The sequence below is a fragment of the Gopherus evgoodei genome, chromosome 5, assembly GCF_007399415.2.
Source record: "Gopherus evgoodei ecotype Sinaloan lineage chromosome 5, rGopEvg1_v1.p, whole genome shotgun sequence".
Classification (NCBI taxonomy): domain Eukaryota; kingdom Metazoa; phylum Chordata; order Testudines; family Testudinidae; genus Gopherus; species Gopherus evgoodei.
The window spans coordinates 131,114,985-131,228,904 of record NC_044326.1 but is presented as its reverse complement, the minus strand read 5'-3'; the positions used below and the strand labels follow the sequence as shown (position 1 = coordinate 131,228,904).

The 113,920-nt window shown below is 43.6% G+C and overlaps 3 protein-coding genes across 9 annotated transcripts; 1 reads left to right on the top strand and 2 right to left on the bottom strand.

The window, feature by feature from the left end:
- The first annotated feature begins 3,013 nt into the window (after positions 1-3,013).
- PPEF2 (protein phosphatase with EF-hand domain 2) lies at positions 3,014-45,929 on the top strand. 4 transcript variants are annotated; one of them, XM_030565157.1, is made up of 18 exons: positions 12,620-12,686; positions 13,327-13,399; positions 18,251-18,280; positions 21,167-21,294; positions 23,312-23,369; positions 24,959-25,134; positions 35,881-35,995; positions 37,048-37,094; positions 37,836-38,002; positions 38,091-38,127; positions 38,221-38,370; positions 39,643-39,984; positions 40,370-40,555; positions 41,314-41,456; positions 42,241-42,347; positions 42,838-43,001; positions 43,990-44,077; positions 45,311-45,929. In XM_030565157.1, exons 1-18 carry the CDS (start codon positions 12,657-12,659, stop codon positions 45,526-45,528), a joined length of 2,259 nt encoding a protein of 752 aa, XP_030421017.1. In that variant the 5' UTR covers positions 12,620-12,656; the 3' UTR covers positions 45,529-45,929. The 4 variants fall into 4 exon arrangements, with proteins under 4 accessions (XP_030421018.1, XP_030421017.1, XP_030421019.1 ...); XM_030565158.1 differs by lacking the exons at positions 12,620-12,686; positions 18,251-18,280 and adding an exon at positions 3,014-3,155; XM_030565159.1 differs by lacking the exons at positions 12,620-12,686; positions 13,327-13,399; positions 18,251-18,280 and adding an exon at positions 16,012-16,960.
- Positions 45,930-46,647: 718 nt separating this feature from the next.
- On the bottom strand, positions 46,648-76,388 carry NUP54 (nucleoporin 54). 2 transcript variants are annotated; one of them, XM_030565162.1, is made up of 13 exons: positions 76,207-76,388; positions 73,936-74,097; positions 69,920-70,003; positions 69,661-69,798; positions 66,872-67,098; positions 63,189-63,376; positions 62,112-62,308; positions 51,138-51,192; positions 50,299-50,392; positions 48,881-48,988; positions 48,617-48,736; positions 48,090-48,200; positions 46,648-47,357 (listed from the first exon to the last, which is right to left on the bottom strand). In XM_030565162.1, the coding sequence occupies exons 1-13, from the start codon at positions 76,256-76,258 to the stop codon at positions 47,229-47,231; spliced, it is 1,665 nt and encodes a 554-aa protein (XP_030421022.1). In that variant the 5' UTR covers positions 76,259-76,388; the 3' UTR covers positions 46,648-47,228. The 2 variants fall into 2 exon arrangements, with proteins under 2 accessions (XP_030421022.1, XP_030421021.1); XM_030565161.1 differs by lacking the exon at positions 73,936-74,097 and having other exon boundaries at positions 76,207-76,369.
- Positions 76,389-78,736: 2,348 nt separating this feature from the next.
- On the bottom strand, positions 78,737-113,613 carry SCARB2 (scavenger receptor class B member 2). Of its 3 annotated transcripts, none has more exons than XM_030565156.1 (13): positions 113,389-113,613; positions 108,724-108,881; positions 104,887-105,034; positions 98,490-98,678; positions 97,633-97,724; positions 94,134-94,253; positions 92,941-93,119; positions 90,413-90,531; positions 88,109-88,182; positions 86,873-86,924; positions 85,762-85,920; positions 85,556-85,631; positions 78,737-83,025 (listed from the first exon to the last, which is right to left on the bottom strand). In XM_030565156.1, the coding sequence occupies exons 1-12, from the start codon at positions 113,503-113,505 to the stop codon at positions 85,602-85,604; spliced, it is 1,437 nt and encodes a 478-aa protein (XP_030421016.1). In that variant the 5' UTR covers positions 113,506-113,613; the 3' UTR covers positions 78,737-83,025; positions 85,556-85,601. The 3 variants fall into 3 exon arrangements, with proteins under 3 accessions (XP_030421016.1, XP_030421015.1, XP_030421014.1); XM_030565155.1 differs by having other exon boundaries at positions 85,561-85,631; XM_030565154.1 differs by lacking the exon at positions 85,556-85,631.
- Positions 113,614-113,920: the final 307 nt, after the last annotated feature.

Below are 113,920 nucleotides of genomic sequence, written 5' to 3'. Positions count from 1 at the left end.
GGTGTACAGCCAGCGCTGCAACCAGGGAGTTGCAGCGCTGGCCATGCTTTGCAAGTGTGGCCACATCCTAAGTTGCAGCGCTGTAACCCCCTCACCAGCGCTGCAACTCTCTAGTGTAGCCATGGCCTGAGGCTACTTAGAATCAAACACGTTGAGATGCAAGTACAAAGCAAATATTCATAACAGATACAAAAATGATACACACATACAGACAGCATAATCATAACCAGCAAACTACAACCTTTCCATACACACCCCACTTGACCTCTTCTGTACAAGACCTGGTGGAACCATAGGACCTTGGTTGCAACAATGGTTTATACGATCACAGTTCATGTCAGTAACGTCACACCCTACCACTTAAATACTATTTTTATACTTAATAAAATCATTTTTGTTTGTTAGTAAACCCAGAGTAAGTGATTAATATCTGGGGGAGCAGACAGCTGGGCATATCTCTCTATCAGTGTTGTAGAGGGCAGACAATTTATGAATTTACCCCGTAAAAGCTTTATACAGAGTAAAACGGATGTATTTGGGGTTTGGATCCCATTGGGAACTGGGTATCTGGGTGCTGGAGATAAGTGACCTGCTCAGCAGTTTTTAAAGTCTGCAGCTTTGGGGGCCTGGACCAGACCTGGATCTTTGTTGCAGCAGGCTAATGTGTCTGGCTCAACAAGGCAGGATTCTGGAGTCCCAAGCTGGCAGGGAGAACGGGCTAAGAGGTAACTTCAGCGTGTCAGGTGACAGTCCCAAGGGGGTCTCTGTGACCGAACCCGTCACAGAAGGTTTTACTAACTTTTAAAAAATTTCATTGGCTTTCTAGCAGATTTTTAAAAGAGAGGGAACTGATTTTTACTTGTATTTCTGGAATGCAATGTGCACTTTAAATGAATGTACTGATGAGTTTATTAATAATAAAAAGTCTCGGTTTTTGCTTGGCCGGTAAGAAAATACTGAAATAAAAATATTCAGCAGACCCTCTGGCTTGTGTAGGGCTATTTCGTTATTCTTCTTTCATCGGACATGTAAGGGGCCTGTGATCCACATCCATAGCGGAAGCCTCATGGTCTTCTCTTTAGCACCAGCCCTGAGTAAAATGAGCTGAGTGCTGGAGCAATCCCTGGGCAGGTTGGGACGGGCAGTGAGAACTCTGCGAGCACTGCTACAGCACCAGGGTTACAGCAGCTGGTGAGATTGCTGCTCCCCCATGGAACTGTGTCTGGTTAGTGGATAGGCCTGTGTTCTTCCCCCATCCCTCCCCTACCTCCTCTGAGTGGAGAAGGGCCATGCAGAGGTGTATTCTGCAGCACAGGGGGGCCTGGATCCTCAGTGCAGGCTCCCTGCATTACGCCTCCCATGGGACCCTGGAATCAGACTGGTTCTCTTGTGTTCCAGCATTTCCTTGGCCCTTCATTGGACTGCAAGGTGATAGGTGATGGCAGGGTATGTTTTCCCAATGATACCCCAGAGCAATTTAAATTGCATTCCCTTAGCATTGCCGTAGAGTGGATGGAAATACTGTTTGTCTTTTATCTGAATTGCTGGTTTTCCCTGAAGATTACCACTCAATCTGAGAGGTGGTTCTTTATGCTAAGGGAGTGCGCAGAGCAACTTTGGACTGTGTTGTAAGTTATCATTTATGTGCTTTCCTCCAGAATAGAACTGCCAGGCTTAACTTAGGGGATATAATGACACTGAGCCTAAGGGGGTTGTGAATGAACAGCGGCTGAATTTCCTTTGCACAGTAGAAATTTTGCAGCTGTGTTCCCTTTGATCGTGCTGTGAACATGCACCCGTCATTCATTCAATTTGTGATGCTGTAGGAAAAACACAGAGTTGGGAGGATTGATTTTAGGTTAATATCTACCCTTATGGTTTCAGTGTTCAGGATCTGATTCCTAATAGGGCACAATTTTCATTGATCTCGGTGGGAATTTAGCCCGAGGCAGGACTGTAAGATGGAACTATAGGTTTTCAAATCAAAAGTTTCCTAGGTAAGAGCTGCAGTAACACCTCTGATTGCAGTGTAGACCTACCCTCTGCCAGGGTAACCCCCAGGGCCTTGGTGAAATGGGCGGACATGGCATTCTATATTGAATACTGCACAGTAGGTGTATGCACAGCATGCTAAGATGCGAGCTCCACTGAAATGTACTCAAAATGACTGAAGACGAGACAAATGCATGTTTATCTGGCCTCCACCTGCCCCTTTCTCTTCCCTTTGGAATCACAGAACACCCATATGGTCCTTTCAGTCACAGCTCATGTGAAAAAGTAACAGTAAGCAAGTATTTAGTGTATCTTGACTGTCTTTCTATATAGTTTAAAAAAAAAAAAGCTGGGGTTTTGCCTTTCTGATTTCCTGTGCAGGACACCTTTAATATAGCAGGACTTCAAGGATTGTTGTCTGGGTGTGGAAGCAGAGGCTGGGCATGCAGCCCTTCCGAAGTCTAGGAGGTTGGACTGCTGGATAAATTCAGACAGCATCTTAGTACCTGTAGTGCTCTTCTGCAATCAAATCTAGATACAATTCATTGCATAGCAAAATAATTTCCAAAGCGATTGCTCCCTTTAAAACATTGATTCACAGTGTCCCTTGCAATATTTTTGAATGGGTCATGTGAGCTTTTCCTAACGGAGCTTTATAGAAACATGCGTCCTTTATCTCATCATGCTGTATCTAGCTAAATGTCATTACGTACTTACCTACGTGCTCTACTTTTACCTGGATAAAGGCACTGCAAGCTTTGCTTTTGACCCAGTTTACTCAGGAGTGTCAGTCATTGATGTGATGGGAAGCAGAGGGTTCCAGGAAGAATGTGGGAATAAAGGAAGCCAGACCGATTTCTTAATTCCGTATCTACGTCACTTTAATTTATAGAGCTGGCAGCCTCTCTCTCATTCACATATCTTTGCATAATAGCCACACCCAAAGCTGGGGAACCAGATCTTCAGCTGTTGTAAATAGGCATAGATCTATGGACTTTTCCTAGAGGTCTTCTGAGTTACATTCGCTAAGGATCTGGCGTGGAATCTTTGTAGTTTATAGATATGATCAGATTACTCATTGCGAGTAACATTTGTTGTAAATATAGCTTTTTTTTTTTTACCTGTTTGCAAATGGATCCTGGTTTTGCAGATATTTGTCATCCGTAAGTACCCACTGAATAGTTTATGCAAGCAATTGTCAGTGTGGTTTGTTGCAAACAGTCTTCACAAACACCCAGCAGCAGTTTGATTACTCATGAACAACTAATAACAACTGAACTCCACTGTTTTAATTTGCCTTTAGGGTAACTGCTGTAAATGGTTTGTGCAAGTACCTTTTCTTTTTCTTTTTCTTTTTTTTTATTTTAGAGTTTGGTTGATTTTTGTTTTTCTTTTTCCAAGTGTAACAGGGCCCCATGAGTACCAAAGAGTTGCTGCTGCATATACAGTGTGACTTCTTTTATAATGGTTTCTTTGGGCAGTCTTTTCATTACTTTTCCTAAGCAGAGGATTGCCACAGGGAAAGATGACATAAATTCACTGGGATTCAGTACAGGGATGCTGGAACAATATATATAGTGGTGGTGCTGAGAGCCATTGAACCAAACTGTCAACCCTGCATAGGATGGAGACCACTTCAAGCCAGGGCGTGTGGCAGCATCCCCAGCATCCTTAGTTCTAACACCACAATAAGGATTTTTGCATCTATGTGGAGGATGAACCCTTTAGAATTGCCATATACAAGGATGGTGGAGGAGGCTCCTTTCCAGTTCTCCGAATCTAGATTTTAGCTAGGAATGCAGAACTGCGTCCACTGGGATTCACATTTGGTTAAAAACGGTATTATATTCCCAGCAAGCATAGTGGTCCCAGACAAGATAAGTCAACTATGAATTTTCTAGCTAACAACCCCTGTGCTAGCAAGGGTATCTGCTGATGGCATCTGTATTACTTTGAAGCTTTTTGTCTGATTAATCCTAAAAGGAACCAAAGAAGGAACAGACAAAGCCATTCTGCAGTTCCAGGAACTGGGAGCTTTCTCTTTTGGGTTTTAATTTGCCTATGTCCCCTGCACTTTATTTCTGCACTACAAAATCCTGACCTGAGCAAGGGACCTTTCCTTCCAAAGTAGGGATTAAGTGGGAACTTTTCCCCCAGAGAAACTTTTCATGTAACAAAAGGCAGCAGGACGGTGTATAAGAGCTGGTTGCTGAGTTAAGACACGAGAGGCCGGCGTGCTACATTTCCCATCCATAATCTCTGCCAGTAATCCTAATCCATTTCAGATCTCTTGCCTTTTGTGTCACATGGGGAGGCTTTGAAAGCTTCTCAAAACAACTGTGCAGTAAATAAATCATAAGGTCTGTGCTCTCTTTGCGGACCAGCACATATGCTTCATGCTGGACCTGCAAAAGAAAATGGGAATTTTCACAGAGTGGCTAAGGGGAAGATATGCTTGGAGTAGCTCGTTCATCATTTTAAAGCCTCAGATGGGACTGTACAACTAAATCATCTCAGAGACTTTTGATCATGTTGGGCGTCAAAGGCTGTTTATATACATATGTGCAAACACGCACAAACAACAAACCACGTTAAAAAACAAAAAAACAGAGAGCTTTGAAGTGTTTATCCAAATAAATTCTTCTTTAAACTAGAGATTGGGGACAAGGTAAGTTTTCTATTTCTTCTTTCTTTGTAGCAGTGTCTTGTGTGATAGTTATTAAATAACTCCTGTGGGGGGAAGGGGACCTTGATAAAGTTCTTTCGCTATCAGCTGTGTGAGACACAGTGTTTTCTAAGTGCAGTTCTCTTTGCCAACACTCCAGCTGCTACTCATGTGCAGATGACTGTGTTTATAAAACATAACAACCCTTATTAGCCTATGTCTGGATCCAATTCTACTGCAAACAGTGGAATGTGTGTGTTTATTATCAGGAGATAAAGTCAAGCTGTTGGGTCTTTAGTGTAAGTTACCTTTAATTTTTTCTTGTTGTTGGACTTTTAATCTTTTTTTGTTTTTTTTTATTGCAAAATCTTAATTTGTAGTTGTTGGTGGTTTGTAGATGACATGGTAACATCTTCCTTTTTACAGCAGGCTTGGCCACGTTCCATAGATGGTCCCACTACTTAGTAATATAGTAGAATCCCGATTATTCCAACTCCCCCTTATCCTATCCAGGGGTGCGGGAGCAATTTGTATAGTGAGGATGCTGAGAGCCTATGAACCAAACCGTAAACCCTGTATATAATGGAAACCACTTCGTCAGATGCATGTAGTGGAAATTTCCAGGGGCAGGTATATATGCAAGCAAACTAGAGATAATGAGGTTAGTTCAATCAGGAGGATGAGGCCCTGTTCTAGCAGTTGAGGTGTGAAAACCAAGGGAGGAGAAACTGGTTTTGTAGTTGGCAAGCCATTCACAGTCTTTGTTTAATCCTGAGCTGATGGTGTCAAATTTGCAGTTTGGCCGATGTACATAGCAGAGGGGCATTGCTGGCATATGATGGCGTATATTACATTGGTGGACGTGCAGATCTACACCAGCGACACCATCACAGGACCTAATCAGATTAGCCACAACATCACCGGTTCATTCACCTGCACGTCCACCAATGTAATATACGCTATCAAATGCCAGCAATGCCCCTCTGCTATGTACATTGGCCAAACTGGACAGTCTCTACAGAAAAGGATAAATGGACACAAATCAGATATTAGGAATGGCAATATACAAAAACCTGTAGGAGAACACTTCAACCTCCCTGGCCACACTATAGCAGACCTTAAGGTGGCCATCCTGCAGCAAAAAAACTTCAGGACCAGACTCAAAGAGAAACTGCTGACCTTCAGTTCATCTGCAAATTTGACACCATCAGCTCAGGATTAAACAAAGACATGCATCTGACAAAGTGGGTATTCACCCACGAAAGTTCATGCTCCAAAACGTCTGTTAGTCTACAAGGTGCCACAGGATTCTTTGCTGTTCTTTCAGTGATGAGAATCGTCACTCCAAAACAAAGATCTATTATAGACTCAGTTTGATTCCTGTCCCAACAGCGGAGTATATATGTTGTATTGATAGGAGGTGTGGACTCTTGCAAGTCTTGTCTATATTTAAGTGCAAGGGTGTCATAAACAGATAAGTAAGAGTTAATAGAACAGAAGTACTTCATATCTCTTTTGCCTGTAAAGGGTTAACAAGATCAGTGAGCCTGGCTGTCACCTGACCAGAAGACCAATCAGGGGACAGGATACTTTCAAATCTTGAGGGAGGGAAGTTTTTGTGTGTGCTGTTAGATTTTGGTGGTTGTTTACTCTGAGGGCTAAGAGGGACCAGACGTGCAACCAGGTTTCTCTCCAGTCTCTCCGATACAGGCTCTTAAAAGTTCAGAATAGTGAGTACTAGGTAGATAAAGCGAGTTAGGCTTATGGTTGTTTTCTTTATTTGCAAATGTGTATTTGGCTGGAAGGAGTTCAAATTTGTATTTTGCTGAAAGGATTTTAATTTGTACTTGTATACTTAGGCTGTAGCTGAAAGACCTTGTACCTATTCCATTTTAAATTTACAAAGATAATTTTTACTGTTTTTCTCTCTTTAATTAAAAGTTTCTTGTTTAAGAACCTGATTTTTTTTTATTCTGGTGTGAGACCCCAGGGGACAGGGTCTGTATTCACGAGGGAATTGGTGGGGAGAAAGGAGGGAAGGGGGAGAGAGAGGCTAATTTCTCTCTGTGTTAGGATTACTTTCTCTCTCAGGGAGAGTCTGGGAGGGGAAAAGAAGGAAGCCGAGGGAAGGTGCATTTTCCTCTCTGTTTAAAGATGCAAGGAGTTTGAATCACAGTGATCTTCCAGGGTAATCCAGGGAGGGAAAGCCTGGGAAAGGCAACGGTGAGGGAAAGGGTTTACTTTCCTTGTGGTAAGATCCAGAGGGTCTGGGTCTTGGGGTTCCCCGAGCAAGGTCTTGAGGGGACCAGAGTGTACCAGGCACTGGAATTCCTGGTTGGTGGCAGCACTACAGGTTCTAAGCTGTTAATTAAGCTTAGAGGAATTCATGCTGGTACCCCATCTTTTGGACGCTAAGGTTCAGAGTGGGGAATTATACCATGACAAAGGGTTACAAGACTGCTGAGCAGGGAAGTGGCACTGTGCATATGTTTTAGTTTTTTTACGAAGACGTAACTTGTGCTGCTTTGCTGACTGGCTCAATCTGACAGGCAACGCAGTTGTCATTATTTGGTGCTTTTGTTCTTTCTTTGTCTTGTGTTTTTTCATCTGTTTGGCTCTGGTTTGAAGAGTAGGTGAGTGTTCTTGGTCATTGTTCAGCTTTTTATCACTGTTGCTTTGCTTTTTAATATCTGATTATTAGGATGGTCTCCATGCACTTAAACTGTAAACTCATTGGGGCAGGGACTGTCTCTTCTGTGTTTGTGCAACACAATCAGGTCCTTGCACAGGACTAGGGGGCCTAGGACTTTGGTAATACAAATAACAACAACACAACATCACAACTAGGCGGAGAAATGAGATCCCATGTTGCTATGTTTTTGACTGAGCTGTAGTTTTCCAGAAGTAAAGTCTTGTCTTTGAGGTCACGTGAGACAAGGCAGCGGAGGAGACCCAGGAGGAACGATCTGGCCCTGGCAGTAAAATTGAGTCGATGTCTAGGATTAGATGGGAGGATGTTTTCCAGGGCGGCGTTCTGGGATTAAAGCTGACTCTCAACTGGAGGACGTTCTGTGGTGCATCCCGGGTTGGTGCTGGTGTTACATTTGTTGTGATTCTTTCCTATGGCACCCAGCAGTGCCTCCTACCTCCACACATCCCTAAATCACCTGGCAGTGCCCCCTCCCCTCAATCACAGGTCCATGGCCCCTGCCTGCAGAGAGAGTGGGAGGGTCATGGGGAGGAGGCATGTGAAAGGGATAGGACGGCGGAGGGGAAGTCCCTGTTTGACCCACCCCCTCCCCCTCTCACCTGGTTCATTGGGGGAGTCCCCTCCCACCCAGAGCTCTGTTGACTGACAACACTGTGGACCAGTCACGGCTCTCCTGTGAGGGTGAGGCTCTTCTCAGAGCACCCCACTTCACTTACAACCGTGCAGCTCAGTCAGGGCTCCCCAGGATAGCAGGAGGGTACCACTGCATCCCCCCCACCCCATGGTGCTCCTGCAATCAGCACAGGGCAGGGAGAGACAGAAAATAGTGCAGTTTAGACTGGAATGTCCAGGGGTCCCTGTTTGGTGGCTGCTGCCCCTGCTAGCTGGAGTCTAGGGCTGTCTCCTCTCTGCAGTTTTTCCCCAAGGCCCCATGGTGGTGGGGATTTAATGCTGGGTTTACAGCTGCTGTTTGCACAGCTCTCACTTCAGTGGTTTTGCACCGTTCATGGCACCAGAACGGAACTGGATTTTCATATGTAGGTGAGAATAAGCTGTGCACGTGCCCTCTTATTGCAACGCCTTGTAGGCATCGTTACTTTGGCCTGGTCTACACTACGAGTTTACCTTAAATTTAGCAGCGTTAAATCGAATTAGCCCTGCACCCGTCCACACAACGAAGCCCTTTACTTGATATAAAGGGCTCTTAAAATCGATTTCTGTACTCCTCCCCGACGAGGGGAGTTGTGCTGAAATCGACATTGCAATTTCGAATTAGGCATAATGTGTCTGCAATTCGACAGTATTGGCCTCTGGGAGCTATCCCACAGTGTGCCATTTTGACCGCTCTGGACAGCAATCTGAACTCAGATGCACTGGCCCGGTAGACATGAAAAGCCCCACGAACTTTTACATTTTATTTTCTGTTTGCCCAGCGTGGAGCGCTGATCAGCACAGGTGACCATGCAGTCCCAGAATAAAAAAAAAAGCTCCAGCACGGACCGTACGGGAGATACTGAATCTGATCTCTGTATGGGGAGATGAATCTGTTCTATCAGAATTCCATTCCAATAGACGAAATGCCAAAACATTTGGAAAAATCTCCAAGGCCATGGTGGACAGAGGCCACAACAGGGACTTAACACAGTGCTGCTTGAAACTTAAGGAGCAGAGACAAGCGTACCAGAAAGCCAAAGAATCAAATGGACGCTCATGGAGGGAGGAGCGACTGACGACTGTAGCTATCCCACAATTCCCTCACTCTCCGAAAATGATTTGAATTCTGGGCTGAGCTCCCAAAGCCTGAAGAGTCAAAAACATTGTCACGGGTGGTTCAGGGTATATGTCATCAGCCCCTTCCACACACACACACACACTCCTGTGAAAGCAAAGGAAAAAAATAGTTTCTCGCCTTTTTTCAATGTCACCATATGTCTACTGGATGCTGCTGGCAGAGGCGGTGCTGCAGTGCTACACAGCAGCATCCCCTTGCCTTGCCTTGCAGACGGCAGATGGTACAGCAGGACTGATATCCGTCATTGTCGTCCCGTGGGTGCTCCTGGCTGGCCTTGGTGAGGTTGGCCGGGGGCACCTGGGCAAAAATGGGAATGACTTAAGGTCATTCTCTTCTTTAAGTTTTGTCTAATGGAGATTCAGTCCTGCCTGGAATATCATGCCAGCTGGAGGCTTTTGCCTCAGGCTGCTCTCCCAGTCAGCAGCACCGCACGGTCGCGCCTACCCCAGCCTACTCCTTGCTACCAGGGCTCACAATCAGATACTTAGACTTCTGCATTTGCTGCAAATAAAAAAATTAAGCTGCCATTTAGAACTGTCCCCCAGCATACATATCCTGGGACATTTTGTATTTTACCAGTGTCAACCAAAGGCCCACACACAAATGGAGATTCAGTCCTGCCTGTGCTTCTATCCTAGTGCTTGTCACAGAGTCCCATTTCCAGCTATAGGCTGAGCAAGTGCAGAATGGTGGTTCACTGTGCTTCGCTGTAAGCCAACTGCCCTCCGCTCCCCCCTTTTATCTTTGCTTGCAATGAAGTCAGTGTTGTTTCTTATTCCTGCATTCTTTATCACCTCATCACACAAATGGGGAGATAACTGCCACAGTAGCCCAGGAGGGGTGGGGGAGAAGGGAAGCAACGGGTGGGGTTGTTGCAGGGGTATCTCCTAGAATGGCATGCAGCTCATCATTTCTGCGGGATATCTGGGACTCTGACCCGGAGCGGCCATTTGCCTCTCTGGTTCTTTAGTAGGCTTGCCTGATATTCTAAGCAGGACTGGCTCTCCATTAGACAAAACTTAAAGAAGAGAATGATCTGGGGAGTCATTCCCATTTTTGTACAGCAGCCCCTGACTGACCTCACCGAGGCCGGCCAGGAGCACCCATGACAGCAGCAGATGATACAATATGACTGGTAACCATCTTTGCTAACTTGAAAAAGGCAAGGGGATGCTGCTGTGTAGTGCTGCAGTACTGTGTCTGTCAGCACCATCCAGTAGACATACGGTGACAATGAAAAAAGGCTGAACGGGCTCCATGGTTGCTGTGCTGTGGCGTCTGCCTGGGCAATCTTGGGAAAAGGGTGTGAAATGATTGTCTGCCGTTGCTTTAACGGAGAGAGGATTGACTGACGACATTTACCCAGAACCACCTGCAACAAATGTTTCGCCCCATCAGGCATTGGGATATCAACCCAGAATTCCAATGGGCGAAGGAGACTGCGGGAACTATGAGATAGCTACCCACAGTGCAACGCTCCGGAAATCGATGCTAGCCTCGGTACATGGACGCACACTGCCAAATTAATGTGCTTAGTGTGGCTGCATGCACTCGACTTCATACAATCTGTTTCCAAAAATCAATTTCTGTAAAACTGGAATAATCCTGTAGTGTAGACCTACCCTTAGTGTTTGTGAATGCACGTGGCCAGTTTCGGGAGGCAGGTGCAGAGGGCATGGAGAGGGAAAGATGATGGGCCCCCTTCCTCTAGAGCAAAGAGAGCCCCTGGCGGGCTGGGCCGGTTTAGGCTTTGCTTGCTGACATGGTGTGCTTGGGGCTCGCTTCACATCATTCTCAGGCTATGACATCCCCAAATTCCCAATGAAAAGTCTCATGTATAATTTCATACAGTTGTCATCCCATATTTAGAAATGACTAAGTGGTGGCCAGTAAGTCCCTCAGCCTGCGCCTCTTCCAGCTGCTCCCATTGGCCTGGAGTGGCTAACCGCGGCCACTGGCTGCCGCGATCGGCCGAACCTGCGGATGCAGCAGGTACACAAACCGACCCGGTCCATCAGGGGTTTTCCCTGCACAAGCAGCGGAACAAGTTTGGGAACCACTGCTCTAGAGCTAGGAGGAAAAGCACCCCACTCCCCACCCAATCAGATGATTTCCGTGCTCTTCAAAACTAGTTGAGTTCTGGTCTGCCACTCCCACTATGAATCTCTCCCTTTTTTACCCCTCAGTCAGGTCCTTCCCTGCCACCCCCTGCTTCTCCTTCCTTGCCATCTTTCTGTCACCCAAGAACCCTGTTGACAGTAAACCCCATAGTTTTCACATTGTGCTGTCTGTGACCAATGCTTCACCATAAGTTGAATGTAGGTGGCTGAGAGGTTGGCAGAAATATTGCTGACAGACATGGTCCATGCTTCTTTCATGGCAGCTTCCTAAAACATAGGCTCCTGTCCCACAAGCTTTTGTACTAAACTTGCCGCCTTCTATCGCAAACCAAAGCAATGCATCTTCCATCCCCTCCAGTCTCAGAAGGAATGGACAGGAATACCTTAGCTGTGTTAGCCTTCGGGACTCCTCTGCTCATTCCAGTTTCTTCCGTACCTGGAAGGAGTATGAGCTCTTAGGCTGTGTCTGTGGTCTCCAAAATGAATGACAGGTTGAATGATGAAAAAGGAATCCCACTGGCTTGGTTTTTTGATTGTTCCCCAGAGTGAGAGATTTCAAAATGTGGCTGATTCCTAAAATGTGTGCTGGCTGGGTGCTGTCTCGGCACCCTTGGCAATAGTGAGAATTAAAGAGAGTGGCTGGGATCCAAGCAATTCATTGATGGTGTAATACCCCCAGGAGTAAAACCAGAAGGTGAAGAAAAGCGATATTTATTTAACAAAGCTGATTATTTTCTTATGGCAGCTTGTTGTTTATTTTAGACCTGCCACTACTCCCGCTGTGATATAGCAAATAGATTTAAATGCCATCCCTGTCCTTTAATTCCTCATAATTAGGGATATATCTTAGGGAGAGGGCATGCTTATGTGTGTGTGCAAACACGGACACCCAATGGAATGAATGATGTAGTGCAGTCTCAGAAATATTTATTGTAATATGTCAGATGTTTCTGACCTGGGACAGGTCCTGATGAAGGGAGGGGAGTGTAAGACGCATACAAAGGCTTTGCTTGCCGACATGGTGTGCTTGGGGCTCGCCTCGCATCATTCTCAGGCTATGACATCCCCAAACTCCCAAAGAGAAGTCCCATGTATAATTTCATACAGTTGTCATCTCATATTTAGAAATGACTAAACTTGTTCAGTGCAAGGAGAATGCATTCCTTTAATTGCCCTGTTCTGATTAACTTTATTGTAGTTAACCTTTTGGTGGACTACCTGATCCGTCCACTCCACTCCACCCCATGCATACACAGGAAATGCCTGCCTCCAGCCACCTTATCAACCCATCTTTCCTGCTTCCAGGCTCATCTCAGACATCCTGTCATTTATCTGCACCTCTGATTAGTGTCCCTACCATTCGGGTTGAATTTCTGAATGGACACTTGTAATATGCATTGTTTCCAGGTGAAAATGATCTAATTGCATGGCGTGTTTGTGATCCTGACTGGCCTCAGACAAACCTATTTGGTCTGAATTTTAGGCAAATCATAAAATACGATCTAGGGTGCATAGATATTTGTCTAACAACCTTTCACTTTTTATAAATCAAACCAAGGTTCAGACCAGTTAGTCTTGTGGGTTACCTACTCTTTAAACATGGGAGCCTAAAGTTAGCCATCTACATCAATATGTTGATACCTAAATGCTGTACCTGTTTTAGGCACATAATACAGACTTGTCATGTAGGTACCTAACATTCTAAAACATCTCTGTTTAATTGAAAAACAAAATACCTGCAAAATTTCCTTCCCTATATCTGACCTGAAACTTAGAACAATCAAACTGGAGACCATGCCGAAAGAATACATCCCAGGTTGTGTGCAGATGCACAGTATGTTGGGAAAATTAGATGTCAGGGTTATACTTGATTCAAGAAAGACCACCTGTAAAGCTGTGGCTTCTGAACCTTACTGAGTATTAATATATTCAGGATTGTCTCCCAGCAGCTTGGGACACAGGGCATTCATCCTGATTCTGACTGAATGCTCTTTCTAGTGCTGCTTACTTGATTTTGATGATAATGTATTTATTTGCAACCCCATAGAAACATCGTTTGGAGATCATGGGATGCGGTAGTTCCGCAAATTCCTACTACTTCCTGCGGAAATCGGAAAAAGGTGAGAGCATCTCATAAAATATTTCAGTCTTTCCTGGTGGATTATAAAGGTCCTGCTAGAAAGTCACAAATATTCAGCATAGAGATGCATCAGCTGTATTTCCTGATCACATTGTGTGGCCCAGTTGTATAGTTGTGTCCCATAAAAACAGACATTCAGTTCCCAAAGAAGATAATGGTAAATAGCTTCTAGCTGAGGCTGAGATTAACGGCAGAGGCAAAGCTGTAAAGCAAGGCAAATCTGTTGCAGTTGTTGCCCATGTTAATTTGTCATTTACTGGTAAACATGCATGTATTGTGCTCCCACGCTCTGATAGTGAGAGCTGTGCTGGCGTGAACATGACTTTATACGGACTTTGAAACTGAAACCAAAACAAGGGCTGTTTTGTGCTGTGGATTTGCCAAACCAAACTGGGATGATGGAGAATTAAGCGCTTTGGCTCTTTTAGAGGTTAGATTTTGTGGTTAAGCAGGATGATAGTGTCTATTTTAAATTGTGTTAATGCAATGATCTTCTTGTCTCGTCACTTGTGATTGGGCTTGACAGAGTTTGATTTTTAGTTTTTCTAATTAAAATTGATCACGGCAATGTTTATTTTTGAGATTTTTATTTTTCTGTATTTCAGTTTTCACAGATATAGCTTCATGATGCCAGCTATATGATGGCAATAATGTGTATTTGTAGCTTTAATATAGTGTAAACTGATTTTTTGTTTGTTTTGGAAATAAATGAAATAAATCAGTTTCTCAACAGAATACACCAGTTATCTAAGGCTACATAACAGTACTGGAATCATTTTGAAAAAAATCAGTGTTTTGATTTTTACTTGTAAAGATTTTTTTTTTTTAGCTGAAACCATTCAGCAAAACCACACACAAATTATTGCAATGTTTTGGTGGCACCAAATCTGCATTTATCGCCCCCAAAAAAGTTTTGGTCAAAAAACCTTGCCCAGCTGTAAATACAATAAGGCATCTAGATATCGATAACCATGGTATCTTAAGTTCAGTGAAGTCCATATGTATTGTTATCCATGTTCTGTATGTTCCTATGTGTTCCTCCACATTCCCAAGTAATCTTGGTAAATGCAGCCAGTATCTTACATAAGTATTTTCTATGCAGTGGTGTATCCATGTCAGTCCCAGGGTATGAGAGAGACAAGGTGGTTGAGGTAATATCTTTTATTGGAGCAACTTCTGTTGGTGAGAGAGCCATGCTTTAAAGCTTACGTAGATCCTTCAGAGCCAGGTAAGCTTGAAAGCTTGGCTCTCTCACCAATAAAAGATATTGCCTCACCCACCTTGTCTCTCTAATAAGTATTTTGTAAACGTTAGAGTTAAAGAGCTCCATGTCACACAGGTACTCCTGGTACACAAACACAATAGATACCTTTGTATGTTCCATGTGCAGAGATACCCCTAACAGAGCATCTTAAACCTTTAACCAAGGCCCTGTCTACTATGCAGCCATGGTATTTGTTGCTGAATCTATCACATACCCTAGAATCATGCTTCAGAATCTTTGTTTTAACTGTAATTGTTTCCAGCCCTTATGGTTGTGACTACCACTTTGAAAGGATAGTTGAGTGTACACCTGTTCAGTACTGTCTTCCTGAGTCCATAGTCAACCTGAAATACTACCTCTGAGTGGTAACAATGGCTTCGTTCATTTCAGATGCCTGTTAACTCTGAAACCTGCAGATGACACTTTAAATAGAAACATTACTAATTCCATTGCTGATCATTTTACCAGAAACATCCAGTTAATGTTTATTCCACAATCCCAAACTGCATCCCCAGCTGCCAAAAGACTGATGTGCCCTGCACCTGGCTGTCAAAATAATTAGCTTCCGCCTTCCCATGCAGCTGCGCTAGTCAGTTAAAAATGAGATCTGTTGCATACTGAAAACTAGAACATAAAATGGAATTTAATTTAAAATAAATAAAACCAAGGAGACTGGTCTGAGTGTAATATTCATTTTCAGAGTTCATTCATTTAAAACCTGTCTGTTATTTAATGAGACTGTAACAGAATTTGTCTGCTACATCAGAGTACTACAGAACCAAAGGTGTTGCCGTGGGGTTCAGGCCCGGCTTGCTGCAGCATATACAGGGGCTTGTCTCTAAGAAACTGAACATAATCTTCAGCTTTTCTTCAGACGAGGAATCTTGAGTTTTAAGCTATGCAAGTGCAGCTAGATATTGGATTTGTTGTTTGGTCCAAATTGTCCCGTGTCCACAAAATCCATGTGGATTCCCTGCCTCTGCAGCTGCATTACTGGTTTTTCCTGGACCTTTCAGATGCACTGCTGCAGAGCTGTGGATTAGAGCCAGATGGACACACATCATCTTCCACCAGCCCCACGGCCATTCTGCGGGCAGTAACCCTGCATTCTGTGGAATCACCTGGGAATGTTTCTGGTGGAAGACATGGGCTGCAGAAACCCTGGCAACATGAAACCTTGACCCATTAGACCCATGCTGCAGTGGAACCAGGAAGGGGACAGCCTGGACAGGGAGCCCAAGAAAGAGTGCAGAGGGCCAGAACTGCACACACACGTCAGAGGATCCACTGGGACCCAAGCCCCAGTCCATTTCCCAGCGAGGTGATCTCCGATCTCTCTGATGGAACAGTGGAGAGGAAGCTCCACAAGAGAAACTTCAAAAATGTCATTTCAACGTACTAGATCATTTTCCATATCTAGCCTCTGAGTCTCTAAGATGGGGAAAGCACTGCTATAAAACCAAAACCCCACAGCCTCCCCTTGTAGCTCTAGTGTGAAATTTCCGCTTCTGATGCTGTTATAAGGAACAAGACCAGATCCTCAGCTGGGGTAAACTGGTGTAGGTTGAGGCTGTGGAGATTTGCTGGGATAGCCAGATCCACAGCTGGTGTATCTAGAGTTTTTCACCAATTCCAATTCCAGTTTCTTTATTTAAAGGCCATTCCATTCACTTAATATGGACAGGATTGGTTAAACTAATTTTCAGTGAGGAAACCAAGTGTGTCGTTTGAGTCTCCCTTTCCCTTCTTTTCAGGCTTGAGATCATTGCATAAGCTGATCCAAAGCGCCCTGAAGTTAATTAAAGTCTTTCCTGGTGGACTTTGGATCAGGATCTAAGAGCAGAGATCTGCCTTTTTGAAGCTGGTTCTTTTTTAACCATTTGGGGTTTTCTCCATTTTTAATTCGTCTGAGAGTTTCCCGCTGCAGCCAGAGTCCCTGCATAATGTCTGAGTAAAATGTAACCCCATTTGTTTTATTAATGCTACAACAGGCCACCAGGAAGCTGCCGTCTCTCTCATGTCCTACCTGCTGGTGGTTGGTTGACTTGGCCTCAAACTGATCCTATGTCTCATCTGCTTTTTGTATGTTGCCTGATGCTCCAATGTGATGTTTTGCTGAGCATGTGCAAACCCTGCAGCACATCCACCAAAGGACAGAATGGTTTTGTCCATTTGTCCGCATTGGGAAGCAAGGGCATTGTTGCTTCCTTGAACTTGTTCTCCTGAGCACCCCAACTTTCCTGAATGTTTGAAATTATGGATTGTGAGAGGTGCCTGGTAAGTAGCCACTGAATGGGGGTATAACCTTTTGTAGCTCTGACCCCTCCGCTGACTGAAGTCAGAACTTAACTCCAGTCTTTGCCCAGCATTCCTGTGTGCCAGGTACTTATTGCAGGGTGTCAATAGAAAACATTCTCTTCGGGGTGTGGGTGGGGGAGGGAATGGAGCAAACCAAGCCACTTGAAACACTAGGAACCAGGCAGAAAATAAGACACGGTGCTTTCACGTTTTCCTCAAAGTGAATGACATTGTGGTCAACCTGGAAAGGGTGAAATCTTCCATCTTGTTATACACGGCAGGGCCAGAGAGGCACTGGAGATCAATGAGGCATACGAGCAGGAACATGAAGGGGACTCCAGACTGCTAGACAGTTATCTAGGGTTGCCAGTTTTGGTTGGACGTGTTCCTGGAGGTTTCATCACATGACATAGTCTTTAATTAAAGATTAATCTTCAATTCCTGGAGACTCCAGGACAATCCTCAGCAAAAATGTCACGTGTGCCAGTGCCTATTTTCTTTTTGCATGGTAACTGTATTATTTGGGAAATACGGTAGTACGTGACTGTCGGTGAAGACTGCATTGCAATGCATGTGCAGAGGGGCAGCGGTGAAGATGTGTATGGTCTTAATGTTGTTATTTCTTGACTTTTGTGTGTTTAGGCATGTAACCTTAATGTTATCTCAGAACAGGATAGATTCTGCACTGCTTATGCATCAGTTTAAATTTGCCAAAATAATGCACCTTACTTCGTATTTTTGTTGATCTATCTTAAAGTTGCTAAGAATCATACATCTTCACTTAGAGTAGGGAACCTGCGCTGTTGATTGATCTACTTTTGATACTGAGTAGAGGTTTGAAAGTAGGGTTTCCTTAATTACACAGGCCTTAAATTAAAATGAGTCTATTCAACTACCTAGTTGTATTTCTAATGTGCTCATCACTGTGGTATTGAGGCAGGTTGACATTCTTCCATGGAAGTTTAATTAAGGGATATTCCTGAAGAAGTCTCATTTGAGTGACCAGATTTGGTTATTAATGATTTCAGACAAGGTGAAAAGGAAAATATTTTATTCACCATTGATTTGGGTTTTATTGAATTGTATTTGCCACAATTAATGGGCATATTTTAGTTTCTTATTATCTCTGTTTGGGTTTGCTGAACAAGCAGAGTTACATACTTTAGTGAATAGTAAAGTATTGGTGTGTATCTGCTGTTCAGTTTATTGCCCATATCCTCATAAAATGTGGGAAAATCTGTTTCTTTTCTCTTTTCTTTTTTAATTCAGTGCAAACACTGCCAGATGCGGCTCACCCAGGTAAGTTGGTTGATTAGAACACATGGCTTTTTCAGTTGTGCAATTGTAATGATATATAAAACAGCACAACAAAACAGTTGCTTACCTTTTGATACATTAGCAGCACTAAATGACCCACATGTGCTGTTAGATGCTCAGTGTATGGTCACTATTGTATCTTTTGTGGATTTAGAAGATCTGGTTTTAAATGTAAATAACTGGTAACTCAATTTTCTGAGGGCTGTCTTTGCTGTTTCTAATGTGCAGTGACTTTAGGGAAAAAGAGAAGGCCTGTTTTACGTAGGGAGACTGGGTTTAAATTTCAGTCCATGAATTCAGTTTAAGACCCTTATATTGATCTTGGTTTCCCAGCTGACTTTACTAGGTGGAATGCCTTTTCCCAAAGGGGGACGAATACGTGGCAATGGGCTCTTTAATCTCACAGACTAAGGTCGGACAATATCCAGTGGCTAGAGGTTGAAATTACACAAATTCAAACCAGAAATAAGATGTATGATTCTTAACAGTGAGGATAATTAGCCATTGGAATGATTTACCAAGGGTTGTGGGGTGAAGTCTCCATCGCTGGCAATTTTAAAATCAAGATGTGATGTTTTTCTGAAAGATCTGCCCTAGGAAATCTTGTGGGGAGGTTCTGTGGCTTGTGTCAGACAGGAGGTCAGACTAGGTGAGCACAGTGCTGGCCTTGAAAGCTATGAATCTGCTGAGCGTGAGGATTGAGACCTCATCTCTCGTGTGTATAATCTGTCACTTCCAGCTTGGATTACTGCAGTGTGCTCCACGACGGGCTAACCTTGCAGATCTCTGGGATGCTGCAGCTGCTGCAGAACATGGTTGCCTGCAGGTTGGCCATAGAAAATACATTACACTAACAGTCCAAAGGCTGCACTAGCTTCCTGTTTGCCCCCAGGTGCAATTTCAGGTGTTCATTTTGATCTTGAAATCTTTGCCTGGTTTAGGTCCTCGCAACCTGAGCTATCTGCCTCCCTTCATGTCCCATTGCCCTGGTGAGATCAGCCAAGGTGCAGTTACTAACAGTCCTTAGATTTGAACAGTTGTGGTTGGTAGCCTCAAATTCACTCTAACCCACTAAGGTCACAAGTTTGCAGCCATTTATAGGGCAGCGTGCAAAGTGTATGTGTTCGTTGTGGCTTTTGACTGTGATGGCTTACAGTAGAATCTTGGAGTTACGAACACCAGAGTTATGATCTGACCAGTCAACCACACACTTCACTTAGAACCAGGAAGTACACTGTCAGGCAGCAGCAGAAACCAGAAAAAAAGAAATACAATACAGTACTGTGTTAAATGTAAACAACTAAAAAAATCAAGGGAAAGCAGCATTTTCTCTTCTGCATAGTAAAGTTTCAAAGCTGTTTTAAGTCAATGTTCAGTTGCAAACTTTTGACAGAACCACCATAACGTTTTGTTCACAGTTATGAACAACCTCCATTCCCAAGGTGTTCATAACTCTGAGGTTCTACGGTACTGGGTGTCCTTGTTCTTAGGGTTGTTCGGGTAGTAACTTGAAGATGTTGCCTTTGTGTTCTGGTTTTTATTAGTGCAGGGAATAGCTGTAAATTCAGGGATTGCTTCATGAATGAGTAAAATGCAAAGCTCTACAGATATATGTGTGCCAAGTATTAGCACGTTTCATTGGCAGGAAGCATGTTTCAAACCCAAGCGGTGGCTTTTATGTGCTTCCAGTGGTTCTGGGGAGTAGACCCTTGTTTCCTATACAGGAATGCATGGATTAGAGGCTTGCCTCAGAGTGAATGGACAAGACTAGCCTACACAAATGTGCTGAGAACTAGGTTAAAGCAGAGGTAGAGATTTCAGGTCTGCTTCATCACTGTGTTAGGCCAGTTCTGTGCCGGTGTAACCCTTCTGAAGTCAATGTAGTGACAGCTGTGTAAAACCGGAGTAGCAGTGATGAATCAGGCCCTGTATTTATTTGACTTAGAGCAGGCGAAGCCTAGCTTTATAGGTACTGGACAGGGTTCAGGCTTGGGTTCAAATCCTGGCTCTGCCACAGACTCTCTTTGTGACCTTGGGCAAATTCCTTAATCTCCCCATGCCCCAGCTCCCATCTGTAAAATGAGAGTAATGATACTTGAAAGTCAAAAGGTGGTGGAAATTGTCTATTTAGAGTTAAGCTTTTTGAGGCCGGATTTGGTTAAATAATAACAGTGCCATGAGGAGCCACCAGGGAGAGCTAGAAGTGTCTCGGAAGTCTCTGACAATAGAGAGAGATCTATGGGATCAGACTTTTTTTTCTTTTATGACAGTAAAGAAAGAGTTTCTTAGTTAGAATTTACCCTGAAGAACAACTGATAATGTCATGTTAACATCTGAGCTGGCTGGGAAATTTTCAGCAAAACGATTTTGGTTGGAAAACACTCATTTGTTGAAGTAGAAACTGGTCTGATTCAACTAAACTTTCTCGGGGAAGGTTTCCTGAGTCCAGGATGGAACTTAGAGAGGGAGAGAGACCCCATAATAGCCAAGAGCCTGGTGTTTTGGGCACTCACCTGGGATGTGGGAGACCAGGTTTAAGACCCTGCTCTCTCTGATTTGGGGCAGGGTCTTGAACCTGGCGCTCCGCATCTCAGGTGAGTGCCATAACCAGTGGGCTATTGGATAGTCTCAGGTCTCTCTCGTTCTCTCATTTTTAAATGGGAAAAGATCTTAGTTTCATCCTGATACGAAACCAAATGCCAGAATGGAATTCTCTTTTTCTGGCCGGCCCGAGTTGATTCTTCCTACGATCCACTCGTGAAGGAGAAAACTCCCTTCTTTCCCTGCATGGCTGGGAGGGAGAAGAGCACTTGCCTGGGTGCTGAGTTACTGCAGCCCAGCTCTCTGGTTCTGTTCTTTGTGTCACAGCCTTCAAGGCCGCTGTCCTGATCCAAAGATGGTATCGACGCTATGTTGCCCGGCTAGAGATGCGCCGAAGGTGCACATGGAGAATTTTCCAATCCATAGAGTACTCCTGTGAGCAGGATCAGATCAAGGTACGGTGCTAAAGAGAAGGAGACAATGGAAGCGTGTGCCCTCTGTCATTGTCGTCGTCATAATTCTTATCAGGCCATGGAAGTGCATAGTGCTTTGTAGACCTACACAATCCTTTCCCGGAGAGGAAGGCCCTGGGATAAGCCTTTCTATACCTGGTTTCAGTTCCCGATTGTGCAGCAGACTTCCTGGACGACCTTGGGCAAATCACTTACTTATCCTCTGTGCCTCTGGTCCCTATCTGTACAATGGGGATAATACAACTCCTGTTGTCTGTTTAAATTGAAATCTTTTTAGAGCAGAGACTATGTGCATGCACAGGGCCTTGCACATGCCATCTTTTAGCATTTTATCTAAATCCAGTGGGCCCTGATTGAGTTGAGGCCTTTAGGAGCAACTGCAATAAAAATTGAGTAGTGATGAAGACAAAATACAAGGCCCACTGTGTGTGTGTGGGCGGAGGGGAATGGATGAGACGAGGGGAGGAGAAGGGTGACTGTGGGATCATGTGGTAGGTAGGTGAGTAACAGGCATATTTAGAGACTTCCACAATTGAGTTTTAAATATAGAGGAATTTTTTCACAAGCTTCTCTGTTCCCCTTTCTTGTGGTTTGTTCCCTGTTCTGCCTGAGTAGACATGAGCTGCATGACACTGCCTGCCAATGAATGGGTGGCATCTTGAGGCTTTTGGGATAGACATCTGAAAACTGTTTCTGTGGCTGCCTGGCAGGGAAAGTTGTCTCCTGCAATGAAATAGTAGCTCCTAATCTACTGCCTCCTTTGTTTATATTTCATACTTGGTATTAGTTAATGTCTGTTTTCTGGTAAGGTGTTGACATCCGTATGGCTTCCTAGTCCCCTTCTGGCTCTTTTCACATTGACTTTCTTTTGCCTGTTAGTCCCCGTTCACTTGTATATGATGGAAGCCAGAAATACTTAATCTTGAAGCCACAGGGAGCAAATGAATGAGACAGGGTTGGGTGTAATTTGGTGTCACAGCTCCTCTCTGAAGGTTTATGAACACCAGGAGGGAAGCCACATGAGTTCTTATTGCTTAACTTGGCTCAGCATCTTCTCACTTGTCTGCCATAAGCAGATACTTGCATCTTTTTCTTCAGCATGTGAGATATTTTAGATCAGAGAAATGGTAGCTGAAGGGAAGATGGAAATCTGGATAGACCCTCAGAGAGGGATGCTCTGATTTCTTGTTTTCCGTACCCCCATCTGCAAACTCTCTTGAAATAAAACAGGGTGGAGTGAAGCGAAGGTAGTAAGGAAAGCCCTGTCTTTTGCATGCACTCCAGAAGCAGTTATAAGGTAATGCTCATCTTCAGCCTGATCCAAAGCCCATTTACATCAGTGGAAAGATTTGCACTGTCTTCACTGGGCGTTGGATGAAGCTCTTTATTCTTGGTCTCCCAGAGCCAGATTTTTTTTACTGTTCTATACCCAATATGCTTCCAGTGGGCTGAACTCATCTGAAAATTTGTCTGTTGACAATAAGCATTAAATTGGAAATTTGGTTAATTAAATATCACTTGACACAGTGTATAATTAATTATTGAAACTCTCCACAGTGGGATATTTTCAGGCAAATGGCTTGGCAAGAGTTGAAAAAAGATATGAATAAGAGCAGCATCGGTAGTTTCATTGCCCAGGGTAGAAATGAGCAGGACTATACTTCCCAGTATGAAATAATAGCCACCTAGAGCTCATGGAGCATTTCCCCCCCATGTTGTAATATTGCACAATTGGCTGCATTTTGTGGGTTTTACATCTTCCCCGGAATTATTTTACATTGGCCTCTTTGGGAGAGTGGATACTGGTCTATATAGACCACTATTCTGCTCCTCAGTGAGAACAGGTGTGACTGTATAGACAGTGCAGCAGGCAAAGGAGGTTGTGGAGGCTCAGGTGAAAAGAGGAACTGTGTTCTGAAGAACACTCCATGGTAGAACTTTTAAAGCTTTAGCTCGTGTCTTAGGGTGATAACATGATGCTCCTTCTTGTCTTCTACAGCTTCACAACTTCTTCAGCTACCTTATGGACCACTTCACACCAAGCAGCAGTAAAGAGAGTAAGCCTGTGTATTCCATGCATAGATACGGTACTTGTGGCACTGAAAGCTGCATGCTCAGTGCAGGATGTGGAGAGGGAGGTGGACTCACGTGGCTCAACGCTGACACTTCCAGCTGATTAAGGAGTGACCTCACAGGGATCGCAAGGGAGACCTGTCTAGATGTCAGACGGACCCATGACTACAGTGCATGCGTTAGAGGGACCAGGATTATAACGCAGGCCTCAGGAGTTTGAAGTAGTGTCAGGAGTAAAATAGAGAGATCCCCAGGGGGATCTGGAGCAGCCATGACCCCTCTAGGAGTTGGGAGGGGGTCCAAAATATTATTGTTATAAAAGAGCTTGTCATTGTCAGATGTTCCCTAACTACAATAATCAGGGGCCTGTGGATTCCATGATTCTGCAGCTGCAGACTCCCCCCTTGGAGAACTTGCTCCAGAATCTTAATTTTCTTTAAAAATATTAAGTTTCTAGCCCTCGTGGTTGTGACGAGAACTGTAAAAATATGACTGCAAACCAATGCAGTGCTGCCTTCCTGAGTTGATAGACAGCCTGAAAACAATAGCTCTACAGGGTATGGGACTTCAGTTTTCCCCAGTGGTGTGTTAACTCTAACTATACAGGTAACCTGTCAGCATTAACTATTTCACTGCTGATCACTTTAGCAAATACATCCAGCTGATGTGCTTATCCCATCATCTCAAAGTGCCTCTCTCGCTTAACTGAGTGCCCCAACTTTTTCTCCCCCAACAAATCCTACAACATGATTCTGTGTTGTCACTACAAAATCCATTGGCGTTACACTGACGATCTGGATACAGAGTAAAATACATTGACTATTATATCAAAATAAATAACACAGGAGACCTGCTCTGGTTATACCATTCATTTTCACATTTAATTCCGGGGGGAAAAAACACAAAAAAATCACCACAGACTGGCTGCACCAAATGCTGCAGAAATCAGGAGGGCTTTCAGAAATGCTTGCCATAGAGCATACTGGGCCTTGCCTACATCTAGTCTGAGTCATATCTAGAGCTGCTTGGAAAATTTTTGTTGAAATTTTTTTTTCTGTGGGAAATCCCCATTTTTGTCAAAATTGAAACGTTTAAAAAAATGTTGATTTCAGTGAAAATTCCTGCAGAGAGAGTTTTTTTCAAAATTTGAAAATAATTTCATTTTGGAAAATGCCCAAGTTTCCTTTCAGATGTCTAAATTTCATTTCGGAATTTCAAAATGAAAAGTTTCTAAAACCTCAGAGTTTTCAGAATATCTGTTTTATGGGAGATTTGAAAAATAGTTGTTTTCATTTTGCATTGGAATGAAAAGAAATTTCAAAATGTCGAAATTTCTTCCATGCAGCAAATTCTGAGTTTTGACCAGGTTGAGTTCCCTCCTCTCCTCCTAATGCAGACACAATCTAGTTTCTAACCAGATTATGTGCTTTGGAATCGAGACTAAAATGTTGAGAGGAGCCTGCTGAAGGGTTGTTCTCAAATACCTCTCCAGCCTGATGATCTTCAGCAAGTCATTGAATTTACACATTGGGCCCAATTACCCCCCCCCCCCTTTTTTTTAAACTCCATCCAGGGGACTTCATTAGCCGCATGTTGACGGAGGAAGAAAGCTACAAAGACACAGAGCTGGAAAAACTCTGCGACTATGAATCTGTAGAGGTGCTAGATTCCTACACTGGACCCCATCTCTCCTTCCCACTGCTGCCAGATCATGCAACTGCCTTACTCGAAGCTTTCAAACAGAAACAAGTAAGTAACCCCAAAGAGGGACTGTAGTGGTTCCATGTTGTTGCACTGCCATGGAGGTGGGGTGGTAGAAGTATAATTCTAGGGGGTGATCTGCCTCTTTTTGTCCAAACACGTGGTCAGGAATATGAAGGGGAATTTTTTTAGAACATCACCTTCTTTTGCTCCACGGGCCCACAGAACCTACATGTGATTATTCTGGAGGCTGCTGACCAAAAAGGTGAACAGAATGTTAGGAACTATTAGAAAAGGAATAGAAAATCAGACAGAAAATATCATATTGCCACTGTATAAATCCACGGTGCACCCACATCTGGAGTACTGTGTCCAATTTTGGTCACCCCAGCTCAAAAAAGATATAGTGGAACTGGAAAAGGTTCAGAGAAGGGCAACAAAAATGTTTAGGGGTATGGAACAGCTTCCATATAAGAAGAGATTAAATAGATTAGAACTGCTCATCTTGGAAAAGAGATGACTAAAGGGGGATATGTTAGAGGTCTATAAAATCATGATTGGTGTGGAAAAATAACAAGTGTTATTTACCCTTTCCCGGAGTACAGAAACCAAGGGATACCCAATGAAATTAACAGGCAGCCGATTTAATACTATACAAGCCAGAGGAATTACTTTTTCACAGAGCATACAATTGTAGAATGTGTTGCCGTGGGAGGGTGTGATGGCCAAAAGTATAACCTTTTGAGGTCCCTTCCAGTTCTAGGAGATTGGTATATCTCCTATTATTATTATTATTATTTATTATAACTGGGATAAAAAAATCAGGATAAGTTCATGGATCATCAGTGGCTATTAGCCAAGGTAGACAAGGATTTAACCCCATGCTCAGGGTGACCCTAAACCTCTGACTGCTAGAAGGTGGGAGAAGACTGGGTGGATCTCTCCAGAATTGCCCTGTTGTTTGCACTCCCCCTGAAGCCCTGATACTGGCCAGAAAGAATACTGGACTAGATGGACCATTGGTCTAACCTAGTATGGCCGTCCTTATATTCTTATGTTCAAATTTTTGGCATGTGTAAACGGGCACTGCTCAGTTAAAATCAGTAGACTTGGATTCATTGACACCTGTAGAGACTTGGGCCTTACATATTTATCCCTGTTTGAATGGAGAGGTGAGCATCTGTTCACCAGCGAAGCCCTCTTTGTCAACTGATCTAGGAGCAGCTTTGAAGGGAAATCCATTCTCCTTGGCTGGAAGATGGAAGCTGTTATGCTTATAAGAAGCATACGGGATCTTTTTCAGGGGAAAAGGCAATACACTGTGTTTGTTGAAGATACAGCAATTGTCATACGCACTCATTCAGACCCCCACATGCTGTCCTGCCAGTCGATGTTATAGTTACCAGTCCAGAGTCCGGACCATTTTAGTGGCCAGCTAGATTGGTCATGGGTAGGTAGGAGCCGGGTTTTGTTGGTCCCGACGCGATGCTTCAGGGAAGTCTTGGCAGAACGAACCCAAAGTTTCATGGCAAGGCATCCTGTTTATGTAGTGATTTTCCTTCATTGGGACCAATGAGTTTGCACTGTCCTGCTGTAATCGATTGTTATTTGACAAGTGCTTGTTTTTTTAAATTGTCCTTCTCATCCTTGTTCTTTCATCCCGTCTCTCAGGGACTTACCCCATGTTGGTTTTGATCATCACTATCTTGTCCCCATTGATAGGTGCCTGTCTCATCTTTAGAGTCATCAATCTGCCCTCTGACATTTCAATAGGGGCGTGTTGCAGCCTTCTGGCGCCCTTGTCTGTCCTCAGTTCCTCCCTAGAATATCTGAATTGATTTACACAGAACATTTTGAACAGCAACATCAATTTGCAATGCAAAAGAAAAACAATCATTGCATTCTTTTACTTATTTTAAAGTGCTAAACCTACAACAAAGTGGTGACCCTAAAAGGTTTATTTCTGCCTTGAAATCAACCCAGACTCAGATTCTGGCTGATGTATCTCAACCAATAGCCCGTTAGGCCATTCCTTTCTGCTTTCAGAAAGGGTGGCTGGCAGGATATGGTCAATTCGTACATCAATACATTTAATACATGCTACATTATTATTAAATTATACAAAATGCAAACATAAAATTCTACTACTACATGTTCCCCTTTTGACCCGTCAAGAACAATTCTTGAGTGGGTCATATTTTATACAACTGTTTCATAGCAATATACTGAGAGGCAATTTGAGCTTGTGGTTGTAATTTAACAAACATTCTTTTTGTCCAACAGCACATACAACACATTCCTAGCAAGCAAACACAGGGCAATATTAACACAACTAGTAATGGGTGAAACGTAATAGACAATATGCCCTTAGAGGTTGGGGACCAGCCTGTAAAAACATCATACCAGTGATAGGCTGTCAAGTCTTTTTCAGACCTAGCAATTTTTAGCATGTCTCCATTTGCATGTAATATTTGAATGACACACTTCCCTCTGTGTTTATTGTAAAAACAGAGTCACCTTTGTTTCTGACAACAAGTGATCAGTTAGATCGTGCCAATCCAGGCCAAGGGTAACAGAGAAATTAACCAGGGTGGCGGTTTTAGTGCTCTTTGCTTCTTCTATCTTTGGTAAATAGTACGTGTGATTGCTAGTATATAATACACGGGCATTACATCTACATTCATCCACTGGGAGTTGGCTAATACTTGCATCCTCCCAGAATACTGGTTCCTAGGATGTAGCACATACACATTAGCCATTGTACAAACACGTGTCACATTTTCTAATTCGTCCCATACACATGTTCCCAAGGATGTGTCCTTGCTGCATGGTTCTGTGGTGACATGTAGGGACAAGCACACCCATTTCTGAGGGCTCTGCTCCGTACACCCTCGGGTGTCCAATAATTTCTTCTCTTTCCCAGCCCACTGACCCATAACCCGGGGTAGCCAAAAAGATCCCATGGTTAATTTTGGGAGTGGGCTCACTTTCCATATTTCTGTTTCCACAGATTGTTGGTGAGCAATATCAACAATAATTTCACCTAATAACAATCAGGCTTAACCCTGCTGGAAACATACTGCATCCATTCATGTTTGTAGGTGTCAAACAAGGTCCTCGTCCATTGTTTTAAAAGATGTGTTAATACCCAAATATCTCCAGATATTACTCAAAACATTTCATGTTCAAGTGATGCTAAACTAAGAATTTGCATCTCAGTACATCCTATGGCCAAGGCAGTTTTATTCCCTAATTCTGTTTGGTGTTTATGCAGCAGTCAGGAGGTGGTGTTCAGCCACCACTACATATTCCATGTTGCTTTTTGGTTTCCCAGCCCTGTTTGTACCAAATCCACAGTAGTGTCTGCCTGCTTGTGAATGAGACTAGCTTGCAGTTGTGACAAGGTACTTAACTTATTCTTATTGACCTCCAGGTCTACAGTATTCATAATTCCTGCTCCAAATCCAACTCCTCCTAATATGATGTCTACTACATCTTGTTTTGCTCGGCCTGACATAACCTTAGTCCCAGATCTGGACCTTAGCGTCCAAAATATGGGGGTTAGCATGAAAACCTCCAAGCTTAGTCACCAGCTTGGACCTGGTACCTGCTGCCACCACCCAAAAAATTAGAGTGTTTTGGGGCACTCTGGTCCCACTGAAAAACCTTCCCTGGGGACCCCAAGACCCAAATCCCTTGAGTCTCACAACAAAGGGAAATAATCCTTTTTCCCTTCCCCCCCTCCAGGTGCTCCTGGAGAGATACACAGACACAAGCTCTGTGAAACTACACAGAGACTCCCCCCTCTCTGTTCCCAATCCTGGAAACAAAAAGTACTTTCCTATTCCCCCCAGAGGGAATGCAAAATCAGGCTAGCAATCCAACACACAGATCTCCCCGATTTCTTCCTCCCACCAATTCCCTGGTGAGTATAGACTCAATTTCCCTGAAGTAAAGAAAACTTCAACAGGTCTTAAAAGAAAGCTTTATATAAAAAGAAAGAAAAATACATACAAATGTGCTCTCTGTATTAAGATGATACAACACAGGGTCAATTGCTTAAAAGAATATTGAATAAACAGCCTTATTCAAAAAGAATACAAATCAAAGCACTCCAGCACTTATATTCATGCAAATACAAAGAAAAGAAACCATATAACTTACTATCTGATCTCTTTGTCCTTACACTTAGAAACAGAAGACTAGAAAGTAGAACTACTTCTTCAAAGCTCAGAGAAAGCAGGCAGGCAGACAAAAGACTCAGACACACAATTCCCTCCACCCAAAGTTGAAAAAATCCGGTTTCCTGATTGGTTCTCTGGTCAGGTGTTTCAGGTGAAAGAGACATTAACCCTTAGCTATCTGTTTATGACACGGCCATTGGGGTGTTGATGTGTTTTTATCAGGGCCATTATAATAGGAAGGGAGTTGGGTGAACATTTGGGTTCCAGTTTAGACACTTTCAGCTGAGTCCAATCCATGCCAATTTTTATTTTTATTAATAGTGGATTTAACAAGACTTTTACTGGATCACTTTGAGTCACAAACAATTTTGGTTTCTTTATCTTAATTGGAGTATCCCTTTTGAATGCACTGTCCGTGATCCAGGTTCTGGTGCATGTGTCTGGGAACCATAGGATCAATTTACTATGGGGTATTGGACAGTACCCCACAATAACTGTTGTCCCTGTTTTAATAGGCTCATCCCATTGATATGGTAATTGTGGGTAGCTGAAACACCAGATGGTATCCCCATAGGGACTTTCTATTTTAACCCGTTTCCCAGTGGTTTGGTATTCCTGTGGTGTTTATAAGGCGAACCTTAAATCCCACTTCTCCTTCCCAGGGATGGAGATAGATAGATAGATATATAGGTATTTCCTAAGGGATTTAAGAGTTGGCTAGTGTTTTTATCATACCATTCCATGAGGATCACAGGTAGGAATCCGTGATTGGTTGGTGGGGAGTGAATTATTCCTTAAAGATTAGCTTATAAGGAGGGCTCCATCTTCTCTCATGATCGCTCTAATTATCTGGGCACTAAAAGTTCCCAGAAGCAGGTAAAGCCAGACCTTACGCTGGAGTCTCATTTTCTCTGCATTAAAATTGTGGTGGTGAAGCAGTGCCTTGTACTCAAGTTCTGGGATGTCCTTTTCTGCAAAGAATTCAAACATCATTATTTCTGTAAACAGTTTAATTTCAGTTTTCCATCTTCTTCAATGTGGTATACCAGTGGGCTAAGGCGGTCCACAATGGAGTAAGGGCCTATCCACTTTGATTCCAGTCGGTGGCCCCTTTTTCCCATTTTAAGGTACACGACTTGGTCCCCTGTTTCCCACAGGGCTGCCTTTGCAGGCTTTTGTTTCTGAATTTTGTTGTTCATGTGTTCAATGGCCTGATTAACCCAATACTGGAAGGTGGTTTTATCTTCTTGTACCTGTTTAAGCCATTGAAAATAATCATGCTGGGTTCTATTAGAGCTCTCTTCTTGACCCTGTACTAGGTAACTAGGATCAATCATTAGGCGCATTGGATATCCAAACAGAATTTGAAAGGGTTGAATTTTTGTCCTTAGTCTATTTCTGCTGCGGATGGCAGCCAAAATCAGAGGCAGTTTATCCGACCAGTCTTTTCTTGTGTGATTTACTTGACCTGAGGCCGGTATGATATATATGGAGCTTTTCTTTAGTTCCGAAGGCTTGTATCATTTATTGTAAAGAATTCTTCTACAAAGGCTCCCCCATTGTCAGAATCTGTTATTTCAGGGGTGCTATATCTACATACTACCTCATTAAAGAACTTTTTGGCCAACACCCTGGTGTTGTTTTTAGTGGGAAATGCTTCCACCCATCCTGAAAAGGAATCAGTTATTACCAATAAGTACTGGAATCCTTCCTTACTCCTTGGCAATGTATCAATAAAATCAATTTGAACCCTGTGCCACTGCCCAAGCCTTTGTTGGTGCATCATGGGTTGCCAGTGCGGAGGACAAACCTTGTCCTGATTGCACCACACACAATTTTGCATCCATGTTTTAACATAATCTTCCATACACTCCCATTCTGCTACTTGCTTTAGCCTTCTTAAAGTCCCTTCCACTCCTTCATGTATAAACTGATAGCCTACATTAACTAACTCATGTCTTTCTGTTTTTCCTGGAACTCGGTTAAGATGGTCTGTAGTGCCATCTGTTGGCTCAGATGCGTCAGCACAGACGTTCCTTTCCTGACCTCTAGTTACAACTGCTATGTCGTGTTGTCAGGCTATTGTATCTACCCGGTTATTCCACATGGCCTTCAAACCTGTTCCTTTACTGTGTGCCCTTATATGTCGCATCTTTAACTGTTGAGGGTTCTTTGTTACCTACTCATAAATCCATGTCCATTCCTCTGAATATGCAATATCCTTTCCATCTGCTGCTTTCCACCTGTTCCTATACCAGTCATGTATCCAAAACGGTATTCCCTTCACACAAAAACCACTGTCAGCATAAATATACACAGGCTATAGGGAATTTTCATATTGTCTTAAAAGCTGATAAATTGTGTGACACTCGGCATGCTGAGCCGATCCATGGTCTAAATGTCCCTGAATGACTTCCTTTTCTAAGTTAATGGCAGCATATTTTACACATCTTTTCCCTTTTACTACCATTGCACTCCTGTCAGTAAACCAGACGTGCTTTTCTTGGCCCCCCGAGATCTCATTCTTCCAATGGGGGTGCCTCTACCAAGGCAATTCTTTGCTCCAGAGTGACGTTTGGACATTTATGTTGGTTCCCTTTTTCAATTAGGGCATGTTTTAGCATGTCCGGCTTGGACACCGGTTCTGTGGTCAGCCCTCTGTTAACTAGGATAAGCATCCATTGAGCCGTTTGGGTGTTTGAGATTTTACCTCCCATCCATCTCCCTGACAAAATGTACTTGAGGGGAGTGTGGGTACTTTGGATAGTAATAGGGGCCGTTCCTGTTGGGGGCTCAAAAGATTGTGCTGCCCAGACGGCTGCTAAACATGTTCACAGGGATCACAATTCATTTCTGCTCCTGCAGTTTCCTGGATTCATATGCTAGCAGCACTAGCTTTCCCTCTTCATTGTTTTGTAATAGTGTGGCAGCCAAGGCCATGTTATTAGCCATCAAACAGCTACCAAAAGGCTGTGATTCATCAGGGAAGCGCAGAGCTGGGGCTGTGTTAGCCTTCTGTTTCAAAGCTGAGTCCTGCTCTTCTCCCCATTCCCATTTTGTCTTTTTCTGTAGCAGTTTCCACTGTGGGTGAGTTATTTCAGCATATTTATAAACGTGTGGGCTAAAAAAACTGAATCCTCCTAGCAGAACACTTCAAGAGTGGGCATTGGTAGGGGCCGGCATTTCTACCAGGACCCTGACCTGCCTCCGATCTACCTGTCTCCCTTCTTGTCCAACGACTGCACCCAGGTGTGTAACCTGAGGTGGCACCAACTGAGCCTTGTCTAAGGTTGCTTTGAACCCCGTTTCCTGAATTTGTGCCAAAACGCTTTCTGTCAGTGTTTGAGTTTGTGCCTCAGTTTCCCCAAATATCAAAATGTCATCTACATATGAAAGTACAAAAGGCTTTTCTTGTGGACTCAGCTGGTCTGGCATATCCCACAACATGCCAAGGGGCAATAGCTGGGCTGTTGTGACATCCCTGTGGCAACTGACAGAAGGGCCATTGTTGCTCCTTTATTGTAAAGGCAAACTGATCTTGTGAGTCCGGATGTAGTGGGATGGCAAAGAAATAGTTGGCCAGATCAATAACTGAGAAATATTTAGATGTGGCTTGCACTGTTTGTATGACCACAATAGCCACATTAAGGGGTCATAGGGACGGTGCCCTTATTGAGTCTTCTATAGTCAATTGTTAAACGCCAGGACTGGCCGGGGCGTCTGCCTTTAGCACTGGCCGCACAGGAGAGTTAAAGGATGAATTTGTTTTTCGAATGACCCCCTGTTCTAATTCCTGGATGGTTTTTGCACCAATTGGGCCTCTGCCTCTCTTGGGTAGGAGTATTGTTTTTCAGGAGGCACAAATTCCCCAACAATCTTTAACACAAGAATTCGTTTTACTGCAATCTGTTTTCTTTTGAGTCCATACTGAGGGGAATTTCAAGCTCCACTTTTCAGCTTGTTGAGCTGTAAGTGTGGCTACTGGTCTCTCTCCTCCTTTTGTTACCATAACGTCCTGCCTGATTTTTCCTGAATGGGAAGGGGGAATTTCTAACTTCCAAAGAGCATCTCTGGGCATATTAATCACCACATTGTTTTTGAACAACCAGGCGGATCCCAGAATAATTTCGTCAACCGTATCAGGTCCATTTCCACCTGAGACTAGGTTTGCCTTGAGAGGTTTTCCAAGCTACCTGTTTTAATCGTTTTCCTGCTTTTGGAGTTGTTTTGCCTAAGGATACAGCGGCTCCTGTATCTATTAAAGCTAGTGTAGGGGTATAGTCGCCCTGCTGAACGTACACACATGGCTGTCCCCCAGGATCCCAGGAGACTTTGCCTGTGAACCTCCAACTCTGTGCCCCTGCTGATGGTGGGGGTTCCCCATTCAGGCCCCTCTATTCTTGCCCCGGAAAAGGGAGTGGGTCTGGGAAGCATTGCAGCAAGGAAGAAGGCGGTGGTGCACTAGGAGTTACACTAGCCACTTCTTTCGGTGGGGTTTGCAACCTCATGGCCTCCCTGACTCCTTCTAGTGTAGGGGTTCCACTGTTCTCGGTTTGCCCCGTGGTGCATTAGTGTTCGCCGGACTATCCGGCGAACCTCCTTTTCTGTGTGCCCACCTCTCTCCTTTGATTGCTGGGAGGAAGCTGTCTGACATTGCCAGAGGTCTGGGTATAACCGATCTCCTTGTCGCCCCCAGTTTCCCTGTCCACAGGATCGTCCTCTAGTGTATCCTCCTCGGGACCCCGTGATTCCCTTTGTGCTGCTCTCACTGGTGTATGTAAGTGCTGGTTCTAAAGTAGCGACATAGGCAGCTCTTTCTTTTTGGGTGGTTATTTGTTGGACCAAACCTCTTAGTTCCCCTAGGGGAGCTGGGCAACCCTCTTGCCAAATTCCAAGTCTCCAGGAGTAGTAGGGGGTTAGAGAAACAGCAGTCTCTTAAGGATTGTACATTGTGCACTGTATCCAGCACTGTGGCATTGCCCATCTGTGTTAAGCCGGTCATTATCTGCATCAGACCTCATCGGGTTAAATAATTCTTGGTCTTCATTGGGCTCTTGGGTTACGGCTACGGCTTGTGCTATGAAATTATGCCTGCCTGTTTACTTTCCAAAAAGTGCCATTAGAGTCAATATGCTTTTGTTCTCGTCGACTCTGATCCTACCTAGGACCACCCCCGAATCTCTGAAGCCGCGCAGACGCCTGTCAAGCAGCAGACTTCAATCGCATTCAGCTCCTCCCTTATTGCGAGCAAAAACGCATTCGAACACCATCTGGAGATAATCCCGTCTCTCTTGTTTTAACTTCTCGTAGGGTATCTTTGAGAATGTCTGACTGGCTTTGTTTTCTTTCTGAATCAAATTTAAAACCCACCAAATTTCCTCTAATACAGAAAGTCTGGTTCCCGCCCAGCTCAGTGCACAAGGTGGTGGCTCCTTGCATAATGGCAGTTCTCTGCGACTTTCTCCCTCAAGAACATTTAAAAACAAGGCCTCTGGCGTCGCTACAAAGGCTTGGCTAGACAAACAGTGAGCGTGCAGCACGCTGGGATGTAAATCTACAGTCCACTAACCTGCTGTGCACGGAGTATCCATGTGGTGCCTGCTGCCATGTGCATTCAAAGTCCCATCATCAACGTTGCTCTGCTCCACTGTGGAATATGGATTGGTCAGTGCTCACTAGGTGAACCGGCAGGGTTCACTTGGGCATTTAGTGCGCAGCAGGCTAGTGTGAGGTGGACTGACAACCTAGCTTGCCAGACACTAACTGTTCATCAAGATGTGCCCTTAGTTCAGCAGCATTAAATAAATCCTAGATATGTGTGCTGCGCCTGGACACAAGGCAACACAAAGTCGCACTTTCTGAGGGGAAGACTAAAAATAAACAATGCCTGGAGGAGACTCTTTTTCCCATCTGGACTATCTGGGCTGTGGCTCTCTGGAAGAGAGGCAGCAAGGTCTAGTGGATAGTGCACTGGACTGGGAGTCAGGAGTCCTGGGGTCTGTCACCGGCTCTGTCACCAGGCTGGCGTAGGACCTTGGGCGAGTCACTTCCCTTCTCTGTTGCTGTTTCCTATCTCAGCCTGTGTCTGTCTCATCTGTTTAGTTTGTAAGCTCTTCCCAGCAGGTACTGTCTCTTCGGTGTATGTACTGTGCCTAGCACAACAGGGTTCAGATCTCCGTTGGAGTTTGTAGCTGGTAACAGGTAACCACTAAAACAGCTGCCCTGGTCCTGTGCCACAACACATTCACTCTCGCTGTCTCTCAGAGGGCCAGATTTTCAAACATGTTCAGGTCCCAGCAGCTCCCATTGCTCTCAGTGAGAGGCGCTGTTCAAAAGCTGGCCCCTACCATACTCCCATGTAGAAGAATTGCAGCTGGTCCTTCCTAACTTGGCTACTGCTATCTCAGCTGGGCTGGCCCATGTACGCAGTCCAGGTCTCCTTTCCCCCTGAACCTCTCCTGGTCACCTCGTTACCAGCAGTAGCACGTGAGGTGGCTCTTTCCATTTGGAAGTACCATGCTAACAGCTTGCCCAGTCCGTTCACTTCTGCTCCCTGAACGCTGTCGTGTGGTGAACTTCCCATTCTAATTCCCTCGATTTCTCCCAATAGCAGCTCCACGCTCATTATGTCTTAAAGCTCCTGCACGAGACCAGGAGACATCTCATGCAGCTGCCAAACATCAATCATGTCTCTACCTGCTACAGTGAGGAGATCACCATCTGCGGTAAGAGCGCTCGAAAGGAAACCCCCTCGAGCATCCAGAACTAGCCGCTATGCACACGTGGATGGTGGTGGTTCTTAAATGCAAAACAGTGTAGGCCAAATCCTGTTCTGTAATAGGTGTGTAACTCCAGTGAGTGAAATGGTGGCGTAGGTGTATAACAGAGCAGGATCTGGTGCTGTTACTTGTGGGGGAGTAGCTTCAGAACGGTATAGCTGGGTCTGTGTATGCAGTGGGACATCAGGTTGGATATCAGAGCTCACCTTTACCTGCTGCATTCAAGTCAAATCAAACCTAACCGTTAGAGGGCCTGAGTCTCCATACTGACCGGGCTTTGCTCAGCCTAGGGAGCTTTGTCAGTTGTATTCTTTCCCTAGTCTAGATCAGTTCAGCCGCTGGAATATAAATAGAGCTGCCCCGAGGCTTGACCCTGTGCGCATATTGTGGTCAGTGAATCTAGTGATGCTAGTATTCAGGCTGCTATAGCTCTGCAGGAGCAGTAGAAGTTGTGGAAGGGAAGGGGGCTTGGGTGAGGGTGGATGCATTTTAATAAATGCATCCCATAATGCTTCACGAGAGCAGTTCAGGGGAATTCAAACCATAAAACCCAGTTAATCATTAAGGAGAATGAACAAGGCTTGTGGTGCATCCTAAAGAATTAGCTGCTTTATTGAATAGACCCAGTTTTGCCATTAGTGTCTGTAGAAGGAACTAAAGGCAGAGCCTCTGTTAGTGCCCCTGGGCACAGGACTTGCCCGTGGGAGATTTGCATATGTGGACGGGAGTGCAATGCATGGTAAGTCGCAGCAAACAGTAATAGATGATTCTGTGCTACTAAGAAGGGATTTTATTTTTTTAATGATTTGACCTTTTTTGGACGCTTTTTTCTGATGATAACCTCTAGTGGGTCCGGGAACATGGAAAGCAGTGTTGATTTACAGAAAGCGATTTAATGGCCATCCCTTTTGCTAAGTGACAGCATGAACAGCTTTGCTTTGTTAAATACCAGGGAGGAGGAAAGCACGCCCTGAACTGAATGTCTTTTCCTGTGTTAGGAGACTTGCATGGCCGGCTGGATGACTTGTTTCTGATATTTTACAAGGTACGTACTGTGCTTTGCTAAGAGTCACACTGGCCCGTCCTACGACATTTACTCATGGGAGCAGTCCCACTGATTGCAGTGGGAAGTATCCTCCAGGATCTAGCTCTCAAAGCTGCCTTCGCACATTCAGCTCAGTTGGTTTGGAAATGGCTTCTCTAAACAAAAGCTTGTCCCTGGTTGTTCTTCAAATCTGTTATTACAGCTATTGTTCTAGTTGTATGTTTTTTCCAAGGGTTAACAGTCCATTTTTTAAAGCTAGAAGACAACACTTAACTGGTAGCTTTCTTACCACTGGTTTGTATCCGTACGTGTAAAGTGATAGGAGGTTGCAGAGCAGATACTGGCCAAGACGCTCAGGTGGGGTAAACGGGTGAGGATGTCAATGGAACTGCAGCCACTTGGATCACCAGAGGAGTCAGCCAATCGTATCACCAGCCTCCTTCTGCCTAATCCTTTACCGTACAGTTAGCATTATACTGGATGAAATCCCAGCCTTAGAAAAGTCAAGGGGAGTTTTGGCATTAACTCCAGTGGGTCTGGAATTTCACCACAGAGCACAATGACTAGATGACAGTACTGGTTCTTTTCAGTTGCTGACATGTATGATAAAGATGCTGTGAATCAAGGGAGCTGGAACACATATATATGTATGGGCGGCGGTTCGGAGAACGCAGAGGGGAGGGATTTGCCGTCTGTCCCCTTCTCACTCTATGGCATTTGACGTACTTCTTGTTTGTGTAGAATGGCCTTCCCTCCCCGGAGAAGTCCTACGTGTTCAACGGGGATTTTGTGGACCGAGGCAAACAGTCCGTTGAGATCTTGATCATTCTCTTTGCCTTTCTCTTGGTGTACCCAAAGGAGGTTCATCTGAACCGCGGAAACCACGAGGACCATATGGTCAACTTACGGTATGAGCACGGACTGCAGGGGGGTATTGGAGTACTCATGCTTGTTACTAAACGGCTACTCAAAATCATTTCTCCTGTTTCCATCTAGCTATGGTTTCACCAAGGAGGTCATGCAAAAATATAAGGTAGGTTTGCTTTGAAATCTCACATGTTCTTTCCTTTGTCTGGCACACGCTTCCTGGTGCTTCACCTCCTCCTTCCTGCCCTTGTCTTTCTAGGTGCATGGGAAGAAAATTCTGAAGATGCTCCAGAATGTCTTTTGTTGGCTGCCACTGGCCACCTTAATCGATCAGAAAGTCCTAATTGTACACGGCGGGGTGTCTGACATGACTGACCTGGAGCTGCTGGCCAAAATCCAAAGGCACAAGGTACATTTTCTTTGTGGACCCCTTGAAATACGAAGGCACTGCTGGTTTGTGATTGCGAGAGCTTGTTTATTTCTGGTATCCTGGCCATAGAGAATAAAAACCCAGAACATGGCTTTGTAGTGGAAGGATGTTTAGATCCCAGCTTGAAACGGACTGATTTGACTTAACTGAGCATGCACACTAGGTGTAAAGGGGAGCAGAACAGAATAGCCTCTGGGTTTCTTTCCAGTGGGAAGGACATAGTTTCTGTCCTGGCTTGTGATGGATTTTGATGTCGTTAAACGGATTGGCTGAGGCAGCCCCTGTGATCCAAAGGGGGTCAGTAATAAGGGTTAGGAATCTGTCCCCTTGCTCATGGACTGTTTTCCTTGGTAGCACCAGTCCTCTTGCTCTGCACCCCCTGGCTTGTAATTTCTTTTTCAACACTAGGCTCGAGATGGTCTGGTGTGGGTAAGGCGCCACAGTGTGACTCAGGAAATAGGAGTTCTGGTCCTGGCTCTGCCCTAAGAAGATTCCGGTGACCTTAGACGAGTTACTGTCTCTCTGTGTGCTACGTTTCACCACACTTCCTGACTGTGCAGGGGCTTGGGGAGGACACATTTTCTTCTGAGGGATCCTGCTGTGATAACACCCACAAGATCTCTCCCTGTAACCCCAAGCCCAGCCAACCCACTCTCAGCTGCTGAAATGCTCTGTAAGCTCCCTTGTAGCTGATCAAATCCTTTCCACATCCCCTCCAGAAATGACAGGAGTCCCTGATCCCCCGCCTCCTTTAATCACTAAACCCTCCTCTAACCTTCCTAAAATCAAGTATCTTTTGCTTGTCCGGCTCCCAGCCCTTCCCACTTTCAGCTGGTTTGATTTCTATCCAGGTGCTGGCATGGGTCTCTTGATCATAGGATCAACAGTGAGGCACTGCTCCCATTTTACAGATGGGGAAACTGAGGCATGGAGGGACTGACTTGCCCAACCTCACCCAGCAGGCAGTGGCAAAGCTGGAAATAGAATCCTGTCTCCACTGGACCATCCTTTCCAGCAGCGCTAGCTCAGTTACATCCTATTTTGCACAGGGCCCCACAACAGCTAGAGCCAGACCAATAAGAGAGTATGATTAATCTCAATTTAATAGAGGGGGAAACTGAGGCCAGGAGAGCTGCGTGACTTGGCCAAAGCCACAAAGGTGGAGCTTGTGTTGGAGCCAAGGTCCAAACTTGGGAGCTCCTGGCCCCCAGCCTGGTGCCCAGACCCACCCCTCTATCTCTTTTCTTTCAGTTTGTTTCTGTGTTAAGGGGCAAAAAGAGAAAAGGGAAGAGTAGACACATGGACTCCAAGGTGATAAACGGCGAGAGCCCTGTGGGTGTCGATCCTCCGAGGAGCAGTTCTTTCCCTGGCTCATGCCTCCAGCCTGGGCTCGCTAGCACGGCCAGCAGGACAGAGCTCTCCCAGTGGGTCCGGCAGACGGTTGAAGAGGAGCTGGAGAAGTGCCGCCGGCAGGTGGGGTTCAGTGAGACTCCCGGAGACAAGGAGCTCACCTGTGTCAGCTCCGTGACCATGACTGAGTCAGAGCTGGAGTCCTGTGAAACAAGCGAGTCTAGCCAAGGAGAATGGAAGCAGGTGAGTTCCACCTTGTGTCTTTTGTGTCTTAGAGAAGACTGCACTAAGAATAATTTAATGTTTGTGGGAAATTAAAGTCCTGGGAAGTCGTCTTCTCCTTCTCCTTTAATATGTTGTTGCTAGTTAGCTTGTCTCTTTGGGGCAGAGACCATCTTTGTTCTGTGTCTGTACAGCGCCTGGCACAGTGGGGTCCTGGTTCATGATGGGTTCCCAGGTGTTCTGGCTATAATACTAATACAGCGCGTGGTTGTGTGTTGCCGCACTGTGGTACTGGAAATCTCTCAATACTTAGAGGAAATGATACCTGTGGAATCTCAGATACTCTGGTGTGTGAAGCGTTGGGGCAACCACTGTACGGAGTCCTCGTATGTGTTTGATCTCTCAGATTGTAGATTTATTGTGGAGTGACCCCATGCCTCAGGAGGGCTGTAAAATGAATACGGTGCGAGGAGGCGGCTGCTACTTTGGGCCAGATGTGACAGAGAACATTCTCCAGAAGCACAGTCTGCAGTTGCTGATTCGCTCTCATGAGTGCAAGCAGGAAGGCTATGAGTTCTGCCACAATCGAAAGGTAGCTGGCTAGGCCAATGCTATCGGGTCAGAGATCAGGGTGTTGGAGTGTATTTCCATACTATCGCTTTGGGTTTCTTTTCAGTTTTGCTTTAACTCTGAATTTCTTAGAGTCTAATGGTGCTTTTGTGGATAACTACTGGACAAAATGCCTGTACGGTTTTTACCCTGAAGTTACTGATATGTGCTTTCCACCATAAATCAGGTTTTGACCTGGGAATCTTGAACTAAATTAGACTCCAGTTGGATCTGTCCCACAGACGCTGCCCCTGCACACAGACTGACATGCGTCTGTGCATTGAAAAGTGTGGTACTTAGCAAAATGGAATCCTATCTCCTTTGTTACATATTTACCCCTGGGGCTTCCAAACAGATGTTCTGTTCAAAACTGTTTGCAGTTATGCCAGGTTTGAAAACTGCAACCGTGTTTAACGAGCAGACACAGGACCAAATTCTGCTCTCAGATACACAACTGTAAATCCAGAGTGACTTCACTGACTTCAACAGAGTTAGTCTGGATTCGTAGATGTGTATCTGAGAGTAGAGTGTTGCCAAGAGAATTCAGTGGAGTCCAGTGACTTTAGCAGTGCACACAGAGAACATACATAGTTTTCATTCTTCCCTTCCCAAACATTGTCCTTGAATTTCCTTTCCCCAAACAAGTTGTACTGCTCCTTGATCCGCGCTCTGATTGGTGAATGTGGATTATCTGTGTGTGTTGTAAGTAACTCTAAATGCCTGTCCATTTTTTTCATGTAGGTACTGACCATATTTTCTGCTTCAAACTATTATGAGATTGGCAGTAACAGAGGAGCCTATGTGAAACTGGGGCCGGACCTGGTCCCTCATTTTGTGCAGTATCAAGCTAATAAGACAGCCCACACATTAACTCTGAGACAAAGGCAAGACTTCCTAGTTTAGTGTTAGCCATGCTATTCAGAGATGCACTTTGGATCATCAAATTCTGCTTTAGAATTAAACCAGAATTGATTGATTAATCCAAAACCCCAGATGTTGAAATTCCTGAAGTTTTGCGAAAGTTTGGATCTGGATGAATCAAGATGGGGTGTCTTTCGAAAAGTTGTGCTTTAATACACACAGAGAGGTTATGTGCTTGGGACAGGAATTGCTGGGTGAGGTTGTGTGTGTTGTGCAGAAGATGATCATAAACTCTTAATCTTGGGTCCATTTCCAGTCTTCCGTTTTCAGTACAAAGTGTAACTCTTGCTATTTACAAACTATTTGGAAGTTTGACTTGATCACTTCAGAAGTTGATCATCCAGCGTGTTGTCAGTGACCTCATCTGAACAACCGAAACAAGTGTGGACAAACCACACCTTTGTCAGTGAATTAGGAATAACACCTGTCTATTCCTGGGACCAAGCGAGGCTCCTGAACTGATTTCTAGTTATGTGGGATGGTGGTGGGGAGTTTTGTAGCACTGATCCTAGCGTTGTGATTCGTGCTGGGATGAGTTACACCAAAGCTATGTGGCAGGGTATCGTGTGTAATCTGATGTGTTGCAGTTTGGGGTTAACTTGCCTGCAACAAATGCTCTCCGCTCATGAGAGAGAGATGGGTAGGGCCAGGGCATGCACGAATGGTCCAGCAGGGGCAGATATTCTTCATCTCGCTCCCATGTGATGAGCTTTTTCAAAATGTCTGCATCTCTTCTGCTTCTTCTAGGATCAGCAGAGTGGAGGAGTCAGCCTTCCGTGCGCTCAGGGAGAAGCTCTTTGCTCACACGTCGGACCTCATCTGTGCATTTAAGGGCTACGACCAGGAGGAGACCGGTAAGACTGTGCAAGGAAAGACCTTGATGTGCACTAGCGGGCAGTGGACGGGGTCCCAGGTGGGTGTCCCTCCTGTAATGGAGCACATAGTCTACAGCAGCTGCACAGCCCTGGCTGACAATGGACGTAAAGCAAGAGTGGGAAAACCTGGGACTTGGGGTCCAGGTTGCTGCTGTCTGTGTCTTGTTAACCCAGGCTTGTGTGTGTGGAAACTTTGCTCTTAGGATGGGGAAAAATACCATATCTCTGCCTGTAGTGACATCCTCTCGCCCCCATATCCGCTGATCTAGCTGCACCTTGGGGAGGAATGTCACTGCAGTGCAGAGTTGTAGGGGTGAAAATAAGGCTCTTTGAGGTCTCCCGTAGCCCATGGACGATATGACAATAGAACCAACAGGATTACTAAATAAGCAACACCGTTCTTTCCTAAGTAAGTGTGATTTCAGCCTTCGCTTCCCAAGCTGCTTTCATGAGTGTCATTTTCAAACAGGAACTATCACACTGAGTGACTGGGCAACTGCGGTCGAGTCAGTCTTGCATTTAGGACTGCCCTGGCGGATGCTGAGGCCACAGCTGGTGCACAGCACTGCAGGGGGCCTGCTGGAGTACAAATCCTGGCTGGATTACTTAGCTGTGGAACAACGGAGCAAAGAGGTAACTAACGGTGCTGCCATTCCTCAGAGCACAGTTGAAGGCTTGGACAATGCAGCCCACTTGACCACCAAAGTGACAGGGCCTGCAGATTCTATGCTCATGAGTGCATGAACGTGCTAGGAAAGCCTCGGTGGAGAATTTCTTCATGTAGGCCCTGATCCAAACCCCACTGAAATCGATGGGAAGATGCCCATGGAGTGTTCAGTGGGAGTTAGAACAGGCCAATGAACATTTTATTCAAGTAGTTAATTATGTATTTATTTCTATTCCTTTATTTGCTTAAACACCAGCAAGTTAATCCTTTAATCCTCACAACAATTCTGTGAGGTGGGTAGGGGTGGATTTGTGTTCCTTTTATTCGTTTGTTAGGGTTCTTTTCATGCCCCAGGAAGTCACTTAGAGGGCCTAAAATTAGAAAAGAGAAGAGAAACTGGCATATTTAGATCCAGATTTGGAATAAGCCAGAAAATGAGAGGTGTAGAAACCCAGCCCACTGTGAAATTCAGGCCTGGATCCCGGTTTGGATTTAGAGTTGCTGAAGTTCAGGGCTTTTCAGATCCCAGCTGTAGTGATGTAGTTCTGAGATGTGTTTGTGTGTTGCTGGCTTTAGGAATGGGCTCACCGCCAATCACTAAGATCGTAACTGTAGTGAACTCAGGTATCTCAACAGTATCTGTGTGTGTGGGTTTGCGTTAAGTGCTTACAGATGGGGGTCACACAGGGAGGTAGAGTCATATCTAGGAGGATCAAAATGTCAAGACAACCCCAAAAGATTTAGATCTGCCTACAGCTTAAGTATTTAGTACGGATTTCTAGGTGTTTCAGTTTGCAGCACAAGGCAACGTGAAAGAGTGATTCTTTTCAGGGTAGATGAATTGCTTTTATTTATGCAATGCAACTCGCATCACTATACAAAAGCCTGAAATACCAGCCTATGCTAGGACTGGGTAGTAAGTTTTAGCATAAAAGAAAATATGTTATCTTCCAGCACATACAGTCAAGCTTGCTAGAAACCATTTATCGAAACAGATCCAACCTGGAGACCATCTTCAGGATCATAGATAGTGATCATTCAGGTAAGGATGTGTTTTCTTCCCTCCCTCCTCTCTCTATTTTGTTCCATTTCACTTTTGGGCTCACACTAGTATGTTAAACCTGAGAAACTGGAAGCAGTTTGCTCAATTGTTAGAACAAGGTCTTGGGAACCAAAAATGATCCTCAGCTGAACCACAGGGCGTGTTTAGTTTACTCTAACTGTGGATGAATCACTTCTTTTTGCTGTGAAAATGGGCTCACGTAGGACCTCAGTGCAAAAGGGATATTACATATGAGGATGACTTTGTGGTTAAGGTACCCTATTGGGACCCAGGAGATCTGGGTTTTGTTCCCAGTTGTGCTATAGCTACCTTCTGTAAGGGCAAGTTACTTAAACTCCAGTTATGCACCATAAAAGACAATGGTAGTTTGGTTAATGATTTCCAGGAGTGTAGGATCGAGAGGTTAAACCTGTCTGTGCCTCAGTTTCCCATCTGTAAAAGGGGGATACTTGCCAGGACCTTCTGAAACTTAATTCAATGAATGGTTGTAATACACTGAGAGCATCAGATGAAAAGTGTGGTAGGAGTGTAGATTAATATGAAGTTTTCACTAGAAAAGAATAAGGTACTATATGTGTAACTGTGAGGTTACATTTGATCTATCCTATTAGTTAATCCCTTGGGGGCAGTGGACCGCTAGCCAGCATCAACAATAATGGGAGAAGATTCAGACTTGTGCTCAGATCCCCTGCAATACCTATCCCATTATGTATGGTGAGCCCCAGCACCACAGTAAACAGAGCAATTTGAATTAACTTTTTATGCTGCTAAATTATCTGTAAGAGGGCACTGCCTCTTCTCCCCTCACTCCTGGTGCATCTCAGGTGTTTGGAGCTCCCTTCATACCACAATGCATTAAACCTTTGCTTCATTTTTGCCTATTATCTGTGCATTGGTAATTATAACAATACTTTACTCTTCTCCAGCACTTTATTAGCATGTATTAATTTAGCCTCTACACCCAATTGAGATATGGAGTATTGTCACCAGTTTATACATGGGAAAATGAGGAACATGCAATAAATGACTTCATGAGCCCAGAACGAAACATGGCTATTCTGATTGCTGCCAGTTCTGTGCAAGAGCTGTGCAGGTACCAACCTGTGTGCTGCTGAAGGGGCAGGCTCAGAGAAGGGCTGCACGGCCCCTTGTGCACATTAGAGGGCAGCACGGGACTGTCACTAAACTGAATTGCGAGTTTCTTCCCTGCAGGGCTCATTTCATTTGAGGAATTCCACCAGACCTGGACGCTGTTCAGCTCCCACATGAACATTGAGCTCACAGATGATGGCATCAGTGACCTGGCCCGCAGCATAGATTTCAACAAGGATGGAAACATAGACTTCAACGAGTTCCTAGAGGCCTTCCGCCTCATTGAACACACTCACTGTGACGACAAAGCAGCATTACCCACGAGCGATGGCTGTTAGCGGCTGCCGCAACAGCCTGAAATGCCACGTGCAATGCCTTTCCGAATGGCACCTCTCACAACTTGTGGGGAGGCAGAACTGAGTTGCATTTTAGGCATCTCAGTGTTGGCAGCAGTTACTGCCCATGTTCCAATTTTTGGTATGATAACTGGCCAAATAGGTAAGTTGTATTTTAAAAGGAAGTGGAGGGAATTTGGTGATCAAGTAGATAGAAAACCCCACTGTTGGAATAAATAACACTCTGCAAGGGTATGGTGTAGCCTGTTACAGAAATGTCAGTAAATGGGGGTAAATTATTACAGAAGCATTAAAGTTTGTGAACTGGAATTACTAGGAACATCTGCAGTAGCAGAAGTTAAAGTATCTAATAAAATACACACTAAAAAAAGATGCAGGATCTTTGTGTTTTAAATAGACTTAAAGCCAAGAAGCAACCATTAATGATGAGCTAAAGTCACACCATCATGTGAAATTCTAACTTCTGCATGAAGCTTTTTTTTTAAATCCAGTCTTGCTTTAAAGATGTAAAGTGATAGAGAATCTGCCACATCCCTAGGGTAAGACACTCCAGTTGTTAACCATCTTGCTAAAATGTGCCTTTTCTAGTCTGAATTAGTTTTAGCTAGTGGATCTCTTTCTGCTAGAAAGAGTTAAACTTACAAGATAGATACTTTAAGAGCTGCTATAGAGGTTCAGGTAATTGACCCCTCACCACTATCTAGTGCTGCAGCAGAAAGTGAGAACTTTTGTTCAAACTAACAGCAAAAAAATTTGAACAAATCAAGATTCACCCAACCTTCACAAATGTAGTATTTGCAAGGGGTATTGGTATTTACTAAGGAATTTTCACTTTGTTTGGGAACCCAGGACAGACATCTGTCAGGTTTGAGTAAATTCTTATTATAAAAAATTACTTCAAATGCTATATCTAGCGTAATGTGAATATAATGCAGGGGAAGAAGTCAGGCAAACCTAAGTTCTTTACAGTATGATGCTTGGTAGATTTTTTTTTTTCCTAGCACAAGTCTGCTGGATTTGTTAGTCACAAGTGCCTTTTTACAAATCTCTATGTAACTTATCACAAAGTATAACTTTTTAGAAATAAAAAGGCAACAAGAGGAAGGACACAATTTAAAGTAGACATTTTATTCTATTTCCTGAATAAGCAAAATGATATAAAAATATAGCCTTGCAGTCCAAAAACGGTCACATTACACTGAACACTATATCCACAACTTCCTCCCACAGAAATATTAAACATGTTTACATTGTAAATGTACAAGTTTGCAACAGCCTAGTTTTTGTATGCAGAATTTTGTGATGTAGATTCTTTTCACGTTTTTACTCACTGCAAAAATGAAAATTTGAAAGGCAAGATTCCGTTAGCATTGCATGGAAGAACAATGCTGTTGTAAAAATGTACAATAGTACATAACTTTTGTAGCAGAACAGTATCTGAACAGATTGTTTCTTTTAAGAAAGCATATACAGCTTTAAGTCTAAACCTTCCAAAGGTCATCAAGTTTGAAAAGCATGGAAGAGGCTTTGCTAGTCCAAAAGATTATAGCAGATACCAAATTTCTGAAATCCTATACTAAGATATGCATTTTATTTTTAACCTGGTCAGTTTCAGGCTTTGAAACTGAACCCTGAAACAAGGTAATGCATTTGATATGCCCCTAACAGTGGGCTAGGACAAGTCAACTGAAGATTCCTCCTCTGATAGGGATGCTCTCATTCAATCCATGTTCTATGAGTTTTATGTCTTCCAGGTCATCTTTTATTATGCTAATCAAATGACTCAGGCCTTCTTGTTGCTGCTTCAAATGCTAGAATAATTAAAGAAAGAATGCGAAAAAACACTTCAGCTGTAGCATTTATCACACAACTACAGGTCAGTCCGCTACTTGATAAAAAGATCAGAACATGTTTATCCCATTTAGAACCTCTCAAATAACTTTGTTACTACAACAGCTAAGTTTACTTTTTGAAGGCACATGTAATGTAGTTTTGTTAAGTATAATACATTTTCATTTTTACTATGGTCATGCTTGAAGGCCTGTGAGCTCCTTACCAAAACATTAAACTATGAGTTCACTCAAGGGTAGAGCTGGTTGGAAAAATGCAGATTGAATTTAACTTTTGTCAAAACATAGGAAGTTCCAGGGTTGACAGCACTGCTGCAGAGAGCATGGAAGACCCAGCTAAAGCTAAAGGACTCTCAGCTCTAAGACCACCCCCTTCAGCTCTCTGGTGGACCAGGGAGCCTGAAGTCCTAGGACTGGTTTTCCAAGATCTGCATTTCTGAGTAGCCCCTACATGTGCACTGCTTGGGGTACCACAGGAAAACAACTTCACTGCACATCAGGATTGCCAAGAACAGAGCTCTTAGTCTAGTGGAAATTCGGCAACAGCATCAAGCAAATACTAAGTCCACTTGAGAGTGGAGAGGCATGCTGAAACTTCAATTCCAACACCACTGTTTTCCATAAGCTGTGTACCCTCCACCCAAGCAGGCTGTTGTAGAATTCTGCATGCAGTTCACCACAAGGAATACTTACTTGCTTGATTTCTTGTAAGAGATCTGCATCAATGTAGTACCTCTCTTCAGCCCTAACTGCTCCAAAATGATTTTGCATCCTGATCTGAGACATCAGTTCATTTAGTCGACCCTAAAAATAGATGGGAATCACACGTATTAGGATAGAAAAGCAGTTTCCCCCTGACATCCGTAGTCCTGACAGAAAAATGTACCATCAGCCTGAAAGTTTTGGCTCAGCTTCTTTTTTTGTTTGTTTTTTAAAGAAGGAGGATGGGGGATATAATACAGTAAACAGTCTGATACTGTTCATAAAATTGCTTCAGTACTCCCTGTGCTGTCTTGGATTTTGTAAGGGCTTTTTTTCAGATTGGGTTTAGTACTTGCAAATCTGCTGACTCAAATCAATAGGGAAAATGTCCATGTTTTCTTTCATAGGAAGAATACTAACTACAAATAGTTTTAACGCTGCTTTGGGGAGGTTGTTTTACAGCTTTATTGTAAGTACACCAAGAGCCTGTTTCTGTTGCAAGAGCTTAACTCCCTCACCTTGAACTGAGTAGGTGCATTGAGCTCACACTGAATGGTGTCTAACTGTACACGAAGTTGTTCCTCATCAGCCTGAATGGCATAGCCACTTTTCCTTTGGATCTCTTGTTTAATTAACACCTGCAAAAGAAACCACTGAAGTTATGATCTTTGGAATGACGAAAAGGAAAAGGAATGGGAAATAATTTTCCTTTTACAGCTCTAAGTCTAGTCTGTTGCCAGTGGAACACACACATCAGATTACTCAATGCATCCAAGTGTTACCTGTAAGGTTCTATGAGAGAGATCCATTAGTTTCCTCTTGTACTGGGCTATTTTTGCCATGGTTGTGGTCTGATTTTTCTGCAGCTCACTAATATCTTCTGATATTATCTGGAAGAAAAACATGGTTGCAGCTGGAGGCCATCAAAAATTTATTTAAAAAAATTAAAGACCTTCTTACAAGCAGGAAAATACTAGTAGCAGCATTCATTTTCCCTGCTATTAGAGTTTCAAAACAATGATCAGTCCTAAAGAGGCCATATTTGAGAACACCTCCAAAAAAGGTCATGTGATGAGTACATGACAGTTTATCATGTAAGACTGCCATCATACCCTACTGTTTAATAAGTAGGTCTGTTGCAGCCCATCTCTGCTGTCACCCCCATTCTGTTTTGTATGGAATTAACTGAATGTCTTAAATATTTATCCTGAACAGGAGAGCAGCCGAGGGGGCCTTAATCTGTCAGTACCCTTAACCCCTTTCCTGCTTCCCACTTGTGTCCCCTCAAAGTGAAAATATCTGTTCTGGTCAGGTAGTTACAGCACACCCATCACTACAGGATCGGTGCCCCAAATACGCTCCCCAAGCTGAGGCTGTGAGGTTCTATGGCAGGAATTTTCAAGAGAGACCTAAAAGGTCTTACATACGCACCCCCCCAATGAGTGGGGTGCTTGTCAGGAAGAGCGGATTGCCTAATTTGGAGACACTTTTGAAAATCCCTGAACTAAGAAGAGTGGATTTTAGACTCTGTCATAGCCAAAAAGATAATTCTCTTTCAAGGGAGAAGATGAGAGAGAAAATATTCATACAAAGCAGAGAACAGTTATTTCGTAAGTCTGCCACTCCTACATATAGGATGGTGTCAAATGTCTGTTAAATCATATACAAGAGTCCTAATAGCTTCTGTAAGGGTTGTCTTGCAGTTCCTGTTTCAGCTTCAGTTAAGTCACCTACTCAAAGATATTCTAAATTCGTAACTACACAGATGCATGATTCAATGGGTACGTCTACACTGGAATAAAAGATGCAGGGCGTGGCTGAGGCTGGCCCAGGTCAGCTCACTGACTCACAAGGCTCAGGCTGCGGGGCTAAAAATTGCTGTGTAGACATTCAGGCTTAGGTTGGAGTCTGGAACCCTCCCTCATAGTGGGGTCCCAAAGCTCAGACCCAAACATCTAAACAGCAATTTTACAGCTCCACAGGCCCTGGGTGTTGAATTACTGTGTAGACGTATCCTATGTTTCTCTATTATCTATGGTGGAAGCAGTTTAGAACTATTGCTAAGTGTTAATACTCCCCAGATTAGTTCTCAGCAGTTGAAAGTCAGGATTTAAGGCCACAAGAGTCACACTTTTCAAGTATGAAATCCATTGTCTGCAACCGTGTTCAAAACGAATAGTGTCCAGAAGTTAACACTTACATCTAATCTGGTCTGATGCTGCTTAGTCATCTGGTCTTGGACCTTTAACCTTCTCAGCAGCTCTTTGAACCCTACCATTGGTACAGGGATAAGCCTATGGGAACAGAAGTGCTTCATTAAACAACTCAAGATTTACATCTATATTTAACAAAATATTCCTGTACTGCAGACTGTTCATTACAAGAATGAGAAGTCACTGTAATTACGGGTGTTAAATTCAAAAGTCCTAACCACTTATACTGACCATGTAGGAGATTTATTTAGAGTTGCAGGACTAACACGGTAGGATTGATCCCAAGAAATGTGCTGGTTTGGTGTTCACAGATACAGCGAGCTAACAGTTCTAAACAATTAACATCTACCCCTACAGCAAGAATTTGCAACCTTTTGCAACCCAAAAATCAGACATGACTTCTGACCCAGCCCACAGTCCTCTGCTGCCACAGATTTACATACTAATAATTTTGGGGGTGCTGCATAGATTGTACATGTATAGTGGATTCTATACCATCTGTCTAGCCTTTCTATATTGCTTCCAGAGAACTCATCAGCTCAGGAGGGGAGAAAGCTGCAGAGGTGGTTGAGTGCACTTCTTTCTTTCCCCTGGGTCCTAAAGGCAGATTTACTAAAATTGGCATTTTTGTGAGGGAGATTGTGTTTGTGATTCTGTGGCCACCGTCTCATTACCTACCTTGTAGTTATCACATTATACATTTGTACCCCTAAAAATATTATCTCCTAAAGTTACCTGAAAGTTATTTTAGAAAGTGTTGATTTTAAAGGCTAAATTCACACCGTATATCCATGTTCTTAAAAAAGAGAGAGAAAGACTGACTTACTTTTCAGGATCAGGATTATCCACTTTGGCCTGTTCCCAGATAATAGGATCAACACCTACGAGAGAAAATGGAAATTCTTTCCATAAGGACAATGTCAGTGGTGCTTCAATAGTTTTCACATCAAACAGTTGGTAAGTGATCAGATTTAATAATGCACAGCAGCCAGCAAACAGGGGAGTTTCAGAGGGAGTTCTCTTGGAGGAGCAGGTTTTGTAGTTTGTGTATTGTATTGTGTAGTTTGTATGTGTGGAGGCTGCTAGGGGCTGTGTGCTGGGAGACCAGCTGAGCCATGATTAGGGGGCGGGGCTTACCTGATTAGGGGTCCTATAAAAGTAGCCAGCCAGTCAGGCAGTGGCACAGCAGCCAGCAAACAGAGCTGTAAACAGGGGAGTTTCAGGGGGAGGTTGCAGGGAAGACTAGGACAGAGGAACCGACAGGCTAGGTAAGGGAGTGGGCGGTGGTTTGTGTTGTGTGTGTTCCATGGACTACCAGGCTTTAGGTGGGAAGGCTATGACCGTTACAGAGGTAGCAGTGAAAGACACAATGAGGATGACTGGATGTGGAAGCTGCGGCATGCACATGATCCTGGAAGGGGTACCTGAAAAGAGCTTTGTCTGCCTGATAGAGCTGATGGAAGAAAAGATCCAAGGACTGGAGATGCAGGTGGAAACTCTGGTCAAGTTTAGAAGGGAGTTCGAGCAGATGATGGAGCACAGACATGAGGGGGCTGAAGGGATAAGCTCAGACTTGCAGATGGAAACAGGACCAAAAAATTCTGAGGAGAGACTGCTGGGTGAGGAAAGTGGACGGTGGAAGCATGTGACTAAGAGAACCAGGCAGAGGAAAAGACGGGCCAGTGAAAGAGAAATAGAACTCAGGAATAGGTTTGCAGAGTTGGAAAATGAAGAAGGGGCACAGCAGGTAGTCACTGAAGGAGAGAGGGCAAGGAAAAAGAGAAGAGCTGATAGTCCTACAGGAGGAGGGGAGGAGCCAATGGAGGCAATACCAAATATAAGCCCCAGGCGGATTGCAAGGGTGAATAGGAATCGAGAGGACTTGCAGCCAGTAGGTGCAGGGGATAGACCGGAAAATGACACTGTCACCAGGAAAAGGCAGGTCTATGTGATTGGAGACTCTTTACTGAGAATAGACAGGCCTGTAACTAGAGCTGATTGGGAGAACAGAAGGGTGTGCTGTCTGCCGGGTGCTAAGATACAGGATGTGGACCTGAGGCTGAAAATGATCCTAGCGGGAGCGGGGAAGAATTTGTTGATTGTCCTTCATGTGGGAACGAATGATACGGCTAGATTCTCGCTGGAATGTATCAAGGGAGATTATGCCAGACTGGGGAAGACGCTTAAGGAAATCAAGGCTCAGGTGATTTTCAGTGGGATTCTGCTGGTTCCTAGAGAAGGGCAACAAAGGTGTGACAAGATTATGGCGATCAACAGATGGCTCAGGCAGTGGTGCTATAAGGAGGGCTTTGGGATGTACGGCCATTGGGAAGCATTTACGGACAGAAGACTGTTCTCTCAGGATGGACTTCACCTGAGTAAGGAGGGAAATAGGCTTCTAGGATGGAGGCTCGCCCAACTGATTAAGAGAGCTCTAAACTAGGAATTTGGGGGAGATGTCCAGATCTCTACACCAGAAGTTAACCTTGAGAGGGAAGAAAACATAGTAAGAAGGGATACAGCTGTGGACAGAAGAACTGACATAAGGAGGAAGGGTAGTGTAGATACCAGACTAACAGGTGATGCTGGTGGTAGAATGTCTGTGCCTAACAGGGTAAAGAATGTCAGTGAAGCCAAACGGCAAAAATTAAGATGTCTGTACACTAATGCGAGGAGCCTAGGGAACAAAATGGAGGAACTAGAGCTACTGGTGCAGGAGGTGAAACTGGATATTATAGGGATAACAGAAACATGGTGGAATACTAGTCATGACTGGAGTACAGGGATTGAAGGCTATGTGCTGTTCAGGAAAGGCAGAAATAAAGGCAAAGGTGGTGGAGTAGCATTGTATATCAATGAGGAGGTTAACTGTAAAGAAATAAGAAGTGATGGAATGGACAAGACAGAGTCTGTCTGGGCAAAAATCACACTGGGAAAGAAAGCTACTAGAGCCTCCCCTGAGATAGTGCTTGGGGTGTGCTACAGACCGCCGGGATCTGATTTGGAGATGGATAGAGACCTCTTTAATGTTTTTAATGAAGTGAACACTAATGGGAAATGTGTGATCATGGGAGACTTTAACTTCCTAGATATAGACTGGAGGACAAGTGCTAGCAAGAATAATAGGACTCAGATTTTTCTGGATGTGACAGCAGATGGATTTCTTCAAGTAGTTGAAGAACCAACAAGAGGGGATGCCATTTTAGATTTGGTTTTGGTGAGTAGTGAGGACCTCATAGAATAAATGGTTGTAGGGGACAACCTTGGTTCAAGTGATCATGAGCTAATTCAGTTCAAACTAGATGGAAGGATAAACAAAAATAGATCTGGGACTAAGGTTTTTGACTTCTCACAGGCTAACTTTAAAGAATTAAGGAAATTAGTTAGGGAAATGGATTGGACTGAAGAACTTGTGGATCTAAATGCGGAGGAGGCCTGGAATTACTTTGTCGCAGCTGCAGAAACTATCAGAAGCCTGCATCCCAAGAAAGGGGAAACAAAACATAGGCAGGAGTTGTGGACCAAGCTGGATGAGCAAGCATCTCAGAGAGGAGATTAAGAAAAGGCAGAAAGCCTACAAGGAGTGGAAGAAGAGTGGGATTAGCAAGAAAAGCTACCTTAGTGAGGTCAGAACATTAGGGATAAAGTGAGAAAGGCTAAAAGCCATGTAGAGTGGGACCTTGCAAAGGAAATTAAAACCAATAGTAAAAGGTTCTATAGCCATATAAATAAGAAAACAAAGAAAGAAGAAGTGGGACGGCTAAACACTGAGGATGGAATAGAGGTTAAGGATAAGCTAGGCATGGCCCAATATCTAAATAAGTACTTTGCCTCAGTCTTTAATAAGGCTAATGAGGAGCTTAGGGATAATGGAAGGATGACAAACGGGAATGAGGATATGGAGGTGGATACTACGACATCTGAGGTAGAAGCCAAACTCAAACAGCTTAATTGGACAAAATCAGAGGGCCCAGATAATCTTCATCCAAGAATATTAAAGGAAGAGGCGCATGAAATTGCAAACCCATTAGCAAGAATTTTTAATGAATCGGTAAACTCAGGGGTTGTACCGTACGACTGGAGAATTGCTAACATAGTTCCTATCTTTAAGAAAGGGAAAAAAGGTGATCCGAGTAACTACAGGCCTGTAGAATTTGACATCTGTAGTATGTACGGTCTTGGAAAAAATTTTGAAGGAGAAAGTAGTTAAGGACATTGAGGTCAATGGTAATTGGGACAAGTTACAACATAGTTTTACTAAAGGTAAATCGTGCCAAACCAACCTGATCTCCTTCTTTGAGAAAATGACAGATTATTTAGACAAAGGAAATGCAGTAGATCTAATTTACCTCGATTTCAGTAAGGCATTTGACACGGTTCCACATGGGGAATTATTAGTTAAATTGGAAAAGATGGGGATCAATATGAAAATTGAAAGGTGGATAAGGAACTGGTTAAAGGGGAGACTACAACGGGTCGTACTGAAGGGTGAACTGTCAGGCTGGAAGGAGGTTACTAGTGGAGTTCCTCAAGGATCAGTTTTGGGACCAATCTTATTTAACCTTTTTATTACTGACCTTGGCACAAAAAGCGGGAATGTGCTAATAAAGTTTGCGGATGACACAAAGCTGGGGGGTATTGCTAACAGAGAAGGACCGGGATATCATACAGGAAGATCTGGATGACCTTGTAAACTGGAGTAATAGTAATAGGATGAAATTTAATAGTGAAAAGTGCAAGGTTATGCACTTAGGGATTAATAATAAGAATTTTAGATATACATTGGGGACACATCAGTTGGAAGCAACAGAGGAGGAGAAGGACCTTGGAGTATTGGTAGATCACAGGATGACTATGAGCCGCCAATTTGATATGGCCGTGAAAAAAGCTAATCCGGTTTTAGGATGCATCAGGCGAGGTATTTCCAGCAAAGATAAGGAGGTGTTAATACTGTTATATAAGGCACTGGTGAGACCTCATCTGGAATACTGTGTGCAGTTCTGGTCTCCCATGTTTAAGAAGGATGAATTCAAACTGGAACAGGTTCAGAGACGGGCTACTGAGGAATGGAAAACACCTGCCTTATGAAAGGAGACTCAAAGCGCTTGGCTTGTTTAGCCTAGCCAAAAGAAGGCTGAGGGGGGATATGCTTGCTCTTTATAAATATATCAGAGGGATTAATATTAGGGAGGGAGAGGAATTATTTAAGCTTAGTACCAATGTAGACAAGAAGAAATGGGTATAAACTGGACACTAGGAAGTTTAGACTTGAAATTAGACAAAGGTTTCTAACCATTAGAAGAGTGAAGTTCTGGAACAGCCTTCCAAGGGGAGTAGTGGGGGCAAAAGACATATCTGGCTTTAAGACTAAGCTTGATAAGTTTATGGAAGGGATGGTATGATGGGATACCTTAATTTTGGCAATTGATCTTTGATTATCAGCAGATAAGTATGCCCAGTGGTCTGTGATGGGATGGGATCTGAGTTACTGCAGAGAATTCTTCCTTGAGTGCTGGCTGGTGAGTCTTGCCCACATGCTCAGGGTTTAGCTGATCACCATATTTAGGGTCAGGAAGGAATTTTCCTCCGGGGCAGACTGGCAGAGGCCCTGGAGGTTTTTCGCCTTCCCCTGCAGCATGGGGCATGGGTCACTTGCTGGTGGATTCTCTGCAGCTTGAGATCTTCAAACCACAATCTGAAGACTTCAATAACTCGGAAATAGGTTAGGGTTTTGTTATAGAAGTGGATGGGTAGGGTTCTGTGGCCTGCTTTGTGCAGGAGGTCAGACAAGATGATCATGTTGGTCCCTTCTGACCCTAAAGTCTATGAGTGTAAAGACCCACACTGCAATCAGCTGTGATAAGCTAAATTAATAGCTTGAAGATTCAGTTTATTAAGACGTCCTGGGCCCAGGTTTTGTGCAAATATCTGGGCCAAAGAACAGTTGTCAAGCTGTCTCACTGGTAGAAAGATGAAAGGAAAAAGTGAAAATGGTGATTAAACATTAAGCATCAGAAAAAGTTGTCAGGCAATCACCGAAATCTGGTCCAAAAGGAATATAAAAATAATAGTACAAGCAACTAAGTTGTGTGTTAAACAAATCACAACATCAAAAACACACACAAGACTTCTTTGGAAACCTCTATCAGTTCAATCAGAGTGTCACTTATTTTGCCATTATCTTCCGTATATTAATGAATATTTATATAGCAATTTAATGATTAAATAATCTGTGAAGCTGGCATAAAACAAAGCAATGAAAATACATCATTTGGCTCCATCATTGCTGCTGAGCTGCCAAATGGGAAGTCAAAAAGATCTAGCCATTACATATTTTTAGGACTGTCGACTAATCACAGTTAACTCACGTGATTAACTCAAAAAAAAAATTGTGATTAAAAATTAATCGCACTGTTAAACATTAAGTCACTTGAAATTCAATATTTTTGGATGCTTCTACATTTTCAAATATTGATTTCTATTACACAGAATACAAAGTGTACAATGCTCACTTAATATTTATTATGAATATTTGCACAAAAATGGTAAGAGTATTTCAATTCACCTCATACAAGTACAGTAACTCTTTGCTTAATGTAGTTATGTTCCTAAAAAATGCTACTTTAAGTGAATCCAATTTCCCTATAAGAATTAATGTAAATGGGGGTGGTGGGGTTAGGTTTCAGGAAAAAATATATATATTTTTACAGTGTGTGTGTAAATTTTAAACAATTTAATACTGTAGAAGCAATGATGATTGTGAAGCTTGGTTGAGGTGGTGAAGTCAAAGGATGGGCTATTTCCCAGGGGAGGCCTTGCTGCTAAAAGATGAACACACACTTGGCTGAGCCCTCAAGGATTAACACATTGTTAAGTAGCCTCACACTCTACAAGGCAGCACAAATGGAGGGAGGAGACACAACTGATGCATGGCAATAGCTGCAAACATTCCCTGTGGAAACTGAAGATGATAAATCCTCACTATCCCACTGGAGTGCACCACTCCCTCCACAAAGTGCCAGGAGGCGCATGCGTGAGATAGAGAGCCAGTGTGTGTGGGGTGTGCGTGTGTGTGAGAGACACACAGACACACACACGCACACACACTCTGCCCCTTTAAGTATGTTGATCCCACTTTAAGTATATTGCCTTTCTAAGTAGATCAGCAAGCTGAGAAAGCAGCTGCTGCCAGCAAGGTCTCTGTCCTGAGCCCTGTCCTGTCCACCCCTGCTCTGTGGAGATGGGGTACAGGAGCAGGTGGAGAGGGACACCCTGACATCAGCACACCCCCTCGCCCCCACAGCAAGCAGGAGGCTCCCCCGGGAGCATCCAAGGCAGGGGGCAGGAACAGCACATGGCGCTGCCGGGGAGGAAACACCTGAACTGCCCGGCAAGGCAACTGACAGCCTGCTCAGCAGCTACTGCACAGGGAACTTGGCAGGGCTGCCAGCCCACCATAGTTCCAAGCCCCCACCAGCTAGCTCCAATGGGCTGCTCTCCCTACAAGCAGTGGACAAAGCAGATGGCTCTCAAAACAATGTTATAAGGGAGCATTGCACAACTTTAAACAAGCATGTTCCCCAATTCATTAGCAACATAACAACGAAACAGTGTTAACTGGGAGGACCTTAAGTGAGGAGTTACTGTACTATACAGCAATCTTTATCATGAAAGTGTAATTTATAAACGTAGATTGTTACATAGCTGCATTCAAAAACAAAACAAGGTAAAAAAAACTTAAGTCCACTCAGTCCTACATCTCATTCAGCCAGTCACTCAGACAAACAAGTTTGTTAACATTTAGGGGAAATTACTGCCTGTTTCTTATTTACATCACCTAAAAAAGTGAGAAAAGGCATTTGCATAGCATATTGCAAGGTATTTACGTGCCAGATATGCTAAATATTCTTATGCCCCTTCATACTTCGTCCACCATACCAAAGGACACGCTTCCATACTGATAATGCTCATTAAAAAAATAATGCATTAATTAAATTTGACACTGAACTCCTTGGCAGAGAATTGTATGTCTCCTGTTCTGTTTTATCCATATTCTGCCATATATTTCATGTCATAGCAGTTGTGGATGATGACCCAGCACATATTGTTCGTTTTAAGAACACTTACACAGCAGATTTGACAAAATGCAAAGAAGGCAGAGATTTTTAAGAATGCTTACAGCACTCGACCCAAGGTTTAAGAATCTGAAATGCCGTCAAATCTGAGAGAGACGAGATGTGGAGGAGCATACTTTTAGAAGTCTTAAAAGAGCAACACTCCAATGCAGAAACTACCGAACCCAAACCATCAAAAAAGAAAATCAATCTTTTGCTGGTGGCATCTGGCTCAGATGATGAAAATGAACACGTCAGTCCGCTTTGCTTTGGATCGTTATCGAGCAGAACCTGTCATCAGCATTGACGCATGTCCTCTGGCATGGTGGATGAAGCATGAAGGGACACAGGATTCTTTAGCGCATCTGGCATGTAAATGTACTGCAACGCTGGCTACAACAGTGCCATGCGAATGCCTGTTCTCACTTTCAGGCAACACTGTAAACAAGAAATGGGCAGCATTATCTCCCATAAAATGTAAACAAACTTGTTTGCGTGATTGGCTGAAGGAGGACTGAGTGGACTAGTAGGCTCTAAAGTTTTACATTGCATTCAAAAAGAAAAAGGTATTGTACATAATTTTCTACATTTGTAAATTCAGCTTTAATTCAATCTCTTTATCATAAAACTACTTACATTAGATGAATTGAAATACTATTTTATTTTTTACAGTGCAAATATTTGTAATAAAATATAAAGTGAGCATTAATTTTAATTGTGTGATCACAATTCATCTTATTAATTCCTTGACAGCCCTAAATATTTTATATTGTTCGCCTAGTTTAAACTAGTCGTCTACTTCCCAAGGATGTTCTGAAAAGTATCATTTTCAACAATAGGGAAACAATGAGATTTGCTCAAAACTACATAGCAAAGTTGGGACTAAAATTCTGACGTCTTGGTACGCAGCTCTGTGCTATCACCACTGGACTATATTATCTATCAAGGATAATGTGCTAAGATGCACACACTGAGTATATTAATTCACATAAAGTGAAGTTACAAAAACTAAGATAAGAATATAAAGGCAATAGCCTTCAAGATGCAGAAGACAAAGGAAAAAAGACTTGAGATTTACTCTGATCACGTTTGTAAATTTCAGCCCCAGGCTGAAGGAGCATTTTTAAAGAAAGTTTAGTTGGGGGGAGGGAGGGTGGAAAAGCCATTTTAACTGTTTAGCAACCTTAATTATGGCATTCTTTAAGTGAATGCTACTGTTTATTCCTCCTCAGGTATACTGTTTTTCAATTCTTTTTATTAAGCCGTCTTTTCCTTGGTATGACCAGTGACCCAGATTATGCAGATCCCTATATTAAATACATCTTTTCTATTTACTATGTTACTTCAGGTATGTATTCACAAGCAACATTAAAGCGCTGCCATGGCAGTGCTTTAATGTGGCTGTGTGGTCGTAGCACCAGCACTGGTGGAGAGGTCTCCCAGCGCTGTTAAAAAACCACCCCCACAAGGGGAGTGGCTACCACCACTGGTGCACTGTCTACACTGCCACTTTACAGTGCTGAAACTTGCAGCACTCAGGGGGGTGTTTTTTCACACCCCTGAGCGAGAAAGTTGCAGTGCTGTAAAGTGGCACTGTAGACAAGGCCTTAGTTTTGTCTGCCAGTTTGAGAGAAAGTTGATTGGATGATATTCAATGTTATGGACAAACATGTTAAATAAAATAGGTCTTAATATCAAACCAAGTTAACATTTCCCCTATACCAGAGAAAATAAACCCTTTTTCCTATGTGTAAGGCAACTGTTTCTCTCATATATTGCATTTCTGGATAACAGTGCTGATTTTTCTGTGCAGAAGCATGCCAAACTCATTTTAAAATCTAGATAGATTAGTCCACAATGTCAAAGTTACAGTAAAGTTTATCTGACATGTCCTATGCTTCATCTGCACAATGCTTTTCTTTACTCTAGTTGCCCACAAATTAAATTTCATTACCTGAAATATTTACTTGTAACTAAACTAAACTGTTGAAATTCCTGCCTATCCAAAACATCCCATTATTTAGAGAATTTCGTATGTAGCGTTTACGGTCAGTTTTTTGTTTGTGTGCACGCACGTGCGTGCTGCAAGTGCAGGACCAACGCACAACAGAGGGAGTTAAGGATGGAGAAGTTCAACCTACACTTTGAAAGTCCAGTTTTTCAGAATGAGTTCAAATCCACCATGTAACTTTCAGGTAGTAATTTTGCTTTGCTCATAATTTGTTACACATGCACTGTCAGTACAAAGGATGCTTTTGGAGGTCTGACATTTCATGTGCTATAGAAATGTTACTGTTGTGCATGCACTGATTTCTAAACAGATCTGGATCTTGTTACACTGGTGAAAACCTAACATAAGGGTTTTATTTGTATTCCTGTAAGCAGCCTGTTGTGCTGGGCTCCTACACAAAAGATTGTTCATGCCCAAAGAGCTTAGAGTCTATGCACAAGATAAAAAGGCAAACGGACAGGAGGAGAAGCAGGAAGGTACCAATGATACAATTAAGCTGAAACTTCGCTAGCTGCACAAATCAATAAAGCAGCAGTTCTAAAACACAAAGTGTTATTCCAAAATACACATCAGTAGTTTAAATGGACACTGCCAAGGTAAAAACAATTGTCAGATTTCTGTGGTAAGTTTTTTTTTTTTTTTATACCTACTATAGTTACACCTAAAGTTACTATGCCTGAAAGAGACAGGACAGAAGTTGTTACTTAGTGCATCGAACAGACTTTGTCCCCATATAGTCAATTTCCCCTTTTCTGAGAGTCTCACATAGCAATAGGGGAGAGAGAAATTTTAAAATGGCAAAACGCAGTAGCAGAACCACAGGTATAGTACATAAGACTATTCTGAATTCATTTTTTGAAATTGGATTGGATTTCAGATTCAAATAAGGGAATCAAAGTTATCCTAATTTTGCTACCAAAGCACCTGATTTCCTGCTATGGAATGAAAGAAGTCTATTTTAAATGTTATTCTGGCCTTTAACTCCCCCCAAACAAAACAAACACCACATATCCAGAACATGGGCAACTTATTCCTTAACACAACTTATCCAAGCCAAAAACAGACTATTTAAGATTTTGAACCTGCAGAGCAGGCAAAGAGTTATTCCAAATGTACACTTATCTTTAAGTGTGAGAAGATCCTACAAACTCTTCTCTTTAGGCCACAGACCAGCAAACAGAAGCCAAATATCTATGATATTGCAAGTGAACAAATGAGGAATCAAAAAGGTCACCGTACCCATCCAAAGGGATATAATTACTGTCTGTGCACATGTACTGATGTGTATTAGAGTCACTCAGAGAAAGTTGGGAGGAGTGAGAATACAGTCCCGTACGGTGTTTATTTTACCTGCAAAAGTTACTGTCCTGCCATATCACTTTTGCTGGACTCAGTAAAGCAGTTAATAAGATGAACTGAACTAGTTTAAGACTTACAGTATTGTCTACCCCAGTATTAGATATTTGCATAAAACTTTGTATCATCAACTGAGCAAAATGAAGTTACATTGTTGGAAGGGTTAGAAATATTTGGAACAGACATGTCGGTATGTAAGGTCATCTTAAAAACTCCTTTGATTAAAAATGTCATTTATTCCAGTCAGTCACTTACTCTCCTGGACACCTGGAGAATGTGGCAGCTTGTTTGCCAACTAAGGTAGCACTTCAGTACATACCAGCAGGAGGGTTCTGTAGAAGCTGTTTGATTTGTGCTGGAGAGAGTTCCGTTCTGGCCATGGAGAGGGTAACTCCAAGTTGCTGCAGTGACGTTTTTATGTTAACTTGTTCAAAATGAGCATACAGGGTTGTGGCTGGAACTCTCCTTGAAGTCCCATTTGGTGACCGTTCAACAACATAAATGACAACTTCAGTCCTAAACAAGCAAATGCAACAGAAAATTATGATGATACAAGTACCATAGATCAGTTCATGAAATACAATTATAAGCCTGGAGCAAAACAACAAACAGAACAGCATCATTATTTTCAATCAATACATTCCAGTCAATTAAAAAAAAAAAAAAGGCTGAAAATATTTACTGTTGACTAATATAGCAAACAAAAAAGGGAGCACAGGTAGTCCCGTGTAAAGAACAGTCCTCTGGCACACCACAGACAGAAGCAGCCAGTGACACTGTCAGTAAGCAAACTTAATTCCAAAGCAAATATTTCTGGGCTCCAATACTAGAATACCATGTCAGCATTGGTTCCCCCCCCCCCGCCACCCACAAACAAACCAAACACACCACTATCTACCTTAAGTATCTTACTGGTGGGGCATGCCCTCCACTTTCTAAAATATTGAGTGCATTTAATACAGTTGCAGTAACCATTACACACATCCCTGATTTTTCCTGCACGGCTGCTGAGCAGAGGAATCAAGATAAATCTATTACCAGAACTTTACTGGCCTCATTAGTGATGCAAATTCTAAATAAACCAAGAAAATTGGATTTAATGATCCGTCAGAAACAGTGGAAAGAAACTAAAAAGGGAAAGAAAGATAAAGAAAAAGGAGAGATAGAACAGGCCAAAGAAATGGATACTGTTGAAGAACACAGATGGGTACTATATTGAGAATACAAACATTAAAACTTTAAATATATATTTGAGTATCCCTATAAGACGCTTAGAATGAGTTTCAGCAGAAGCTTTGTACTGAAGCAGATTGACTTTAAGACAGCAAACACATTAAACACGCAGAGAAAACCAGATAGAGAAGGGGGGAAATTGCACAAGAAGATATTAACGTACTGGTCATCTGGCAGTGTTTTAACTCCTTCTACATTGACCGAAAGGGTCTGGTTGCCTCCCAAAATTTTGTGCAGGGATTCTACTAGCTGCTGCTGCTGGTTTCGAATGTCTACTTCTTTTCTATTGAAGACTAAGACCACCAGGCCATCTTCATCTTTGTTGTTGGGCATGCAACTGAAGCCCACAGCCTGTGGAAAAAGCCAAATTGGATGTTGTTAAAGGTTCACCTGAAAGTGAGATACATCAAGACGTGGGTATAGGAGAGGACAACACTTGCAGAACTTGTAAAATGACAGACCTCTCTAAGGCATGTTTCCAGCTATTTCTAAATATAATCATAGCATATGAATAATTTTACAGGCATTAAATGCACTCCTACTTTCTAAAACTAAATTTATTAAGCAATCAGTAAAGTCACTTTTGAAATGGTTGAAGTTTTCAAAAAGGAAAATTTTCAGAAATTCTCTGCCTTTGAGACATTTCGGCCTGTTGGGAAGATTCTAGGTTGAACGGAAATTGTTACTGTTTTGGAACGGAGAACGGAATTAAACATAACAGAATTTTATACATTTTCTAAAATGCAAATATAAACATAGGAAAGGGAATTTTGACTTGTTATTCCTGGTATTAAAAACCCCTCATAATATAGAAATAAGGAAAAAAGAAGATAAAATCATAGAAATTTAGAACCAAACGGAACCTAAAGAGGGCATCTAGTCCATCCCCTGGTGCTGAGGCAGGACCAAGTATACCTAGATCATCCCGGACAGCTATTTGTTCAACTTGTTCTTAAAAAGCTCCAACGATGGGGATTCCACAGTCTTCCTTGGAAGCCTATTCCAGTGCTTGACTACCCAAATAGTTAGAAAGCTTTTCTTAATATCCAACCTACATCTGCCTTGCTGAAGATTCAACTTATTTTTTCCTTGACCTACCTTCAGTGACAGAGAACTATTGATCGTCATCCCCGACAGCTCTTAATAGTTTTTCAAATACATCAGGTAGCTCTCGGTCTTCTTTTCTCAAGACTAAACATGCCCAAGTTTTAACCTTTTCACATAGGTCAAGTCTTCTAAGTCTTTTTCTCATTTGTGATGCTCTCTTCTGGACTTTCTCCAGTTTGTCTACAACTTTCTTAAAGAATGACCACCAGAACTCATCACAGTACTCCAGCTGAGGCCTCACCAACGCTGATTAGAGTGGGACAGTTACCTCCCATCTCTTACATATGACACGCCTATTAATGTACCACAGAAGGATAGCCGCCTTTTTCACAAGTGCATCACTTCCAACCTCTGGAGAGTTCTGGCACCTCCACTCTATGCGGTATTGGCTGGAGTAGGAAGATACTGGGGAATACAACGCAAGGTGTACATACTGAGTGCTTCTGTAGGTGTAAGGCTTAAATGAAATAAAACAATCTTAAAGGTCAAGCTATAACATTTGAGACCTTCAGTACACCCACAACAGTTCCTTTTCCATCTCAGTGTGTAATGATGAAGTTTTGAATGCTTGTATTTAAAAACAAAACACACAAAACCCTAATCTTATCTTCTCTATTTTCTTTTAAAAACCTCTCTATCCCTTTCTGTGATAAAGATGCACCAACCAAAGCGTGTAATACTTAATCTTATTGCAACTCAATATCCCAACACAAAGAAACTCTGTTGTTCATACTATAACAATAGTAATTTTCAAAGACTGCAGGACAGTTTGAAAAGTCATGAATTAGTGATCATCATCCAACTTGGTTTAAGGCAACTGTTTTCATGCACTGAGGTGTTGTACTGTTTTAAGGTTCACATACACTGCTTCTTAGCACACTGGGGCAAGTCACTGAAATCTCTTGATTCCTGATACAATATAGCAAAGACAGTGAATTTTATGGAGGGGCTACAAATGGATCTTTAACCTAGGATACGTTTGTGCCAGTGTACGCGCTACATTCTTAGAAGAGGAAGTCAAACAAGATTCAGCAAGAGTTCCCTCAAAGCCATTTCACTTGGATACAAAAAGTCCATCAGCCTGAATCAACCCAGGGCAATACTCAAGGCCCTAGGACAAATAAGATTAAACACATAGCACAGAAATGCACTTTCCAGAATTAATGAAAAGCTAAATTTACGAGAAAGATGAAGTGTATTGTGCAATTTGCAGAAAGCACTAGTAGTTCTCTGCTAAAAGCAGTCCTCTTATAAGTGGGTGTAAAACTTTTAGAATTGATACCTATATTAAAGTGATTGTTCAGAAGTATCAAGTTGCCCACAAGAAGCTCATATTACTAGGCTGCATCATAAAATGCATTAAGACGACAGCCAAATACCTGCCATCTTGTTTTACACCCCTTTACGCATTTACTATACATAGGTTCGGTTTTAGAGAGTTGGTAATATTCTCCGACTTGTATGTCTAAACCAAGTGTTAATTATGCAACAAACTACACTAACATTCAGAGTAAAAATTGCATCTCTTAGGGAAGTATCTCAAATGCATACACAAAACCAGGCTTATTACTGTCTTTGGTATGTCTATTAATTGGTCTCTGGCTGAGCTAGAGTAAGCATCATCAGATCTGTGGAGGATGAGGAACCCTCTACTCTTTGCTGACACAGCAGAACTGGAAACTGGGACAAGGCATAAGGACAGCTTAAAGACTCCTGAGGATAAAAGCAGATGAGTTAAAAACAGAATAAGCTGGCCAGAATCTAGCTGATGCAGAAGAGAATATGGGCTACCAAAATGGTGCGCAGGCCAAATTTAGAAAACAAACAAACAGTCTCCTGTTGCTGAGGTTGACACCGAGATCAACATTAAGTTTGTTGTTCTGGATAAAAAAAAAAATAAAAATAAAAAAAAAAGATTATTCTGGTCTTCTAAAGCAGGGTTCTCAAACTGGGGGCTGGGACCCCTCAGGTGGTCACAAGATTATTATATGGGGGGGGCACGCTTGTGAGCTGTCAGCCCCCACCCTAAACCCTGCTTTGCCTCCAGCATTTATAATGGTGTTAAATATATAAAAAGTGTTTTTAATTTACCGGTGTGTGCGTGTGTCACACTCAGAAGCTTGTACTGGTGACCCCTTTCAAACAGCAAAAGTTTGAGAACCACTGTAAAGCTTAAAAATTAATTTGAAGACAATCTGAAGTGATTAGCACCAGAAGAAATGCATTTCTAATGGATTAGTGCTCATCTTGGATGGTTCGTGACCTTAATTCTCCTAACACTATCCTGGAATATTTTAAACTGTCTTATTGCTCACATGAGCATGCATGTCATTTGTAATATATGGAGATATACCTCTCTCACAGAACTGGAAGGGACCCTGAAATGTCATTGAGTCCAGCCCCCTGCCTCCACTAGCAGGACCAAGTACTGATTTTGCCCCAGATCCCTAAGTGGCCCCCTCGAGGATTGAACTCACAACCTTGGGTTTAGCAAGACAATGCTAAAACCACTGAGCTCTCTCACCCCTTTCAGCAGGGCCTAGATTTTCAGCAAGCACACCACTCAGAGCTTTATCTCATGCATATCAGAATGGGACCCATTACCCTGAAGGACATATGATGTTACATAATTTAGCTATTGCTAATTCTAAGCAGCTTCCATGATGCATTTAGGATTAAAACAGAAGACTGCAAATGGTCTCAGAATAAGTATTCAGATAAATACCAGAAATATCATACCTTAAATCTGCAAAATGGGTTTTCCTGCGTGAACTCCACTGGAGCAATGTTGCTGTTAAAATATCCTTTGCCTGCCCCCCAGAAGGCTTGCAACTGGTTCCACTTTGCCAAAATAGCATCTCGCTCATCTCCCAAGAGTGTGGGAGCAGAAAGAGCACTGGCTGTGTTTATCAGCTGGTTGGACTGGGAAGGTGCCTGCGTGGGCTGACTGAACAAGCCACCTAATGCTAAAATCAGATACAGAAAACACAGTTCTTGAGGAAGAAAGAAAGATTAACGGATTAAGGCACACCACACTAGAAATTCATATGCATTTGTCAGGGGAATGCCAAGAAGTCTGTGGGTAAATAAAGCAGCACAAAATTTGATTTTTTGAATGACATTATACAGACCCCCCCACCTTCTTGAAAGTGCTGATAGAATTGTCCGACATTCAATTACACAGACACACTTTTTAAAAGAGGTGTCTAAATTTATCCATTTGAGGGATGTTATTGGATAAATATTCTTGGATGCTTTAAAATCTGAAAGGTACATCTGTTATTGTGACAGCAATATTGTAAAGCAGTCAGCAGATCCCAGATCTATTCTTATGCACCTCTACCCCGATGTAACGCGATCTGATACAACATGAATTTGGATATAATGCGGTAAAGCAGCGCTCGGGGGAGGGGGGTACTGCACACTCTGGCAGATCAAAGCAAGTTTGATATAACGCGGTTTCACCTATAACACAATAAGATTTTTTGGCTCCCAAGGACAGCACTATATCGGGGTAGAGGTGTATTGATTTTTCTTTTAACCAAATGTGTCAACAATTCCTTCCTTTCTCATGATGCTGTCACTGCCACCATCAACTTTGTAAAGATTCTTGGTGCCAATGCTAAACCAAAAGAAGGGACCAGTACGATAAATGGAGATCCCAAGGTGAAGCACAGGTATTTCTGAGGGCTGCTATAATGGGGCTATGGAGATATGTATACTATAACCAAGATGCTCAGAAGTCTCCTGGACTGACAGCAATGATCACTAATGTGCTGGATTCCTTTTTGATACATTTATGCTCCACTATCCAGAATCTGCTGGATCATTCTGGACTTCTTGGAGACCAAAAAATAAACGGAACAGACTTTTGTAAACCTTTTAAGCTGCGATCAAAAGGGACCACTGCCTGAATTTGAAATTGACAGTTGATGGTACTCGAAACGGATTCCTCCTTTACAGGAACGGAAGGAGGATGGGATGTGACTGCTTCAGGAGGCAGGGGAGGAAAAGAATTCAGTTTATAAAGTCACTACAAAAAGCGAGCTATGTTCAGCTCCACGCAGCCAGGAACTGCAAGTCTCTTGCTATGGGCCAATCCTTTAGGGAATGGCATAGCAATATCTCAAAGAGTTTGGCCTGGTTCTCTTGGTCTCTTTCAAATGAGGCATGAAAGGCCAAGTTCCACTGTAATTTAACCTACATGTTCTGTAGATAAAGAAAAAGGAGCTGAAATTTCTGTTTGGTCTACAGAGACCCTTGGATAAGACATTCTCACTCTCACACATGCCCTGATCTAGGCTATTCCCAAAGATATGCCTCTTGGAAAGGAAGGGCAATATTAAACTTGGAAAAGAACTACCTTACTGCAGGATTTCGCTTGCTCTACAGAAAACAATAAGGATGGCTACACTGCCAACAGAACAGCAAAGGCCCTCCTGAGGCATGTTGTGAAGGTACCTGGGTATTATGTGGCAAATAGGAAATGTAAATATTGTTTAAAAGTTAACCAATTAAAATTATATCATTTAGCCAGTTAACCAAATAAAGAGAGAGGGGCTCTCCCACAGGGCTGGGGGTTAATGGTTAGGCTGGGTTAACTGGGAAGACTAATGCTTACCAGTTAACTGTTCAACCGTTACTATTTTATGCCTCTAACTGCAAAAGGAAAAACACTCTCCAGGATGCTCTGTAGAACCCTTGCTCCTCCATCTATTCCATGAAATCCCTTGTAGTAGACAGACAGTGAACAGCATCAGCAAGATAAGTAGCAGATAACTCAAAAGGAACGGGATCCATCTCTTTCTTTGGTCCAAGGGGATGGACACTTTACTAGTACATTTTGAAATTACTGGGAACGTGCCAAAGTTTTTTGCTCTCATGCAGCAACCTGTAGCAATTTGAGCAAGAGGCACTTGAAATGTGGAGCCTGCCAAATGGTGAATTTTTAAGCATTCACATTAAAATGTCCAGGCTACTTGGTCTTTTTCTTCCACAACAGAGCAATCTCCCCACTAGTGAGATTTGGGGCTTGGAGGTGAATTTAGTGCTGAGTGAGGTTTAGTTGCCTCATCCCCCTCTTCAGGCTCTGGTGCTCTGTATAAAAGGCTTCTCAAACTTTTGTACTGGTGACCCCTTTCACATAGCAAGCCTCTGAGTGTGACCCACCCCCCCCCTTATAAATTAAACACCATTATAAATGTTGGAGGCAAAGTGGGGTTTGGGGTGGAGGCTGACAGCTCACGACCCCCCATGTAATAACCTCATGACCCCTCAAGGGGTCCCAATCCCCAGTCTGAGAACCCCTATCTTAAACTATGAAGCGTGCAGAGATCTGTAAACTCTTCACTGATGGTTCTGGGGACACAAAAAAGCAGCTTAATATATTAAGTTGCTAGAATTTTCTATTATTTGTCCATTACTCAAGTAAACTCATACTAATATTTTGATTACTCAGGAGTGATGAACAAGAGACATTTTGCTTACTAATATTAGCTTTTAAAAGAAACAGAAGTCTTTGTACTTACTGGGCTGCTGCTGTTGGGTACTGAATCCTCCAAAGCCTAACCCAGTTCCTAAACCAGTACCTAGGCCAGTACCAGTTCCTGGTCCACCAAAACCAGTACCAAATCCAAAACCTTTGTTTTGGGTAGCACCAAACAGTCCTTAGAGGAGGGGAGAAAATCAAAGATTAACAGAAGATTTACATATGAAAAGCAAAAACAGATAGCATCAGTCTTGTAGAAGTTTTAAGTTTAATTCTAAATCAGGATGATGGTAGCTCACCAGTGGTGCCTGTGTTGGTAGGAGCAGAAAAGCTAAATGCTGATCCAGGAGCGGTGGTAGTTGTCCCAAATCCTCCAAATGCACCTAGTAAAATAAATTGTACAAAAAAAACAAGGTGGCTTTGCCACATGGTTCAATCTCTTGTAGATCATGATAAACTGCACACTCCAACACAGTGAGTTTTATGAAGGGAGATGCTGACAGATGAATGTGTTATGGCACAACCAAGTTTTTCTGATCAGTTATTTACTTTAACAATAAAGTAAACAGGAGAGAAAGTGGAGACAAGAGGCAATACATATTTATCTTGTGACAAGTGAGCCATGGATATTGAAAAAACAAACAAGCCCCCCCTCCACCCACTTAGGCTTTAGTTAACTGAAGTTGCTCAGTGCCAGATGTGCTCTCCCCATCTACCTAAGATTATAGCTAGTACTAACTTTTGTCACATTAATTCTCTAGAGTAGAATAACTGGATTTTTGTGGGACGGGGTGGTACATTTTTAATATACAATCATTTAATTAAAAATATAAATAAGAACTATAGACACTTGGGTAGAACTAAGCATCTTACATACAATGGTTGCATATGAGCAAGAACACAGACAGTAAAGATGGAGTAAAATCCTGGAACATGTGGCAAAGCCAGTGTCCCTCATGCCAGCAGAAGGATGACATTCTGTGTCCCATCCTACAAAAAGATTTAGGGGGTAGACGCCTGTGGAATTCCACTGACTTCCATGGATAAAGGGGTCTCCCTGTGTGGATCAGTTTTCAGGATCAGGTCCACAGCGTGGCACACAGGTTGTTAGGAGGATGGATTTGTCAGAATACTTTACAATGCAAAGGGAAGTGCTCGGTTCTTGAGAGGAACAGTCAAGGGGCCATACAGAAGAACCTTTAACATGTAAATACACCGCTACCTCGATATAACGCCACCCGATATAACACAAATTCAGATATAATGCAGTAAAGCATTGCTCGGAGGGGGGGAGGGTGCGCACTCCGGTGGATCAAAGCAAGTTCAATATAACATGGTTTCACCTATAACACGACAAGATTTTTTTGGCTCCCAAGGACAGCGTTGTATCGAGGTAGAGGTGTATGTAAGATATTTATATCTCAGTTCAGAAGCATGGGCTGAAGTGTCCTCAGTAAATTGAGAGCACCCCTAATTTTATAATACAATCTCTTCAAGTCTCTAACGCCAACTGTGCCATCTCACTGCCTGGCCAAAACAGCAGAACAAATACAAGGCAGTACTTTAAAAGACTTGACTGGGTAAGATTGAGTTACTGCCAAAAGATGAAGGGCTGTCAGGATTTCATATATGCAGTGGGTGCCTTTACCACGACATTAATCCGAGGCACCTTGAATCATTACTCTTAACCAGCTAAACATAAGCCCACAATCTTTTGTCAACAACAAAGAGTGGTCCTCTTCCATCTCTGAAATATTTGGAAACTGCAAACTTTCCTTCTGGGTGTGGATTTCAGAGTGGTAATCCATGCCTTTGTGATCCCCCCTGTACACTACTGTAACACACTCTGTTTGGGATGGTCCTTGCTCTGCATCTGTAAGAGCCAGCAACACCTGCATCCTCCAAGATTCACTGGCTGTATGAAGTCCAGCAAACATGCTTGAGGTTTTATTTTTATTAGCTAAAAATTTAAGTCAGCAGTTCCCAAACTGGGGTTTATGAATAGCTGGCTAGTCATATGGTGCTGGATCCCCTCTATTTCCTGTTGCTTCTACAGGTGTTCAGGCTCTTCATGAAGAGAGTCTGTAAAAGCAGCTGGAAACATGAAGAACCCAGACTAGATGCCTTTACTAGAGGCCTCTGCTACACAGTAGAAAAAACAGGAACCGTCCCCCAGGGACTCGGGAGTCACCAACGGCAGAATCATGTCCTGGTACCAAGGTAGTATGCCTAGAGAAGCACAGGGAGAAGAGGACCAGATGGCAGAGCAGCATATCCAGTGTATTTATCCAAAAAGAGGCTAAGCAGCTCCTTATAGCTACTGTTCCGAGCAGGCAAGCAGCGTTGTTTTGCACCAGCTGCAAACATCAATAGGCTTTCAGGGGTAACTCTGTGTGGTATGCATTGCAATAATCTAATCTAAAATTGCTCAGGCACACATTCCTGATCCAGACATGTGTGAAAGTAACCATCACCTTATTAGTGAACAAAAGATTAAATATACACTTTATTCCACTGACAAGCCTTGGGTCTCCTGGGGCATTAAGAGGTTAAAAAGCAATTCTAAAATGTACTCGTGGACAAAAGATAGAAATTCTCCCTGAACAGAGCCAAAAGAAGCCATCCCATTATACCTTTTAGATCCTTTTTTAACTCAGCAAAACGGATTATCAGTCCACTCTGATCCTACTCCTGAACTTGGCTAGGCAGCAGAAAAGCAAAGACACAATATCATATAGGTCAGATGAAAACAATGGAATCATAGCCCAAACTGATTAGTCTCCCCCAGGGGCCTCTTATACACATATGGAGCAGGAATGACAGCACCTCAAAGACCTCAGCTAAAAAGAGTCCACTATGTAGACCAGCTGTTGTAAAGCCATTTGTAAGTTACATGTAATAATTTTTTTTTTTTAAACTTAACGTAATGGAACAGCTTGAAATGGCATGTTATGTATGACAGGAAAGCAGTTATGAGTGGCAAAGTTATAAAATCTTAGTTAAAATTGCAAAATTATATTCAATCAGCAAGAGCTGTATATAGAAATATCAAACAGTATAGTGTACGTGATTCAACAAATGGATATAGTCATTGGCAATGGACATGCCAGTTTATCAAAATACAGTTTACATCTGAATCAAAACAAATAATGATTTGTAAATCTATTAGATTTACCATCCCTGTGACACAGAATGAATCTTAAACCAGACTTAATTTTCAACCCAACTTGATTTTCACTCCTTCAGAGCACCAGCTTTATGCAACTGGATGAAAAAGGTTTCCAGTGATAATTGTAGTATTAAACTGTTAATACAATGAAAACATGCATCTCAGGTTTGGTTTTAATTTAGCTCATATCCATTAGGAAAAAGGCAATTAATTAGAATTTGTACCAGAGTAAAATCAATTAAACAAGATTTACATTATTCATCAGGTGCATGAAAGCGACATGGGTGCTAAAATACAAAAAAAATGGTCAGACTGTGGAATGCGTATAATTCCTATACGAGCAGCTGCAAGAACAAGATTGCGAGGCTAAACCTACATAAATGGAAACATGTATACCCCATATAAGGCACAAATATTTTCACATAAAAAAAGACTAAATTTAAAATAAATCAATGTGATTACTCAATTGACTAATTTACGCTGGATTGCCAATTCCCTTCAAAAATAACCAGTGTCCACATTAGGAAGAACAAAAAAGCTGGAGCATCTTTTAAAGACAACCTTGCATCTGTGCATCATTTCAGCAGATCAACAACAGTACTTGAACAGAGACAAAAAGCAAGGGCTACTGATTTTGTGCTGATCGTATACAATTTGTTTCTCCACAGAAACTAGTTAAGTGTGGTGGGTTCATGATAACTAACTGAAGTCCAATGAAGAGACTTAGGAAAGATGAAAAACATGACTACAGTAGTCCAAGAATCTAAAGTAAGGAAATGTGGCTTTACAGATTTACTCTGTAATTATTCAGTATTACCAATATCTGAACAAAGAATTGAGATTACAGTTTGCCAGTAAATCTGACCATTTGCTAAATAATCAAGACTTAGATTTAGACTGGCAGGACACCATGGTTTATTTTGTTTTTAGAGAAAATGTGCATTTGACAGACCAAGTAATTTTCTTTCAACAGCTTTTTCATGTTTTTAAAGTCATATTTAGAGATTTTGCTACAAGTTATTAAAAGCTTTGTTCTCTAATTTGGGCTATACAAAAGGTATTTATACTTAGATACAAGAGATCTGAAAAGAATTCTTGGACCCCTGCTATCAACATTCACTACAAACAAGTGTGTGTGTTATCTACCTGCACTTGCCAGACTGTTACCAAAATTGAATGGTGGAGCTGAGGTAGTGGACACACCGAAATTTCCAATATTAAAATTCACTGCAGGATTGGCAGTTAATCCGAAACCCCCAAAATTAAACCCACTGGCAGTGGAGTTTGCAGTCTCAAGCCCACCAAATCCTAACAGGTGGGAAGCAGAAAGAGAGCAGGCAGCATTAGTTTGAAGGAAAAATTTAAAAAAAAAAAAAAAAAAAAAAAAAAAAAAAGTTTTCCATAGCCAGGGACAAGAAAAATAGAAATAGTTAAATTAAAAGCATAGAAGAGAGAAGTTATTTCATTTCAAATGAGATTCATTCATTTAACACAAACAGAGTAATCCAAAGCTTTCTGCTATTTAACCTATGCTGTTAGCGGATACACTTTTTCTATTTATGCTTTAGCTTTGTAAGACTTCTCTCCCCTCCCACACTTATGCCTAATCTACACATGAAAGTTCCAGTCACGTAACTATGTCAGTCAGAGGCATGATTTTTTCTTCTATAGTTATACCAGTACAACTCCTAGCATGGATGCAGTTATATCAGTATACAAGTGACATGCTGGTCTAGTTATTCCCTCTCCCATATAGGAAAAGCTTTACATGTAAAAACACATGTACACGAATGTAACAGAGTCCACTAGGGGAGTTGTAGCATTTTAACTATGCTAGTACAACCAGTATAGCTAAAGCAGTACAACTTTCCAGGGGTATGTCTTCACTGCAGAGTTAATTTGGGTGATCAGCACTTGGGTGTGAGTGGCACAATGCAAAGCCATATTCAAGTGGTGCACCATACCATGTCCACACTGGTACTATACGCACTAGGACTTTTGTGGTTATATCCCAATGTTCTTAATACTGCAATAAGATGAATCATTCTAGGATTCTCTCTCAATGAACTGTGGGAGAAACCGTTTGTGTTTCTGTGCACACAGAAGGATTTTTGGGAAGGCATTAGAGAATTATCAGCACCTGAGAGTTTTAGCCTGTATCTACACTGCAGTATGGATGGGTTACCAGCCTGAGTGTAAGGAGCACTCAGATTTTAGCCTGTACCCTAGGCCAGCTAGCCAGCCTGGGTGTAAACACCACCACCAGTCAGGCAAGAGATTTTTGTGCATGGGAGCCAGACTGGGGCACCTCTCAAGTAAGAGCCTGAGTTACCTCTGCAGTGAGGACAAATACCAGGGCAGACAAAGTATTACAAGTCTAAGCGCTCTGAAGGGGCTGGAAATGATTTGCCTTTTAGCACAATCTCTTAAAGCTTTGGGGCCTAGTTCACAAATAGATATATATCTAGACAAGCCACAAACACACTTACAAAGCTTAAAAGGAACATTCCCCTCCTCTGATTTCAAGTTGGATGTAGCCTATCCTTTTCCCCACACCCTAGAAAATGTCACACAAATGATAAGCTATCTAGGGATGTCTCTTTAAATAAATAAAACTATTGTGCTTGAACATGAAGACTTTTGTGAATACTTGAGTTACCTGATAATTATCATGACTGACTAATCAGTGCCAACTAGTACACATCATGTACATCCTCATCTCAGCTAATGATAATTAAACTTTTCATAATCACATTCAAATTTTCTATTCAAGACAAGCCCTGGTGTGTGTGTGTGTGTGTGTGTGTGTGTGTGTAAACACACACTGCTCAGTCATTCGTGACCCCCTTTACTGCAGAGGTCATGAACCTCCACCGGGCTCTACTGAGAAAAGAACATACCGTAACGTGACACTATCTGCAGAAGCAGCTTGCAAGAACCCTGGAGGGAAGGCTACGAAAATTTACTTGGGCCTCACAAGTCATTTCAACTGTCTAAAGATGTACGAGGACATGTCCTGTGCAGAAACAGCGCAGCGCCTGGAGCGCTGGGGGCAATGAGCACGGGGAGTGCCCGCGGGGCCGCAGCAGCGCCCACAGCTCACAGGACGGGCGCGAACCCACCGCCGCGGGTACGCAGCCCAAGGCGCCCGGCTCGGTGTTAATGCATCGGGACGGAGGGGAAGAGCCAAGGCTCGGGCAGGCGCCCCACCGGCGGCTCCCCAGGAACGGCTGCGGTGTCCCAGGGAGGGGCCGGACCCGTCCCAGCTCCCATCCCGACGAGACACCGCCACCCGCCCCGCCCACTCCCGGCGCTGGGAGGCGCCGCTCCGGTTGCTAGGGCGAGCGCCACGGAGCGGGCACACCCCCTGCCCCGCCACCCCCTCGCGGCCGGTCTCCGCGGCCGCCCCGCCCTGACCTGTCGGGTTAGCGGCGGCGGCGCCGGCGGCTGCCCCGAAGTTGAAGGCCATGAGGCGGCGCGGTTGGCGGAGTGCAGCCGCCGCCGCCAGGTCCGGCTGGAAACGGTCACCCCAAGGGGAACAGTTCCGGGTGACAGCTCTGCTCCCGGAAACATTAATAGCCCCAGCAACCACCGCCTGAACTCACAGGGTGGCGCTGAATGATGACGTAATAAAATGCTCGTTTTTGTCACCCGCAGGAGTGCCCAGACCCTACCTCCAAAACAGCTGGGTGGATCACGTGGCACGGCGGGCCTCGCGCTCGGCTACGCCTTAGCGGTGACGTGTTGGTGTCGCGCGCCTCTCAGAAGCGGAGCTGGGATTGAGGGGGAGGGTGGTGAGAGAACATTAGCTGGAACATACCAATCAGGCTAATGGAGGGGGGAGGGTGGAAATTATGGACTCAGGGCAATACCATGTGGCCTAGGAGGGGGAGGTGCGCTCTTGTGGCAACTGGCAGAGGTTAGAGCAGTGGGCTGGGGCTAGGACTCCTGGGTTCCATTGCTGGCTGTGCTGCAAGCATGGGCAGGGGGGCCTGGTGTGGCTAGCCAGCAAGGTGAGCCCAGATCCCCAAAGGTGTGTACGCACCTAGCTTCCACTGATGTCAACGAGTGCATGGGGTGGACTTCACCCCGCTTCTCCACAGGGTGTAGGAGACGGGTGAACAACTCGTCGCCTGCAGGACAGTTCCCCCACGCTCTCCCATTGCATGTTATACAGAGACCCACACTCTGCCACTGACGGCCACCTGGCCCTTGCTTTTCAGTCAGCTTTGTGCTCAATCGTTGGATGGGGTTACAAATTTAAAACTACAAGGGAGCCAGCAGGGTTACTGCCTTCCACAGACACGCCATCACATGTTCAGCCATTAAAAAGAAAACTGCAATGAGGTCTCAAGTCGTTAAAATAATTTTTACCTAACCCTAGATTAACACCTGTCCCATGAGGCCAGGTAAAGGATGATGGGCCAAATTCCACTTGTACATCAGAGCAACCCTATTGAAGTCACTGGAGTCACCCCAGCTTAACCCATCGTAATATAAGCCATTGGGCTAGGCCCTCCTTTCACTGTCACCAGCTTTATGCAGGGGTAACTCCACTGACTCTACCAGAGATGGGAATCAGGCCCATGGGCAAATCTATACTGGAAACTTACTGTACCTTTCCTACTGAAATTTCCACACCAAACAGGTCACCATTTGCGGCCTGATCCTCCTTCCTTGAGGATCCACAGCTCCTACTGAATGGAATATGAGATTTGGGTACACAAGGACTATAAATCAGGTCCTTGGTAACTCCCTAAAAACTCTCTTGCAGTTGAAATAGTTCTCCATACAAAATGGTTATTTTTCACCCACTTCTGGACAGAAAATGGTACCAACTTCTCTGGAGTCCTATATTCAGAAGGCATTTACTGTGGTTTTTCAAAGAAAGGCATGATGCAAGGGCAATTACTTATTTGTCTTCTAGCCCCAGATCCCACACACTGCTCCACACACATACTAGGCCTCACTGGAATATATGCTCCAGCTATACAGGTGTGGGGGAGAAGTGGGGTTCACTTCCCTCTGAGCAGCATCCCAAATCACCAGTGTGTAGCCATAACCTAATAAAGAGCAGATGAAAGTCAACATTTTCATAAGTGTCCACTAATTTAAGTACCCTCAATTTTTGGGTACCCAGCTTGAGCCACTTACAACCTATTTTTCAGAGGTGTCAAGCATCAGCAGCCCCATTGAGGTCAGCTGGAATGGTGGGGACTCAGTATCTTTGAAACGGTGCCCCCAGGCATCTCAAGTTGGGTACCAAATAATGAGGCACCCAAAATCAGTGGACACTTTTTTAAACATTAGGCTCTTGTGTCTGGTGATTCCCGCTAACTACAGACATCCAACTCACTGTATTGCTCTTTGTGAACCTGCCTCTCTATGGAACAAGACAGTGAGAAACTATCAGCAAAGGTATCGATATTCTAAATCACAGCACCTCCCTGGAAATTTACACAATCCTTATTTTACAATCCCAACTCTCTGGGTGTAATAAATGTCTCACAGCCACATTCCACTGAGATACAAGCAGCTTTACTTTTCTCTTTCAGTGCCATCCCGACTCTTCTCCCATTAGAGTTAAGGGCTGTTTTGACTTCAAAATGAGAGCAGAGTTAAACCAATGCTGAGCACTCCTGCAACAACGCCCCTGAGGTGCCTACAGTTAGGTTCCTAAATCCATATTCAGGCACCTAAATCAGTGTCCTGACTTTTCAAAGTGGCGAGTGTCCACTACTCCCATTGATGTCAGTGGGAGCTGCTGGTGCTGAGCACTTTTGAAAACAAGGTCACTTTTTAGGTGCCTAAATATGGATTCCAGAGCCAAAAGCTAGGTTTGAAAATATTGGCTATGAACTGTTTTCTTTCAAAAGGCACCAGATATACTCAGACATAAACCCAGAAGTTGTATAGTGAAAGAAAATACCAAGTTCATCACACTTTGTATAGAAACATTAACTTTTATTAATGCAACACTTGATCTGCATTAATAGTGGAAACAAAAATTGCTAGAGTCACAGAAAGTGAATCAAGTGTGCAAGCATACTGATCATTGCTATGAATATCTCCTCTTCAACAGTCAGCCTCAGGAAAACAAATACAAAACCCATCAACAAATAACAGTTGACAATTATCTCCTGTGAGTCTTCAATAATTAAAAAAGTATCTAACGCTGCCTGGAATCACTTCCACTGTGTGAAACAAACAATGCTTTACAGAACAGCTTAACAGAAGGATTATAGATGGATAATCTTCCCTGGATGCAGGCACAAGTAATTCTTATTAACAGGTAATTCTTATTAACTGTCATGGTATAAGGAACTATCATACAGTGTTAGCACTCCTGCAAGATACTAAGCGTCTCACTCACAGTGAAGTAAACTGTCCTTTGAAGGATCAAGCCCATGGCACTTTACAAATATTAATTCATCCTCACACCACCTCTGGATGGTGTATATATATAGGTAAATGTTAATAACTGTACAGATTACAACTCTGGTCTCCTGACAACCAGCCTTGGGCTCTAATCACTAGACCGTGCTGCCTTTCAGTGTTAATTAGCTGCTATTGTGAGTTGCATGCATACATCCAGAGGAGAATGATATTCTTTGTAGGCTTTCTTTACAAGTTAACAGCTGAGAAAGATGAACAAATGGGATTCTGGATTTTTAAGGTACCCAGGGCACTTTACAAAGAAACAATGCACAGGCCTGTCAAGGATAACTGCCCCTGCATATCAAATATACTGATCATCAATAACCCTTTATAAAACACAGTTGGGAGGTCTGGCATCCCATAAAATGGCTGTCCCACGGGTATATTTGACTTTTTGTATGTGCTGGATTGAGAGAGGTGGAATGCTCCATTAAGAGGCATCAAACTGCAATGTACCGGTTTCACAAAACTAAAAGGAAATAAAACAAACACACTAAAATTTTATCATGCATCCTGCTTGAATGGAGTTTAGCTTTTAACTCTGTAGTCATTTTTGCTCTTGCCTTACATAGAAATGCACACACCCTTCTCCAAACTGCTTAATATCTATGCATCTATTTATACCTGTAAAATACGGGATTTTAAAATGTATTTGGTGATGGCCTACGCCTGCTCCCATTGACGACAGTGGGAGCAGCGTTAGGCCACTGCTGACAGTTTTGGAACATCCCGCTTGTAACACAGACTATACTATAATTCTTACATGTGAGTTAGTAGCTGAGAAGTTCCAGAAAGAATTTGATGTTCCATGGACTAAAAGCCTGTGTCTATAAAGTACAACTGAATGTGATTCTGTTGCATTTTGCCCACAGTGCTCACCTCTAACGGACATGCACATGTCTTAAAACCTGATGAAAGTCACTTTGCACGACATTTAACAGATTTCCAACTGCACATTGGAAATCAGAAGGCGCAGCGAAACAGGACAACTGTACAGGAATGGACGTAACAGCAGCAGCATGCAAAAAATAAAATGGAAACATTTATTATTAAAATAACCATCTTTCCTCTATATTAGACAGATAAGACCTCTTCTCTATGGTCTAGTGGAGATTTAAGAAACAGATGTTCCTTGGGGGGGAAATTCTTCAGGGCAAGATAGAGAATGGAAACATTGGAGCAATGAAGTAACAAAATCAAGAAGCAGCTTAATCTGCTGTAGCATATACACAAACATCTAGACACAGTCATTCAGACATTTGAAGAGTTCAGCTAAATCAATCAATAAACGGACAGGAATAATGAGCCAGATCCTGAATAGGTGTAAATTGGCACAATATCACTGACTTTGATGGCGCTCCATTGATTTACATCAGCTGAGGATCTGACCCAATAAGCAGAATGTAACATTTTAAAATGGATATGTTGGGGTTAAATTCACCCCAGTGCAGAGGATCCTTGGGACAAAACCTGTTCCTGACTTCTCAGCTGAGTCCACGACTGCTTGGTCTGGACAGTGGAATGAGGACTGGTATTTTGCAGCAGGGCTTAAAGAGTGCATAGTCTCTCTGCTGGTCCTCCGCGCTAGGATGAATTTCACCCTGTGAGACCTTGTTGTTTTATCAGGAATAATGCTTTCAAAATGACTTCCTCAGAAAATACCTGAGGTTTTGTAGATGATTTGTAGGTTACTGTTGTTGTGCACAGATAGCTCTTTTACACATGGTGCTAGATTCATACAATGATCTGACCTGTACAACATAAAGACTGAGACAGAAAGATGATCTGGAGTTTCTGATTTAGCATAATGTACTGCAAAAGGCAAATGGCTCACTCGCAGAACACACGCTCTGCAGTTACTGACTCAGTTTCCCCAGCTAAGGAAAGCTGGCCCTTAATCTGAGAGGGATGTAGCCTTTTACCAGCAGCACTGGGCATTCTGTAGCTGCCACTTTCTGAATATAAGGAAGAATTTAAAAGGGACCCTGGGCCAAAGCTATTGGGCTTTTCCTTAGCTGGCAGGTTGATTCCAGAGGTCAGCCAAGGAAAGAAATAAAGGGCTCCTGAGACTCAAGGACTGGGGTGATGGAGAAGAGGGTATCTGCAACTGGAATCTACATAAGTGGCAAAGGAGGAGTCTCCCCTCCCGCAGAACAACATTCGGGGTAAAGGTAGGGCAGAGTTCCAAAGCCCCTCATCCAAAAGGGTTTTCACATGGCATTATTTTCACCCTGGCCAAACACAGGGCGGATGAAGGCTGGACAGTTTCCTCTCATGAGGTTAAATGGAGACTTTCCTGCAGAGCAAATCCCTTGAGATGAATGGCTGTCGTTGGCTAGCCTGAGTCTCTCACTCATTGGGAACACTCCTGCAGATCACAATGGGTTGGGATTTCCATTATGTACAGGAGCCCTTATCTTCAGCCAGGCAGCGCAGCAGATGCCTGAATTTGGATGATTATTATTTGGTTGGTTTTACTTGCACGGGAGAGGAGCCAGTCGGCTGAGGAAGTCAGCCTGGTGAAATGCCAGTATCTCTAGCTTTCTCTAACAGGTACAAATCTACAGACCACAGCACAGTGGGGCTCTGGCAGGACTTGGGCTCCTTGGTGCTACAGTAACACAGATAATAAATAATAATAATAGAACTTTTCTGACTGGGACAGCCCAAAATGGTCTGGATTGCTGAACAATTGATAAGCCAACATCCTACACGAGTGTTCAGTCAGTCATAAAGTATGTCTCCATTTTTCACTGACTTTATTTGATGGAAATATGTTTGTGAGAATCTTCTTCCTCACAGAGAAAACAGGTACCCTTATGATATTTTAAACTACCAGTATTTAAAAAAAAACATTTATGCTGCTTTCCTTTATGTTCCAAACATTCCGCAATACACAAGGTCTGTAGGTTTCCTAAATGTTTAATGCAATTACAAATACCCTTGCAGTGTCTGCCTGTACAGTGCTTACAGAATAGATATTTGTGAGACACTGACACAGGAAAAAGGAGAACGCTCTATTGTACCCTCAGCTAACCAACCCTTTGTATTCCAGTGTAAAAAATAATTAAAAATGAAAAACTTGCCAGGGCATTGTATTAATACCACACAATGGGATTTCAAACAATACTGGGACATATCAAGGTGCTGTACGAAAATGTGCTATGAAGTACTTGGCTTCTTAACTGAAAACTAGATGTGATTAAATAGGCCTCACTTACCATTTTGGCTTAGCGTCACAAAACAATTTTGGAGGTGAAAGGCATGATGGGTAACTAGTAAAACGATCCATTTACATTCTGTTAATAAGAAGCCAAGTGTACTCTACACAGAAGACAAAGTTAGACCCAGGATAGTATTTTCAAACATGCCTAAGTTCCATTTTCAAAAGGGACTTTGGAGCCCACATTACAAAGTTTACCCCACGTAATTCTAATACATAAATCAGGGTATTATACTCTCACTGATATAGTGGTTCTTAGCTTTTATGGCTTTCAACATCACTGGGAATATTAAACACTAGTTAATAAAGCAGGATCTCAAGTCACTTTAATATCTGGTTTTAAAACTTACTTAGCAGCTGAGAACAGTTTCCTCATTCACTAGCATTTTAGTTTTTCCATCTCTGTACTACAAATAATTATAATTAGCATGATGGGTTTTTAGATGGCGCTGAATGCCGGGTAGTGGCCGGTATTAGATCAGCTTGCATAGTTTATTCACCAAGCTCACATGGGAAGGGGAAAAAAATGAAGATTAGGATGTCCTGATGAGCGGAGCCCTTTCCTCTTCAGAACTCTGAAATACAAAATGGCAAAGCAGAAAAGTTAACTGCAATGTGTTAGACAGTGTGGAGCTGGAGGACAACAAATGTAAGACTGAGTTTCAAAGAAGCAAAGAAGAGTGATCCTGGTTATCATCATCCCCCAAGCCCAAATTCCATCCCTTGTACCATACAGGAACAACTATTAAGCTAAAAAAGCACCGCAGGGCAGATTGTGAGTGGTCTTTGCATAGCTATTCAAGGGGGATGATGCAAGAATCCACCCCAGTTTTGCTCAGCCTATGCCAGGACCAGCTCAACCGCAGCATATGCTCTATGGTGAGCACGTGGATTGTTCCTCATAGGACTCCCATTGGAAAAGCTGCCCCAAAGGGGCTAGAGAGGAGAAAAGGGCATGCCCCCCCCCTTCTCTGCATGGGCAAGTGTTGCTGGCCAGCCACGGAGTGGGGAGTGTGCTGCATCATCCTAGGGAATGGTGCAGCAGGCACATGCTGTCTGCATTCCTTGGAGATGTTTAGGGGGGTGACACAGGGATCAGTGTTAGGGCAGGGCTTATTTAACATCCTCCAGGATGATGCTGAGAGTGAACAGCAGATTGACAAGATTACACTGGGAGGTGTTATCTGGACCAGTGGGGACAGAGATAATTCAAAGGGACCTACAGAGGGGCAGAGTCAAAGGCAGGAAATCTTGGAAAAATGCAAAAGAATGCATCTTGGGAAAAATAATCTGACACACACACACTCAACAGGAGGAAGAATCCTGGGAACCAGTAATGCTGGAGACTTCAGGGCAACAGAAAGCAGGGTAACAAGGCTGCAAAATGAAAGGCCAATCTTGGGCTCCATCTGCAAAAATTTTGAGTCCCAGAGCAAGGAGGTGAGATTTCCTCTGTATGTGGCTGAAACCACCTCTGGAATGTGTGTGTTCACTTCTGGGCACCTAGAACGTGAATGACAGACTGGAGGGAGTTCAGAAAGGAACAACAAAAATGATGCGGGGCTGGAGAGACAGATTTAGAGGAAAGATTTAAAGAGTTAACTATGTTGAGCTTTGCTAAATGACAACTGAGGGGTGGGGTCAGCAGTATGATAATATTCGACAAATAGTTTAAGGCCATAAACAGAAGGGAGGGGAAAGAACTAGTGCAAGACAAGGGGGTATAACCAGGGCTGTATGATTTTCATGGCCATCACAGATTTCACAGTTTGAAGGAAAAAGCATAGCCTCTGTGAGGAAGCCTGAGCAACGTGGCTGTGATTGATCTCGCTGGGGCTGGGATGAGAGAGCAGGTAGGGTTGGGGCCTTGCCTGGAGCCCACAGGCCTGCTGCTAGGTTCTTAGGCTAAGCCTGCCAACCAGACAGGGAAAGGAAAAAGAAACTCAGGTGCTCAGGAGAAACAGGATCCACCTCTCCCATAAAGGAACCAGGACCAGAGTCATTCAATCATCCATTGCCAAAAAGCTGAGCAGGGGGCAAGAATGAAGCAAAAGTTTCCAAGTGGGAGCAATCAACATTTGAGTAAAGTCTGCAGAAAGAGCACACAGGTGTCTCTCTTGAGGTCTTGCCACAAAACAACCACCACAAGCCTAACTAATAAGCATGCCCAGGTCCTCACAAACTGAGAAACAGCACACGCATGGTTTGGGTGGGAATTCAGGATGCAGGTTGCATGTGCTTTTTCGTGCAGTTGCAAGAGCCTGTTCAGAAAGCAAAATACACAAAAAGCAAGACTGTCCTAGAGCAACAGCAGCTAGGAGTGGAAAAAGCCTACTAGAGTACCCTGTCTTGGATCACGAAGATGTCCCTAGTTTAGCATCCATACAAGACCACTGACGTAGGGTGAAGTTTTGGCTCACAATCTTTGACAGCATTGACAACCTTACTGCCAATTTTTTAAAATAACAGATCAGAATACACATATGGAATACTAGTATCTGTGTCTGGTACTTTATTGTACAACTGATTGGTGGGGTTTTTTTTTAAGTCATAATGTGCATTTATAGCATAAGTTTGTGCTTTTGAGAAGTAATTTGGAGGAGCTGATCCACATTGTATTGTCTTTGTATCAGGTATATTGACACCTGGAGATGCTCAGGTTGTAAGATTATAATTGCCACTGAATGAATAAATATGGTACGGTCAGAGTTAAGGTTGTGCATTATGGAGTGATTTTCAGTTCTCTGAGGGGGACAGTATTGTTGAATGGCCCAAGAGGCAAAGCTGGGATAAGAATCTGAATTTGTCTGTAGTTTCTGGGTATTCAGAATTGGGCTGTTAGTTTAGATGCCAATTTGGCTTTCAGTTGGTTTGGGAAGAACACGGGGCCTAGAACCAGTCCGAAGTATTACAAGAGAACCTGAAAATTAATTTTTTTTCCTTAAAAGGCAACTGTCCAATTGAACAGGGCTCAAAATGTCAATCAAATATGTAGGGTTTTTGGATCTTACCCTTCAGAGTTCACTAGACAGGCTTCTTTTTACAACTAGTGTTTATAGCTAGCAAAGGAATTAGAAACAAAACAAAATATGTATGTTCACCCACCTTACCATGTATCTTAAATTGGCTGCATAGCTTTGTTTGGGGGCACTTACTCTGGGTCTATTAACACTTCTCTAACCTGGAAAGAGCAGTTGCAACAAAAACAAAAAGCAAAATTGTTGTGGGAAACCAAAAGGTAAAATCAATGACAGATTAGTAAAACACAGATAAACACCAAGAAAGGAAGGTCAACTTCAGATGCTACTAACCTCTTCCTTTGTTCCCAGGGGCCTGCATATGAGCACAATGAAACAAATCCCCAAAATAATTCCTAATGCCATGATTATGAAGGGGATGCTGGTTACAACCGTGGCTTCAAACAGAACGCTCTTCAGTTTTTTGGCAGATGCTTCATCAATCAGAACGCTCTGGAGGAGCAGGGAGCATTGAGGAAGAGAAAAATGATACATTTCAATACCTTTATGCTGTGCTCTCTTACTTAGAATAAGCATAAGAGGAAACAGCAGCATCCCCTCTGCCATGATGACTGTTTGATATGCCTCACCTCTGACTAGAACTGCTAGCTCTAGTTTAGAAGCTATAAGGATAAATTGGTCTGCATTTTCAAAAGTGACTAATGATTTTGTGTGCACAGCTGTAGGACACCTTAAAAGGGTTGGATTTTCAGAGGGAAGGTGCTTTCTCTCCAGCACCCCACGGAGGGACTGGTTCACGAATCACCAGCATAGTTCTTGCAATAGCTAAGATTTCCCTTGGAGGTCTCCCATTCACGTGCTAACCTCACTTGATCTTACTTGCAGTCTGACCCTGCACACTGTTGTTGCCAAGAGGAATGTTTGCTGCCAGGAGCTGTCTCACTGAAGTCAATGGGACTCAAGACAGTAAGCACTACTCCCAGCTTTAACTATTTGCAGGATTGGGCATTAATTTGGAAGCCCTCCCAGGTTCAGAGCATGAAGAGCCTCAGTGAGATAAAGCTCCTTCCTAGAGATAACCTAAACCCCTTTGTAAAGTCCCCTTTTGACACTGACTGCATCACAAATCCAAGGAATTCAGGATCTATCTTCAGTGAAGAAACCTCCCTGGAACTCTGACAAACTAAAGGCCTGATCCATCAAACTTCTTCCCCATGAGAGGTATCACTGAAGTCAATAGGAGTCCCCACGTGAAGGGGAGTTTGCAGGACTGGGACCTAGGACAACGATCAACCAGAAATTTTATACAAAGAACTATTTCCTACCCCCCTGCTATGGTAAAATTAGGAGAAACATGGACACATTTCCCACTTTTTTGCAGGCCCAGTGGTATCTTCTTTCTAGACAGGTACACACTGCAATGGAGACCATTTACAATATTTACCTCGTTTACATGCACCACGGGGAAAACCAATGTTCTGACACGGCCTGTTTCACTGTGTAAAAAGACAACAAGGCACTGAGATTCTGCAATGATTTCAGCTTTCCCCAGACAGATTAGAACACAGCAATCAAGGGGGAAACCTTTCCCATGTGAAAACTCTAAACCTTTCTTATCTTTATTTAAACTTTTAACCTTCCTCTCCCCCAGATTAGGATAAGAATCAAGATATAGAAACTGGAATGTAGTCTTTGTTTTTAAAGCAATAAAATATACTGGGGTTTCCTGGGGAGGAGGGGGAAAAAAGATCCATGAGAGGCTTATTAATAGCTGACCTCATGGAAAGTTTGTGCCAGGGAATGGGAACACCAACCTGAGTGGTTGTTGAAGGCTATACATAGCTGTGAAATATACATATGCAGTTATAAGAGACACACACCAGCTAAAGTGATGCCTGGTGTTACAGTGGAGTTATGTTAATGGTGCCAGCAATACTGGGATAGAAAGTGTTTCAATGAGAGATCTCATAGTGACTAGAAAGTACAGTACAGTAAATATGAGGAAAATGTTGTCTTCGGATCCACTCCCCCAAAGGGATCTGGGCAGATGTCACTCTATATATATTTTAAAGTGCCTTGTACATACAGACTTGTGTGGGAACTTTGAAGTGTCAAGCTGAAAGTGAATGGGGGTCCTGTAAAGTTTTTAACTAGCTCCTACTACCATTCTGACACTAATTTGGCCTCATCAGCTGGGAATGTGTTTGGCATTTGCTGTGGCAGAAATCGTGGGTGTGTGTGGGTACACGTCCATTCCTGTGACGTGTGTCTCTTATAAAACTCACATAAGGACAGTCGGCCAGATCCTCAGTCGATGTGAATCTATTTTATTGACTTCACAGAAATCATGCCACCAATATGTTTAGGTTCTTTGTCACATAGTGTGTTTCACATTTAGGCTTTCGCAGTTTGAAAGATATATTCAGAAAACATAGCAGGGCCACCGTAGCTTGCGACAGCTCACACCTGAGTCTTCAAGTTGTTGAAATAACGACAAATTGCTATTGTGAATGTGAAACGAGAAGAAGGAACTACCCTGCCATTTTCTAGGTCAGATCCTATTGGACTGAACTATCTCTACAAATAATATTTTCCCCAAGGACTCTGCAGACAAAGTCACGTCAAATACGAAGTCAGGCGAGCAATCCTGAAATCCCCACTGCTAAAGGAGAATACTTACATAAATTCATCTAGTTTTCTGACAAGAACATTGATCTGCATTCTCTTGGCTGCTTGTACAACTATCCCTGTCAGCTGTGAAAGAAAGGGAAACCAAAAAAAAAATCATATTTTTACTCTAAAATATGATTTCAGCCCAGTTTTTACAGTGGGAAGGAGTTGCTTTTAAGATGATAAAACAACAAATCTACTAGTTAAGATGGAATTGTATGGGTTTCCTATCTCTTTATAGGAGAATTAGGTAGATGCATGCTAGGGGATTATTTTTATTTGTATCCATCCATCCAGATAGATGACTCTCATTACTATAGAACCTGAGAGACTCTAGAGACCCCATTAATACAGAAGCTCCAACTGAGCCTGGGGCACCCTTCTATAAGGCATAGTACAAACACACAGTTAAGGGACAGTCCCTCTCCCAGTGTAAACAGATAAGAAAGACAAAGGGTGGGAGAAAGGAAGTGCTATTAGCCCCTATTTTACAGATGGCGGACTGAGCCACAGAGAGGTTAAACTGATAGGGCCAAAGTCACACAGGACATCTGTGGTGAAGCTGGGAATTGAATCCAGAGTCCTTGTGCCTTAACCATAAAACAAATTGCTACTACAACCCAAGACAGAGTGATGAAGCTGGCTGCACTGCCACTGAGAAGATCTGTGCAAAATAATTCTTATGTGAGTTGCAATAACAATAATCAATCATCATCATAAACGCTGCAATGTCTGGCGTGTTGGAGGAAGGAGATTTTTAAGCGTAGAGGTGGCAAAATTTAGCTTTAATTTTTTGGGTGGGGCAAATCACACACTAAGAAAGAAATGTGTAAGAAGGGATTGGGCAATCAGGAACCCGCTGACATCAAGAGTTTGGATTCTGAACATGTGCACTCGTGCTCAGAAAGCAGCTGCTCATGCTGAAGCAGAAGGAAATGGTACCTCCCAGCATCCTGAGTCAGATTAGTTACCCCCTGTCATTATGCTGGTCATTCCTTTATTCTTTCCCCTCATTCTGTTTGTTTACTGTTCTGTTCTCCACTGTACTCCTTCACATTTTCACTTCCAGGCCACTGCTCTGTTGCGTGGGTTTACGGAAGAGTAGATTTTTGAAGCCACGCATCAATAGGTACCATAATAATACAAATGCTGTGCCAGATTCAGTGGTCAACAAGTCATCCTTGTGACTCCCCTGGGATGCAAAAGAGCTGCAAACCCAGCTAACAGCTCTTTGACCAAGGCCAGCAACTACTTGGGCTTATTGACACCCAGGGATGAATGCAGAGCCTCCATCCTGAACTTCTGGGGCAGTATGAATGGATTTAGCCTCTTGAGGTGTAAGATTGGTCTCCAGGCTCCTGATTTTCTTTGCCCTGAGGTAGATAGAGAAGATTTCACTTCCTCTTTCTCAGGGGAAACTGGGCGATGGCTTGGATGAATGTGAGACGAAAGCTAGAACCCGTGGAATGTTCGTCGCTCTATGAGCCAGGAAGTGAGAAAGAGGAGAGCCAAGTGAAGAGTGAGGGGGTTTTCTTGGAATGCTATAGTGGCTATGATGGAAAACACCAGCTGCATGGAAACAATCTCCACCCTTCTCAGGCAAAAAGAAATCCTGTCCCATACAAAGGGAAAACTTCCTGTCAAAACCTGTCCTTGAGGAGGGTACCCAGCGTGGGTGGGTTGATGGGAAAGCTTGAGATAGCGAGAACAGCAAACTGATCCTTTCTGATACTGAGAGCTGTGGAATTTGGGGAATGGTCCTGGGGCTTGGAGTGGGAAGTGCCTTTCTAAGGAGGTCTGGCTGGGGTGTGGCTCTGCTGAAGAGGTGGAGAGGACTAGTGAACAGCGCTTAGAGAGGAGATTGCCAGACCAGGGATGAAACCAGAATAAACACTGTGAAACCTCTGGCTGCCTTTCCATTACATTCGGCATCACATATAAACTGGATGCCGAAAGGAATAAGGTTTAAGGACTCAATTCTGAGTCAATGAGAGCCGGATCAGGGCTTAGCATCTTCCTTCCTTCCTTGCCTAAGGAGTCTATTCTACAAGCCCGTATCTTTGGTGAAGTCTGGGATCTACAAACACGACGCTCTAAGTGCACAGATCAGCACTCCTGTATTGCTTTTTTGGGTAGAGCTTGGTTCTCTCTCTCAAGGGTCTGGTATCAACAGGACAAGAGGACTGTGTGATGCCCCCTAGTCACTGTAGGGCAGATTGCTAACCGGAGGTGGCTGCCTTCATTTATTCACTTCATCTAGTGGAGGGAGAATCAGAGACCCTGCAAGCCATTTCAAAGGGAATCGCATACTTACAGGATTGATGTCCAGAAATGTTTCGTGATCCTCCTTTCTGGGATGCATGCCCTGTATGTCCTTAACATACGTCTCATCTGCTTGGTAAAAATGTGGGGCCGATAAAAGGATTGGGACACCTGGAATTTTAAACAGTTAAGTTTTCTAAAGATAACAATGCATCAGATCCCCATTCATCCAGTCTATCAGTGTGGCCAGGAACAAAAATAAGATACCGCGCACACACCATGTAACAACTTCCAATAGTAAAAAGTAACACTAACATACATTCCCAGAATCCAGTAATAAATAACTGAAGAAAACTGGTTTCTTCTGGAGCCCATTCACTTCATTGGAATCACTTTACAGAAGGCAGCACGGCCTGGTGGATAAGGCACTGAACTGGGACTCAGGAGACCTCGGTTCTATTTCTGGCCCTGCCAGGTGACCTTGGGCAAATCATTTAATCTTTCCCTGTCCCAGCTCCCCGTACAAGCTCTTTGTGAAGTGTTAAGAGATCCACTGATGAAAAGTGCTATATAAGAGCTGGTTATAGTTATTTATTATATTCTTATGGTCCATCAACACAACAGATTCCAACCTAGTTCTGGTGTATACTATCTAGGTTCTTACACTCTCATCACTTCAGTTATCGAGAGCCTTCCAGCAGTGCATTAAGCAAGGTGACTAACATCTGTCACATGTAGTTTGTTCTCTCCCGAGGGCTGGGCCCTCATCCAGCAAAGCACTTGGGCACACAGGCAGTCCCACTGAAGCCAAAAGAGTTACATTAATTGACACTAGCTGAGGATCTATCCCGGGGTGGCCAACCTGTGGCTCCGTAGCCACATGCGGCTCTTCAGAGGTTAATATGCGGCTCCTTGTATAGGCATGGACTCCAAGGCTGGAGCTACAGATGCTAACTTTCCAATGTGCCAGGGGTGCTCACTGCTCAACTGCCTGCTCTGCCCCAGGTCCTGCCACCATTCCCCCACCTTACCCTCGCTCCTTCCTGCTCCCCACCAGAGCCTCCTGCGCACTGCAAAACAGCTGACTGCAGTGGGTGGAAGGTGTGGGGAGGGAAGGAGGGTGCTGATCAACAGGGCTGCCAGTGGGCAGGAGGGGGTTGGCGGACGGGGGGCTGCTGACGTATAACTGTGGCTCTTTGGCAATGTACATTGGTAAATTCTGGCTCCTGCTCAGGCTGGCCACTTTGATCTAGCCCTTCATGTCATCCATGCTGTGAGCCAACACTACACTTCTGAGGTGTCACTCATGTTACAGTCTGGTCACTTATGAACCTGTGTAACTAAGTACATGAGCAGTCTCATTGCACTGATTAAAAATTATTCTACTAGGACTATTTTACTCCCAATGCAGATAGGGTCTAAGGACATTCTAAAGAGGTGTGATTACAAATTTTATGCCAATAGAGCTACCTTCACAAAGCACACACAGAAAGCACTGAAGACAGCACAGAACGCGACTTTCACACGCTGACTGGGGAAGTGACATTTACCGAAGCAGAACTTGCCCTGGGCCAACCAGCTCTGATTAGTAAGGAGACACACCTGAACAGGAAACACCTGGCCCTGCAGCAGGTGTTCTCAAGAACAGAAGTAGCTGGGAGTGACTAGTCTCTAGCAGAGAAACTGAAGCTGGGTGAGTGAGGCAACAGGCAAGGAACGGCCTGGGAGAATGGATGGACCTGAAAACTCTATTTTGAATGTGTTAAGTTAATAATGCAGGAGCCCCTAAGTGGGAGAGAGGTTGGGGCCTGGAAGCCAGAGCCTGAAGGCTCAGCTCCAGCTAGGAAAGGCTGGGAGTAGCTTGCTAAAGCAGGGAAGACCCTGAACACCACAGGAGTTTGGGGCTGTGCCCAGTTTAATGGTGGCGGGAAGGCTCTTGTGTTGAAATTTTGAAATGTAAGTTAATAAACCAGACCCTGAGGAAAGCTGTTGTTGGATTTGTAAAAGTCTCTTTTTGAGTTTATTGAGGAACCAAGAGGGGAACTGGAAGAGAGGAGCTGCTGGCAGGGCTGCCTTGAGGCCACAAGGGGTCACCTGGGCAGAGGCTACTCATTGATATGCCCCATCTTCATGGAGGGGAAATTCACCCAGTACAGCCAGCCAGCATGAGGCCTATGCACCAGGGTCAAGTGGTGCCCCATACTGAATTTTGCCCACTAAGAAGTGACTGTGCTGCGTAGAGCATGGCTGGCTGTGACTGCTTTTAACTTTACAGTCCGGTTCCTAGGATGTGCTTCTGACTCCAGTTTTTATATGATGTAAACTAGAGCGTGAGAAGATGACATCATTCAGGAATGCTATTTCAGATCAGTTTTCTTCACTACTGGAGCCTTTTAATAACAACTGGTGATACTGGGCTTGATTCGGCACGATGCTGGACTCTCTCGGCTCCCAATGACTTCATGTAGAATTGAGAATGCTCAGGACCTCACAGGATCAAGGCAATTGCCCTAACATGCTTCAGTTAAACGTGAAAATGTGCTGCCCTAGAAGAATTCCCCACACTCCTAGGCTACATACCCTGCTTGCAGATGCTGACGTTCAGCACACCTGAGCCGTGGCAGTTTCCTGCTGGCACACAGAATCCTGCATTGTCTGGGTTCACTGATGTATTGGCAAACACCTTTTCAGGGGGCACAAACCGATAGGCAGGGATTCCAGACACACTCACAAAGCTATCAAAGGTTATATACAGAGATCTGTGGGGAAGAAAAGCAAGAATCTGAATTGACAGACACAAGGACTTAGTAACCTATGCTGTATAGCCTTCAAAGTGGCATGTGTATGCCCATTTGGATTTACGGTCAGCTACAGACCTAATCCAAAGCTCACTCAAATCAGCAGAAGCCCTTCCACTAACTTCAATGCACTTTGGATCAGGTCCTATACACCTTGTTGTGGTGCTGCATGACCCTTTTATTAAAAAAAATGGAGCTCTGGGGCACAGATGCCTGGCCTCAGAAGGGTTTCTCAAGTCGTCACGATTATCTTTTCAGCCATACGATTTTCAGTGCTGCAGCAGTTGTTTTTGTGCCGCAGATCTCACAAACCACAAAAGCAACAATGAAAAGAATGGATGGGGGGAGACAGTACCAGCAGGCCCCAAAGAGGGCAATTCTTGAACGCCCAACATTGCCTGGATTTATCTAATGGGGGTTATTTTCCTGATTTAAAAAGAAAAAGTCATGTCAATTTTGTTTTCAAATGGCAGAGAAACCGAGGAGGAAGGAGGCTACTAGGTAGGATGGCAAAGAGAAAAGTCCCAGGCTTTCCATATCCCATTACTTGTGTATGTGTGCATGTGTTGAATGGTGGAAGTGATGTCACAGAATGATGCATTCTGGAATGTCTTTAGCAAACTAGGAAGTGCAAGAGGATTTCACAGAGGGAAAGAGAAGTTTCAAATAAGGTCTGTTTAGCATGCTTGTGCTGTCTCCTCTCATCCTGCTGAGTGAGGGAATTCAGCAGATATTTCAGGATGTAACTCAAATTTTCATTGTACTTTTATCACAAATAGTTCATTTTTAAACTAGATGTGACTTGGTTTTTAGAGCTAATTCATTCCTACTTGTTAGAGTGAATTAATAAAGGACAAATGTATTTAAGGAATAGAGCTTGTAAAACATAACACTAGGGGAAAAGATTTCATCTGAAATCTCAGAAGGATCCAGGTGAACAGTTTGATACGTTACGTTTGGAATTCCTCTCCTTACCTGCAGAAATCAGAAGAAAAGACATAAATTGTTTCATCTGTGCTTATCAATGGGTGGAAAGCACTTCCATCTGTCCCATTAATCATATTACATGACTCTGTGGTCCACCAGTTCAGTGACCTGCAGTAAAAGAATCAGAGAGAGGGAATGAAAGAGTCAAAGAATTATTGAGCAAATGGTGAGTTAATTACTGCTTGGTTGGCGTGGGAAGGACCAGGAGGGCCTGACTCTCATTCACTCTGAAAGTATGTCTACACTGCAGTCAGAAGTATGATTATAGCTGGGTAACAGTATCTGCACGTGCTCCGATTGAGCTAACATGGCTATAGCAGTTAAGACACGGTGGCACAGGCTTCAGTGCAGGCTAGGAATGCGAGTACACACCCAGGTTTCTGGGCGGACATGTAAAACCCATACTGGGGTCTATGCCATCATGGCTTCACTGCAATTTTTAGCTGCACTAGCTAGATTAAAGCTAGTGTAGCTATGTCTACCTGCGCTGTGATCAGACCTCGGATTGCAGTGCAGACCTACTCATAGCGTAACAGCTCTGGCAGTGTATACGGGGCTTAAAATGCACATAAATTACACTTAAATCCCCTTTACATTGGGGCTTTAGTGTAACTGAGAATCTGGTTCTGAGTATATTGCCCAAGCAAAAAGTTGCTGGCAAACATTTTAATTAACAGCTCAGTGTTTTGGGTTATTCACTTTGGGCTTGTTTATGAGCCAGACCACATGTCAAGCAAGCGTGTAGAAACCCCCTTCTGCTTCTATACAGGCGTTGGGATGGTGCTGAATTGGTGTGGCCGTAATGAATGAATGGTGAGAAAACATGGCTTGACATGACTAAACTATGAAAGAGGATTCTGGGAGCAGAATCCTTCTCTTAGCATCAGGCAGATGCCAGAGGTGAAACTGCCTGGCTCCATGCTGCCTGTATGATCAATACTGATCTTTAGGTCAGCAAACAAGTCCACTTGAAAGCAAATAACACGTGTAGAACATCCTGAGTGGAGCATGAGCTGACCGGGGCATCTCGACCCTGTTGAAAGACATCACATAAGGGGCTGAAGTGAATGATTGATAAGGGACTGAATATGGGGTAATGCTCAGTTGGCACCACTCTACAGTCTCCTCCGAAAGTAATAACTAGGTAAAAATTAGTAAACACACGCCCACTGGGCATGCTTTTAAGACATGTGATCCCTTTGAGGGAAAAGAGTATAAAAATCAAACAAATTAAATTACTGCTGGGGAATTCCTTAATTGACGCTTGAAGAAGCTGCTAGACAGAGTAGCCAAAACTCTGTACCATGGGCTCGAGTAGGACTGTGACCAGAGGGGTTTCCAGGCAGCCAAGGCCTGGCCTTGAGAGAATCCAAGACGAACCAGAGGGCTGAGGAGACCAGACCTGGAGGGAAGAAGTCATCCATAGAATTGGTAACCACCACCTCTGTTTGCCAAGCAGGAACTATGTGAGGCTAGCACAGGGCCTGTTTGTGTATGTTTGTGATGGAGTGGCTAGCTAAGAGGAATGTATCGCTCTTAAAGTATAGTTCTTAATGTCTAACATAGGAGTTATGTGCTTAATGTAACCTTTTACCGCTTGTGTAATCCCTTCTCAAACAAACTGCACTGTATGCAACATAATTACTGTGGACCTTTTTCACTGGTATGACAGTAATCTGCTCCACTAGAGCCATTAAAGATCCATTCAGGGGTAGTAGCCCCTTGGTGCCAACAATAGGCTCTCCAGACCTTGGGTCCGGACGCAGAGGAGTAGACAAGGCTACTTGCTGGAAACATGGGGTGGAGCCTCTAAGGCAAGACTCAAAGCATTCCCCACTACCTGCTACCCAGAGTAGCTGACCAGCTGCAGGGTGTGGGGAGCTATCCCAAGAGAAAGGAAGTAAGGGATGACTGTGACTCATCAGAGATATAACGTCTCCTGGGTGGGGCAGTTTTATGCACCACCCCTTGCTCACTACTGTATCTAAAGTCACAATCTACCCCTTTGTGTGAAAGACACCAGAAAACAGCAACTAACAAGAAAATGTAATGGAGGGAAACAGCAAATGGAAGCAGGATCCAAGCATATTCACTCCAAATAAAAATAAATGTCATTTTTACTATAGAAATCTGCAAGAGTACATGGATGGATGCTGACTAGCAGGAAACACTTGGAGCGAATCTTCAGCTTTAATGCATTAACACAAGCTCCACCACCCTTTTTATTAATATTTATTGTATACTTAATAAAATCAAAGGGAAAACTAAGCAGTAGCCCACAATACTGCTAAATACTCAGTGAATATGATGTAGCAGATTATTGGCAATAGTTTTAAAGTTCAAGCTGATTCTATAAAATCAGTACGCAGAGAAATACGTCAGTTTCTATATGGAGTTTGTAGTTATAGTTCCCAACTTTTCAGTAGAGCTTTGATATCAAGTCAAGTCAAAAAGACCAAAAGGATCACAAACTAAACCCATGCATGTCAGCCAAGTAATAAAGCCCTTGGGGTGGGGGTGAACCCCACCTGCAGTTGACCTGGCCTAGCTACATCACAGTCAAAACTATACAGCCTTGTCTCCACTAGGATTTTAAATCAACTGCACCAATGTACAAAAAGACCATTTTGCGCAGTGAAGACATAACCCAAGATGATCTGTGTAACTAACCCCTGCTACAACTCTAGTGACGATGAGGCAGTTGCAGTTTTAACTATGTACCTTGGCCATCTAATCCTGGTTAAAACTACAACTGCCCCCTCTTTACTAGGACTGTAACATGGGCCAGCTGAACACAGGACAGGTTAACACATGTTTAAAAACTCACCTTTCTCCTAGGGAAGACCAGAGCCCAGACAGAATGGACTTGGTCTAGCTGTTAAAGTCTCCTTTCATGACAGAAACAGCCCTGTTTGCTAGAAGTTACACTCACTAAAACCGTACTGGCTCCAACATCCACCCCTCCCACTTCTGGCTGCCCAGCGTGCGGGTTTGCTTGTGCAGGCAGCAAACAAAATCCCGGGGCTTCTCCTGACCAACTGCAAGTTGTAGGAGTGTCTCTCTCTCCCCATCTATCCACCTACGTACTTATACTGCCTCCATCCCTGTAGCATCTGAAATGACAGCAGCAATGACCTCTCTCAAAGAGGGTGCAATGTGTCTGTGTGGGGGTATGGCCACACCGCAGCCCTCTTTCTGCACCAGCTGGTGGCCTGAGGGCAATGGTGGAGGGAGTGAATGCAGCACCCATGTAAAGGGTATAGTAGTCATGTTGCTCCCCCGGCACCCTCCAGGTGCATTCTGCCTGCCTCTGTCCTCTGCAGGACAAGGCTAACTTCCTGTGAGCTGTGGGATTTGAGATGTACAGAGAGCCTGTCACTAAACTGGCTTCTTTGTAAAAATATTAGAAATGAAAGGCGCTGTCTCTGCTGACTGAAAGGTCTCAAAGGAAGTGTGAAGTTTCACACTGTCCGATTCGACAACTTACTCTTCTCCTCTCCACTCCACGATCTTTGAGAAGTTCAGGTAGTTCATTTTCCCACTGAGAACAACATATTCACCGTCATCTGTTCCATTCATCTAGAAACACAGAAAAGTTCATCTGCACAGTGCTGGGCCACTCACTCCCTAGGGCAGCTGGCTGATGCACGAGAACAGGGTAGTAGGTGTCTACTGTTGTGCTACTCTGTTACCATGCGCTGGACTCTGCTGGGGGCTGCAAGCTAATTGTTGACAGAGAGGGACGGTCAACCAAAGTATTCCAGATGATTTCAAGGAGAGAGATGAATATCCAAGATATCTATGGCCCAAGCCATAAAGAACTTTAGAGACTGAATCAACACTCGGAATTGCAACCAGAAACAAACTGGCAGTCAGTACAGTCTCTCTAGGGCCCAGATATTTGTACACTCCCACAATGAAATGCTATTAAGTAAGTGGGCAGACACATTCTATCTCAGCTGAATTTTCCCAGTGGTTTTCAAGGCTAATCCCACAAACAGGGCATTATAGGGGACTAAAGCATGAGCAACAGTGGTACGGTCCACATCTGAATAAGGAAACTCTGCAACCTCCTAACCAAGCATGGGTGGGAAAAAAAGCATATGTGGCTCTGCTCAGGGACTCTGAAACTGAGTTGCAAAAGGCAGATGTCGTCCTCCAACTGAAGAGGCAGCTATCCCCACTGTCATATCTCCAGTTGTTTCCTCACAACCTCCCCATAATGCTTGCGTGTGACCCTGACATACCCTTTACAACTGGCCCAGCAATTACAGGCTCAACTTTGCGTCAATGATATGCTATTAATTTAAAGCTCTGGAAAGCAAGACATCGTAGACAAGTTACCTTATTAAATAAGCCAAACTCTGAATCAATCTCACGATGAAACACATGAAGGGCTGACAAAAATTTGTCCTTGTAGCCCCACAGTAATTCATGGACAGTGTGTGTCATAAACAAGTTTTCTTGGTATAACATTAGGAGAATCTCTGTGGGTAGCCGAAGAGAAGTTGATTTGGTCCATTCCATTGCAGTCTGATACGAGAGAGGAATAAAGGACAAGTTAATACAGTATTAAAATAAAATGTACTTATACACATACTATCAGAACAATGTATAGGCATGAAGCATATTTTCAACCTTATGACTGAATGATAACAGGTAATTTACTGGTCACTGGGATTCTTTTGATATGTTCTTATCGATATCTACTTTCACAGGCCCCAATTCAGCAAAACATTTAAGCCCTTGCTTAAATCCATTCCTATTCAGTAAAGCATACAAGTTTCATTCCATTACGTTAAGCATATCCTTAAGAATGTATATCAAGTTAAACGTGTGTAAGTGACCTGCTGAATCGATATTGGCCAGAGTGATTGAATTTTAGTTTCAAGATGATGTGGCTCTGAGGCTTTAAACCAAAGTACATGCAAAAATGCTTTGCTAAACGGAGGTGGTTTGCTGAAGCACAGTAGCCTATTGACCTCAGAAGTGTTTGAAATTTAGTTTTAAAAAAGATGTGGCTCAGAGTTGTGAAACCAAATGTGGATTAAATTCTATAAAAGGCAGCCACTTCTCCAAAACGCATGGACTGGCTGCATCACCTACTAAGTGAAGACAGTACATGCTGAACAGAATGGAGTTTATTTTTCCTGTAACTTTTGGTACATTGCACTTTCTACAGCTCAATATAAGAAGTGAAGTTAAACAGATAGTTAAAAGTCAAGTTTCTTATGTGAAAAAAGAGCAAAACTGACATAAGAACAGGTTGGTACAAATCATAGAATTGGAAGAGACCTCGAGAGGTTATCTAGTCCAGGCCCTGGCACTCCTGGCAGGACTAATGATTACTTATGGCATCAAAATCATGCTATCAACAACAGAATGGAAACATGACTGTTACTAGCAAGTTTCTAGCCTGATTTCCCATACAGTGGCGGGCAGGGCAGGGCAGGATTCTTTTCAGGGAATCATGTTAGTCAAACAGTGCAAGAACCTACTTCCCTAGGTAGTCCACAATAGAAATTTTGTACCATCGCCCTCAAAAAAGAAACCTTAGTTTTGTCCAGGTCAGGGAAACTGTGCTTGCAAGAGCTGCATTCAAATGCGCTAACATGAATGACCCCTGTGTGGACCGTGGTGGCTAGAGTTAGGCTTGGCAGAATTTGATTTTTATTTTATCATTTTGACAGGTAATATCAGCAGTTATTTTCAAGCATTTTCTTCAATTTTTATCAATTTAAATTTTCACAGTTGTGGGAACTTACGAGCGTGATCAGACAATAATTACTGAACAACAGCTGACACTGAGATTCAAGAAGTTAAAGCTTTATAACCGCTAAAACACAAACTGGCAACATCGCCTGTCAAAATGTACAATGTAAATATCCTTAAATCAAACTCCAATACGTTCTTATGCAGCGTTTTTCTTACTTTGCCTAGCTGTACATTTTGATGATCATCAATGGAAATAGTTTTCGTTGGGGTAACAAGGTGGCTTGCCCCACGATTTGGAGAGCCTGGGACTAAGCCAACCCTGATTACGGAACGAGCCCCACTGAGGGGAATAAGGCAATTCCCTATAAAGTACAAGGGAAACCCAAAGAGCTGTCGCTATGTCAGTAGACACGGCAGGGAAAAAAGGCTCCTGCAGGATCATGACACCAGGGAACTTGGAGGGTAAAGCCCAGTGTGCAGGAGGCTACAGGGGAGGGAGCAGGAAACCCTGACTCTGTTTGGGACTGGAAGGCAGAGCCCCAGTGAGAGAGAGCTAGGAGATCAGACTAGGCCAGAAGAGCCCTAAGGGGTGAGAGAAAATGCCAGAGCTAAGTATGAACTTCTTCTTTGTGTTGTTGGTATGCGCTTTAGTTTGTGACTCTGGGTTGTTGTGAACTAGTTCTGGTATTAAGCTAGCCCCAGGCAGAGGTACTCTTAACCACAGAAAGCCACTGAGAGTTCTTAAAGGGCATGTCTAGATGAGGGGTGGGCAAACTACAGCCTGGGGCTGCATCCGGCCCTCCAGACATTTTAATCTGGCTCTCGAGCCCCAGCTGGGGAGCGAGATCCAGGGCTTGCCCCACTCCACGCAGCTCCCAGAAGCAGCGGCATGTCCCCGATCCGGCTCCTATACATAGCGGCAGCCAGGGGGCTCTGCACACTGCCCCCGCAACTCCCACTGGCTGGGAACCACAGCCAATGCGGGTTGTAGGGGTGACGCCTATGGACACGGCAGCATGCAGAGCCACCTGGCCATGCCTCTGCTCCTTGAGGTAAGCACCGCTTGGAGCCTGCACCCCTGACCCCTCCCGCGCCCCAACCCCCTACTCCATCCCTGATCCCCCCATGAACCCTTGTGCAGTTGGCAAATAAAGCTGTGCCACTGACTAGCCAGTAGCTCAGATATTCAGTGCTGGCCATCAGATAGCCAGCTTCTAAACAAAAGGTTCTGGGCTGGTCAACACCGAAAAGTTATGTCAACCCAGCTACGTCACTCATGAATGTGAAAAATCCACACCCCTGAGAGATGTAGTTAAGCCAGCCTAACCCCCGGTGTAGACATCTCTAGGTTGATAAAAGAGTCCTTCTGTGGACCTAGCTACCACCTCTCAGGGAGGTGAATTAACTACAGCAATGGGAGAACCCCTCCTGTCACTGTAATGAGGGTCTACACTGAAGCTGCAGCAGTACGTTTTACACTGATGTATCAGTGTCTTCAAATGATCATTAATAGGACCCTACCAATTTCACGGCAGTGAAAAACGCATCATGGACCGTGAAATAAGCCCTTCCCTAGGAAATCTGGTGTCACCTTGTTCCGAGGAGCATCCCAGCAAAGGGGGCTCCCAGCTCCAGCTGGACTGGGGAGGGACAGGACTTGTCCATCCCCTGTACAGCTGCTCAGGGAAAAAGGGGGATCAGACCTCATCCCTAACTCCAGGAACCTCCTGAGGCTGCAAGAAGTTCTGCAGTTGCTGACTTCAGAATCCAGCTCTGAAGGCAGCACAGAAGTGAGGGTGGTAATCCCATGACCACCCTACAACTGATTTGCGAACTGCCCACAATCCCCTTTTGGGTCAAAACCCCCACGGCTACCACACTGTGAAATTTCAGATTTAAATATCTGAAAATGTGAAATTTACCAATTTTCCAATCCTATGGCCGTGAAATTGACCATAATGGACCCTGAATTTGGTAGGACCCTAATTATTGAGCATCCAACTCCACCACCACAAAACTGCTGCCTGAGTTTCTGCTGCTAGCAGTCACCCAAGTCCCCTGCCCTGTATTGTGAATTAGTGCCAAACCTAATGAAGTTACATTCTGGCACATAAGCTGAAAGTCCAACTGCTAATGCAAATTAACTCACCTGAGAGTTGTTGGTTTTTTAGCTTTTTAGAGAAATTATCAGCTTCTACACAAAATAATTGATTTTTACATAAAAAACAAGGAGAAAACTTCAAAACCCTAAAATCTTATTTTTAACAATAACTTTTTTTTAATGCCAAACCCTCACCCATGGAATTTGCTTTTACCCATCTTCTTACCTGCAAACTGAACCACAAATAAAAAGAAGTGACTGAGTTACAAGAGATTATTAGTATGGTTGAGTCTAAAAGTGCAATTTTTAGATTGCATGCCACCCCATTAAATCTACTGCAGGTGGGTCAGGGAGATAGCACCCTTTGTCTCGAGTAGCTGACATTGAAAAAATGCTTGATTTTGCAGTCCTTACTCATGCAAAACTACTATTGAGGTCAATAGGAATTTTTGCCTGAGTATGCACTCTAGGACTGCACAAAGTAGGGATTGGATAGCAGACTCACGCAGTATGAATTGTTTTAGAGCAGACCCCAAAGATCTGTTATGGCTGGTTTCAGCTAAGAGAAGCTGGCCATGACATTGTTTCATTAACATTGTTGTCACGCGTTAAATGTTCAGGTGCCTACCCTGCAACTGAGCACCCCCTTACGTGCACACTGAGCAGTTCTAGGTGTGCAACTCAGCCTCATCTTCTTCAGAACGTAGCCCACCAGGTTAAAGATTGAAACAAGCCATTGAATATGGCTCTGCACACAGCCACAAGATGGAGCTGGTGCCCAATCAAGCTGGGAGCCACAACTTCTCATTTGTTGTTTGCAGGGTTGTTGTACCCGTGATGGTCCCAGGATATTAGAGACAAGGTGGGTGAAGTAATATGTCTTATTGGACTGACTTCTGTTGGTGAGAGAGACAAGCTTTTGAGCTTAGGTGCGGTCTGCACTAGGAAATTAGGTCGGTATAACTACATCGCTCAGGGATGTGAAAAATCCACATCCCTGAGCACTGCAGTTACACCAACCTAATCCTTGGCGTAGACAGCACTAGGTCTACAGAAGTTGATCCAATAAAAGATATTCCTTCACTTACCTTGTCTCTCTAATGTCCTGGGACTAACATGGCTACAACAACACTGCACACAACAAATTATAAGTCGTGGCTCTTTGCAGAGCCATATTCTGTCTCTAGAGGTTTGTTTCCATCTTTAACCTGGTGGGGATTTTCCAGGCTGCACAGCTCCATACCTTACACTGTGATACCCCAGCAAGCCAGACTGCCTAATGGGCCAGGACCTGCGCTTTGCTTTCTCTCCAAGGGTTATGACCAGCATTGCAAATTACCACACAGCTTCTTCTAAGCAAGCACATTTATTCTTAAGGTAAAATCATTACAGAGAAAACACATTAAAACCATGAAAGAACCTACACACGTGCTAAAAAGCTGAGCAGAGGTTACCCCCAATCCAACCTAGCGCTCTGGTCAAAACCCACCACTGGGCTTTCCCTGCGATTACAAGTTCATCTGTCTTAGATACAGAACAACAACTGAGACTGGGCTAATCAGCCACTTATTTATGCAGCTTGGGCATTTGATTTTGGCCTTCTGTAACAGACAATCAGCACACAATGACCCTCTACTCAGGGCATAGCTTCAAAAGGCTGTGGTTTTGCATAACCGGAGAAGAGGATCTGCATTAACCTCTTCCTATGGATTCCCCAGGAAATCCACTTAACATATATTGTCTGAAAAGCCCATATTTCTCTGGCACATTTTCAGTAGTCTCTGGTATTCCCAGGTCTTGCATCTGTCACATCTCCTCCTTAGCCCATGTCCAGACTACCCCGCCGTATTGGCGGGTTAAAATCGATTGCTCAGGGATCGATATATCGTGTCTAGTCTAGACGCGATATATCGATCCCCGAGCGCGCTTACATCGATTCCGGAACTCCATCAACCCGAACGGAGTTCCGGAATCGACACGGAGAACTGCGGACATCGATCCCGCGCCGTCTGGACGGGTGAGTAATTCGATCTTAGATATTCGACTTCAGCTACGTTATTCACGTAGCTGAAGTTGCGTATCTAAGATCGATTTTCCTTCCCTAGTCTGGACGAGACCTTAGAGAGGTAACTTATATACAATCCCGGCCCACATTTATACATAAACATAATAAAATAAAGTCTTTCAAAGATATTACAGGAAATTGCCCTATCTGTCACAGTGACAAGAAACAATATTCTTGTAACACATAACCTTTAGTCAAAAAATCATTAAAATATTAACCACTGTATCTGGCTTTTGCATATTTCTTTAGTATAAGTCCTGCCTGTACGGGTATAGCCAAGAGCTGTAGAACGGAGTCAGACAATGGACCTGATTCTTTACCCTGCACCTTGTGCAGTCAATTATATCAGTGCAAAGTGGGTGTAAAACACTACCACTGTGATCTGGGATCATTTTACATGTATTTGAACTGGTGGACAGGACTCCACAAAGTGCAGGGCGATGGAGAATCAGGCTCAGTTCCTTTAAGAGTATCTGAGGACTTCTGAGATCAAGTTCCTTTTTTTTTAAATGGGGTAATGCATCCTTCAAAATGAGACAGCAGAGCCTATGAAAGGACTGAGAGTGGTATGGTCTAGTGGTCTGAGCAGAGGGTTGGGATCCAGGAATGCCTGATTTCCAATCTCTGTTCTGACACGGTCTGCCTCAATGGCCTTTTAACTTCTCTGTCGCCAGTTCCCCATTCATTAATGGGGATAATTCTTACCTATCTCAAGAAGTTGTCATACAAAGAAATGAGCTGGAAATTAACAAAACACTTTGAAGATGAGAAATACCATGCATATAAGTACAAGTTGTAGCCATATGTCAGTAATAGCCACCTGTCAGTAATATTCCAGCCATAAATACAAAAGAACTCACCACTGCAGGAATATTTACTGTCCGGATCAGATCAACTTCAGGGTCTCCAACAGACTTCTCTGGTTCAAATACATAGGTCTTTGGGTTCACAGAAGAGACTCTGGTGCCATTGTCCAAAATATGAACATTCGCTCTTGGCCTGTACTCTCTGGGAGATAGAAAATTTGGCTCTTAAGGAAATTTTCACTGGTACAAATAATATTTATTATGGCTACAGAACTCTTGCTTTAAGTGCATAAAAAGAAAGGGTGGGATTTTCGCAAGCACTCAGCCCTGGTCTAACTCTACTCTCACTGAAGTCTGGATTCCTTTGGATCCAAAGGAGGAAGAGTTAGGTCAATGCTGAGCACTTCTAAAAATCCTGTTCACCCACCAATGTTCTTAATGCAGTCTAGTGAGTTTACTTTTTTGCTTTATAAATGACAATGGGAAAAAAAGGAAGATTACAGCCCAAGACAACACAAAAAAAATTAAAGGCCCAATCTAAGGTTCTGCACATGAAGTATGGATTGAAAACTATAGTTTTGCCTCTTCACTGTGGGCAAATTCATGCCTCCTGTGCAGAAGGTCAGTGCAAGGTGTATGCTCCGCTTAAGCCTCATCACCCAGATCCAACTGACACCAACAGGGGAGTCTTTCCATTGACTTCAGTGCACTTTAGATCAGGTCCTATGGGCTTATGTGAGACAAGACTGTGGAAAAGGCCTTATGCTGCTCTCTGCACAGGGATCAATTTCACCCTAGGTTCTTGAATATGCAAGGCGAAACACCGGCCGCACTTAAGTCCACTGGATTTTTTCCACTGACTTCAGTGGGGCAGGATTTCACCTCTACAATACTGTTTACCATCCCAAGCAGCAGATGTCCCAGGATTGCTCATAAACAAGCCTAATGCATGAGGTGGAATGCTGCCAGCTGATCCGATCAGAATTCCAGTTGTCAATGACTTTGAAATGTATGCCCCACACTTTTACAAACATCAGCAGCCACCATTTCACAAACAATATATATGAAGTTCTGCAGCACTGGCTTACCCAATCTCCAAATTAACTGTGCCTAGAACTGTTACAAAACAAAAGCAGGAGAGAGAGATATAAATGTCAGGTTACATGCTTTGCCAGCATTTCTTTATAGCTGTGTAAGAATTTGGTTACATCTCATTAACTCCACACCAGCTCCTGAGTTAAAAGGATCATATGTTGCCTTTTACAAGGGTTTCTTCCTGAGCAAACATGATCAAGGCTGTATTTCATACATTTCAACTCCCATGTTCTATGCCAACTGCACAAGAATCTTCGGAAAGACAAGGTGGGTGAGGTAATATCTTTTATTGGACCAACATCTGTTGGTGAGAGAGAAAAGCTTTCCAGCTTACACAGAGCTCTTGTTCAGGTCAAGAAGAGCTCTGTATAAGCTCACCTCTCTCACCAATAGAAGTTGTTCCAATAAAAGATATGACCTCACCCACTTTGTCTCTCCAATATCCTGGGAGCAACACAGGTACAACAACAGTGCATACAAGAATCTTCAGAGCATTCTAACCTACACACATGAACATACAGATATATTTGTATTTATTTTTTCTTTCCCCCCAAGAAACTGGTTCAACCTCTAAGCTGTTTAGAGAGATGCGTATGTTCCATGGAAAATATTCCAGTTAGAAACCAGCCATTCCCCCTGTCCCAAATGTTTATAAATGACAGATCCACCACATTTCAGCATCCTCAGTATTTGGGAACATTTTGAATTGGCAACACTTCCCATTTGACTTGGCAACAGACTATCATGGAAGCCAGGACTTGAATTGGAGGAGAGGGGGTAGAAGCAGCTCCCAATTTCTATGCCATAATCAGTCTGAGAAATCTCCCACTTCTAAAAGGCTTGGAGGAGAAAATAAAACTCACCCCTCAGGGTTCCAAGGGTTGAGTCTCAAAGATTAAAGAGGAAAATCGTCAATATGGCAAAACCAGACAAAATTAAAGAGCGTTTCCGAGCCCAGCAAGTTTGGACAGATGAGCAGGCTGCGCTTTACAATAAATTACTCCTTTGATCTCCAGCCCGTAAAACCAGTAAATACGGTTTCAGGTGACTAGAGAGACATTCACTAATACTATTTTTGGCTCTAGCTAGATCTGAATTTTGCAGCTTATGCCCATCTCTGCAATTACAACAGCCCTATTGAATGTCCCTGTGTTTACAGCCTGTGAATCAAACACATGATTTGTTTAAAGCTATGTCATCTATCCAGCATGCTGAGTTTATAAATAGTCCTTCAGTACTGTCCAATCTTGTTTATGTCAGTCACAACACTGCTCTCCCCCTGCCCAATTTCAGAGCATGTCCACTATCAAGGCAGCCTGCACTGCCCCAGCCCCAGCCCCACCCCCAAAAAAAACACACACACACACACACACACAAGTGCAGGTTTAGTTTTAAGCATGATTTAAGCACTCATGTGTTTAAAGATAAGCATGCACTTCTGTGCTTTGCTGGCTTGTGGCCCGAGCAAGGAGCTTGATATTTCTCCTCCGTCCCAGTGGGAAGCAGCCTACAATGGCCCCACGTGACACAGCCCTAGAAATGCCAATCAATCTGTTGGAAAACAGAACTTCGGCTTCCGGTGTTTCTGTATCAGACAGACCCTATCCTGTACAGGCAAGTCAGAGAGTGAATCATAGACCTTTGAAATGTGCAGCCCGGCTCACTCACGTCATACACAAGTAACTGAGACTGAACCTGCACCACACAGCCCCACCTCCTGCACACTGACTGCAAAATGACATGTCATGAGAGAGCTCTTGCCAGGGGATCTACACACCAGCCATTCATGCTGTGTTTCTCCACATGCATACGCCTGATCCACCAGCTACAGCACCATTCCTGATTCTCCATCTTCCATCCCAACTGACTCTGAGGCCAGTGGGCCTTGGCAAAGACTGAATTCTCACAGGATCCTTTCCCCAGTCAGCAGGTTTCCACCCAGTTCTACCTGCTGGCTTTCTGGCTTGTGCAGCCTCGTAAATTTGTGGGGGGAAGGGAATCACAGCCTGAGAAGCATGACAGGAAGGTGGCACCCAGGGATGTGTCATGGGTGCCAGAAGGTGGGGGACTCTGTGTCACTTCACATAGGGCCCTATAAAAACTAGAGCCCTGTTTATCTGTCTGACACACAGGAGAGCACCTCTGATTAGTTGTAAGTGCCACACTCTGCCAGAACACTTCACATGGAGATGCTGCAGCAGTGGTTCCCAGCGGCATGGGTGTTGCATGAGCAAAGCTTCCAGTGCACTGGGATGGGAGCCAGAAGGGCTGGAGGGAGACTATGTGGAAGGAACCAGATTAGCCACCATGACGAAATAAGGAAGGAGGAGAGGCAAAGACTGCAGGAAGAGAAAGGAAGATGAGAGAATAGCAGGAGCGGCAGTAAGAGAACGAGGATGCTGAGTTTGGAAGGAGAAAGGGAGAGGGAGAGAAATAACGTGTAGGAAAGGCATGTGCAAAGACCAATCTGGCTGTGAAACATTAACAAACCAGGCCCTCCCTTCAATTCTCGAGCATCCCTTCAAACACTAGGGGCCTGATTTCCTTTCACTCAATGGTCCCCAAACTGTGGGACAGAGGAACGTTCAGGGGGGCACAGAGGGGGCCGGAACAGACCCCACAGGGGGCAGAAGGGAAGCACCAAGCAGCCCCACTAGAACGCTCTACCTCCCTTGAGTAAACTCTCCAGCACATAACATATCAACAGGGTTGGTTTTTTTGCCAAGAAGCCTGTCATGGTTGCCCCAACCCTCCCAAGTTTTATTTTTGCAAATACAGCAAGTGATATAGACTTACCTGTAGGTGTACGGCCCTATTTCTTCCACAAAAGGGGTCTCTCCGTTGACCACTTCTAGAGGATTGACCACGTTAAAAAAGTAGAACTGCATGTAGACTGGCGGAGGAGGGTCTTCCCAGAGGTCAAAGGCTTCTGTGCCATTCTTTAGTACTGTTCCCTACACAATAAAAAAAGAAATCACATGGTTGCTGGGTATTCTGTGAAGATTCGCTGTAGGAGAGAGATGAAACGGACTCGTGAGTTGCCCTTGGACTGAAGCTGATGAGGCCCTGCAAATACTTCTCTATGGGCTTAACTTTAAGCACAAGTAGCCCCACTGAAATCAAACATGTGCATTAGCCTTCGCAAGGCAGGGGCCTAGAGCTGCAGAAATTCTCATTCTATTTCCCTCAAATGTTTGTGTCTTAAATTCCCTGGCACGTAGACTTACCAGCCAGAGCACAATGAACTATGTCCATGCCAGCCAATACTGGCTAATGAGGTCCAGCAATGCCTGTGCCTCAGTGAGAGAACAGCTTCGCCCCCTCCATTTGGTTTTATTTGGGGCACAGAAATGTTTTAAATTATTACTGAAATAAAGGACCTTATTGTCCTCACACAGTCAGTCCTTCTTGAATACTACATTGGGCCAGATTCTGACACCCTTACTCACAATGAATTATCATTTAGGCCTGGATCCTCAAAGGTATTCAGATACCTACATAGCTTTGAGGATCTGGGCCTTACTCCACAGGTGGTTTCTTCCAGCTAAGATGCTACTAAACCAGAGTCAGGGTATCAGAATCTGTCCCTATATTAATTCTGGGTGAAATGCACTTCTCCACACTTCTTAACCCCTTAGGTATTTCTCAGCCCCTCTGAAAATCAAGGCCTTAACTGTAAATTCCTTGTTGCATTACCTTCAGTAAGATCAGGACTGGGACCATTACGCTTAAGCGGGGGATAGAGTGTTGCACAAAGGTGAATGTAACCATCTGTATAAATACAACTCCAAATTTACATAAACTGAGGGAGGTTTGTCTTTGACTGTCATCTTATTACAAGTTAGATGTAGTTATACAGTAATGACACACTTTAAGCTTTATCCTGTCATAAATGATCAGGTATAACCTGACAGGATCCCATCAGTATGCACCCTGGGGTCCTGGGTTCTCTAATTCATAGAAATTGGGAGCAGTAGGCGGGGGAGCAGGAGCAGGAACAGAAACAGCTAGCTGCACTGGGGTTTTTCAAACCCTTTGTTTTTAGTTTTCTAACTGGAACCATTTCTGAAGACTGCTTTGCACTTGTGAAAATAGGGACAAAGGATTAAGGGCCTTTAACAGGCTGGCAGTGTTTACATGGAACCTTCCCCTCCCACCCCAGAGATGTTGATCCTGCCAGGGAATGCTAACTTCAATGGGTTCTGCTGACTCACCGAAGCAAGTGGATTTCTATCCTCTGTGAATATAGAGGAGATGGGAGCCGACATCTGGAGATGGAGGATGTAGAGTCTGTGGCAAACAGCCCTGAGGCAGGCATCCTACTAGTGCTCAGACTAGGAGAGAAGCTGAGCTTTGTCTTATTGTTAATTTCTTTGCTAATAAACCGAACTCCGGCAAAGGGGTGAAGTTTTGACTCAGCTGCGTGTGAAATTTGTTTTAGGCATGAGCACTTAGTCTCAGGCTCCAATCCTGCAAGTTACTGAGGGTCCTCACATTTATGTGGACCAGGACTTAACAGCAAAATCCCTGGCTGGGCCTGGGTTCCTTTCCCACCCCCATTAAAAAGATTTTCCTAACAAAAAATGAGAACACAAATGCACACAGATCCATCTGCTATCAGCTCATCTTGTATTCTATAGAAGTCTATACAAGAATGTCCATAAATCCCTGTTATTGTAGAATCATTTAACTATTATATTGGCAATTCATCTATAATTGTGGGGTCGGGGTCTGAATGCCATCTTTTTACATTTCCTCTAGAAACATGATATACAAGTCTCATTCCAAACATGCTCATTTTGTTTTGAAAATGACATTACAGCTATGATGCAGCAGTGCTATAAAAAGAGAAACTAAATCAATATTGGAGAAAACGGTTTCAGCTCCACTGAAGTCAATTCAGGGATAATTCTGACTCACTATATTAAACCGTTTAAGAAAAAGCACAGAGAAAACCATATCTCCAATGCTACATTACCAGGAGGCAGAAGTGGGGGAAATAATCTGCAACTAAATGGATCACATCTCCAGCCGCTCCTTTTATTTTTCTGGGAAAACACATTAAATATTGTAAACACAAGCTCAAAAGCAGAAAGGCCTGAAGAACTGCCAACTACTGGTTGGTGCTTATAGGATCTTAATTTCATTAACACAATTTGTTTCTCGGACGCATTCTGGGTATCCCAGCCTCAGTTTCTGTTTCCTTTCCACTTACATTTTTATTTTTGAGTGGTTAGATTGATAGAATGAGCTTGGGATGGCTGTAATATTTCGGAGTGGGAAAGCAAGCTGGCCCAAATCCCCAAAGTGCTTGGCCACCTAACTCCCACTGACATCTAAGACAAAGGATTAAGGCCCTGTAACAGGCTGGCAGTGTTTGCATGGAACACCCCTACACTGAGAGATGTTGGTCTTGCAAAGGAATGCTACATTAAATGGGTTCTGCTGATTCATCAAAGCGAGTGGATTTCTATTCTCTGTGGATAGAGAGGAGGTGGAAGTGGACATCTAGAGTGGAGGATGTAGAGTCTGTGGCAAACAGCCCTGAGATAGGATATCTGGCCCATCAAATCATGTAACACACCACTTCATAACCATAGTAATACACAGGAGTTACAGAATGCTTTTCATAAAAGGATTTCAAATTATGTATTCTGAATAAGCCACATGTATTACAGAAAAATTATTTTAGAAATGTTTTGCGGAGTTATTTTTTAATTCCATGGGGACACCCCGTATTTCTGACATCCTGTTTCCTGTAGGTCCTGATGTCTTAGGCCCTGATCCTGCAACTCATTCCATGCAGGTGGACTCCTGCACCCATGCAGAGCCCCACCGATCCTTCCTTAGAATTCATGCTAGTGGATTAAATATTAATTGTTTCCCCACAAGCACGCCAAAGATCCTAAGAAGTTGTAACACCTGGGAATAGTTATGTTCCCCTCCTGCAAGGTTTCGTTCTGATTTTTCAAGATGCCCACACTCCTTTATGCTAGGAGACTATGGCCTGGTCTACACACAAAGTTGCACTGTTTTTGTGTGATTCTTATACCAGTGCAACTTTGCATGTGAACTCTCCTACATCAGTTTCAACCTGTCTTATATCCATTTAGTTTGCACTGGTAAATTTTCAGGGTCAAGCTAAACTCAGAGAATCCGTTTTAAACAGAGTGAAGAGAGTTCTCACCCACAAGGAGCACAGGCTTAACTAAACTGATTTAAGTTAAACCAGTGCAGCTTCTGTGTTTAGACAAGTCCTTTGTCAACACCACTAACAACAGTACCCTGCAGTGCTTGGCAGCCTGGGCTGAGCTTCAGAAGATCTGGTTTCTAATCCCTGCTCTGCCACTGCTATATGGACATGGCCAAATCATTTAATCTTTCTGCACCTCAGCCTCCCCATCTGAAAAGTGGGGATGAGGACACCCATCCTGCTTTGTGATCTCGAATTGAATAGCACTGTATTATAACCAAATATTATTAATGATTAGCACAAAGAGTGTGCACTTACTGTTAGGGCTGATATCAGTAAATAATTATTCCTACTATAACCATTTTTTAAAAGTAACCATTAATGTTAATCGAATTGACCCATCTTGACTCCAGACTAGAAACTCTGGACAACAACCATTCAGAAACAAAGGGCAGATAGGAGGGGAGAAAAAAAATTATACTAAATAACACCCAGGAATTAATTTTAAATGTTTTTTAACACTGATAATCACATGTTATTATTAGGTTTAAAAATACTGAATATTTTTTAATGATTTGCCTTGGCGATCCTAGCCTGACCACAAATAAAGCATTGATCTATACAAAAGTCAGGAAAAGTTGAGAGAAATTTATCAGCAAACATGAAGAGAGAATTATTCAAGATAAACATCACTAGGACCATATAAGTTGAACTGTAAGACAGCAGATACTTAAAGCTTTATATGCTTTTCACCACTTACTTACTGCTGCTTTGGAGGATGTCCCTTAATTACAGTCATTACAGCTTCTTATATCTGATTACATTTTACACTATTTTAAAATCACACATATTTAGGCTTCCCGGGCGAGAGGGAGGCTTATTAACACAGGGTAGTGGTGTTTTTTTTAAGGCAGCCCTTGCAGTCTCAAAGGATTTTTTGCTGCCTTTCAACAGGACATTTAAAATCAGCCTGATTTAAAATACATTTATTCTGAGCTCTCTCATTGCAGCCCAGGGGCAAGCTCTCCAGATCTCACCCAGAGCCTGATTTCATGGCACTGCTCCCCACCCTACCTGGACTCCAGTGATGCTCTGCCTAGGATTACCCAGGCCTCGAGGGAAGCCACCAAGCTCCATCCCCCGCCTCTCCCCTGGCTAGATGTAGAGCCAGCAAAGGCCGCCTGCGTCTTGCGAAGGAGACTGGCCCCGGCTGCGCCTGCAGCGAAGTCTCCCCCGGCCCTGCCTGGCTCGGGGCGGGGGGCTCTCACCTCTTTCACTTGCAGGTCCACCACTCTCTGGAGGACGTGGGCCACCAGCAGGGAGACGCTGGCGACGAGCAGGGTCACGGACAGGATCCCCAGCGCGGAGAGGCAGCACTTCCTCATGGCGGCCGCGCGCGCACACACAGAGCCCGCACTGCTGCTGGGGAGCCGGAGAGGAGCCTGCCCCAGCCGCTCTCCGCCTACGCCAGCGCGCGGGCGGCCTGAGGCGGTGCTGCTCGGCCGGGCACCGAGGCGCCGCCCGCCGGGGGAGCGCGGCGCTGCTGCGGCTGCCCGGGGAGGGCTGCTGCGGGTTTCGGTTTCCTGGGCAATCGAGCGGGGCGGGGGCGAGAGCGCAGGGCCCTAGTCCCGCCCCGCCAGCTAGGGGGGTGAGACAGCAAGTGTGGAAACCCAGGATAGGAGCGTGTGGGGGGAATAGGCGCCTGTATAATTAAAAGCCCCAAATATCAGGACTGTCCCTGTAAAATCGGGACAGCTGGTCACCCTCTGCCCAGCCCTTGGCCTCCCCTCTGCCGCATTG

Coding starts and splice junctions, on each gene's coding strand:
- SCARB2 (XM_030565154.1), bottom strand. CDS start 113,505: ATGAGGAAGTGCTGCCTCTCCGCGCTGGGGATCCTGTCCGTGACCCTG. Junction 90,532..92,940: donor CGTCAGCATCTGCAAGCAGG/GTATGTAGCCTA, acceptor TTAAAATTCCAG/GTGTCCCAATCCTTTTATCG. Junction 86,925..88,108: donor AGAAAACTAGATGAATTTAT/GTAAGTATTCTC, acceptor CTTTTTACACAG/TGAAACAGGCCGTGTCAGAA.
- NUP54 (XM_030565162.1), bottom strand. CDS start 76,258: ATGGCCTTCAACTTCGGGGCAGCCGCCGGCGCCGCCGCCGCTAACCCG. Junction 74,098..76,206: donor CGCCGCCGCTAACCCGACAG/GTCAGGGCGGGG, acceptor CCCACCTGTTAG/GATTTGGTGGGCTTGAGACT. Junction 62,309..63,188: donor AAAACACTGCCAGATGACCA/GTACGTTAATAT, acceptor TTGCTTGTTTAG/GACTGAAGTTGTCATTTATG.
- PPEF2 (XM_030565157.1), top strand. CDS start 12,657: ATGGACACTTGTAATATGCATTGTTTCCAG. Junction 21,295..23,311: donor GTGAGCAGGATCAGATCAAG/GTACGGTGCTAA, acceptor TGTCTTCTACAG/CTTCACAACTTCTTCAGCTA. Junction 39,985..40,369: donor GCCAAGGAGAATGGAAGCAG/GTGAGTTCCACC, acceptor TTGATCTCTCAG/ATTGTAGATTTATTGTGGAG.